This window comes from Rhipicephalus microplus, chromosome 1 (genome assembly GCF_043290135.1).
Source record: "Rhipicephalus microplus isolate Deutch F79 chromosome 1, USDA_Rmic, whole genome shotgun sequence".
Classification (NCBI taxonomy): domain Eukaryota; kingdom Metazoa; phylum Arthropoda; class Arachnida; order Ixodida; family Ixodidae; genus Rhipicephalus; species Rhipicephalus microplus.
The window spans coordinates 280914213-281058391 of NC_134700.1; the positions used below are offsets into that span (position 1 = coordinate 280914213).

The following is a 144179-nucleotide window of genomic DNA, read 5'->3' on the forward strand; positions in this document are numbered from 1 at the left end:
AAATGTAAAATTACAAATGCGAATGTTGTGTGGTCAGAAGGTTTTTGCTGCATCTAGAACAGAGGCTGATGCAACACCACACATGAAGGGAAGTACAACTACCCGTTCAAAATTTTTCATTCATTCAATCAGCCCCACGTTTAGGCTGATTGCTTGCTTATCTGTTGCTTCGGCTTTGATAAGACGGTCTAATAGAGGGGTTTTAAACACAGCTCACGGGCCGCAGTCACAAAATTTAATCTCATAAAGGCCATGACAATGAATATGCTAAAAGTGGGTAGGCAAGGGTGGGGAGGGGGGAAGTAGTCTAAACAAAAAGCCACCTAACGTTGAAGGAGAATAATATCTGGACGCCGATTCTAAAAAAAAAAAAAAATATTGAACTTCCATTCCATTGAGATGGTTCAACTTAGAGACACCGCATGTGGTGCCTCAAAAAAAAAAAAAAAAAAAAAAAACAGGCTTGAGACCAGTCACCTGTACTTTACCCGAACAAAGCGCTAATTATTGATAGGGAATAAAATATTGGGAATAATATTTAGCGACGTAACAAAACTATTCCGTATGAAGTCGCGGGTTGTTAGCGAAAAGTCCGCTTGTTTGAGACCCTTGGTTTAATAGCTCGAAAAAAACTCATCATGTTTGAGAGAGAGAAAGAGAGAGAGAGTACGTATTCTGAGGTAGGTAGGTAGTAAACTTTATTCTGAGAGCGTAATTGCATTTCAGCTTCTGCGCTCAGCCATGCCACTGTGATAAATTTGTCTGCGCCGTGGCGTTCAGTGGGTGCTTAAATGCCACAGCGGGGTGTTGTCACGTCCCTGATAAGCGGGCGTGTCGCATCGGGTTGTAGCGGCTTAATGGAGGAAGCTTCCTCCTCAACCACCACCGCGCCCACCCTTGTATCTCGTATAGGCGCTTTTTTACGCGTCATATTTTTTTTTTAGCGGGGCCTCAAATCTGTTATTCGCCCGTTAACTGCAGGCGGCCACTTCCCTCAGGTTTTTCGACAAGAACAGAGGGCACCCATAGCCGTTACGCATACATGTACACATGCCATCCCGAACGCGGGGATTAGAAAACTGCGGGAGGTTTATATACTGCGCACAAGGCACGCAACAGTGCAGCATTGAATGAGAAGAGCGTTCCCAAATCGACGCAGGCACGGTATATGCGGGTGCCAAAGTGAAATATCTCTTTATGCGTTGTATCAGCAATTCACGCCACCTAAACACTCCGTTTAAGCTGTTATTCAATAGATCCGCCCAGGCACAGTGCGGGAATAGAAAGTGTATAAAGTGGGATGCGTAGCGCTCATCGCAGGTTATAAAGGAAATCGTTATGAGAGAGGGGGGGGGCATCCCGCTGACAACACCTGCGCTGTCATCGGCACGAATGTAACGCTTTTGACGAGTCGGGGCTCTACTGCGTTTCTCACCCGCTGAGAAATTGCGCGTTCGTGTTTTCTGCCGGAACTGTTCTCTCGGTGAGCGAAGCGCGAGTGACGAGTCAGGGATGAGGCGTTAAATGCGACGAGTTGGAACGAAGGATGGCCCCATCCGCGTTCAACCAGAAACGGCGGCTTGCTTAATCCGAGTGATTCGATTATGCGTGCAGCTCCTGTAGTTCGTGTGTTGAAAGAAAGACCGATCACACAATAAAGACCAAATATTGTATTTATATGGCGGATAAAAAGGGAACATTTTTTTTTTCGCTTCACTTTTTAGTGTCGGTAGCTGCAGGTTGTCGAGTTCTATCATCGAAACCCAGCGATGCACGTTGACTTCAGCGTGCTCTTCGAAATCATGCTACGAATGCAAGAGTTAGTTCCCATCATTGTCCTGCTTCACAGAGTTCCATAGCTCTCCTCATGCATGGTGGAAGGATTAGTGACCCTTTGTGTACGTCATAGACGCCGAGAAAAAAATTTTGTTAAGCACTTGAACGCCTCTTTCTTGCACTCCAGGACACAGGGCTTATGCACACGAACCAATCGTTCTTCGCCGTTGCCACTCCGACTAATGCCCTGCGCGAGCTAACCCTAAATTAAAGTGAGCGTATGAGCAACAGAGAAGAAAAGAAAGAGAGAAGTGGAAGTGAGCGAGCGGTTGGCACATCGGCCCCCGCGGTAACGACTTTAGGGATCCAAAGCGGTTCGCTAAATACCTTAAACGTTTTATTGCTCGCACCTTCGGCGCTACGCTCTTTCTGGCCCGCCCGGCAATTTCGGGTGACGAACGGGAAACGGACATGCAGAAAGCTCCTCGCGTCGCCGAGACAAAGAGAAGGCGCGCTAACTTCGTTTCCGGCCAGCTTCGTGGAGAATGAGTGCGCGTCGTTCACCCAAAACAGTTTCACCACTGCTCTGCAGGGCTCCGTGCGCGCGATTCGTGGTGCTGACACAAAATCGCCCTGACGTTTACGAGCTGGATATTGAGTTCGAAGGAAGAAGGCGTAGCGGGATGCGAGTGTGTAGCTGTTGATGGGGGAGGATGTAGGAAAGGGGAAAGTGTTACGCAGAAGCGTGCCCGAATGAAATCACGCGCGCACTGCCGATGCTGGCAACCGAGAGTGCGCGAGTTCTCTGTATAGCGCGCTCGCTTCGTCGAAATCGAATAAGCCGCGCTGTTGCGGACGCCGACGAACGTGATTGTGTTGAGGAGTTGGGAACGGCAAGCAAGGGCGAAAGTTTTCATCGGTTCGCGAAACGGGAAGGTCGTGTGTATGTGCGAAAAAAAAAAAGAAACAAAATGGCTTCGAGAAAAGAGAGACTGAGCACTTTCGCGAGAAAAAGAAACTGGATGGAAGATACTGGGAGACAGAAGACGAAAAAGAAGTGACAGCGGAACGCTATACACGCCGGGACGGACACTTTGCGTTCTTCAAAACGTTTGAAAGTATTTGTGCGGTGAAGTCACGTGAAAGAGAATTTGACGCTTCTCCTATGGATGGGCAATCAAATTTTCCGTCTCCGTAGTGGCATTTTCAACGCTGCCGTTGCCTATTACGTTTTGACTATTGTAGCAGGAATAGTCTTTCTGCGTCAACTTTCGCTATGTATTCGAGGGGGTTTTGAAGCTGCCGCTTTACTTATGTTCGAACTCTACGACGGCGAGGCTACATTCTCACTCCTGATTGGATGCGTGGTTGCTTTGTCGTGTTTACCGAGGAGCATTAGTGCATATATATACGTGGAGGGCAAGAAGTTTGGTAACGTATAGCTGGAAAAATGGTCCACTCCGACTCGAAGTAAGCGAGCATTGATTGATATGTGGGGTTTAACGTCCCAAAACCACCATTTGATTATGAAAGACGCCGTAGTGGAGGGCTCCAGAAATTTTGACCACCTGGAGTTCTTTAACGTGCACCCAAATCTGAGTACACGGGCCTACAACATTTCCGCCTCCATCGGAAATGCAAAGTAAGCGAGCAGGAGCTGTGCTCTGACACATTTATGTTGGATGTGAAAGGAGCATAGCCGTCTACATGTATAGTCTGCAGTGCTATTATGTTGAAATCAAAAGTATGACGACATCCCACCCCACCGGGGAAATGCACAGCGTAAACTCGAAAGAATACACTGGCCAAAAAAAGAATACAGTTTACATGACGTTCCGGTTCCCTATACAGGGGCCTTGTTCACAATAAAAGCCATACGAATGGCACAGTGTATTTAGGCACGCCTAAGTACGTGACGTAGGCAGCAAGTGCACATTGCCGGAAGCGTCCCATCCCTCCTGTTTGGCGTGTGTGCAGTCGTCTGTATAAGCAGAGTTTCCAGTTGCAAGCTTCTCTGTCCAGAACATGCGCACTCGACCAGTCAATTTGGTGGCCTGTAGATTACACGTGTTCAGCGGCGGCATTCGAGGACACATGCCGTTTTGTGACGTTGCATTCGTGTCGTTTGACTCTTTTCTTGAAGTGTCCGCTCTTACTGATCTACTGCTTGTCTCAATTATTGCAGCTTATGGCGTAAACAACACGTGGGAAATTTTCGCTCGACCACTTGCCCTATAGTGGTGTGAACTTCGTGAACTGTTTTCTTTTTTTTTTACAACACTCATGGCGACGCCTTCACCGCTGACGCCGTTGGTGAATTTTCGCGTTTGATGAAATACCTAAGGTTTTCGCGTTAAAAAGTATGTCGTGGATTGGTTACGATTCACTTTCAAATTGAACGCGCACTTAGGAATAAGAGTGAACGACTTAGATATATGCTGGCTGAGCAATATTGGATAACTAACTGCTTGCACGTGTATGCAGCTCTCCTCACGCAATGTAACAGCACGGAAGGTGTACTGATTCTTCAGGCATATACAGCGCAATGTAAATGGTGATTGCGTTGGGCTGTATATCAGGGACCATAAGTAACGCCGCAGTTATGGAGATACTGAGAAGATTAATAGGAGGTACCATTACCGCACTGTGTAGCTTAACTAACCGACTAAAATTATTTTTTCTCATAGGGCAACTATCTTTTAGCAAGTTTTTGCTGAACTGGAGAGTTATTCTTACGCTCTGATTGTTCATCCTCGTTAAAAAAAATAACACCAATGAATACAATACGCTGTGATTCGAAATTTAAGCGTCGCTGTGTTTAGTTGTTTTTAACTGGGAGTATAGGCCCCCGGCAATGCAGTTTAAGAGATCTCATGGTAGCGCCAGAACACACAGCCTAGTGAGTAGGCGCAGCAAAACCGAGTCTTCCAATGCGTAGCCTAGCGAGTAGACGCAGCAAAGCCAAACTTGCGCGTGCATATCACTTTCTTCTTTAGTTGTGAGCAAGGGGGTCACGGCTGATTATGTAGGCGCCCAGGAAGCGTTCTTTGAAAACGTGCTAAAAACGGCACTGACACTTCAGCGTGTCACTGTGTTCAGCGAGCGTTCCATTTTCTTAGTATCCCTGGTGGTCGGTACCAACAATGCTGAGGCGGCCCAAAGAGCTTCGTCGCGCCCTCTGGTCCACTGTCGGGTGCCTATACTGAGACAATAAAGTCTATAGAGATACGTGTATACGGACAGGTACAGACAAATATTTATTTTGGCAAATCAGTTCAGCCAAATAATACAAGGTGGAGAAAGGGTCTCGTCTTGGGACAGTAGATTTCTAGTCGATCTCTCGTCAAAAAAGTTTTTCTTTGTGAAAAATGCAGATATGTGCTACAGACGGCTGGATGTCCAAATGAAGTAGAAGTTCAAGAGAAGATGGAAGCTTGAAGCGGTGAGAAATTCCTTGAACACCGGACATTGTTGCAACCATTGTTTTGACACTCGACACCGCTACACCATCGCCATCACTTCTATTTTAGCGGAGGTAAGGAGTATGGAGCACCAACATACGCAGCCTCGTTAGGGATAGGTGATTACTGCCTCGATAAAGACAAGTGTGGATTCTAATGCTTTATTTGAGAAGTGTTTATTTATATTGTGCACGCGCAGAATTTTTTCAAGAAGCATTCGTCTCCCAGGCCTTGATGGTAATGAAGGAAGCCTTGCCTTCGTCGGTTACGAGAACTGCAGAGTCTTCAGGCCAGAATGCTTAGCTTCTGTTTCGACGGTGTGGATGTCAGACTTCTGGAATATATAGCGCTGAGCGTCAGCTCAAGAATCTCGTGAAGCAGCACTGGAAGAAGAAGCGTTTCTACCATTTGCATAACTAATTGATAAAAAAAAGAAAGGTCAAGTGAAGGCAGAGAGGTTAACGAGAAGAAATTAACCGGTTTGCAGTCCGGGAGCCAGATCAGTGGAAGCTGTCCGACACGATCCTAATCACTTAGGCAGTGAAGCCCCCTAACTTGGACAACTTAAGGCCAATATCATTGATATCATGTATCGGCGAGGTTGCAGAACACGTCATACTGCACAAGATAAACAAGTACCTATAGAAGACAATGACATCCATACACAACATGGTTGGATCCAGGGCAGGAGTATCCACACAAGACGCAATGAAGCTTATCGAACACCAGATCATCGACAACAAAACCAGAGACACGAGAGCCATTTTATGTCTGGATCTAGAAAAAAAAAACGTTTCATAGCAACTACTACTCATTAGTACTAGAAGAAGTTTCAGAGCATCGTGAAGTTTCAGAGCATCGTCTGGGGAAAGTCTTCTATGACTATACGTGTGGTTCTTTCTTACAGATCGGAACGCTTCTTAGGCATGCGTTTTATGCTGATGAAAGGGATAGCTGGGAAATTACCACAACATATAAAGAGCTCACTTAGCATTTCAGCCTCTGCAGAAGGATTTTCCCTATACCTCGCATAAATCCAACTCGGCCCCAAGCACTTACATTAAGGCATTGCAAACCCGGACCCACCCAACTTTGAAAATGTTACACATCATTTGCCGTGACCTATATCCAAGCAACTTTTGCCCACATTGTGGGGAAATGGCTCCACTGGAACATAAGCTCTGGCAGTGTACCAAATTCACAAATTTACCGAACATCCCCTTTGCTGCAGATGGGAGGCGGCAATCCGCAGCTTGTCTTTGGCGAAAAATTGGCCCCATATCTGCATGTTAATCCGCAAATTTCGTCCAAAGACGATAGTCTTGCGCGTGGAAAGAGTGAACAAAACATTTATTTGATGTTCTGCGCAAGAAAAACGGTGAATGGTATTTTGGAGGCGCTGCATTAGAGTGCCTCGAGCGTGCAGCGGTGGCGAACAAGCGCATCAAGTCACGTCACACATGAGGCATGAGCACCATCTGGTAGTTTTCTTGGAAAACGAAGCGCGTGACACGCCTTATCACCTCTGAGACGGGCGCGCACACCCATATCAGAGGTGGTAAGGTGTTTAACGCAAGGTGACGGGGCAGGTGCCACCACCATCTCGTCTTAAAAAAGCGTTGGAAACACCCGCCTTTTTGTGCAAGCGTTGCATGGTCAGCGCAGCGTGATAATCGCTACGTTCCTTAAAATTACTTATATACGTCTTTTCCAGTAAAAGACGCACATGCACAATATATACGCGTTGTTATGGTTCCCCAGATATGCGCAATAATAGCTTTTTAATTCACAATCGCACAAGCATGAACGCTGAACCTTGAGCAACATTGGTGGTCACTGCGGATGGTGTCGGCCGTTTCAAGTACCCGGTGCCGTTAAGAGTAGGCACAGACAAATGTACAGACAGACCCAAATTTTTGCGTCGAAGGTCCCCTAGAAAGACTATCGTCTTTAATAAATTCTGGGTTGTCCACCAAGCCCGCTAAGTGGCTGAGGGGCTCAGCATCTCGGTCCCCATGTCGGAGCAGCCCGTGACACAGTGATGTGTGTTTTGGAGGACAATAAGGAGCATTTGTTGCAGAATTATCGGCATCTCTATGCCGTCGAGCGTACAGTGATCTGGAAATTACTGAAAAGCTATGTCAAGCCCTATGTATTTTAACTGCTCATAAATTCTGTTTTCAGTACTTGTTACAAGTATCGTTTTTTTTTTTGGCATACCCTACGTACAGTGGGAATCGATGATATGCGAAGCACGAATGAGAAAGGTTGATATGTCACTTTAAAATCAGCACCGTTGCGAGGTGGAGGTAAATAATGCGGTATATGACTTCCGTGTCATGATTATCATGTCTTAATGTGTCGTTTACCTTTTTCATATATTCACGTCACGGGATACCAAATTTATTATATGTGGAGCTAGCGAAACGACCACGAGCACGCTATGAGCGTGGTATGCTGTTATGTTCTTACATGACACGCGTGTTAGGATTGTCATGTTTGCACCAGTCATATAATTTCGTCATCTATTGATGTCACGTAACACCAGATTTGGTATATGTGGAGCTAGCAAAACGGCCGCGAGCTCATCATGAAGAGCTTATTATACTCCAACGTAGCCTTGACGCGCGCACACGCTGGGCACAGTGACACTACGTTAGCAAAACGCGAGCACTCTATAGTCTGACGCCAGGTGCGACCGGCACGACCAGCGTCCGTCGGCACGGCCCGACGGCAACCGACGCGAAATGCGACATGCTGAATTTAGTGCAACTGCATTACCCAGACGACCCTGCGTCTCCCTCTTTTCGTGACGGATGGACGCCGCACGCGCAGAAACGCGCATGCTTCAAAGCAACGCAGCGCGGCACGCGTTTACGAGTATATAGGGCAGGACCGGTGCCTGGCGTGTTAACGACAGCGTGACCCGACGAAATGAACGCCAGTGAGCATGCGCACCGCGTCACTTCAAAATGTATTGGCGCCTTGACTGTGGCATGTAGCAATGTTCTCACATCACACGCATCTGGTGCTTATTATGTTTGCACCAGTCCCATACCTTCGTCCTCCATTGGCGTCACGTAATACCAAATTTAGTATAAGGGAAGCTAGCGAAACGGCCGCCAACGCATCATGAGTGTGGCATGTAGTCATGTTACGTGACACGCATGTCGTGATTATCATGTTTGTATGTGTAGTTTACCTATGTCGTCCGTTCGCGTCGTGTAATACCGAGTTTGGTACGTGTGAAGCTATATCTAAACGGCCGCGAGTGCATCATGAGCGTAGCATGTAGTCATGTTGTTACAAGACACGCATCTAATGTTTATCATGTTCGCACAAGTATCATACCTTCGTCAACCATTCACGTACCGTAATACCAAATTTCGTATAAAAGAAGCTAGCGAAATGGCCACCAGCGCATCATGAGTGTAGCATATGGTCATGTTAGTTCATGACACGCATATAATGATTTTCAAGTTAGGGTCTGTAGCTTGCGTTCGCCATCCATTCATGTACAGTAATACTAAATTTGGTATATGCGACGCTAGCAAAACGCCCGCCAGCACATTATGAGCGTGGCATGTAGTCATTTTGTTACATACATCTTATGACTATAATGTTTGCACTACAGGCATACCTTCGATATCCATTCACGTACCGTAATACCAAATTTCGTATATGTGACGCTAGCGAAACGGCCGCGAGTGCATCATGAGAGGCATGTAGTCATGTTGTTACATGACACGCATGTCATGGTTTTTATGTTGATTGATTGATATGTGGGGTTTAACGGCCCAAAACCACGTTATGATTATGAGAGATGCTGATTTTTATGTTAATGTCTGTCGCTTGTGTTTGCCATGCAGTCATGTCATACCATACAAGTTTTGCAACATGCCATGTGAACGAAACCACTGCAAAAGCTGCAGGACAATGCAATATAAATCAAGACATTCATGACATACATGTTAAGATTTTCATGTTATGACTAGTCAAATATGTTCTTCATACAATCATGTTATGCCATACCATGTTTGGTATCGATACCATTATCTAAACGGCCAGGAGAGCTAAAAGTCGTAGGCGGCTAGATAGATAGATAGATAGATAGATAGATAGATAGATAGATAGATAGATAGATAGATAGATACGTGCAAAGTTGCCGAAGTTCGTTACGAAATGCTTCTCATTTAAAAGGACACATCAGTGAAGGATCACGTGACTAGCTTGGAGCACCTTCTCGATCAGCAGCAGCTCAAGCGAAGTAACACTTGCGCCTCCTCCTCTGCTCTCCTCTTCGTACTCTTTCCGCTATCACTGTCTTTCATTTTCCATTGCATGCGTACACCACCTAGATTTACACCTAGATGATGTAGTGAATACGCACCAAGCGTCAGAGCATGCTCAGTTGCATTAGGGACATTCTTAAGTGCGTTATATTGTGCCCGATAATGGATGCGTCAATAATGCGAGCCTCAATGTTTGTTGATTCCCGCAATTTGAATGCGTCATCGAAGCGATGACAGTTCGGCTTGTTAATACGTGACCTAGCGTTTCTGCATAGTAACATTTCAATTGCCCAATTACAACATTGCAATCTGCTAATTTATAGTGATAAATACCACTTAACCATATCGAGCTTTCCGTGCAGTCCACATTCGCTGCGGTGCGCACACCGCTTGCGTTACATCAACTCGGTGGACGATTTTTTTTCTTAGTGTCAGATAGATAACTAAGAATAAATAGTGCAGAAGTGATATGGCACGCACACAAAAGGGCTTGAGGTGCCATCGAATTGAGTACTGTCAGAAAGTTCAATAATTTCGACAAGGGTGGCCTTCTGTGAGGGTCGTGGCCCTTCCATGGTCTTACTTATGTCAACACTCATCCCTACAGCCGGCTTACAGCAGCCTTAAATTACTGGGGTGTTTCCATATAAACGCACCAAGGTGAAAGTTTTCGTAAGCGAATAATTCAGCCAAGCACGACGCAGTATATATCAATAGCGAAGCTGGCTGGACGATGTGAAAACGCACTTTAAAAAAAATTCGGGCATTCAGCTCCTTTTTCTCACGAATAAAATGTTACAACAGCGGAAAATATAACATAGGCTAGTAGCACTCGCAAAAGTTTAAAAGGGTTCGGTCCAGTCTATCGATACGAAAAGTGTTAGTTGAGCAGCCTTACCAGTAGCCACAAGCGACGCACTTAGGTTTCCCCGTCTCAAGAAATACCATGTGATAGTAGAAGGGGCAGTAAACGAACTAAAGCAGTAAAAGCAGTAAATGAACTAAATTGTCGCCTCTAAATGACCTATCTTCGCTTTGACTAATGTTTGCTTCCTATAGTGTAAACCAAAGAGTAAACTGTTGTGATGTGAAGGTTCTTACATCATAGCTTCATTTTCTTTTTTGGCTACAAGAATGTGCTAAGGCGTCCTAAGAGTAGCGTTTTGATCAACCTTGATCTCAGTAATGTTTCACTAGTTTTTTTTCAAAAGCTCCCAATATATTGATGTACTTTATTGGCCTTTTTCTTCTTCTTTACAAATTTAGTTTCTATATACATATTTTTTGTAGAAAGTTCAATAAATGACCTTTCTCCGTGCCATTGGGCTGACGTACAGGGTAAATATAATTTTGTGGAGCGGCGTGCGTTAGCGACGTGTGGCTTTCACCAAATTTTCTTGGCGCTGCATACCAACCTTTCGAAAAGAAAGTTCAATTACATTGCTCACGTTTTACTTTTTGTTTATTGTTTTAGAGTCAATGGTAGGCGCAATATTGAATCAGGATTCCGTAGATTGCCAATCAAGCACAGAATCCAGTTTTAAAAACTGATTTTGCAGAAGGGGGGGGGGGCGTTGCGTTTTGTAGAACGTTTGCCGCATGTAAGGTAAATATATATTACGACCACCGTCCACTATAAGCTCGGACTCCCCGGCTCTAACGCACTTCTCTATTTTCGAAGATTAAGCTACAATTCAACTTCAATATTGCCCTCTAATCCATATTACTTATATCAGTGTGAAGCTAGCCTTTTGTTTAATCTTCATTTTAAGCGCGAATTTGGCTACACTGACATCCGTGGCGCTTTGGCTCGTTCGACATCATTGCAAGAACTCGTCACCTTTTCTTCATTTCACTTCGCTGGAAACCATCGTCAATTTGATACGGTTCCTCTGCGGAAAGTCTCGGGGCACGTCGATAAGGTCGATGATGCAGCTATACAAAGCATTGTTTCTGGAATTTTTACGCTACAGCCTGCCGTTACTGGCAAGTACATGCAAGACGAACATCCGCACCCTCGAAAGTCTGCAAGGACAAACACTACGCGTGCCAGTGCTTAGGATTGACACGCTGCACCTCAACCTACGAGACAATTAGGATCGCGAGAGAGCATCCGATTCAAACATCACCACTGACAATTGAAAAGCCCACATATAAGACACCTCTGCCGAGTTCCCGGTCACCAAGTTGCTGTGTTACCACTTCAGAGACCGCAAGCGATGTTTTCAAAAAAAAAACTATTTCTGCTCATAGAGAACGCCTTCCATCGCGCTTCACTCCAGCAACAAAACCACTATCACCTCCGTGGTGCCTACAACAACCACAAGTGTGTCTCAATATTCCGGGAATTACGAACAAGAGCTGTCATTTGACAGTGGTCCTGAGACAGGCGACATTGTTGCTACTCAACAAAAAATACGGCCAAAGGACCCACATTTACACCGATGGATCGGTCTCAGCTGACAGCTCCACAGGTGCTGTTGTCATCCCAGTGTACCAAGTCACTATAAAGTTCAAACTGTCCCATAGGACAACATCAACAACAGCGGAGCTTGCCGCCCTACGTACTGCTGTACTTTATATCACGGAAGCCTGGGGTCAAAAATGGGCTGTGTTCTGCGACTCCAAGGCATCCCTTCAGAGCTTGCAATCAGCTTTACGACAAAGCGTGCATCAACAATTAGTAAATGAAAGAAGGGAAGTGCTTCACGAACTTTTATTGAAAGGACATGACGTGGTGTTCCAGTGGTCACTGGGACATTGTGGTATTGTCGGTAACGACCTTGCTGATAATGCTACCCGATCCGCCCACGCGGACGCCCAGACAACTCCAGTTCCATTGTCGAGAACCGACGCTGCAAGGGGCCTTCACTTCTTCGCTAACACCATGTCGGAAACTTGGCTGAGTGACCCCAGCGTCCGGAACTACCGCCTACATAGATTGGACCCATCGAGAAAGCTTCAAGTTCTATCGGACCTCTCCCGTCGGGATGCAACTTTACTGTGCCGCCTGTGGCTGGGTGCAGCTTTCACGAAGGCGTACTCCTTTAGCATACGAATGGCGGATAGCTCCAGAAGTGAATTGTGCGATACTGACGAGCCAATAGAACATCTACTGTGTTCATGTGATCGTTTTGCGAGTGAACGCAACCTGCTACGCGAAAGGTTACAGAAACTAGATAGTGGACCTTTTTCCAAAGAGAAGATCTTTGGTTCGTGGCTCTGTGCGCCATATGCCAGCAAAGCGACGTGGGCATTGCTAGGTTTTCTAAAGACGACCGGACTACTTGACCGCTTATAAGTGTGCAATGGACAAAGTCACATGTACCCACACGTGGCCCTTCACTTCTCTCTTTCTTCTCTTTTAATCCCCTCACCCCTTCCTTCAGTGCCGGGTAGCTACCCGGACGTGCGTCTGGTTGACCTCCCTGCCTTTCATTTCTTCCATTCCTCCTGCCTCTCCTCACTGGAAACTTGTCAAAAACAAATTATGGGTGAGCAGATTTTCTTTCTTTCTTTCTTTCTTTCTTTCTTATTTATTTCTTTATTTTTCTTTCTTTGTTGCTGCCACCAGAAGCTATTCTCGGCGAGATTTTGTGCAAGACAAAGCAAAACAAAACAAAAACAATGACAAAGGAATTGACAGAACGTCTCAGGCTTTATTAATAGCGTTTTTATTAATCTCCAGCTTTATACATATTTATATTGTAAAGAACTTGAAACCAAACTTGCGCTCTACAGTATATACAGATAGCCAACCAGTGTGTGAGGAGAAAACTCAATTGATTAGGAAGAAATCGGAACTGGTTTTTATGTGATTCAATGACCCCAAAAGAAACATTTATTAATAAATGTACACTTGCTCTTGCGCTATTCGTTCCCGGAAATATGCTTCTTGAGCAAAAAATTTCTGTGACAGCCAGTCTGCTCACGTACCGGTAGCTGCAACCTACATTTTGTTTCTTGAAACGGTTTCTTTTAACGATATGTGCGATCAGTGACACTTTTCTGTAGTCGCGTAGCAACATTCGCGTAGCAACAGCAAATTCTGATATTTCTCCCAAGTGCACTACTTCAAAATGTAGAGAGGGGGGGAAGTAGAATCTTTGTTTATTGTTTAATAATCCAGATGCCAGCGTTTACGTTTGCTCACATATAGAATGAACGAACGAACGCTTTCTTCAAAATTTTACGGATCAAAAAGCTACGCCATACATCACTTCTGTCTGCGATCCTAGTAACATTAGTGCATTGTGTGTTCACTATACCTACAAACCTCAAATCAGTTTAATAACGCGAACTCCGGGCGATGCATGTTTGTTCTTACTTGGGAGCGTTCAACTACTCAATATTATGTTCGTCAAGCAATAAGTTTATTACGAAAAGGCAGTCTGGCTTGATCTTTTCTATAGCGAGAGGCTCGGGAAGGAACGCGAAATTTGAAATCGTTAGAGTATGTACACGTCATTTTCTGTTTGTCTAGTTGCGTGCAGTGGGGGGCTCTTCGCCTTTCTCAGGCGTCCGGACGTCACACCCCTTTGCAAAGCAGCTGCACGTGCTCCCTAGCGCGTAGCCTGAGAGTCACGATGCTCGAAGTGCGGCCGGAACTGGCCGACTCATCTTCGTCTTCGGCTGATTGCGGCTGTGGCTTCGGCTCGTTAGACAAGGTCAGGTTGAGTGGGGAGCTGCTACTCGGAGCGGCCATCCTGCATGGAGAGAAAAGCTGTATGGTTAGGAGCGCTTACTCCGCTGAAACTCTCGAGCACCCCCCCCCCCCCTTTTTTTTTTTTGTAAGCCTGAAGAGCTTACTTCACTGCATATAGGGTCTTATTGTGGCAAAGAAAACCACACTGAAGTAGTAGAGGACTACCACGTATGAAATGCGTCGTGATGGAAATAAGTCGGGAAACACGCTTATGACGTCACCCTGAAGCTGCAGTAGGAAATCTGTAGCACAAAGAATACTACCTTCTGGTTAACCTCTATGCCTTCCTCTTTATTGCAGAAAAGGTAAAGCAGCTAACCAAAATGATTGTAAACAAGTGCTTGAAGCGAAACGTATTAGCGACGAGGAGTTACACTACATTTATTAAGACTCGCATTTAGTCGCCCAAGGTAGTTTTTGGGCTGGAAGTGTGCATAAGAGCTGATGCTTCCTGTTGTGGTAGCATAAGGGACAAGGCTGCTAAGCTTAAAGACGCATTTTTGTTGTTGGGAAATGCAAAGTGGGTTGTTTTTGTTCGTTTCGGTGCCCGTTAAAACCCAAGGTGTTCGAAATTGTTGTGAAGTCGCACACTACGGCGTGTCTCACATTAGTATCATAGTTTTGTGTCACAGAGTGTAATTTAAGAGCTGTTGCCACATAACAGTGTTGCTGAACGTATTATCACAGTAGGTGTTTGTCACGTAGGAAAAGGAACAAGCTAAAAAGCTTTGTTGATTTGGCACAATTTGAGGTATAAAAATAATAAATATAATCAGTTGATCAACAATAATGGTAGCATATTATTGATTATTGCCTGAACTCTTACGAAACTAAGAGAACTACATAAACGTCAAGAGATATGACAAACGTGCGTTAGCCTCCCGAGACTGCACTAGTAAAACAATATCTTGATTGTTATTTTATTCAATTTTTTTACATAAAGTGAAAACTTGCCAGCAATGTAACCATCTACTAAACTTCTCTTAAAGGACCATGGTTGGCTTCTGGTGAGCTTTAAGCGATGAGATGTGCACTGAGGAGGAAAACTCTCAGAGTATTTCTTAAACAAATAATAACATTTATTTCTAATTTATAGAAGAAATCAAGGCAAGCTTCATTTATTTATTGAAATTTAACCAAACTTTTTCTTTCTTTCTTTTGATTGAACAGTGTGCGTGTCGCTTTGTGTACATTTTATGTTCATTTTATCAACTTTAGTTTTGTTCGTATTGTGTTACAAAAATAGCGAGCGTAGAGAGAACAACAACAACAACGAACTTTATACTTCGGTGTGCCTACCAAGCGGCTATATGGCTTTGTTAGCCTCCTATAAAGATTACTTGTTCTTGCGTCTCTTGGTTGACCCTGAACTGATTAAGATCAACCAGCGTTGTTCTATAAGAGGACTGGATAGAAGAAAATCTATGCATCTACAAGAAGTGCAATACGCCGTAAGAACAAAACTCTGGGTATTCTATTGGGGAGTAACTATACGTTGCCCGAACGTCGCCCCACATAATGTAAATTGGGTGAAATAAAGGGGCATGAAGTGACATAAACAGTTGACGACAAAGCAAGGTCCTAAGGTCCACAATGTCTTCGTTGAAGTCGCTGACTAGTATAAAGGATTTGTACTTCTAGTTGTTTTATACTCCTCTGTCACAACTATGGTTAATATTAGTTTGATGATCTACCTTTCTCTCTCTCTCTCTCTCTCTCTGTGTGTGTTTGTGTGTGTGTGTGTGTGTGTGTGTGTGTGTGTGTGTGTGTGTGTGTGCGCACGCGTGCGTCATTACCATACGTTACCCGATGATTGCCTATACAATGTAGTCGCGACATGCGAATAATAAACAAGCCACGTCGATAAAGTGCTACACCTCTAAAGGAGTAAAAATAGCTCTGTAGCATGACCTTTCAAAACGTTTAGGTTCATAGCAGCTAGGACTAAGCATGTATGTTCGCTACTCACTTACGTTAATCGATAGCCTTTTCTAGTACCAAGCTTGGACACCATCCTGACACCTCTCACACTCCTCCAATTTCTCTCTCTCCCTCTCTCTTTCTTTCTTTCTTTCTTTCTTTCTTTCTCTGAGTGCCGCATCACGCGTGACAAACGCGTTGAGGAGCTCACGCACCCTTGCAGGTGAAAGGGCGGCGTTGTGGCCGCGTAGAAGTGGTGATGGTGGTGGTGAGGAGGTTGCTGCGTGGCAGCCGCGGCTGCTGCCGCCGCGGCCAGGAAAGGTGCGCCCGACAGAAGCGGGGGCGCCAACCAGGGGTCCAGTGGCAGTGCGGGCGGCGCGCCCAGGCAGCCGGCTCCGGCCCCCGTCATTCCTGGACCGGGGGAGGACCCTCCCCCGGTGAGCCTGTGCTGTAGCGCGCTCTGCGACTCCATCTTCTCCTGGCGACGCCACTTCGCACGCCGGTTCTGGAACCATACCTGCGAAGAACCAAAAGTCGGTGACGTTCTAAAAGAATCTCGGGTTTTAAAAGAATACTGAAAAGAAAAAATTCCAGCCGTCTTTTTTTTTTGCGTCATATGAAAGGCCAAGCCGTCAGGAGCCTAGAAAGTATACTGATAAGTCAAAGTGCACCATAAAAAAGTAATTACAGCATCTTTGATTGATTGATTGATTGATTTGTGGGGCTTAACGTCCCAAAACCACCATTTGATTATGACAGACGCCGTAGTGGAGGGCTCCGGAAGTTTTGATTACCTGGAATTACAGCATCTTTAAAGCCAATTTCAGCTCCTACCCCACCCTCACGTCACAACATAGTTTGAGTTCGTGTCGCGTGCTGGAGCAATATACTGTGACGTTCCCTCGGCCGCTCCCCTCCTTGCCCCGTTGGTGACGCACAATCGGCCATTTTGAATGTTGTAGCACCTGACATCATCACAAATAGTCCTACGAGTACGGGAAGTCACCAGAATCGATACCAGCTTGACGTCACGCTAGTAGCAGTGCACCATAAAAAAATAAACTGTAATGTCGAAATAAGCGATCAGCATTTACTGAGCTTAACCCTTACACCTGTAAAAAAATGCGACTTAGAAATAGTCCACATAGGCTTGGAAAGTTTCAATTGCGAGTACGTATGAGCGATCATTGCTTCAGTTAACAAGGAGAAGAAAAAAAAGACGATTTCAACATAGATCAATTATGTATGTTAGTGTAATGATCTGTTATTTTCTTCTCGTTATTGTAAAGCTACTTTCTTAATAATTATATAAACCTTATTAAAAGATGTGGACCACGCATAGTGGACGTTACAGTGCGTCGGCCAAATGCGAACTCGCTGGTTATTCGAAATTCGCAGGGTTGGTCCCTGTCGGCGGCAACTTATCTTTTCATCGACTGCATATTATGTTTTACGAAGTAAGGCTAGCATTTTTAGGAGCAATATTAATTCTATTAAACATAGGCTTGCTAAGTTATGTAATCAAGTTTCCTGCGACACGGCCACAGCAGACAGCAGACGACCACAACGAGGCTCGTGTGTAGTGACGGCGTTGATATACGAAGTGAGGCTGGCAGTCAACTAATCAAAATTAAATCTCGCGTAACTCTACAAAACGCAGGTGTAAGAAACTACGGCCGCTCCAGATAGACTTTTGGCAAAAGTTTGTGCGTGTGTGTGTGTGTGTTGAAAGCGCAGCCCGTAGAAGCTCCCGCCTGCTGTGGGGGCAGAAGGCGAGCCGGGATCGTGCATAAAATGAGTCACAAAAAAGATGTCCAGCAGATACGGTGTGCCCATTGTTTTTTCTGCTCCCAATAGGCTCGCCCAATTGTGCCCCCTGATAATGAATAGCCATTTGAAAAGCTGCCAGTTTAAATATGTCAAGCCGTATGTGCGTTGCGCCACAGTGACGGTTATGAAGTCCCCCTGTTATGCGGCAAGCGCTACGTAGGGCAAAGTGGTTGATACGTCAATGACAGAATGAGGGAGCACGCGAATAATTTGAACAAGGACTTGAATGGGCATTTTTCTGCGCATTGCAAAGCCTGCTCATGTTTTCCAAGGTTTCGTGACGCGAATATTCTGAGCAGGAGTGAAGATTGAAAGACATGCAAACTTTTGGAAGCGTTCTATATCAACAAATATGTGAATTATTGTGGCAGTCAGACGTCCGTTGTCCTGTTTGCTTCAGAACGTACGTTTTTTCCAATCATATTGTTGTTTTGTAATTGTTGCCTAGTGCCCCCTGTAGTGGGCGTAATGTATACCTCGCGCCTGTTTGGTTGGAAGACATATTATGTGTGTCTTCAAATTTCTTTCCGTTAAAGTTGTAAGTAGCGCTTGTGGTGTGTCGTTCTTGGTGTTCATCTTGTCGTTTGTTGCGCTACATTGTAAATTTGGTCGATGCTCATATGGCCAACAACAGGTCTCCTGCGAAGCATCTTTGTACGCCTCAAGAAGAGCGCATCTTTGTACGCCTCAAGAGAACCGCCACAGTCACTTAGCAGGTAAGGTGTCACTCTGTCAAGCCCAAGGACGTGGGTTCAATACCAGGCCATGGCGGGCACATTTCGAGGGGTTGAAATGAAGGAATTTAGCCCACGTGTGCTCAACTTAGGTACTCCTTAAAGAACACTAGCTAGTCAACATTTATCCAAAGACCCCCCCCCCCCCCCCTCTACGGCGTGCCTGGTTATCGCATAGTAACTTAGGAACGTAAAACCCAAGCAATTTTTAGAGGAGAACGAGTGCTGTATATCGACATCATAGGCGTGAGCATGGGAGAGGGCAGGAGGTGCAAAGCCAACCCCGTACATTGTCATTATAAGAAGGAAGGCGGGCGCAAAGTTAGTCTCATACATTGACATTATAGAGAGGAGGGCGAAAAAAAAGAACATCCCCCCCCCCCCCTCCAGCCTGAAGAGGAGCTTGCGGACGCTCATATGATCGAGATCGTTCAGGAATCGTGTTGAAGTATCAGACTGACACGATCATCAGAGCCCGTAAAACTCACTACAGCTAATCAACTTATGGAACCGGCTGAAATACATGCTCCCGACGGGTTCAGCCGGTTCTGACGAGTTGAACCGGAGGTTCACGTCGTCAGAGCAGCGTATGTGACGACAATATAGAGAACAAGAGGAAGGCAGGTATACAAGCGGCCACGAAAAGCAAAGAAAAACAAAACAAACTCAACGCTCGCGTCGAGGACGTAACAAATCACGGCACGCCCGCCCAGCCGGTGCGGAACGTCGTTGTGTGATATCTCAGCGAGAGCGACAGTGACACGCATGGCTGATGAGTTTCGCCCTGTCCTCAACACCCGCTCGGGTCGCGCTCTTTCTCTCTCTCTCCCTCATTTGCACTCTTTCAGGGCACAGCAACAGAGACTCGGCTTCGCTGCCTTCGCTCACGGCGCCCGCGCATGCGCAGTTCTGAACATATTCACACGCGCACACCTTCGACAGCCGGCACTTCTTCGCCGACGTGGGGTCGCCGCGCCCCGCTGGTTATTCCAAGCGCGCAAACGCATACAATGCCACGAGCGAGGCACCGTGAATGCCTTGTATACTTTATCGAGTGCACACGCGCTTCTCGGAGAGAAGAGTGAGAACGGATAAAAAGAGAGGAGGTTAGAGGGAAAGAAAAGGGGAGAGCTGTGGCGCACCGGAGTACTTTATTAGGCCGTTTAGACTCCGCGTGGGATACACCGATGGAACCCTACAGTGAAGCGGGCAGGCTGGAAGCTGCGGTACGCGCAGTGACTGTATCGACGCTATACTTTGTCCCCCTCCTCCCTTATCCCCCCTATTTTGCTCTCAGAGTGAGTGTCCCGAGGGTGAAGCAAAACGCGTTTAGCCGCGCACTGTTTGCGAATGACACTATCGTGGTGTACACATACGTCGAGTGAACGCGTGAACGCTAAGCCAGAGCCGACAAGAAAAGAGGGGAGTGCGGGGAGAACTTGTGGAACCGATAATAAAGCTATGAATATGCTAACGAGGCCTCGGGGATGGCCGCGGTTTTCAGTGACCGGAATATGAGATTACCTGGCTCGGTTTTGGCCCCGCTCACACAAGCCCAGCAGAATGCTTTTGATACTGTGCGCGGCCTATAAACGCTCCGATGCGGCGCGCGAAAACAGGGTTGGGAGGGAAGGAAGCTAAGTAGATGAAGAACCCCTAGGTTAATGAGGGAGCATTAGGGAGCGAGGTGATGGAGGGGTGTGAGGGTCCATTTAGGGCTGGTTTGGGGAGTGGTCTGCGACGTGTGGTGGTGCGATTCTGACCTGTAATTGTTTCGAATTGCCCCCTTTTGTGAAGGGAAACTTGATGGAAGACTTGTAAGGCGGCTTTCACAAAAATGAATAGGTTGTGTTCCATTCACTGAGATACATTCTAGTTCGCCTTCTCATAGTGGTTTTTATGTGGCATTCTGTTACGGCATGTTTTACTTTTTTTTTCTCGCTTCAACAACAGAGTGACAGTACATTGAAATACCGTTGCCTTCTTGGTTCATGTAATTCCTCTGCCAATCGACTATTTGCTCTTTACAATCATGACATTAGGGAGAACTAGTTTTATCATATAAGGAGAACCAAGGTTACCAATGCGATCTTCTGCTAGTATAAATCTCACCTTCCTACGCAGCCCGAAGCTTACGTATGGCTCACTTTTGAGCGTTTTCGTAGCGCGCTTTCTATTCATCATGTAGAACTTAAATGATCAAAACGCTTGTACATGTTCGCCTTATAATCTCAGAGGGGTGCCGCGTAATATATAGCTTAAGTCAGAGTCGTCCAGCGCTCTCACCAGCAATCTTTATGAACCCCAGGGAGCCCTTCACTACGGCGTCTCTCATAATCATATGGTGGTTTTGTGACGTTAAACCCCACATATCAATCGATCAATTATTTAATAAGTAATCTATATGCTATACATAGTCTGCGCATAAAACCAGGGAGTGGCAGCCCCAGTTATAAGAAATTTTGATCACATGCATGAATTTTGCAATGAATTTTGAAGTAGCTGAGCATTCACTTCTGACAAGCTTTCAATGACTCGAATCTAGAGAGCACCCATGCCTCCATTATTGAAAACAAATTGGAGGCTGACTGTTGCGTATGCACCAATACACCATATAATTGCTTCCATGAACTCTGGCTTTGATGGCGGAACTTGCAAGCTTTCTCGAATGGCTCTTGTTTCTATGCTGTTATCTACAATTCCATCTATCTCGGAAAAGTTCAGGTTGAGTCATGTTTATTGAAACAGTCCTGTTGAGTTACATAATTTGCATAATGCAAGAGGAGGTACCAGATTTTCGGAGGTACTGACAGGGAGACTTCCCTTGATTACATTAATAGGGTAATTGTGAAACGTGAAAAATATATCACCCACGATTACGGTACTGCTTAACGTGAATTCTGAGTGCATAATCGTGTTGGAGCAAGTTCAACTGTGTTTGAAGCTTTAGCTTTCCGCAAGGTATCGACTACTACACAAATCACAACTTTTAGAAAGTAGGACAACAACCCCCTGGTGCCATTCATCCTTCGGCGGATAAGTGAGGTACCCGCTAGACATATGTAAATGATTATGTGCACTTTGTTGATGCTGTATGTGACAATGCAGAATTATGGCTGAGCACTTTGAAGCGGGGGGGGGGGGAAGCATTAAACTACTCACTCGTTGCACAATCCGCATTGTAGGAGAAGTGCCGTAGTTGTTATTTTGCTCTTCTGCAACGCTATATTACATAGATTAACGTCATTTCTTCCTTGCTCGACATGGCGCCTGTGTGGGGTCAGTTTACAAATGAGTTCCGAGCCCCAGCGTAGCTCTGAGGTAGAATACTTGACTTCCAAGCAGGAAGCCCGGGTACCAATCCCACTTGATTCTAGGTATCTCTCTCCTTCCTTTAATTCTTCGCATCTTTCGGTCACGCCACCAACGACAACGGCGGCACCTTTTAGCGCAGGAATGGGTACCTACGAACTGCGCTCCAAAAAATAATAACAACGAGTAGTAAATCGGTTTTAGACCATAAGCTGCATTTTATGTATCGGGGTTGACATTTGCTGGTACCCGGCGTTTAGCGTAATTTGTTTGCGTGTGTTCCGACGGATAATGAGACATTTGTGTTTCTTTGTATATGTCAACCTACTTGTATGTCCGGCGTGTATTCCGAAGCATTAGGGCTCAGTATGCATTTTGTGTTCACAGGTGTATATTGGTGTGAAATTAGGAGAAATATTCACTACGACTCCTTAGAAATAAACTCTGCTACAAAGTGGCTATATTGCAACAAACAGATAAAGGGGAAAAAAAACGAAGCGACAGGAGATGACCTTTTCGAGGGGCTGCTTGTTTTGACCACACCTGGCGCTCGTCGATCACTGTATACACTGCCCCGCTCACTGAATTCGTGGTTGGACACGGCAGAAATTAATGTCCACATGCGCGAAAGCAGCAGGCCCCACAAAAAAAAAAAACGGATTAAAAGCGTTCAAGGACCATACCCGAAAAGCTGGCGTTAAGAGAAAGAGGAGGCAACAAATACAACAACAAAAGCGAGGCACGCTAAAGGAAATGAACAGGCTGTCCACCACATGCGCATGTCGCGCGTTGAGAGCACAAACGCAGCCGAGCGTAAAATGAATCTGTCGCGGGTCGCTTTCCTTTATTCCTGCTGGAACGACGCCCGAAGCCACTCAGCACAGCAGCCGTGAGAACGCCCACCTTTCGAGCCACTGTGTATAAATAATAGCGGCAGCCAAACACCGCACACACACGCACGAACACATGGCGCGTGATGTCCGCGCCCCCCGTCAGGTGTCGCTGCAGCGTGAGCTTAGGGACACACTCCCTTTCGGGAGTGAAAAACAGAAAAAAAGAGGGAATTCTAATTAACGCTGCCCCCTAGCGGCAGCCCGGGGCTGCCTCACTCCTTCACTAGGGGTTATTCCGTGGCCGCGCGAGAGGCGAATTGGAAATCAACCGAGTGAAAAAGTGGCCCCGTACTGGAGTTAATTGCAACCATGCCGTATACGCTAAGGTCTGTCGGCCTGGTAGCGTGCACCATTGCGTATGCTACATGCGACGTTGTCGACCATGTTGGAGGAAGGTGCACGCGCTGTTAACCTGTGTTTCGCTATATTGTGGATTGTACATCCTGCAGTTCGGAGAAAAATCACAGGTATAGTCAAAATGTCGCCGAACTGTTAAGTATTGCCTGATGATTAATGAGGGCGTAAGTGATGGAATTCGGAGAGGTAAGCTGATTTCCGTAGGTCGGAAAAACGCCGCCCTTATGCGCTTTGTCGGGCCTATACGCCCGAAGAGCACAACTCTTTAACGGCGTTGCACGCATCTAACGGGAGAGGATTCGCAACTTGGGTCACGAAAGAGCGTCGCGATCGCGTCATACGTGAACGCCTACGGGACCGCGCACGAGTCCAATTAAAATGCTTCGCTGCTGCTGCGCACATATTGTAGTATATAACACCGCTTTAGCTCTTCTGGCTCGTGGCTGCTTGGGTGTTTACGGGAAATGGTAGTGTTTTTGTTATTTAACATTTTTTTTTCTCTTCGACGCACGGACGCCTCGTAGCGCCAAAATATTCATGATTTTTTCTCCCTGCGCTGCACTTTTGCGTGACCAACTGACGTAAGCTGCAAAAAATAACGCTTTTGTGTGTATAAATACGGTTACGACAGAAGTGGTAGTGTTAGATTATGATCGTATACCTGCAATGTTGCTGACGCCCCTTCATTGCTTTTAAACGTTGCGCATCGTCCTGTAGCTGCCTGATGATCGTCATTGTTCAAGCAGTGCTTCTCATTGTTAATTATGTGCGCTATGTGCCCGTGATTCTCTCCTCGTGCCGGTAGATTGTCGTGCAGACGCGTTCAGTCTTTAACGACCGTGTTAAGAAAATGATCCGTGCGCAAGCAGGTTCATTTTCATAGAAATTCCATCCCAAGACGGTGGTATTCACAATACAATGATTGATTGATTGATTGATTGATTGATGTGTGGCGTTTAACGTCCCAAAACCACTATTTGATTATGAGAGACGCCGTAGTGGAGGGCTCCGGAAATTTCGACCACCTGGGGTTCTTTAACGTGCACCCAAATCTGAGTACACGGGCCTACAACATTTCCACCTCCATCGGAAATGCAGCCGTCGCAGCCGGGATTCGAACCCGCGACCTGCAGGTCAGCAGCCGAGTACCTTAGCCACTAGACCACCGCGGCGGGGCTATTCACAATCCAAACACACCGCCATCTCACACATGCACTCTGAAGAGAGGCCTATACAGACAGTATCTACCTGCACCCTGACTTCCGGCAGGTTGACCTTCATGGCCAGCTCCTCCCGGCTGTACACGTCCGGGTAGTGGGACTTCTCGAAGGCCCTCTCCAGCTCGTGCAGCTGGAACGTGGTGAACGTGGTGCGGTTGCGCCGGTGCTTCTTCTTGGAGCTCGCTGGCCCCGCCGCCGGAGACAACGAGGAAGAAGAGCCGGAGCCACCCGGCGCAGGCGACGTCCCTTCTGCCGGCAGCTGCGTCGTGGCGCCTTCCGGGCCGGGACTTCCGCGACTTCCGGTTCCGGGTGACAGTTCGGGCCCACTCGACACCTCAAGTCCGGCTGCGCGCAGAAAGTGAGCACCGCTACTTTTCCTATGTCTCTTATATGTAAGAAAAAAAGAGAAATAAATGAACTACACAAACGAGAAGGAAATGGTCAGATTTAGGTGTTTTCAGAAACATCATCGCCAAACAAGGCGAAAGTGGGTGCTCGCCTGGTTTGGCGAGTAGCCAAGTATGCCAGAATCGTGAACATGGGCTGCTGCTGGGCCCAAGTTTCGGCCTTCAAGTTACATCTTTGAAGACCGTATACGGTGTGTTGAAACGTAATTTACAGTGACACCCCAGGTTCAAGATTCTGTCATCATCTTCTGAATTGTCTGCCTTTTTTTATTGCAACTGCAACAAACAATTCAAATGACAATCAATTATTTGTATTACATATTCCACTCCATTGTGCCTATCACAGTGGTTAAGTGCTTACGGTATAGGTTGCATACGAACGGTTGTAAAGTTGTACTTTTCAAAAAAAAAAAACTAAAATCAGCCAGCTGCGCTTTTCGAACACCAAATAAACGACCAAGCTGGTGGCGTCGCATTCGTAATGCTAACGCATTTCCACATTTTGCGAGTATTTCATAGATGTGGTATCACTGCTCTTTATAGAAACACTCTTCGTTAACCTTCAAGGTTGTATGGTATAGATTTATCGCACCTTGACCATATCATTTTTATGCGCAGGTTTACAAAGAAGCCTTCATTTGTGGTGCTCCAATAGGTTGAATCCCTGCTCTTTAATAAACACTCGTGGTGAATGTATGAGGTGAGTATGGTCCCCACGTTTCATCGTTACAATGTATCACGTGACAGTGTTGCGACTATGGTAATGCACACGCTAGTTGTTGGGCCTTTCTCCTTGTTCGTGATGATTTTGTGAAGTGGGATTTACTCAATTTCTGTGGCACATACGCACTTGTAATGATGATAGTTTTTTTCGATTGACCGCATAAATTTGTGTGGCACATACGCGCTTGTTGGCCTAACTGTTGCCTTCATCTTTATGGGACCCGTGGTGAGTGGTGGCGTTTACCCAACATCTGTGGCGCACACCAGCTTATGATGCCCACAGGCATAATTACCACGAATCCGGGACGTGAAAAGCTCGTCAAAGTACAGTTTTACTGTTAAAAGAAGAATGAAAGCAACGCGAAACACAAAAAGAAGAAACGGAATTTCTTATTTTGCTTTCATTTGAAGGGCGGCGTCCGAGAAAGACAAATAGGGTAGAAGTCACAGGTGACGTCATAACGTTGCGTGACCTTGGCTTCAAGGTTTCGCCAAAACGAAATGAGCGCGCAACTCGCGTTTCTCGAGCCACGAAGAGGTCACGTGGTATTTCGCATCTTTCTTGTTGGCATGGACCCAGTTCTTTTTTTTTTCAAGGGAGGACGATGGGTGAATTGAAGTACAACAGATACATGCATTTTGCCTTACCGACTGCACCAAACCAAGTAATTCTTCACTTAAAATGCCAATGTTCGAGCTATTAGCCGTAAATAGCGCAGCCGCCACATTTCTAACAAGTTGCCCTGCCGAAAATCGCGCGGTAACCGACAAAAAGAAACAGTTGCCGAAACATTGTCCTCACACGTCAACGACAACTCCAAGAGACGACGGGTCCTGTTGGCGCCTTCCTGTCACCGCTGGCCGCAGAGCGCCGCCATGTCGCGGGAAAACGGTCTGACGAGCTCCACCCTCACCACACTCCCCCGTCGTTTTACGTCGGGTTCGAACGGCTTCTTTCAAAGGCTTAGAGCCCACTTCAAAATGGCTACTTTTAAAAACAACTTCTCTTTTGTCGGCTGGGCATTGAACGCGCTCACAATGTGGCTACAATGCGGCGGCGGCGGAGGAAGTGGGAGAACAGCGGCTGTGGAAGGCAGCAAGCTTTCCAAAGCGCGTGTCTCCAATACCTGCCACTTGACTATTATATTTCTTGCTTCCATTATTCATTGTGTTTTTATACTGTGTAAATACGGTACACGCTCGCGGTACGTACGAACAAACAGGGTCGCGCCGCGTTCACATGAAAACGCACGAGCCAACACACAGCACAGGAGCGATGGGAGATGTCCGGGGCGGGCGCACCTAAAGGCCGATCGGCGGCTCGGATCTCTGAGGAAGAGGGGGAAAATATACATATAGGAGTCCCGCCGTCGTCTTTCGTGCCCCTTCCTCCGGGGCTTGGCGCGACGACGCCAGTCTCTCTATCGGTTTGCTTGCGTCCCACACTAGATGGACGCGCGTTCCTGCGTGTGTGTTATCTTTTGCCTCGCACTACTTACCGTGAAAAGATGTGCGAACCACGGAGGAGGAGGAGAAGAACTCCGGAGAGATCAGGAGAGAGCGGGAAGGAAAAACGGGCATGAAGCTTGCAAGAGGTGGAGAAAGAAGCTCAAGAAAAAAAGAAAATGTAGCGGCGAAAACTAGGAGATCAAAAGGGAGGCTGGCTCAGAATTCTACGCTACACAAATGTTTGTGGAAGCGGGGCGTTGTGTGGGGCTCACAGCCCGGTGCTCAGCAGCTATCTGCCTCCTCCCAACAACTCTAGCATCTCCTCCTCTCTACCCCCCTCCCAGCCTTTCCTTCTATGCATCCACGCTCACTTTGTACTTCCCTTACCGACTTGTTCCCTGCTCTGTGATGCAGGCGACTCGCCGGCCAGACGGCGTCGGGATGTCTGCCGTCATTGTCTGCTAAACGGCCCCGGTTTGTCCCCGGCTAGCTCCACCACCCGTGTTCACACCACAGCCCGTTCAGGGTGCATAAAGGAAGGGGGAGCCATGCGTGGGGGATGCGAGGGGGGGTTTTCACAACCGCTAATTTCGTGGTGCCCCTTTCTTTGACGTGCGCGCCCCACGCCCCCCTCGTGCTCCCGTTGTGCTAAATAGCCCTTTGGGGAGCTAAATTAACCCCGCACGCATACGATAGACAGGGAGGTTTTTTTTTTTCTTCTTCAAAGGACACCCCGACCGGAGGCCCCGACGGGACGCGGCACATCTGAGGGGGACAGGCATGTGACACGATCGAGGAGGCTTGGCTGGTGATCGGTGTACGCCGCATATATCGGGTCGTCGGGCAATTTGATTCGTGTGAATGTCTGCAGATGGCGCGGCTTTTCACTTAATTGTGCCCGTTTGTAAGTGCGGCGGGTCGAGTGGCGTTAGCTACGGTCCAGTGGTCTGTAAGCACGAGCGAGTGAATGTGGGCCGCGAAGGCCCGTCGATTCTCGGTTGTGCCGCGACATATGGTTTGTTCCGTCCGTTCGTGCTCTTATTTCTGTGTGGAGGTACGCCTGCCGAAGTAAAACAGTTCTGCCGATAGAAATGGTAATGCATGACCGTGTATCAAGTGCCTCCGTATAAACATTTCAAAGTAGTAAATAAGTTATTTTCGTGCTCCCGCAATGAAGATATTCTAGAATAATTTTAGTTACATTTCTCTCTTAAAATAATTTTATTTTTGCGGTTGAAAAAAATGAATGCCATCGTTCCTTTCATTTTTAAGCAATAAGCGACAGAAATTCTGAGATTGCTTTCTGGGGTTCATGCATGAAATGACGGCACTTGTCGATTAAAGAGCCCACTAAGAACCCGGGACAATGTGTTTTTTTAAACCATACGAGAGGGGAGTCAGAAACAAACCAATCTATTCGCATGGCTATATACCAGAGTATATGGAAGGGTTCTTCGAGCAGTTCCTATGCGATTCTTGAGGATAGTTTTATGCAGGCTGCAGAAGGCGAAAAGGAAAAAAAAAGTACTACCTATTATATAAAACAATATTGATATTAAGCAGGTGGTGGGCACATCGTGGTTTGAAATATATTCTAAGAGGGAGAGTTTCGAAGCCGACGTTTTGAAGACATGTGCTGAAGGCAGTTACCTTGTTGTCCATTTTTTTTGGAAAATATCTTAAGCCGTGTTAATGCAATACCATCCAACTTTTCTGCTCTTGCACGGCGTCGACCTCAGTCTGCTTCATCCGCGCACTGATTGAAAGGGGCGAGGTGGAAATCCTGAATGCTAGACGCCCGGAAGTTTTCAGCGCCACCGTTTCTTTGACCCTTGAAATTTCCGCGATGCTTTACCTTCATCAAAACTAACCTCGCTACCTTTCTTATATTTCTTCTCTTTCTCTCTTAAAACAGTCTAATCGACCATGACGATAGTTAGAGCGCGAAAACAAAACGACGACACAGAGACAAGAAGGACACGAAAGACACGAGCGCGTGTCTTTCGTGTCCTTCTTGTCTCTGTGTCGTCGTTTTGTTTTCGCGCTATAACTATCGTCATGCCATACCAACTAGCCCAAGCTGCCACACTTCTAAGTCACACTAATCGACCAGCGTGTAACGGACCACAGGCAAGATTCTATGTAAGCTGTGTGCAATGTGTTTGTGTGTCACTTCAAAACATGCTCAAGCCGGATGCGATGACTGTAGCCTTCACCTGGCCTCCTTCTCTGTTTACTCAGGCCTGAGGCAATATACAGGGATGACACTACCTCTCACTAGTTCCCCTTCTTTGGAGCACGCAAATATTTTGCTGACCAATAGGGCGCACCTGTCGTCCGAGCGTCACGACTGTAGCTTAGGCCCGCAAGGATGGGGATACAGCGAGTAAAGACGGCTTAAGAGCATACTGCTGAGCTATACTAATACGGTGATTATTCGACCACGTGACAGGCGCGTATCTACAGACGCGGGCCACTGCGCAGCATTTATCCGTAATTTACTGCTCCTTCCTAGAAGTTAGACGGCCGGCTGTAGTAGACGCGCAGGGGGCAAGGAAAGGGGCCTAAACTGGGTAGGCACACTTAGATGTTCCGTCTGGCTCCAGCTTGTCGCGGACGGTCTCCGGACAAAGACAGAAAGTGGCGGTGGCGGCGACAGGAGTAGTGGCAGTGTAGTGCTTTCGTGTATACACACAAGAGCATGACCCTCTTTTGCAGCCTTGTCCGTGGTTTTTCGGCCCCCTTCCCTCCTCGCGAGTGAGTTGCCACCCCCCTTCTGCACTTTTGTCGGGAAACACCGGTCACAATGGCAGTGTTTTTGTACTCGCTCGTAACTGCACTCTCGGGGAGCCCCAACGGGAGAGCGTGGTCCAACAATGGACCCCCTGATAGGCACTGCTCAAAGAGATTAGACGCCCATAGAATAACACGGTGAGTTGCTGTGGTAGAAGGGACATGCAGCACTCAATGTGTACCGCAGCGTATTGAAAGAAATAAAAAAAGTGAACGGCAATGTCGTGTATATATAAGAAACGCTAGTAAAGAAAGAAGGCGAGCTCGTACACGCATAAAAATTAGCCCTGCCTCCCTCGGCGCAGTGTCCGACTCTGCGTGAGTCTATGGGTGCCCCGTTTGTCGCTCGCTTATCCGTTAAAAAGTAGAGGGCGCGGTTGTTCGCAGTAGGGCAGACGATTTGTCCGCGTTTTTTTTTATTTTGTTTGGTCGCAGGATGAGATAAGTGGAACCAATCATCTGGGCTCAGCTTGGCGACGCGCGAGGACATGAAAAGACTCGACCCGCGACGGTGCATGGACGGACGCCGCACGCATCAGCGAGCGTTTGTCCGAGCTCGAGTTGACGGGCCCCATCGTGGGACGCTTTAACTTGTGACGGTACAAAAAAAAAAAAAGGCTGAGAGGGGATGCACTTATTAAACTGATAGATGCATGCTGGCGTAAGCAGTGAGCAGACAGTTATAGTGTTGTTTGGTAGCTCCGTGGCCTGTACTGTTTTGAGCGTGTAATGGATTGAATAGGTGGCTAACGCGACTCGCACACACGAGGGAAGGGCCACTGCAATTTAGCGATTCCTTTCGCATCGGTTCTATTCCTTTCATAATCGTCGTCCGACAAGTATGGACCGGTTATGGTTATAACGTTAGAGTAGCAGCGTTTTCGTCGCTGACGAAGCCGCCGATGGGGACTATAGTAATATCTGGAGTTTTATGGGCCAAAGCCACGGTATGATTATGTTACGCGTCGTATAGTGGAGAGCTCCGGAAATTTCGAGCCATCTGGAGTGTACATCGCACAGTGCAGGAATCTCTAGCATTTTACATTTTTTTTGAAATGCGACCAACGTGGCAGGTATCGAACATCACAACCACTGCACACCACAACCGCTGCACCACTGTGGCGGTATGGCAGGAACTGCAGTCCTTCCCTTGGCACACGGTGTTCAGGTATTTTGCGAGACGGCCGAAGGCTCCTCTATAAAATGACATTGAGATCTGGTAAATAATTTTAGCCTTTGCCCTCTTCCCTCTCTTCTGCATATTCACCTATCCACCGGCGAAGCTTAGTCGGCGTTATATTTGGGATTAAGGCTACATCAAAATGAGAATTCCAGAGAATTCCGAGATTTTTCTTCTAAACATGTGCATATTTAGAATAAATTGCGAGAAGTGCACTGCACAGTGCACAGTCCGAACTTATATAATCATGATCATCATCATTATCAGAACCATCACAGCCGTTATTTCTACTGCCGGGTGAAGGCTTTTACAACTGATCTCCGACCCGACCTGTCCAGTGCGAGGTTACTCCATTTTGTAATATGTCACCTCTATAGACACTCATTCCGCCTGTTTAAATTACCGTATTCAACTCCTTATGTAGATGGATAGTATACACACATTAAAGATGGGAAGTCTTTGGCATAAGCGGTTTACCACACAATACCATGAACATAACTTAGTGCATCCACATATTCGCCCTTTACCAAGCATGGGAATGGACAAGGAGGGGCAAAAGGGGCACTTGGTCCTCTCAAGCCACACCATCATACAAAGTTTTCCCACCCAAGCTACACCAGCGCTCTTCCCCTCCCCCATCCACTATCCCACACGTGTCTGCATGCACTCCGCAAAAGAAAATGCTAGGACCGTTCGATTCACCTGCACCAATTTAAACCGGTTCATGGCTGTGCACGCGAAGTTCAGAAATTGTGCAGCGTGAGTTCAGTGGTGCAGGCACAGCGCGGCCCCCGAAACAAACGACGATGAGCCAACAAGGTGCAGGCCTTATTTCTGTTCGCTTAATTTACACCGTTCAGCTAACACTGAGTGATGGCAAACCTCACATGTCGACAGTTTATGAGGCGCAGACATCTTGGCAAAACACATTGCGTTAGTAGAGGCGGGTACGGCTGCGTCGACTGCTCAGCACGGCTGCACCAAGCCGGGACCATCTGCGTAGGAGGTGCACGAAAAATCATGAACCAGTGCTGCAACTTTTCTGCACCTTTTGAAACGAACGACAGAGTTCAGAGGTCGTCAATGCTGCACCGCTGAAACAAATGGCAAAATGCAGCACTCCGTGAACTGGTTCACGTGGTGCAGGCGAATCAAACGGACCTGCTGCTGAAACTCAAGCCCTTGGGATGTTCACTCGGTCGCGCGAATCGGGTGCGAAGTATAGTTCTGGGCACACATTTCTGAAGGCTGTCGACGGACAACAGCTGCTGTCCGAGCTGACACGTGCAACTTAATCACGTGATTCGCTGTGCGTACGGAGAGAAAGATGGGAGTGGGCGAGGGGAGGGGGTGCAGGGTACAACAGAGAGGACCCACGTGCAAGCGCGCCGGGCCAATCAAGCCGGATTAGCCCCCGAAATTCAGTGTGACCGCGTACCCTTCCATGCGACACGTGCTGGTGTTTCGTCCATGGGAAGGCCGGGAGTGTGGCGCCGCTTTGTACGCTTTGTGCACCGGACCTGCTGTCACGCTTTCCTATTGAATCCGCTTAATGCATTTCACTTTAAATCAATGATCAAACATAGAGATTGACATCATATTCATAGCCACTGCTCCCCTGTTTCGCTTAATCAGATTTAAAAAAAACGAAAACAATGCAGTTAGCTATGTGTCACTTGTCTCACTAAGCAATAGAATGATCATCGACACGGCAAGATTGCTGCTTTAAATGCCTGTAGCTCACTGAATCGAGACGCGCGAATTGAAGTCTCTTTAATCAGGGGACTCATTTTAATTTTGCTTGCTGAGGTCTTGCATCAAAACGTACTCCAGTTTCCGTGATTTATTAAAGCTGTTTTCAGATTCAAATTTGGTTTCTTGTAGATTCATACAACATAGGTGCGTATAAATAATAGCTTACATCAGCATCAGCCTGACAACGCCTACTGCAGGGCAAACACCTCTCCCATAATCCGCCAATCAACCCAGTCTTGTGCTTTCTGCTGCCACGTTATACCTGAGAACTTTTTAATCTCATCGGCCCACCTAACTTTCTGTCTCCCCTTTGTGCGCCTGCGTTCTATGGGAATCGATTGAGTTATTCTTAACGACCAGTGGTTATCCTGCCTACGAGCTTCGTGCGCGGCCCATGCCCATTTCTTCATGATGTCAAATACGATGTCCTTCACCCCGGTTTCTTCCTCGACCCACTCTTCTCTCTTCTTGTCTTTTAAAGTAAGACCTATCATTTTCTTTTACACTACTCGCTGCGTCGTTCTCAATTTAAGCTGAAGCTTCCCTGTGTGCCTCCAGGTTTCTGCTCCGTAGGTAAGTACCGGCAAAATGCAGCTGCTATATACCTTCCTCTTGAGGGTTACTGGCAGATTACCTTTCATGTTTTCAGAATGCTTGCCGAATGTGCCCTTTCCCATTCTTATTCTTCTAGTCACTTCAATCTCATGGTTCGGCTCCACAGTTACTATACCTTACCTAAGTAGACGTACTCTTTTACAACTTCCAGCGTTTCTCCACCTATCGCAAAGTGCTGTTTTCTGCCGAGGCTGTTGAACATGACTTTAGTTTTGTGCATAATAATTTTCAGAACTACTCTTGTGCTTTCCCTGTGCAGTTCAGTATAATCATGAGCTGTGATTAGTTTCCCGAGTTACTCATCAAGGCAATGCCATCAGCGAATCACAGGTTACTAGGATACTCTTCATTAACTCTTATCCCCTATACTCTTCCCAGTCTAGGGCCCTGAGAACCTTCTGTAAACACGCAGGAAATAGCACTGGAAATATCGTGTCTCTCTGCCTTACACCCTTATTTATTGGGATTCTGTCGCTTTTCTTATGGAGCGGCTGTGGATCCACTGTATATTTCTTCCAGTATGTTTATGTATAGGGTTCATCGATGCCTTAATTTCGTAGTGCCTGCTGATGTCTCGACTGTGTCAAGCATCTTCTCGTAATCTATGAAAGCTATGCAAATGGGTTTGTTGTATTCCGCGCATTTCTCTATTACCTGATTGATGGTATGAATACGGTCTATTATGAAGTTGCCTGTACGAAACGCTGCTTGGTACTCTGGTTGAAGGAACTCTAAAGTTGCCGTAAGTGTATTAGCTATTATTTTTATAAATAGTTTGTAGAGAACGGACAATTGGCTTACGGGCCTCTTTTCTTATGGATTAAGATGATGTTGGCGTTCTTCCAAGATTGTGGTACCCTTCCTGTCAAAAGACACTTCGTGTAAAAGTTGGCGAGTTTTTCTAACACTAAATATTTTTTTTTCGAAATAGCTTACATAACGCAAGTTAGTAATTTTGCAGCGTCGGGTCATTCTATCCCTCTCTGTCCAGCCCTCCACGGGATGCCAATCTTGTGAAGACCTTTCCATGAGGGCACGGAACGTGAGACCTCGCGCTGAGCGATCACCAATCTCCAGACTCGACAGATACGAAGCGGAAGATTGGAGGCAATTGAAAACCCAGACCTTCCCCAACCCCATTTTATGTACATCCACATGATACATGCAAATTGTGCGGCTGGACTCACGCATCACTTAGGGACATTCTCTGGGAATGTGCTGTTTTGGCAGAATCAAATGCAGTCTCTGCGAATGAGGCTTCAGCGTGATGTACATCAGCGCTAGCGCAGCTTCAACCTCCAGGATCAACTGTGGGCTATCCAGCAAGCCCGCGAGGTGGCGAGGAGACAGGATCTTCAGTCCTCCTCAGGGGTGGGCTAGGCCCAGGCCACGAGTTTGCCGGATTTATTAACAAAGTAGTTACCAACAACACCTTACATAAAAAATGCATTAGCAGTAATAATACAGCTAAATAGATAGTGATGAAACAGAAAAAAAAATCACAGCGTATCCACAAGGTGAATGATAACGAGTGGGTGAAACTCTGGGGGATCATTAACCACCATACATTGCCCACTGGATCAAGTTCAGCCCGAATAAATGGTTTCATATTCAACCTACAGTCTCGGCCTTCGTCGACGTCATGACCCCATGAAAATATGAATATCCACACGGATACCCATATATGAATATCCATATGGGTCATATGGGTATATTTCATGTAGACCTCCACAGCGTGTCCTTGGGCATCTGCCTCAGTTGCGCAGAAAGCAACTAAAGCACTGCTAATTTACCTAAAGTCAACAAACCTGAGCGACCGCCTGTAGACTGTGTGTGCTCCCCGAGTGTGCTCGTGATTGTGTGTACCTTCTCATCTCTCTGCAACCTCTTTTCTCCCCTTCATCCCTTCCCCAGTGCAGGGTAGCAAACCGGATGTGCATCTGGTTAACCTCCCTGCCTTTCCTTGCATCTTTATCTCTCTCTCTCTCTCTCCACAGCGTGTCACGCTGACGGACAGGGTACTATAGACAGGAGACATGGCTTCGCGCCTTAATAGGAAGAATATGGCGGAAATCGGCAGATGTCAGATACACTCGGGAAAGCGAACGCAGTAGCTGTTACGGAGAACCGCAACACGACAGCACTCGTAGAGCGCTGGGACAACGTCTTAATTGTCTCAATGCGCAGTTTATTCTGACATTCAAGCGAAGGCTATATGGAGGCGGGGCTTAACGCAGATTCGTGTTGCTCCACAAGTGATGATGATGTTTGATGTTTTGTGGCGCAAGGGCCATTTCACGGCCAAAGAGCGCCAGTTCAACTTGCCCCACAAGTAGCACGGCAGATTGCGGTTGATTTCGGTTTCACTCGCTCGCATTGTTAACTCATTTACAAAATTATATACACGAAAATATGGATGGGAGAAACATTTCGATCATTGAGTGTACACACTTCGCTGTCGTACTATGTGTACATTTTTCTTGGAGAACTTAACAGTGCGTCAGTGGCCTTACACTAGCTAACTACCTCATGGACGCCATGTTAATTTCGAAAAGCGGGCTTGCTGAAAAGGTGGCGCTGTCTAAGGAATGAAAAGAAATGGAAGACATTCTTCCAAAGCGAACAATAACTGCATTGTAACTACGACTTTCCGCAACTGTTTGATTCATGAGCAAAGAAGCATTTATTTCAGCAATTCAAAATAAGAAAAAAATCTATCAGTTAACTTAAGCACTAATTTCCGGCGCGGCAACAGACATGCGTTTCGGTTCTGTATAGCTTCCCCTGTGCTGTCAAGAAAAGTTGTCGCCGAATATAGCTTGCACACAGGGCACCTGTGAGTCGTGATTTTGTGTTCAAATTGTTAGAACGTCGGGGTTCTACATAGAATGCCGGTGTTCGAATCCCACTGTTAAACATTGTTTGCGTTCTCTTTACGCTTATTGGTTCCCTTGTATACGCTGAGCTGACCTCACTAGCGCGCTTGTCCGTGCGGTCAGGTGATGTCGCACAGGAAGCTGGTTTACCCATGTATCCGAAACCCCCAGCGTTATCCGATAATCCCGATATCTCTGGGCCCGAAAAATGTACACTCTGCAACTTGCCAAGGAAGCATGGCTTCGCAGGGAATTGCTTGCGACATGACAGTAGGATCAATTTTTTTTTGTACGATATGTTTATGAAAAACCTCGGAATTTCACAGAGGGTGTTTAACGCTAGTGTTCCCGTATATGCATGCCCCCGCAGGGAGCATACCCAGAGGGCGCTAATGAGAACACCCTCACGCTCGTTGAAAAACAGTTGCAGCTACGCTTCTGATCTTTACTCGAGATACAGATTTTTAAACGTGTCTTAAATATGTGTAAGCAACCAGCGTGCCATACTTGGTTTTCAGTGTACGCTTTAGTATTCCCACATTCGGCTCTTTAAGCTTATTGGGCAGGAACAAGGTTGTTTTTCTTGTCCGAAAACGAGCAATGGGGTTCCCTTAAACATGAAAATAGAACCGCAGCTAAGGCTGTTTTTCGCGAGACCACCCACCGAAGCACACCCACATGGGCATGTCCACGTGCATTACGTTATCTCGCGCTCTGTCTTTCACAACAGAGCGTCATGCTCAATTTGCAACTCAGGCCAGACTGCATGTATACCAGCGAGCCTTTTGAAGCTCACTTGTACTTGGGCCCACTTGTATTCGCGTGCGGCTGTGAAGTACAATCACCCAAAGGATTACTCCATGCGAAATTTCGAACATAGCTCCTTTAAGTGCGAGTGTAATCTCCATTCACTGCGAGCAACCGTGAAAGAAGCTGGTGTGCCTGCGCAGGCGGGGGGTCGTGCGCCCGTGATAGCCAAGCGCACGTGCTATGAGCGAGGGACCCCGACGCGGTCCACGTGCTCGGCAGGGTGGGTTAAGCTCCGAGGTAAACTGCTATATGCATAGACGGCGTGTGCCGCCGTTTCCGCTGCCTCGCGACTTAATTGCGTCCGCCGGCCGACGTCGCTCACTCTCTTTAGTCGCAGCGTTTACTTTCGCCCTGCGTGCTCCACCACAGTTCTTCTTGTGCTACGCATTACTTTGTATTCGTACTTGCCATGATTTTTACTGCACTTTCGATAAGTTTTCTCCATTTGTCGTGCTATAGATTGTGTGTACTTCTATGAAACTTCTTTCTGTTAAATTTCTGTGTTTCACATTATACATAATAAAAAAAAGTTTTTAGTCTATGGGATGTTTCACATCCGCCCTATTAAAAAGAGGCTAGTCGCAGGCGATTTTCGGTACATGAACTTTTTGCCTGCGTCATCAACAGTGCATGTCGCGATGAGTGGTCATGGTGGAACTAACTAACTAACTAACTAACTAACTAACTAACTAACTAACTAACTAACTAACTAACTAACTAACTAACTAACTAACTAACTAACTAACTAACTAACTAACTAACTAACTAACAGACTAACTAACTAACTAACTAACTAACTAACTAACTAATTAACCAACTGATTAACCAACTAAAATAACTAATTAACCGACGTGAGCTAACTAATTAACCAACTAATTATCAAACTAATTGACCAACTTAGTAACCAACTAATTGGTTAACTAAGTAACCAACTAATTGGCCAACTAAGTAACCAACTAATTGGCCAACTAAGTAACCAACTAATTAACTAACGAATTAACTAACGAACTGACTAACTAACTAACGATTTAACTAAATGAAATAACTAACCAACGAATTAACTAAGACTAACTAACTAACTAATGAACGAGCTAAAACTAACTAACTAAAACTAACTAACTAACTGACCTAAGTACGGCAGATTGCGCAACTTGTTGCATTATAATGTCGTAATGCCATAGCACAGCTCACTTTGATCACGAGGAAAAGAGGCAACAGCAAAGAAGGAATATGCAGGCAACAAGATGAGCGCTGATGTTGCCTGTATTTTCCTTTATCGCAGTTTCCTAATTTCTTTATGGTCAGACTGAGCTGTGCTATAGCATTAAAATATTACAGCTAATCTAAACTAAACCGAACTAAAAGCTATCCGACTTAGCTTCTGCAGGTATACTTGCTCCCTCAAGTTCTCGACATCAAGCAAGCGATAAAACGGATAAGCCGATTTACATTATAACTGCACCAGAAGCTATCACAATAACTTCTAGTATCGGAAAGCTCCAGTTAACAGAATTATATTCACTCAAAAAGGGCCGCAAGTACGATCGAAACTGCACGGACGGAACGTGCCAAAATAAAGCGTGTTGACATCGAAGCACGTGAGGTGACGCGAGACTGTATAAGCGTCATATATGGGCAAGCGATCTCCTTCAACGAACGCACTGGCCGAGGCGGACGGCAATGCGGCCGACGGGTGGCAGCGCGCAGAGCGGCCGCGTTATGAGGTGTTCCTTCGGGCTCGAACTTTACTCAAGTAGACTCGTGGAAATGTTTGCGTTCCCATGGCCCTTGACATCCCCGCAGGGCTGGCTGGCGGGATGCGCGCGCGCAGGGTCGTCCTGTATTCATGAGGTTCCCCCTCCATCTCAGCGAAGTATATGCGTTCATGCCTCGGGCTTTTTTTAGTCTATAAGCTCCGTACGACCCGGTTGCATCGCATGCCGGGCGGCGCGACACCTCCCCACGAGGCTTAGCTGTCACGTGGACGCCGTAATACGCGGACGGAGACACAGAGCGTGCGGTTCTTAGCTGTAAGCGGACTATCCCGTGAGTGCAGATGCGAGCGCCCCCCACCCCCCTTCCCTGTTTAACCTCCCCACACCAATGGTGTGTGGGAGTTCATGTGTGTGCGCGCTTTTATAGATGGTCTCTTCAACTGAACTGCCCTGGACGTCGTGATTGTCGGCGCACCGCTGTAGGTCGCCGCTTTTACGTGATACGTTTCTGTTTAAACAGGTACTGCAGTCTTTTTTTACTCCCTCTATTATCTCAATGACGTCATTGGGAACCAGATGGACAAACAGATCTAGGATGAGTGAATGAAGCCGATTGAGTATAGTAGCTATAGTTGATATTCAGTTTTCCCACGTCTATTGTGGACCAGATGAAGTTGTTTATATCACTCACTCACTGCCTCAACTTTCTCCTGCATAAATATATATTTTGTATTGTCAAATCGACGTATATTTGATAAGAAAACAAACTGAGGGAATTAAACATGACAGGTGTATCGTCTTTAAAACTGGGAGTTTCCAACTTGGAGTATAACAAATCAACGATTGTGTGTGTGTGTGACAGAGAGAGAGAGAGAGAGAGAGAGAGAGAGAGAGAGAGAGAGAGAGAGAGAGAGAGAAGAGTAACATTAGCACTGTGTGCCCAAAGTAGGCGGCCTGCTTATTCCAGGCAGCCGCAGGCCTTCGCCATTTTTTTGCCGATTCAGATGAAAAAAAAAAGTGCCTTAAGACAGCGCTGCAAGAGTGAATTTAGCAACGGCATGCAGTTGCTGTATTGTCACGGGGTCGTGACGTGGCCGAAGACAGGAGACTTCGTGTTGGGATTTAACTGTTTATTTGGGCGAACCTGTGTCCGGTAAACAGAAAGTCTAATTACAGCAGCAGTCTCGCACAGATAGCAGTCTCGGACTGATAGCGGCGAACGGAGCGTCGGCCTTCGATCAACAACTGACAAGCGGCGAAGCGCGTCGGCATTTATACTCCCGCCGTCGAATGTTCTAGCGCTACCGCTGGCGGCGGCGTACGTTCCAGAACAATTTGTACCAATCGCACAGTGGGCGTGATCTTATCGAAATGATCTACTACAGTCCGGAACCCTCTCGAAAACTGCAGGCGCGGTTTGCGCTGAGAATTGTGTGGTGTTTTGGGACGATAACAAAAACTTGGGAAATAGAACGTGGCAGTATAACACTAGACTATTAGATCACTGCAGATTGTGTATGGGCAACTTGTACCCGCTTCAGTGAGCATTCACAAAGCCTATACCGATTTCGAACGCATTCCAACGTTGAAATTAAAGAAATAAAAACAAAGAAAGTTGGAACAGCTGCAGAGGCTTTTGGGAGATTTGCAAGATTTGCAACATCGTAGAAAACGTTATCTGTGTCTTTTTTTACCTGATCTCCAGTCGCATCATCATCGTTATCGTCATCGTCTTGAATACGCCCACTGTAGGACAAGAGCCTTTTCCATGTTCCGACAGTCAACTCGGTCCTGTGCTTGGTGCTGCCACTTTACATCCCCAAACGTCCTAATCTCATCTGCCCACCTAACTTTACGTCTCTCCTTCACCTGTTTGCCTTCTCTTAGAATCCAGTCTGTAATTCCCTAATGACCAGCGGTTATCTCTCCTTTGCGCTACGTGGCCTGCCCATGGCCATTACCTCCCCATTTCAACTATGATGCCCTAACACCCATTTGTTCCTCGATACACTCGATGTTGTCTTCTTGTCTCTTGAAGTTACACCTATCATTTTCTTTTACGCTGCTCGCTGCGTCATCCTCGCCTTTAGTTGAGCCCATTCCAGTCGTATACGCTCCCTTGAATCCCAAGCGTACTTGTGTGCCAACTCGGCCAAGCTTCCAAATCAACAACACTTTAGAGGCACACCAACAGCAAGAACCAGCCTTTCGAGCAGCGACACCTGACTGACAGATGCAGTGTTCAACACAGATAATCGATGATGATAGGGTCTTTGTTGGGTCAAAGGTGAGAATACCCTCTGGCGATGCAAGAGCATCAATAATGACCGTTATCATCGTTTAAAAGGAGCACTAACACATTAAAAACATGGCGGGAAAATCCGATTGAGTAAAAGGTGCGAGTGAGCTTGTGGCTCCCTCACGTGATTTGGGGGGAGTTGGCAGTTGTCCTCTCTAGCCACCCCCGACATCTATATATAGTCCACTATTTCTTCTCCACTTAACAGCGACTAGAGCGTGTCTAAGGGCGTTTCCCAAACCAAGTGCCTCAAATTTCAGCAGGGCCGAAGGCACCTCTTTACGCAAACGTATGTCATTCAGATTAGCCCTCCATATTTGACAAGAACGCGTGTGCTCGTGGCAGTGAAACGTTCGCAGTTCAGCACTCACGCCCGCCCCTATTTTTGTCGCACGCCATCTTATACCTGCCAGAGGGCACCGAATTCCCGCTTGCTTTTCAAAATGTGATTGTAGGAGCTGACGTTGGTTTTGTTCACGTGACTGCTCCATAGAATAAGTAAAACTGCGTGCCCCGAAGCAGGTTTACGGAGCAGCCAGTTCAAAGTGGTGCATCGCATCAAGCAAGGCAGGCGTGCCCTTAACGTACGTAACTGCAGGACAGTGTATACAAAGGCGTCGGTCCTGTCATGACTATATCACGCGTATAACGAAAAATCGCGACGAAAAAAAAAATGAAATCAATACGAAAAAGAAGGAGCCCCATTTGATATCTGGTCCATGTCGTTTGAATAGTCCTCGAGGAGTGGGGGACGTCATTGCGTTCAATGCGGAGCTCAAGCCGGCTGTCAGCTTTCCTATAGGAGAGAATGGTTGGGAAGACGGATGAAGAGATGCCGGTATACCTCGAAGGCAAGCCCAAAATTTTTCCCCGCACGCTTCGCATGCAGTCAACGACTTCGGGTTAGGCCGTAATATTGGGCGGTGTAGGGTAGCATAACACCTGAAAGAGCCTTGATGTTTGTTTTTGTTTAATTTTAATTTGTGGAACTTATGCAAGACCGGATTCTTGCGCTTGTTTTGTAACGTAGAAAGACCAGTTGTCGGGCATGAAATTGACAAAAAATTAAGCCAACGAAAGCGCAGGGGATGTTCTTTGTCGTTTCTTAAATGTAATTAAGGATTTTAACCTAAATAAAAAAATAACGTTGACCTAAACATTACCCTTTCCACTTAGGCCTTTTTCAATGGAGGATAGAATCATTAAATTACTCTGAACAAACCACATATACATATACTCTCCGGTGCTTTACTTGGATGAATTGTCTATGAATATCATTAGTAGTGCATAATACAGAAAAGAAGACCCTTCGGACAATTCCCTTACTATCGTGCTCTGATATAGCGAGAATTTTGTCCCAGCAGAATTGATGCCTTAGGCAGTATGCAAGAGATTACTGGTCAGCCGCCGCCATGTGCGATGATCGCGTGCTCCGCAGCGCCCTCTGGCAAAAAAGAGTGTTCCACACTCGAAGCTTGGGCTTCTCCGAGTGGCGCTGGCTAACACTCCTCCGAGCTATTGAACACAGACGAATGAGATTAACTGCCAAGGTTGGCTATTATGCTGCGCACTAAGCAGAGGGAATATATATATATATATATATATATATATATATATATATATATATATATATATATATATATATATATATATATATATATATATATATATATATCAAGATAAAGTTTGGAAAACATGTAAACAGACAAGGAATATATCATTTGGGAAACGTTGATAGAAAATCTAATGAAATGGTATTGAAAAAATGTAATTTGTTTTCATAGGCGCGTTCTCTGATATATGTAGGTAGCGCAATTCCGGTATCTGCTGATTGTGCAGGATGTGGGTCAACAATATTAAAAGCGATAGCGTCAAAGAGCCCGTTTCACCGAAATGAAGATTTAGGTGTCCATATCAGCGTCGTTAGTTGGGAGCAAACAATCAACGTCATGCGTGAGCTAAAATTAGAGGTATATGTAAATAAATAAATTATAAGAGCATTGTCGGTTCGTGGAGGAATCACCAAAGCTTTCTGCGTGTTAAGCAGGTGCTCAATAACCATGCCGATTTATTGCTTAATCTGCTACAAAAAGAAAAATGAAAGCCCTGTACCAATGTCACCTAGCGCGACGTAACCCCAGAATTGCTTTCAGTTTCCATGCGTTTTGTGGAAGAAATTCGTTAAGTGTCGTCTACGCACCTTTATTGTGTCGAAAATGTGTCATGCAGTTTTAGTTCCAGAGAGTTTTTTTTATTAACATTTCTTACATCTTTTGTAGTACTTTGTGAGCCTCATAACATGCACTCCTATTTTTCATGTTGTACTATGACGGGCGGCTGTTTCTTCAATTTGCTTACACTATATGCAGCTTATTCTGTAATCGCCTCTATCCTCGTTTTATTAAAAAAGGAAAGATTTGTCTATAAGCAAAGTTGACTGAGCTACCAATGAATTTTCATTGTGTGCGATTTACATTCATTTAAGGGAAGATAAGTGGAATGCCTGAGATATCGGGCTTAGATTGACCAAGCTTCCCTTTCATAAGGGCTCTTGCAGCTGGACGTCCGTCTTCATCAACAATGGACGAAGCAAATGAAACGGCTATATTTTCCTCTTTTATGCAACGAACTTTCACTTACGAAGCTTTCGTCAAAATGTAACTTGCAGGTGCTCAATTCGAAAAAAATTTCGTTCGCTGTTTCTGTTTTTTTTTTGCCACTGACAGAATATCATCGTTGTACAGTAATACGTCTTGAATGAGAAATATCCGTGATCTCAGCTTGAGTTCAATTGCAGTGTATGCATGTTTTTTTTTTTTTTTTGTGAACATGCAACCCGGGACTCCGATATCTGATGCATATATATAGCGAAGTTATGAAATCTGCGTGCTTGTAACGAAGATGCACGTATTTAGAAGCAAAGCTGGGTTATCAAAAATAATTATAATTAGCTGTTATTCCTTTATCAGAAGCTGGGCACATAATCACAAAAAGCTTTTATACGGTAGCACTGTGAATATTGTTATTAACGAAAGGGTGACTAATGATATCGCACTTGCACTGAAGTTTCTTGGATATATTGCGTTGTTCTCAATGTGTTATTAGTTATTACTGTTCTAATGATTGATTGTTGCGCAACAGCGTCTTCACAGCGTTGCTCACTCTTTTCGAGCAGTCGGAGTACCACGCGGAAAGCACTTGTCAAAATAAACGGGACAGACTGTTGCTTCCGCGGCAATGTTTGACAGGCGTAATTGGCTTAGAAGAAGCATATTCAGCCAGGTCTCTAAATCCGGCCCACTTCAAATTAGTCTGGTGAGCAGCGGTAGCCCAACACGGATTTCTTGCCGTATTGTCTTCTCGAACGTCACTCACGATTAGGCTTAACGCGCACCCACTCGTAGCGCAACGCGGGAAAACACTGCCGCCCGTCGGCTGCGGTGCGTGCGCGGCTTGGCTTGGATTACGTCGCAGCTCTTCTTATGTCCGGCTTACGGAGCCAAAACGGGCCGACACGCGAGAAAATCGTCTGCAAGCCTGTACGGGTCTGCGTCGTCTGCGCAAGAGCACACTGACGGCGGGTGACAGTGAGATGGGAGGAGTGAGGAGGTTGCGGCTGCGAACGCGACTCTATAATCCTAAAAACCTGCTGGGACCTCATATGCCTTTTCTATATTTGAACTTTGAGACGTTGCTTCTACCGGAGATGACGCGAAATAAGGGGCGGGGGCTGTTTTTATGGTGAATAGAAACACACCTTCTGCTTGCATTTCTTGCAGGCAGATGCGTCACATCTTATGCCGATCCAATTGCCATGCTGGTTTCAGTCGCCTGCTGACTATATATGTATGCTATACGTGACGAATTGAACAGTTTCGAACGTGATGCAGTAGCGCGAGCACGCACACACACACACACACACACACACACACACACACACACACACACACACACACACACACACACACAAAATAAAAAAAACAGTGAGAAAGAAGAATGCTTCAGACGTAAGCAAAACAGTAGAAATTAAAAAAAAAGGATTTGGGCAGCTTCGCACTAGTGGCGCCATACCTGAAGGAGCAGTTGAGCTAGTTGGCCCAGCTCTTCTTTATTCTTCTTGCTTCTACTCTGTGTTTTCTCCATCTTTTTTTTTTTTTTGTCGAAGTTTTAATATCTTTCATGCATGCATTCCTTTCTCTCTGTTTCTCGCCTTTCTTATCTTTGTCCTTCTATTTTTTCTTCTCTGTTCTGCTCTGCTTGTTTACCTTTCGCTATCCTCATCTCTAGCTATATTTTTTCTCTTTCTTTCTCTTTTAGTTTTACTCTCTCTTCTTTTTATGTATGTCGTTTTGAGTCGGTTTCTACCTCTTCCTTCCCTCTGCATTTCTTTCTTTCCTCCTTTTTCTTTCTTTCCTTCTTTCATTCTTTCTTTCTTTTTTTTTCTTTCTTTCTTTCTTTCTGTGCTCGTTCTCTCGTCCATCCTAGTTATTGCATTCCACGCCGGACAAATCAGCTCAACGGATGAGCGTGGGCCGCGCGCCTGCTCGGGAAGTGCAGCAGACGATGAAGAGGACAAAGACAGCGCCAGCCAGCAAAGTTACTGCATGCGCTAGGTGCAGCTGTGTCGTGGGGTTGCTATAGGCAACGCACAGTGACGTCATAGCAAGGCGACGCACACTAGCGGCGCAACTATAGGTATAAACGGCAACCGTGTTAAAAATTGAAGTATAGTATTCTCTGCAGAGGATAAACAAAATTCATTCCAATCAATCATTGCAAGGCACGTTGCCGGGCTAGTTGGTTGAGATTCATCATTTTCACTGGTATAGCGCACCACGACAAGGACACACACAAAGGAGAGATGCACACACACACAGTGCTCCTTTGTGTGTGTCCTTGTCGTGGTGCGCTATACCAGTGAAAATGATCAATCATTCCAATCAGCTCCTCCTCCACCTACTACTGCTCCTTCTTCTTCATCTTCTGCTTCTTATCAATAAGTATGTATGTACACACAACTTCGCTTTCTAAAATAAACCGTGGTAGCGTGGCACTATAGCACATAGGTAATCTCAGAAGTCAGTATAGTCTGCATTTTGAGGGTAATTTGTTTCTGGACTGGGATCCCTAATTGTTGTGGCGATGGTTCTGACGCAAACTCCGGAAGAGCGCTGGAGCTTGAATATTCTTAAAAGAATACTAACGAAAAAAATCAATTTTTCTTGGATTAGTAAATTACAATTTCACAATACCGATATCCCCCTGCTTGCTGTGAGAAAACATTTGGTTGGCGGGGAAACGCGCAGAAGGATAATGCAAGTAGCGACGCCTCGGTCAGGTTCCTGAGCGAGTGGTCATGACGTCATAAATATTGATGACCTATACTAGGGGCCTACGTCATCCCTGTTTGGTAAGAATAAAGTACACTGTACTCTTAGGAAGCCACGGACCAATAGTGGACGTCCTATAGACAACTTTTTGAGGTTCCGGAATGGGACATTAAACTCCGAAAATTGACGCTTTTCAGCACATTTGGTTGAAGCATTGTCGTCGTGAATACGAAAAATGCACTTTGAAATCCGCGCCATCGCACGCGAAGAATTCGGCGCGAAATTGAAGAACGGGACTTTTTCCTTGATTCTCGTTTCTGTCATTAAAGCTATTCGCAACTTTCACAGATGGTGGCGTTGCCATGCGGCGTCCGTCGTAACTGTCGTTTGGGGAACGCAGCCAGCCCTTGCCATCGTTCAGTCGGCCTCACCTTGGCGGTTCGCTGGTGCTTTATATTTTGTCGCTCGCAATTTCAACTACGGTTATTATGAATTCAGTAGTGAACTACCAAAGTCGGACAGGTATACGGTGAGTCGTAATAGCAATAATTTACGCTTTATTGTTTGCTTGCTGAGCTAGAAAAATCACAAAATAGGTTAGATGCCACTGTGCAGACGCCGTTTAGTCAAAGGCGAGGTAGAGCTTACACTAGCGCCCCCTCTAGGCCGTGAAAGTTGCAAATATGATGGTACAATGACTGACGTTACACCTTTCAAAGTAAAATTTATCGCTCTAACTCGATTAATTGTTTCACTTTAGTCCCCACTAAGGTTGCCCCGAAAAGTTTCTCGCATTAGCCCAAGCTTGATGCTATCGTTTGCTTGCCAATCATGCAAGACTCGTGAGTTCCGATTACACCCTTGCTATACCCATATCATTATGGTGCTGAGCACCGAGCTTAATTTATTAACACGTGGCCGCGTTTCGAAGAGCGCTAAGTGCCCGAATGACTGCGTAGTTACACCTTTGTATTGAAGTTCAACGTTTAAAAACACGTAATGTGTAATTTAGATTCATTATCATCATCATCGCCATCATCGTTATTATTATTAGTCTTTTTTTGGTCCCCGCAGACTAAGAGCCTTTTCCGATGATCTCCAATTTACCAGCGGTTGCCAGAAACGCTCGAACATATATTTCGCGACTGTCCAGCATATGCAAGCGAACGTCAGCAACTGATATCTTCGATTGGTCGATGTATTAGTCGACCATTAACCGATGAGGTTGTGTTAGGTCCTTGGCCTGGCGCCAGCAGCCCACATGTGGTCATACGAGCCGTCATCGCTTTCTTAGAAGCCACTGGTCTGGATGCACGTCTGTAGAGTTACCTGCAGCCTAATAAGAGCATATCATCTCTTTACCTTACCATCGTCATTCCTCACTCTTTCACTCCTCAGTCACCCTTCCCCAGTGTAGAGTAGCAGGCCAGAGCAAACTATAGCTCAGGCCGACCTCTCTACCTTTCTGTAAATAAATTCTCTCTCTCTCCAATTTACCCTGTAGTGTGTGTCCGATCTCCAGTTTACAATGTAGCAGAGTTATGGTGCTCGGCTGCCGAAGGTCGTGGGTTCGATTCCAGAAGCGGCGGTCACATTTCGGCGGAGGCGAAATGACCCGTCTACTGGTCAATGTCAGTTCACGTTGATAAAGAACACCAGATGGTAGAAATTCCCTGAGCCCCTTACTACGGCGTCTCTCATAATGACGTGAGGTTTCGTGACGTAAAACGCCACGCATTATTGGCCTATCATGTGCAAGCCGATTCCATTTCGTCCCTGCGAACTTCTGGACTTTGTCGATCCACTTACCTCTCAGCCTTCCCCGGCTTCGTTTTCTATCCGTTGGTAACCTTTTTGTTGCTCTTACTGCCTAGTATAGTTGTCTGTCTTTCGTATTACGTTGTCAGCCCAGGTTCATTTCTTTCGCTCAATCCCATTTTGTTCCCTTACGAATTCTGCCGTTATCTGATCTCTTCATGTTACTCCAATATTTTTACACTCATTTCGATTTCAGTTCTATCCTACACCTCCAAAACAACATCCCTCGCTGAACAGTGCCGGGTTGGATTAATGGATTATCTTCGTTACGTCCTTCGACACGCGCTTTAGCACGTTGCGGGCCTCTCCCACGTCGGGACGGGAGGACCAAGTCTCTGTGCTGAGTCGTGGGCCCGTCGAGCAGCCCACAACTGTTGTTTTACTTCGGAGCTGGTTGACCGATTCGAAACTATCGTTGCAAGGATGACGAAAACTGCATCACCCCCCCAAATGAAAGGTAAGCAGCAGAAACCGTATATACCTAAAGAATACACGAGCACATTTAAGATCATAAATATGTAATAAAGAATAGAGACGATAGCAGTATGCTTCAGGGGACCGGGTGTATACGCTGTGGTGTGCTGCATAGTACATGCTGTCGTCGTCACTTGCCGCAACGCTTCATTGAGTGTGCGTGCGTGCCAAGGAGAAGTCTCCTTCCCATTATTTTTCGAACACCTTGACATAATCACTTATTATCATCAGCGAAAGAACAACAAGCAGTTCGCTTGTCGTTGCGTACAGACAAAAACATGTATAAGAAGAGAGAAAGAAATATTTGAATGAAGAGCTGGTAGTGTTTGGCTTTTCTCCTAACGTGCATGCTATTCTAGGTGCTGGGTGATGATTATGATACATTGATAAACGCATATCACTTACAGTACGTCACACGCATAGACTACACTATTTATAAAGCTTTATTCAGGCTTGTGGCCCGCAAGAAAGTCACTGGTGCTCTTGTGGCTTGTAAATCTAGCGGAGCTGCTTTTACATGGGCCCAGAATATGTGTCAGCTCCAAGCTCGAGTGTCGTTGGAGATTCAAGGCCGCCTTCGGAGACTGTCCCTCCGGTGCGCATAGTGTGCATTCACAGGGGAGGTGAATGATATCTTTAGGACGTTACATTTGGCACACACTGGTGGGTCCGGACATCCAATTTAGTTCGTAAAGTAATTTGCATGTGTGACGTCGTACAAAAGTAAAAAAAGAGAGGAAGTAAACGCAAAATGGAAAAAGAGAGAGAGAGAAATTATAAGAAGAAAAATCTAAAGAAGAAGTAAACAGAATCAAAGAGAGTAAAAGAGATTGAAAAAGGAAGCATATACGGAGAAAAAGAAAGAAAGCGAGAAGGAAAAAAAAAGAAAACCGAAGAGAAACAAAGCAGGCTTCGTGCTTCCAGCAACCATCAGAATATTTTAAAACTCTAGCTATAATTTAGTGGGACCGATTCTGTAATAAAAGAGTTAATCGGGGAGAAAACGAAAGTGATTTTGAGCAAGCACTTAACGTAAAGTAAGTAAGTAGTCTTATCTTACATGCAAATGGCTGCACGTGACAATTAATGGCTAATTTCAGGTATCTAATGGCCAACGTGAGCAGGTTCTGTGACTCGCACTAGTACAACCAAACTTTCTATCGAAGTAAAAAAAAAGCTTATTGTGTCACTGATTGCTAAACTTCCTTAAAGAATTTTACGCAAACATTTAAATATATTTGGTGCCCTGCCACGTTCAGCTATGGTGGTTGTAGTAAATATAGAAAAATTTTAGTAAGGAAACCCGCGACTGTGTTGATTTCTATCATAAATGTCACTCAGAGAACTGTTGCTTCACATTATATTCTTGCAGTTGCATCGAGTCAGAGAAAGAAGCCGATAAGGAAGAGACGCTAACTGCAGAAGCATTGATGTTTCACGCCTTTATGCTGGGAGAAGGGCAGAGCGATAAAAAAATAAAAGGCAATAAAAACAATATTTTTTATGTCGTGTAAAATCCGGAAAGACTGCAATATTATCGCAGCTTCATTCTTTGGTATGTGTTTGCTTAGCAACATATCTGTTTGGTAAAAACACCTGTGAGCCTTTATAGCTGAGGTTTTTATGCTCGTTTATTTCTTTTTAGCAAAAGTTTTACAATTATTCGTAACTTCACAATTTCATTCACTCGACCCGAGCAGTCTTTCGATGTCGTGACGATCCTTTCGAGACCAAATACATCACTTGCCGCACACCCACCTTTGCTAAATCATTTATTTCCAAAGCCATTATTATACCGACTGCTTGCCTTCATCAATTTCAACTGATGTTAACTCGTCGAAAGCTAGTTCTCTTGTGATAAAAAAATAGGGTGACTTGTAGTCTTTCTATATAGATAGAGCCTTTCTGTTCTTCGTAATGTATTTGATCTTTATTTTCCAGTTTTGTTTATCACGGCAAATATGTGTGTTAGTCTGTTTCTTTGAGTACAAACTAAGAGTGGGCTCTGTGCTGGTGCGTGAACGATTACATCGTCAAGGCCGTCTGGACAGCCCGTAGTGCGCAGCTTGTGGCTCTTGCGAAACACCTGAGCATCTCGTTGTGCACTGTCCCACATTTTCTACGCAGCGGTCTTTACTGATTAAGGATTATAAATTCCTAGGACTTAAGTGCGCGACTCTGGACGACTACCTCTTTCCGAGTGGCTATAGTGCTTCCCGACGCGACCAGGGCCACCGAGCTCTTCTTACATTTATAAACCAAACGGACCTGGCCACCCGTTTATAAACGGTCTTTTTTATTTTTTATTATTTTTATTTACGTTTTTTTACTCTTTTTTGTCGAAGTCTTCGTCATTTTTTCTCTTCCCCATCTTCTTTCCTCTTTCTCCCACCCAATCTTTGTTTCCTCTGTTTCTTCCCTCCTCCCGAAAGACTGAGCAGCCGTTGTGCCCCTCCAGGTGGCAGTTGCCAGCTTGCTCTCTCTCTCTCTTTCCTCTGTATTTTTGTGTATCTGTGTATGCAAATCAAATAATAATAATTATTATAATGAGTGTCGTGGTTCTGCCAATTCTTGATGCCTTTGCCTTTTCAATTGCAGAGCTTATCCATGATAACGTGCAAACATTCAAAGTCTGCGGTTTAAGTTTGTATTGAATAAAAGATCACTTCATCAGACATTAAGCACGAAAGCATCAATATTTACAACTATTCGTGCATATTATACGTGCTATTGCTGCTAGTGGATTCTTCGTGTTTCAGTTTAGCAGGCATATATTTTATATTTGAGCATATTTTTTTCGCTATCTTGTAGTTATAGCTATAATTAATCAAGCATGCTTCTTTTCAGACTCGCTTGTTGCACCAGTTTAGATTAATTATTTTCAAAATAAACTGTGCTGCGTTCAGTTCTGTTTTTAGAAAATTTTTTTTCAAGAAAAAAAGTTGCGCGATACTGAGAGCTTTCGTTGGTTATTTGCGTTTGCCTCTTTTCGTACATCTCCATAGCAATGGAGTCAAGTTTTTCACAAGTTGGATACATTTATTACACATTTTCCGCGAGCATTACAAGTGGCAAGCTTGCTGAGCCTATTCACATCCCCATCGGGACGTTTTGCGTGGTGTCAAAACTACTTCTGTTAGTTAATATTTTAAGGTCTTCTAAATTCAATGCAAAAACACTTGTAAAGAAATTTTCAGATTTCAGAAGTAAATAATAGAAGGGATACCAAAAATTAGGTGGGCACATGAGATTAAAACATTTGCAGGTAATTGATTGATATGTGGGCTTTAACATCCCAAAACCACCATATGATTGAGAGATGCCGTATATAGTGGAGGGCCCCGGAAATTTCGACCACCTGGGGTTCTTAAACGTGCACCCAAATCTGAGCACATGGGCCTACAACATTTCCGCCTCCATCAAAAATGCAGCCGCCGCAGCCGTGATTCGAACCCGCGACCTGCGGGTCAGCAGCCGAGTACCTTAGCCACTAGACCACTGCGGCGGGGCACGTTTGCAAGTATGACGTGGCAGCAGAAAGAACAGAACCGGGTTGATTGGTGAAACATGGGAAAGGTCTTTGCCCTACAGTGGTGGGCGTAGTGAACGCTGCTAGTGGCGATGAATACGTATTTTGCAATAAATGCAAGCTTAAATATAGACTATATGTGCTTCAATATCTCTCTGCAGGTATTTGACGGTGAAACTATATAGGGGCGGCCAGTATGAGACCTAATATATGGTTGAGAGCTGGGCTAGTTGGTGAGATATCATTTTACCATATATGGTGTAGTAGCGGAAATACGACGGGACACAAGAACAAGAAGAAACACGACACTCGCAACTAATTTTATTTCAGAAGCAGTGCTTCGTATATGTATATATATATAATCCAAACCCTTAGCGACACAGAAAAAAAACTACAAACACCGAATCATTGGCAAAAACCATTTGCGCAGATTCAAGTGATAATGCATGGCAGATGAACTTAGACACCTTTAGATGATATAGCAAATGATAGCGCTGGGTATCATTGAGAATATTGGCGTGGATTTACATGTGCCTCAAACAGAATTGAATAAAAAAGGAAAAATACCCATTCAAATACGAATTTTAAGTGATATATAGTATAAGGCAGTTATACTATCTTATACTAAAAAGGGACTGAGCATAAGTGCCTTATACTATCGCTTGAAGTTCGTGTTTGCATAGACATTCTTTCCTTTTTTTATTCAATTTTGTTTGAGGCACATATAGATCCACGCCAATATTCTTAATGATACCCAGCGCTGCATTTGTTATATCATCTAAATATGTCTCAGTTTATCTATTGTGCCCTATTACTTGAATGTGTGCAAATGGTTTTTTGGCAATGATTCGGTGTTTGTAGTTTGTTTCTGTGTCGCTAGGAATTGGGGTTACATATATGAAGTGCTGCTTCTGAAATAAAATTAGTTGCGAATGTCGTATTTCTGCTAGTCCTTGTGTCCCGTCGTATTTGCGCTATTAAAAACCATATGGTAAAATGAGATCCATTAAGCTGCCATGCAGTTTCCCTCAATGACAGGTGTAACACGTTGTGTCGTTCCATTCTCTTGTTTAGCATTGCAGTTGAACCTATAGTTGCGATGCTCGGTTGCTGAGCTGAAAGTCCTGGGTTCGATTCCGTCCGTGGTGTTCGCATTCAGACGGAAACTAAATGCTAGAAGCCAGCATACTATGTCACGTTGGTGCATGCTAAAGAACACAAGATGTGCGAAATGAAATTAACTCTATTATTGTACATACAGCATGCCTCGTAAAGATAACGGAGTTTCGGCACGTGAAGTCCAACATGTTATTGTTAAGCATTCTTTTTAATTCTTGCATTTCGATTGCTCTATGTCATCTTAATTTCGCATCCTTCATTTCACAAAGACCAGCGGAATTTTTTTCGCTATGCTTTATTACATTACACGAAGTAGTGACATAAGCGTTGCAAGCACAATGCACAGCGTATAGCAGCATTCATGGTTTGTGCGGAGTGAATGACAGCTGTGGGTATTTCGCTATGGTTTAGGTTGTTTGAATAATTATTGTAATAATTGATTTATTGCACAGGCAAAATTTAATTTGTATTCATTTACTCTTCATGGCCAAAAATAGGGAAGAAGCTATTCTAAAATATTTTTCGGTGTCGGTCACTAAGCATATAGGGGTGAAGATTCGCATTTTTTTTCTTCGTAACCTTGAAACAGCACCCCAATTATTGCAGTGATGCGAAACGATACGCGCATCATCAGATAACAGCATCTCAGTAACATATTCTTGCGCATTGACCCCGAAACTTGATTAGCTTGTTGGACAAAATGGAAAAAACCATTACACGTGTTGCGAAACGGGTGCCTCACCATTGCTTGCCGTGTCGGATCCGCTGTCCGTGCCTGTGGGCGAAGCGCAGCGTGTCCCGGCATGGTACCCCACCGGCACCCTTCGCCGCTCCTCGGAGCACGTCGACGACCTGTCAAGTCCCAGGATCGCGTCGATCGAGTAGGCGTGCACGAGTCGACGGTCGACACTCTTGGTCGAAGGCGCCGGCTCCTTGATGTCACCACAACCACCGGCCTCACGTGCGGTCGCAGTCACCTCGTGCAGCATGACGATGCCGTAGCCGTCGTCACAGAACGGTGTGGCCAATGAGGGAGAAATGGCGACAGCAGCAGCCGAAGCAGCCGCGACTCCTACTCCGAAGTCCTCTCGCTGCTCTCGTGCCGCTTGAACGACGTTAAGAAGAAAAAAGTAAAAGCTAGAAACTTACTCGCGTAATGCCGAAGGCCGCGGTCGTCGATTTTTGACGCCGTTCACAAAGTCGTGCCAAGCTGGGCCGAGCGATTTTGCTCGCCACCACCGCTGCCACCGCGGGACCCTCCTCCCTTATCGCCTCCCGTATTGGGGAGAGAGGGAAGCCAGCGCAGCCTTGGAGCGAACTTGGAGCGAAGGGTCCCCCGAGAATCCGAAAAAAAAACGACAAATAAGGCGCGAGAATCTCGAAACAGCAAAGTGCCCGCTCCGAGGTAGCGCGCTCTCTCATTGGTTCCACGTAATTGCCCAATCGGCGGCGTCCTGTGACGCGCCGGCCTCGCCACTCGGCGGGCAAGGGGCTCGTGACGTCACAGAGCGTCGTGGATCGGGGGACGCCGGGGCTCCCGCGGCGCCATGCAGCGCCGTCGAGGTGCTTCCTTTCCTTGCCTCTTTTTGCTTTCCCGGCTTTCCCTTTGATCGTGGCGGTCTGCTCTGGTCGCCTCGGCGCTGGCGCGCGCGATCGAGTCAGGGGCGCGAGTGTGCGTGCGTGCGTTTGTACCAGATGCCCAGGGTGCGGCCCCCACTGCGCGACCGTGTTTAGTCTTTCCCGTTTCTCTTTGGTGTTTACTTTCATCTTTTCTTGTACTCCTTCGGTTGTTTCGTTTTTACGGTACCATTGTAGTTTCATCTGCACGCTGAATAGATTTAACATTTCTCTTTTACTGCGAACCATTTTTTTTCTCTCCTTTGCTTGCGCGAGTGGAGACGGAGCAGTTGTGTGCAGCGCAGCGTCCGATTCTCCCTCTATCATTGCCGTTACCTGCGTTGTTTAGGCGGCGTTTGATTCGAAGCGCTTCGTCGTCTTCTCAAGTGGAAAGAAGAGTTTCGGCCCTGCGAAGCGGGGCTAAATCGGAGCAAGATTATCTCTGTCTGCTTACCCTCAGCCCGCCTCCGAGCTTCTCATCTCCCTCTCTCCTCTTTTCCCGCTTGTTTTGTTCTTGTTCGGCACTCCTCCCAAATTGTCGCTTTCGGACACCTTCTTTCTCTACATCTCCCCCTCCTATCCACCGCTGCCATAGTTTCTTCCCACTCCAGGTGTCTCCTTTGTCTTTATCGCTGTTCCGGGGCGCCTGTGCAGAACGCTGTGAATGGTGCAGTCTTTACAGCCTCTCCCCCTGTCCCGCTGTTACCCATCTCAGAGCGAAAGCTTCCTCGCTTTGCGCAAATGATGCCCTACTTTTATTTCCTTTTCTTTCTATGCTTTGGCCCATGACGGAAATGTAGGATAGAGATAATGCCGTGAAAAACGATAGAAAGATTCGCGTTCGCTCTATTCTTCTTCATATAGACGCTATATAGCTCATACGACGATTCCTGTTTCTGCCTTCTTTTCCTCTTTTTTTCTTTGTCTCTTTATTTTGTTCTTTACTCTTCGCCGTAGCTTGCTTTCTAGGCTCGCGCAGTGGCTGCGGCGAAAACGGGCAGCTTGTTGGCCGGGAAGGGCGACCACACGCACCTCGAAAAGCGTTATCAATTAAACGGTAGCCTCCCGCCACGACAATATTAATAAGAGCCGCAGGTGCGTAACGTGGTGGAAGGGAGCCTGCGAACGCGCGAGTGCGCCCCCCGCTGTAGTGTTGTACGTGTGCCGCGCCGGTACAAACAACGCTGTATACTCTCTCGTGTCCTCGCTGCGCTGCAATCTCCTTAATTAGAGTGGAGGCGCGTAAAGTCTATTTTGTAACGCACGTCACCCGGCTGGGTTGTCACAAAGAAGAAATAAGATAATCTTTTTTTTTTTTGCGGTAGGGAAGAGGAGATGAGAGAGTATACCTTTGGGGATCAGTTTTCCTGCTTAGGTTGTCTTTAATTATTGAAGTGCATGGAGGCTTCATATTAGGTGGTTTGATATACACGAAAACGTTTTAAAATTGTGTCCGAACCGCGTTGTGCGGAAATGCTGGCAGTATTTAAATTGCTGAGATAGGCTATTGTGTTCTTCACGTCGCACAGGCTAAACGTAGGTATACAGTACTCACGGATTGAAATATAGGACACATCTGCAACGTGCTCGGGGAACCAAGGTGTTGCATTGTGGTATTGAACGAGGGGGATACCATTTGCGGAGCAGGATTGCTGCTTCCGGTCGCCAATGAGCCGCCGCAGACGGGATTCGATCCCGCGACCTGCGGGTCAGCAGCCACTAGACCACCGCGGCGGGGCAACTGTGCGCGCTTTCCGTGCTCACTTTGATAAGCTACTGTCACGGCGAACTTCACGCTCGCTTTTTCCACGCACAAAGCTCGCCGCATGCAGGTATATATAAATGGACCACAGACGTTGAACTTACAGAGAGCCAAAGGCAAAGACAGCAAACGAAAAATAAAAAAGAGAAAGATAGCAAATCAATCCTCACGCGAGTCTGGCGCCACCGACATCGCAAATGTCGTAATCTCTCGCACTAACGGTGTAATAAAATAAATTACGGAGGGTTCGTAAGCCTGTACGCACGTCCACCTCGACATGTGCACCCTTCACGGAGGAGCACTGCTTTCTGTGACAAGTTCAAACAACGAGCTGCCGGTCTAATTAGCAAATTGCGGCCAGCAAGCAAGGGCGCATGCAGAGACAGCCGTAAAAACATGTAAAGAAAGGAAAAATACTGTCCCCCGTACCTCACCCCCCTCGCTGTTTCGGAAAATTCTTGCGTATGGGTCCCACAGGCCACGTGTTGTCCGGCGCTTTATCTCTGCAAGGGTCCCGCAGGTAATTTCTCTCCCCCTATCCGCCCCTGCACGCGAACTTTTAATCCCGACTTCTGGTAACCTCCTTTTTCAGGCTACGAGCACCAACGCATAGTATATACACACGCCAAGTGCTGCAGCAGTGTACTTTCGTGAGCCCTTTCCTGCGGGCGTGCGTGTAGGTTTATCTGCAATAAAGGCGGTCGGTCACTTCCTCGCGTGACCCTTCATCCCTCCCCCGGCAGGTGGCTCTGATGTTATTAGCGGCGTCCGGGTTTATAGAGCTGCTCGCATGCGTGTCTCGGCCCTCGATCGGCACGATCGCATTCACGCACGATACGAACAAACACACACGAGCTTGACCCCTGTATTCTGGAACGACCCTTCACTCAATGCTCCTTCATCGCTTGAGAAAGCCGTTGCGAGCGCCATCTCTAGACAGGGAAAGTCACTGCATATCAGTGATAATTTGCTGCTATTCTTGAGTAGCGCATCGTCATTTTCAGCCGAGCAGCGGCGCAGTGCGCAACTTTGTCAAGTGAAGGGTGAAAGTCGAGTCGAGTAGCGTTTGTAAATACGGGGGTGAAACTTTAGCAACGCGTGACTGCCTGCCAGCATGCAGTCGCGGTAGCAAACGCAGTAGTAAACCTTTTGGGTGCAGTGTATCCCCTTTCGCAAAATTTGGGCCGGGCCTTCAGTATTTATACATTAACCTTGTCGAAGCAAACTTAACGGAGTAATTAATTCACGAAAGATATTGCGGTGTAGAATATTTTTTTTTTTTGAATTTGTGCGACATCTGCCACCAATGTCTCATGGGTGTCGTCGAGATTTTGTTTTCGAGGTTCAAAGCCATGTTGACGTTCCTAGTGGGGAAGGGGAAGAGCGCTGGCACGGCTTGCGTGTGAGGCAAGTGCTGGGGTGTGGGAACGGGGGGTGGAGGGAAAGGCAAGTGCCCTTTCTGCGACCCCTGCTGACGCCCATATCTCGTCAAGCATTGATGCATCGCACAATCGCACAGTTTTCAACACAGGCGTTGGCGTGCCAACCCGACCCTTTATAGATTGTTCGCCGCTATCGCTAAACTCGTGCCAGGGCGCATATATGCACGGGTATACTATTGCATCTGCTAACCCGCGCCAAGGACTCCACTGGACCCGCGTAACCCATACCGGGAGTGTTTCATGCGATATACTTAGCACAAACACTGCAGCGGCAACTCTTCATCGGTACAGAGCTCTTCATAAACGTTTCCCGCATATGGCCGATTGGAACCACTATGAGCTTATACGGTGCGAAAGTGATCAGATCAGCTCCGTTTAAACTACAGGCACCACGAGAACCCGCGCAAGCAAGAGAGCACGCTTGACGTCACAGGTGCTCAAGCGGGCGTCAGCGCGCGTTGAGAGATATCTGGACGCGCGAGCCTTTTCGCGCAGTGACGCGGCTCCATTAGGACTAATTGAAGCACGCCTCGAACGCGTATATACGCTCACGCCGCTGTCCCAACCAACAAGGCTTTATCGCCTGTACGGACGAGTATTAAACCGCGTATAGGTTATCGTCTCTCTGCTCCCTTGAGCTTCCACTTGCCGTGTACGCGCAACATCGAGGCGCGGGTGCGTGGGTCACGTTTATTGAATCTGAGCCTCCGTGGTTGCTGTAGAATCACTATGGGGACATTATACGACGCCAAACTAACCCATCCTTTTTTTCCTGTATGCGTTGTTAGTGAACTTCAGTGGCAGTGAGTGCAACCAATGCACTCTCGGGAGAACTGAAGTTAATGAGCGAAATGGCCGGGGTAATCGAGGCGTAGTATGGTTCCTAGTGAAGCTAACGACCTAAATGATAGTGTGGAATAAAAAAAAAACAAAGTCAAACACGTCTGATTTTAATTTTGAAGCGTGAGAGTGTGGGCGCCCATATATACGTTTCTGATAATGTACGGTGTATCCTACAGAAGTCTTGACGGCGAAACTAAAATTTAGAAAGCCATGAGGTGAGTGAAGATCCCACTTATTCGTACACACATGAGCATGCAAGCTTTTTAAGTCAGCCAAACTGATGTAATGAACATATGGTGTTTTCAAGAAAGAAACGGCGAATAATAGTATACACCTCAAAAACACCAGACGTAAGTGAATATCCCACTTATTCGTACACACATGAGCATGCAAGCTTTTTAAGTCAGCCAAACTGATGTAATGAACATATGGTGTTTTCAAGAAAAAAAAACGGCGAATAATAGTATACACCTAAAAAACACCAGATGGTCAAAATTTCCGGAGCCTTCTACTACGGCATTTCTGATACTGATATCGCGATTTCGGGCCATAGAATCTTAAAAGAGTATTAATTGTATACACTTGAGTTTTTGCGACAATGCAGCGTATCACTATCATACAGCGTCCCCGTCATTTGGCCAAAATGGTTCTCACCTTTCCAGTAACATATTGGATGGTCGCTGCCGTGGGAGTTGTTTCACCGTTAGACATTTTTTATGTCCGCTCATAGGCGTCGGGCCACAGCAGCGTTTATGAAGGCTTTTTTCATCAGAACATTTGAGGGCGACGTCATTAAACCTTTGTATACTATATATATATATATATATATATATATATATATATATATATATATATATATATATATATATATATATATATATATATATATATATATATATATATATATAGTTATAGACTTCGAGAGTAGTGCAGTATAGGAAACAAAACAATAAAATATTTATATATTCCTAACAGTTTCGGCTGGTGGGCCAGCCTCACCCTCACAGTTTAAAGACCCTAAAAAAACAAACAAACCGGGCGAACGAGGTAGCAACAGACAACAAGAAGCAGAAGAAGGAGAGGAACTAGAAAGGAGCGACGGAGAGCCGCCGGAAACGAGCGGGTAATTCTGGCATTGTTACTTGGTATAGGTAAGACGCGCCGCCAGCGGAGGCGACCAAGAAAAACGGAAAAATGTGAAACATGTTGCCGCTTCCTCGCATCCCACACATGGATCGAGTTTTTAAGTTCATGTGGTTCGGCGGCTGGCCCGCGGCATCGGGCCACACACACACACACACACACACAAGAAGCATACGACCCGCTCCAGCTTTCGGAAAATAATGGCCACGTTGGAAAGCTAGTGTGCCCTCCCCCCTCCCTCCATCTGCCCTCTCTTGCAGAAAACTGTACAACCCTTCATGCTGAAAATAAATGAATGGGTATTCTTGTAAAGGATGAACAAAAAATTAAATAATACTAAAAAAGTGCTCAGAAATGAAAATAAAGTCTAATAATACCAACACACGCCGTTTGGTTCACGTAGCATCGAATTCGTTTAGTTTCACGCGCTATATTGAGCAACTTACGTGTGCGACTTCACGTATGTATAAAGAAATTAATTGAGTAATTCAATTTCTGTGTTTTACGAAACGTCGCGGAGGCACGTCAGTCGCCCAGGGCTCTCGTTGATTCCGTGGGTAAGTAATCTGAATTTCTTTATGAAGTATGACTCCCGCTGTTCGCGCTCCCGTGTGTTCTGGAAGCCGGATTGTAGGAGTATGACACTTACGCGTTCGAAAGAGTGACCAGGAAGATTGACATGTTTGGAGAACGGCAAATTGGGGAGGGCCTTTACGTGTGCCCTGTGGTTGTTGAAACGCAAACGAAACGCGGTTTCCGTGTGTCAAATATATTCCTGTTTGCACACCTCACAGCGAATATTGTATACCACATTGGCTAAGTCACAGTTAAGGTCGTCTTTAATTTTGTACACATAGTCTGAACAGGAGGCTTCGGCCGTATCTGTGGTCACCATGTGTGTGCACACCCTGCAGCGAGGTTTCCCGCACAGTCTACAGCCCTGATGGTGGTCGGATTTGTGTGTTTTCGTTCTGACCAATAAGTCTCTCAGGCTTTTATTTCTTCGGTAAACCACCTTGGGCGGAGTCTGAAAAACGGCAGAGAGGCGACTACTCTGTTTAAGTATGTTGAAGTGGCGGTTTAGTATAGAATTCACCCGAGGGGCGGCGGGGCAGTATGTGAGAAATTAAATTTGCCCCTGAAGTTATATCATCTTTATCCCCGCCTTTTTCTCCCATTGTTGATTCTCGGTCCAAAGAGCGAGCGCGCTCAATTGCATTGTCAATTATTTTTTCGGGGTACTTTTGACGCAAGAAGGCTGCTCTCAATTTCTGTGCGTGGGTGTCAAATTGCGTGATTTCAGAGTAAATTCTTCTGTATCTGTGGGCTTGAGAGTAAGGAACACCTTTTTGCAGTGATGGGGGTGACTGCTATTAAATGCAGATACTGTTGGCGATCAGTTGGTTTTTTATACAGGGAAGTAGATATGGTGGTGCCACTGAGTGATACATTGACATCCAGAAACTGAACACTCTTCTGCGAGAACGTGTGCGTGAATTTTATCGAAGGATGCAGGGAGTTGAAACCGGAAATGAATTTGTAGTGAACATAATCTTTCCCAATTCATTTCCGGTTTCAAGAAAATCGGAAAACGTGTTGGAGTTCGTGTCCTGTTCTCGGCGCCGTTCAAATTAATCAGCCTCACCAAATCTACAAACCACCTGAAAACGCAGTCATCAACGGAATGCAGAGTTCAACATAGAAACAGGTATGCGGCATGCTCCCGGGAAGTTGTTTATAGAACCTTCTTTTCATGCGGTGCTTGTTATGTCGGAACGACCGGAAGGTGTCTGAACGATCGGCTGACAGAATATATAAGTGGTTATATCAGAAGAAAAGAAAAGGAAAGGTGCCGACCCGTAACTGTCTCTCCTTACGAGGACACCTCAACAGGTCAGCAGAGGAATGGGATATGGGGAATAAAAGATATAGGGAGAAGGAAGGAGGGATAAAAAGAATAGAAGGAAAATAGACGGAGAAGAAGCCGCCAGTCAACGAGAGGAAAAAAGAAGGAGATAGGAAAGTGGGGATCCGGTCGAAGCAGTCCAAGGGCGGGGTGCCACAATGCGAGAGCTGCACGGCATCAGGAGACCGCGGAGGGCGAACCAGTCGGCGGGAGCTACGCTGAAGTCGGAGATCGCGAGGGCACAACCGTCCAGCTTGAAATCCTCCGAGCGAATGGCTGACAGAACACGCTAACATTGTTAGAAACGGGAAAGATGGTTTTCTTGCGCAGCACTGCACTGAGTGCAATTGTGTTCCCCTCTTCAAGGACAGAGCAACGCTGTACAAGCACAGAGATGTAAGCACCCGAGTCATCGTCGAGGCTGCGCAGATGGCACGCGAACAGGTGCCTTGTATTAGCAAGCCCTCCGTTGCTTTGTCCGAGAAGGAACGCAGGTTCCTCGAAGGTTTCGGTGCGGGCAGGTAGTTATATTATCTTTACCTTTCTGTTTCGTTTTCTTCTAGATTCTTTGCTGTTTTCAGTGCTTTTGTTTTTGTGTTGTTTGTTTTTGTTTTTTCTTACTCTTGTTCTGCTCTTTGTGCCATATGGTTTTTATCACATGGTTACTGTCTCCTCTATATATTTTCGTGCTCTGCGCATTAAACTCAGTTGGAAGTTAGCGCTCGTGTCTTTCGTGTCCTTCTTGTCTCTGTGTCGTCGTTTTGGTCTCGCGCTATAACTATCACCATCGTCCAATGTGGCCACTATTTTCCGAAAGCTGGAGCACGTTGTATGCTTCTTGTGTGTGTGTGTGTGTGTGTGGCCCGATGCCGCGGGCCAGCCGCCGAACCACGTGAACTTAACAACTTAACAGCGAGGAAGCGGCAACATGTTTCACATTTTTCCGTTTTTCTTGGTCGCCTCCGCTGGCGATGCGTCTTACCTACACCCAGTAACAATGCCAGAATTACCCGCTCGTTTCCGGCGGCTCTCCGTCGCTCCTTTCTAGTTCCTCTCCTTCTTCTGCTTCTTGTTGTCTGTTGCTACCTCGTTCGCCCGTTTGTCTCTTTTTTTTTGAGGGTCTTTAAACTGTGAGGGTGACCCTCTGCTACGGGAACTTGTACCATTTCACTTAGATCCTCCGAAGAAGGCGGGTCCACCAGCCGAAACTGTAAGGATTGAATAAATATTTTATTGTTTTGTTTCCTATACTGCACTATTCTCGAAGTCTATAACTTTTATTACGGGAGCCGGAAGAAACTCTGATCATCTGTTATATATATATATATATATATATATATATATATATATATATATATATATATATATATATATATATATATATATATATATATATATATATATATATATATATATATATATATATATATATATATATATATATATATATATATATATATATATATATATATATATATATATATATATATATATATATATATATATATATATATATATACCAATTCATGTAGGTTGCCTGTAGATGTCATGAATTGTATCGTGTATGAAAGTGTACTGCGTTTGATATGTGGCGCTCAAGCGGAGCATTGGCACGCAATATTCAGAAAGTTATACCCCTGCCTGCAAAAATAGTACTCATTATGCTTCTGAAAGGAGAAGCAGTTTCGGGGCTACTGATGCAAGTACGCTTGCAAGGTGCCCTCTACTCCATTCATTGAATTGGTGGCTGGTGTATTGCTCATTGTGTGACACCTGACTACACAATTCGCATTGTGTGACACCTGGTTTTTAAATGTTTGTTCTACCGCGTTATATTCGGACATGTCAACGCGGTTCCTTTCCGACATAACGCTTGTATATAGCTTTTTTCTTTTGCGTTCAAGTTTCGACGAGCACCGGGATGGCTCAGACACACATTATGTGAAAAACGAGAATGGCGGTACAAAATGCTGACCCAGAGGTTCATTCTGCTAGGGGGTATTTTATTGAATATGCAGTATATATACGAAAAATGCATTACGTTCAGAATGAACCACCAGAAAAGATGTAGTTTGATTGCAGCAGTTTTAAATCTTCGACAGCTGCACCTTCTGCTACCATCTTTGTTATGTGTGTTTTTTTCAAGTATCAGCGTGTTGAATATGCATGTTTCTGCCAGAAAATTATGAACTTTAGGTAATAAAAAATAAAGAAGATAAAGAAAAGCAGCGCTTGTACGCTTATTGTCACTATAAAACTGCAACAGTGCACTTCTCTACGATACTGTGTACTATTTTAATACGCATTTTAATGAATACCATGGTAAAAAAACCGGCATGGCTCAGATGTGGAATATTGAGCTGGCATGGAGAAGACCTATAGGTTCAAACCCCGTTCGATCCTATATTTTTTATTTCGAGTTTTTTTTTATTTTGGGCGATTGTGGTTACGGACACTGGCGGCGGCGGCGAACAACAACGCAAGCCTTGTTGGGATCTCATAATGGCTTTCACTGTAATATAGCCTTTCAAACCACTCGAACGTCTGCAGTAAGCCAACATAGAGCGAAAAAATTTTCTAGCGGCTTTTCGCATCCAATGATCAATTGAAGAAGAGCCCATATACGAAGCATTCTGCAAGTGACAACGTATGACCTCATCGAGCTGCCCCCTTGCGTCAGTTGCAAACGGAAGCGTATATATACGACGTGCTCTCTCACTCGCACCATATAGCGAGGCACGTCGCCAGTCGTCTGCTGCCAACGTACAAGCCAAAGGGAGCCACCGGCCGCGCCGTCTGTCATCCACGCCGCACACGTCGCTGCCAAATCACTCGTGCATGACGCTGCTGTACCTACGTGCGATTGTCCAATCAGTGAAGAGATCCATCATACGTTGGCTCGGTGCCTCCCACTTCTAATTGATTTGATTGCCTTTCCTTGCTCGCCAGTCGCGATATGTACCAGCGCCACCTTACAACCTTCTAATCTTTAATTTACGTTTCGTCGTTCTCGATTTGCGGACATATTTAGCAGAAATAAAACATAGAAGCTGGTCCTGTAGGGATGTCCGTTAATTATAAGCTCGTAAAGGTGTACGTGTGTGTCAACGTCTGTGGCACACGCGTCTGCAGTTGGTCATGATTTGCAGCCAACTTTCACGGGACATCGTTTTGTGCTATCCGGGTGGGTGGGTTGAGTAAGTGCGTCCGGTTTGCAGCGCAATGGGCGAAAAAATATTACCCACTCGGCGTCACTCATCCGACTCTCGCATTTAACAGCGTGTACGCCCTCGTGTTCCCCAATTCCTGCGATTTGAACGACTGTTCTTGGGTGGTGCGGAAACGAGCTGTCACTGTTGAGCGGACAGTTTAATTCGCTTTATTGTCTCAGAGTTGCAGCTTAAAACAAAAATGTTTTATGAAGTTTGAGCAAGACAGACTGTCAAAGAAGGAACGTATGTGTTCATCTGCTGAAATATTTGACTCCGCTGCACTTTGGTTGGTCGTTCCTTTGACGTTCGCAACAAAAGTGCAGCTTGAGTAATCTTGTAATGAGAAAAGAGCTGTTGCGGTGACCTTCTTCTGTTCACATTTGAGTAACGAAGCCAAATGTATTAGCTATGTTCTGTGGCTGTAGGTTTTCAAGCAAGTACTTTCACATGTATTGGCCTACTCGACAGCAAAGCTCCGCTATATTGCCAGTCGTTGTCAGGCCAGATTTCCTGTGCTCTTTTTTTTGTTACATCTCTGTGGTAAGAATGTGTAGAGCTCGAACTAAAGCATTCTTAATGCGTCAAGTATAGGTATATGCAAAACAGTATCAAGTCAAGCTCTCACGAGATACACGTACATTATATTAAAACAATCCTGTTTTTGGTGTATTATAGACATTGGTCATCAATATTAAATATCCCATGGTTTAGTATACCGACTCCGTGCTTAGCTCTGTATGTCAAGATTGAAAAGAAAAAAAAAGATAAAGTGTAACTTTTCATAATCTGAACGTAAGGTGGTAGAATATGCTTGTAGGGTACATCATTTCAGCGTGCCTAGCAAAAGTATGAGAACAAAAATAAACAATGATATGACCAGTAAGCAAAGACCACGATTTATTCTTGGTGCACCATTCCACTTTTCTTCCCCACCACTTCTTGCTCCCTCGCAAGTTGGATACTTTCTACATGCACACTAAATGCACTCCATGGGCAACTCGGGCATACCATATTACACTCTTCCAACTTATTATAACCTGTAATCAGGCTATCACAAGTTGGAAAGTGCGGGAATCAAAGCTTGTGCTTGAACCGGATGCAGAACTTGCTCGTTACAAAGCGAGAAAATTAAGCACTTGCACTGCACCGAGATAAACAATCAAACATCTCCCGCTACTTCGTCGCATTTGCTCTCGTTACGACGAGATTTGCCAGAAGCGTACACCTTACACGTTCTTCTGTGTTACTTTTTTTTTCGCTTTTTGCTCGAGAGACACACATCGACAATCCTTTCACTGTCGTTGCTGCCATGCACGGCCGCGCCAAAAAGCACGGATTCAGACGACGCGCTAATGATATCTCTCTATCCAAATCAGGATCAGCGGATTAAGTATGTCCAATAACAAGAGAGCAATCCGACGAGATTACACGTGCTACTTTTTATTTCTTTTTGTATAATCCCCCGGCTAATATAACCGTAGCTATGAGAGCACTAAACGTCGAAAAGGCTAGAAAATAAAATCGAAGAATCGTTATCCGGTGTACGGAGGAGTCCCTATAAGTTCGAAAGGATTGAGCATGCAAGTCGCAAAGACATATAGTTGATTGGAATGTACTCTTCCCTAATGAACAGGCTCGAGCATCTGTAATGAGCGACTCCTTTTTCGTTATCTCTTCGCTATAGAGCTGATCGTGAGTGCGATGAAGACAAAGAGTTTCAGAGCTTGGCAGTACAAATAATCTAGTTACAGGGATGATTTGACTTGATAGGAACATGCGAAAGTGACGACAGGAAGACCATGCAATGAAGATGCGCATGCACATAGAGGGGATCAGTAAGGTTCAACGAAAACATTTGAGTGGTGATGGATCTTCGATTTCTTATTTTTTTTTATTCTCGTATTCGAGTTTGCCCGGGAATGAGAGCGTCACTGTCAATAGTATGCAATGGCCGAGTTATCAAACGTAGCGCCGTGTGCATTGCAGCAGTTGGAGCAGGAAAGACAGTGCCTTGCGAAACACAACAATGTTTTATTTCATTTTCATTTTTCACTTCATTTATTCACAGAGCAGAGGGGATGAGAAGAAAAAGCTCAGCAAAGCTTGGCTAGGTTTTTCAGCATCACGTACTCGCCGTACACACATTTTGTGAAAAGATATACAAAACCAAAATAAAACATTCATTACTTGCAAACTCATCTGCATTTGAAACAAATAAGCACTCAGATTACTTCATAAAGGTCACTTGACGTTTCAAAGTGCAAATTGCAAAGCGCTTCATGAGGAAAACGCTAGGCGTTCAGACCTACAACACATATATGAATGTCAACATCATTTCGTGGTAAAACATTCAAAGCACAAGGTAATGTAATTCTTGACAAATGGGCATCGTTAGTATAACGTGAGTACTTTATTTTTATATATCTTAGCCTCAATCTCATGTTTACATAGACTCTATATACTTTATATAGAAAATGTATCTGGATGGATGGATGGATGGATGGATGGATGGATGGATGGATGGATGGATGGATGGATGGATGGATGGATGGACGGATGGACGAATGGACGGACGGACGGACGGATGGACGGACGGACGGAAAAAATTATTTATACGTCCTGTACAGGGTGTAGCCACCTGCCTGTCTAATCCCACGTTGGGACTGTGAGGTCAAGCCTCCAAGCCCTGTCATGGGCGTACTGGACAGTCAGGACTTGGGGGATATAGTCGTGAGACTTTATCATCCCTGTAAACCGTTCCCGGGAAATGCCATGGCCAGGCGACCCACACTCTCAGAGCATATATGCTCAAGCCTGCATACTTATTTCTTGCATGCCTTGCAAACAACATTCATATATTTTATATATGAATGTTGTTGAAGGCTGTGCCGGTGAGTAATAAGACTGCGTCTGTAATTGTATAAGTGTGACCGCTTGTGCTCTTTTTAGTCTACTGTGAGGGGGTGCAAACTTTCTCCTTCCCAGGTAGTAATGTTTAGTAATTTCATGATATGTGATGGGCTTATTCCGTTGTAGATTTTCAAATTCAACAGAATCAAAGCCATGTGTAAAAGTGGCCCGTCCATAAGTTCGCGGGCAATGCTGTTGGCCGATTCATTTGGATTCATGGGAATGTCATCGAGTGATTCAAGGTGCGCTGAGAACCAATATATGTAATGTGTATCAATTGCGCGCTTACTATTATAATTTGAACTGTTTGTTTTGCGATCCTGCCACTGCTGAAAGCTCTGATGGGTAGTTTTGAGTCACTGCATATCTCGGTGCATCGATCATCCGTCAGGGCCAACGCGATGGCAACATGTTCAGCGACTTCCGGTTTAGAAGTGTAAATCGTGGCGCAGTTCGTACACCTGCCCTAGGGGTCAACTACTACCGCGGCGAACTTATTTCGGTCTTTGTATGAGGCTGAGTGGACAAAGCCTTCTTTACCTAACTTCTTCAATAAAGCCTTAGCCCGGGCTACCCTTCGGGCGACGTTGAAAGTTTGGTGCATATTTCTTGGTAACGGGGCAACCATGATGCTCTCAACAAAGTCCTGTAGTATCTTGGTGTACGTCTCCTGGTCGATGACAGGGTTGATCACGATTCTATCGAGGATCGATCTCCCCTTGCAAGTTGTCGAGTCTTGCTATTTGTGACCTTTCTTGAGCCTCCGCAATTTTTCTAGTCGTGTTGTGTACCCCTAACTTAAGCAATGTTTGAGTGCTGGTGCCAAGCGGGAGACCAAGTGCACTCTTGATGGCTTTCTTGATCACCGCATCGAGCTTCTGTAATTGGGTTTGTGTCCAGTTATGCATGGAAGCTGCATATGAAATATGACATAGCACGAAAGAAATGATCAACCTGATAAGATTGCCCTCTTTCATGCCTTTTTGTCTCCCTGCAAGTCGTCTGATTATCCGGTATGTGTTCTCTGTCTTGAAGAAAACTTTCTTGAGTGCCACGTAATTCTTGCAGCTTGTATCTATAAAAAAGACGAGCACCCTAATCGTGTCCACTCTGGGTATATTTACCCCGTTTTCGGTCAATATCTGTATGTCACTTTCGGATAGTGGCTTCCAGCCCTTAAGTGTCCATCCTTTCACTTTTCTGTAAAGTAATAACTCCGATTTGTGTGGCGAGCAACTGAGACCAATGGGCCTCAAGTATTCCTCCACGGTCTGCACCGCTTCTGTAAGTGCATCTTGTACCTGTCCTTCACTACCACCAGTACACCATATAGTAAAGTCATCAGCATAGATGGTGCACATGGTGAATGTTGCTCATATTGCTAAGTTTCCGGGACAGACTGATCATGCACAGGATAAAGAGGACGGGAGAGATCACAGAGCCTTGAGGAGTTCCACGATCATTGAGTTGAGCCACATCCGAGTTGGTGTCTCCTACTCTTAATCTCGCTGTACGTGCTCCTAAGAAATATTTTATGTAGTTATACGTTTTCAATCCAAGTCCAATTTCCTCTATTGTTGAAGGATGTATTTGTGCCTGATGTTGTCGAATGCTTTCTTCATGTCTAGTCGGAGGATGGCTTTGGTATCTCTAGAGTACCCGTCTAGAATGTGGTGTTTAATATGCTTCATAGCATCCTGAGTAGATAGTGAGGATCTGAAGCCTAGCATATTGTAGGTGTATATGTTGTTGTCCTTCAACAAATCCTTAAGCCTGTTGAGGATTGCGTGCTTGGCAACTTTACCTGCACATGATGTTACCGATATTGGCCGCAAGTCCTCCAGACTTGGAGGTTTACCTGGTTTCGGTGTTAGTATGACTTGAGAAAGTTTCCATTAATCTGGAACTTACCCCGAATTACATGCTTGGTTAATAAAATCAGCAAGTCATTCAATAGAGGGCTCGTCGAGATTTCTGAGTGACTTGTTGGTCACGCCATCTGGGAGAGGAGCCCACTTTCTGTTTAACTCACTCAACACACTTCTGATTTCAAATAAATTGAAGTGTCGATCTAGCTCCGGCTGAGGGGCTCCCCGGTATTCCGATTGTGGAAATTGTTCTTGCTCCTTAGCGACCGTGGTAGGTATTTGTCGATGAGTTGTTTAGTACCTGTTTCAATGTCTTGATTTTTAAGGGCTATGTGTATGGCCCGGGCCAGGCAGTGTATCTGGTGGGACCTGGTGCCTTGCTCATCTAGGAGGTGCTTAATGAGTATCCATGCCTTGCCGTTCCTGATCTGCCCATGAATCGTTTCACAGAATTCATCCCACTGCTGCTTACATAGGTTGGTGCAGTGCAGTTCGATTTGTTTATTCAGTTCTGCTATTTTCTTCCTTAGTTTACGATTGAGTCTTTGAGTCTGCCATTTCTTAATAATGGCCTGCTTTGCTTCTATTAAGTGGGCTATAGTTTAGAATCTATCGCCTCCACGTTAGCGTCAGTGAGAAGCTTTTTGGTGGCTGCCTTTATATCAATCCTGATGGATTCGCACCACTCTTTCAGGTTTGGTTTGGCAGCATTGGGTTCACTTTGCGTTCTAATCCTGCGAAAGCCATCCCAATCAACAACCTAAAATTCTTTAGGGCGGCCTTTCTCAACCTTCAGCGTAACCTCGAGAACATAATGATCAATGCTGAAGTTTTGACCGGTATTTGTTCACATGGCATACCCTACGTTCTTGACAAAGGTTAGGTCGGTTGTGGTGTAGTTACAGACAGAATTGCCAACTTTCGTGAGATACCCTTTATCCGTAATCAAGACCAGGTCTTGCTCGTCCGTATGATGCCAGAGATTCCTGCCTTTGGGGTTTGTCGCAGTATATCCCTGGAGTTCATGAGCAACGTTGAAGTCCCCTAATATGATTAGGGGCCTTGCGTCCACAAGTTTAGAAGCTTTCTAGAAAATTATCTTGAACTTATCTTGCTTATCTTGCTTATCTTATTATCTTGAAATTATCTTGCTTATAGTGCTTCAAGTTACTGATATTTCTCGTACTTTTGCAATGCTAATAAGCTGCTAATGCACCTATTTGAATTAATCTTGCATAATGTGTGCCACGGGCTGAAACTTGTGTGTTTCTATAGTAGACGTCACCTTAAAGCGTGCTGTGTAATGTTAGCTACACCAATGGCATACCTTTTCCAGTTGAACAGTCGTAGCAGGCCAGTATCAGGGAATTTCTCTTGCTTACCAAGCTGCGTGCTCTCCGAGCTAAAGTCTTGCTGCTCTGGATCTCGCATACGTGAGAATACCTGGGGGTGAGAAGGTAGACTCAGTGAAAAATCAGGTGCGCCGGGCCACGCACTCGTCGCCTCAGAATAAACTCTAGGCACACTATGCCGCTACCGCTGCTGAACTCGCATACTGACCCTCAATTGGCCATAAGGGAAACCCAAACTCCGATTCCGGACCAGGGGTCTTCTATACGGAAAAAAAAAATTACCCCATCTCCCCGAAAGGGACAATTGGGTGATGCGGAGCTTCGCAGGGAGTTTCAACGGTGTTTTTAACGGCAGTGTTTGCCGGCATGGGATGTTATCCTTGCGGCTGACCTAGCATGCTAATACGTTGTTAACCTGGTTCCGCATCACCCCATGGTCCCCTTCGGGAAAATGGTGTAATTCTTTAGTTAACGCGCATGCCACGAATACAACGCAGACGTCTTCCTGGACAGCTGAACCTCGCTGTCTTTTACTCACTGTTTCTTCTCATTCTTCGATGTAGTTTACACCATTCCAATTATAAATATTATTGTTCTAAAACAGCCAACCAAATTACAAACGGAAAACAAAGAAAATCTTCGCACACTCTCTTTGCTTTGTGACTTATCTCTTATGACTTAAGGCCTGGTATTTGCGCAGATGGAGAAGCTCGCTTCAAGTCCTACAAGTGGAGTTTCTGTACGAGTATATTGCCTATACATGTGCTTGAAAAAGTCGGGAAACAGATGATGCACATCCACCTCGCCGCGGCCGCACGAACATGTTGACCGTGGTGCACGTTGAATTCGGAACGAAAGTGCTTTGTGTAAGCATTTCTTAGTTGTGAAATGATGCATTTGCGGGTCGCCACGTCGTGGTATAGTTACTTCTTTCAAGGGTTTCAGAAATACGCGCAATCTCCTCAGCTCGTCCTCAACAGCCCCAAGACATTTCGTTTAATGAGAATACAAAGGGCCCCCACCACGGTGGTCTAGTGGTTAAGGTACTCGGCTGCTGACCCATAGGTCGCGGAATTGAATCCCGGCTGTGGCGGCTGCATTTCCGATGGAGGCGGAAATGTTGTAGGCCCGTGTACAGAGATTTCGGTGCACGTCAAAGAACCCCAGGTGGTCGAAATTTCCGGAGCCCTCCACTACGGCGTCTCTCAGAATCATATGGCGGTTTTGGGACGTTAAACCTCACATATCAATCAATCAATACAAAAGGGAAACTAGTGGCAACTTCTGAAGCAGGAATTAGCAAATACAACAATATTGCCTATGTTAAAAACTGTAGTACCGCAGAAACACGTTTATGGGACTCAGCTTCCTAAAATAAGAAGAAAAAAAATTCAAGCCACGCGTATCCTTCAGTAACATTATTTCAGTTTCCTCCAAACATTAGTACTCAACATTCACGTAAGTTTTCCGATTCATCACTCAAAAACTTCGCATGCCGCGTTCGGTTCATGGGAACGGCTTATTCCAGGGTTGAAGGTGCACACGCATTGAATTCAAACCCTAAAAAAAAAAAAAGCATCAACTGCCCGTAGCCGCTTGGTTTCGAATTCTGGCAAAATTCTAAGAAGCAGCAGGCATTACAGCGAAACCAAATGACATCCCGCATACCACGCGCTGCCGAATACAGCACACGCTGCGTCGGCGACAGTCCTGAATGGAGACGTGTAAGCCTTATTATAATAAATTAGGGATTGCCGAGGATTACAACGACAGAAGCTAAAGAGCTTATTAGATGAGATTACGCATGTATGGGGCAGAGCACGGCAATGTGCATAGGCGGGGCGCAGAGTTTGATTGCGGAATTGCGATTTGCATCGAAACAAATATGATTCCGAAAACTAGAAATATAATTTATTAATCTTCCCGTCTCTCCAAGGATCACGTAGGCTTGCCACGAGCAGTGGTCTGAAAACCTGTGATGCACAGGCTTTTCTATTTTTTTTCTAATAGAACAGACATATTAGTATCAAACGTCGAGGACGAAAGAAAGGTAGAGGGACTGGAAGGTCAAAGGGAATAGGTTGCTTTCTTTTCCGGTACTTACTCCCAAGTGAGACGAGTTAGAACGGGATTAAAAAAAGAGGGACATGGAGACACTCCTCGCTCCTAATCAATTGTACTGAAACCAAAGCATGCACTAGGAATGAGTGGTTCGGTAAATTCGACTGAACTGGTTTAGAGACGGCTCTCGGAATTTGTAAACTTAATTAGGCGAGTGGATTGGAGGCAATTAAAAGACAGGCCATCCGTATTTAACGAGGCAGCTGGATGCCTCACACACAATGCTTAGTTAGCAGCGGGGACAGAGCGCGAGCTTTGGTCAGCGATGAGATCGACTAAACTTAACTAAGAGAGGTCAATGAACACTAATATCTGATGTCTTCGGACAAGCAATTTTTTATAGCTGCAATACGATTAAAGAAAGAAGAACATTGAGAAAAAGAGAAAATGCGTAGGATCATTTTATTGGGAGTTTAAGAGCTCTCTTTCTTTTTGTTTCAATGCCCATTGGCAATTAGTGAACGAAAGATATTCGGCCACTGTTCTTCATTTAATCTGAAAATATCTTTTTCAGGGGAATTAAATATGGCCACACGCTTGTTTTTGAGCAGGAGGTACATGAAGTTTAATTTCATTCAGAGTTGCGTACTGTAGGTATTTAGCTGTGTGCGTGCGCGAAACATTGTGGGTTTCGTTAACATAACGTCACTTGAGAGAAACAGAAAGAGAACGAGAACCCTTAATCAGCAGGCAGAGAATTCAGTCGACGTATACTAACCAGTGACATGTTACTCGGAGTGAGAAGGTGACTGGGGATGAAAAGACAAGAAGAAGAAGCGCAAAAAGTGTAAAAGAAAATGTTTAGGTAAATAAAAATATAGGAAAATGAAGAACACTTTCCAAAGACATTTCGGCAAAAGTCTGTGACCCTTCGACTGATCAAGCCACCTCTCATTTTTACACTCCCAGTGCAACGGCACACAAACGAAATGTGCGAGTCATAGAGTTTCATACAACATATTACCTTGAGAGGACTTCAACGCAAGTGTTCATGCACGTTCCATCAGCTTTGCTTGTACCACTATGGGAATGATGGATGACGGGAAGTACAGGCTTCGGATCAGTGTCGGACGAATTTCGTTCTCAATATTCGCGATGCTTGTTTTCCCAGTGCAAAACAAAGTTATATGAAGTTATTCGCAAGTATGACTTGCGTAGTTATTTCGCGCGTTAAACTATTTGTTGCAAGAAGTTTCTGTGATGGTGACACGGAAGTGTACCCTGAACAATTTTAACCACGAGGGTATGCATAGCTCTGCCATTATGTCCCAGGTTTGACATTAGGAATAATGAATCAAGCTTTACAATCTTCGAGTACAAATACGTTTATTTTTCCATCAAAAGTACGCATTATCTATTTATAGAAATAATAGGACAGTATTGAGTGAGCAACCCTCAACGTATCGTCTACTGCGGTGCCAGGTGCATCTGTCCAAATGGCCTGCCCCAAACGTGTCCCTCATTTCGTTGTGAAGTCGAATGAGAGGAGCCGGCTTTGCCATCCTTTTGCAGTCGATTTGAACGAGTTTAAGCAAGACGTGCTTAAAGGCCTGACAACTGTCCAGAGCTGTCTCTTATACTCACTCATAAGAACCCTGTTTTTCTCATTGAGAAATATGTTTATACGTTTATTCATTCATTGAAAATGGCGAAAAATGCTCTGTGGCGCCTCTGGTAACCACAACTTTGATTGTTCGATGTAACCTGCCACGTCACCGTAGATTAGTGTACGTGGCGAATAATTTTCTTGTTAGTATTAAAATATTGTTTGTTTGTTTATAGTAAAATTTATTACTTCATAGAAATCTGCATATAGGCCTGCGTTATAATAGTACGCAAGTGGCACAGCCTTCACTCGACGTAATGATTCCACGCTCGTCAGCGCGTCTTGAGCATATTTTATGCTTGCTCATGAAATCATGCACCAATTTCCAGGTAGCTAAGATTTTGGAGTGACGTAGTTTTTCTCACTTTGTCTCAGAAGTAACGCGTGTATACTGCTACTATCAGCCTATTCGGCATATGCGCAGTGACGTTTTTTGTGACTTGGCTAGGCTCGAGTGTTGACAGAGTAACGACAACGGAGAAAAGCCCTTTACGACACAGTCGTAACAACCTTGAGCGCAGGCACCCCGCCGCGGTGGTCTAGTGGCTAAGGTACTCGGCTGCTGACCCGCAGGTCGCGGGTTCGATTCCCGGCTGCGGCGGCTGCATTTCCGATGGAGGCGGAAATGTTGTAGGCCCGTGTACTCAGATTTGGGTGCACGTTAAAGAACCCCAGGTGGTCAAAATTTCCGGAGCCCTCCACTACGGCGTCTCTCATAATCAAATGGTGGTTTTGGGACGTTAAACCTCACAAATCAATCAATAAATCAACCTTGAGCGCAGGCGCACGCAACGCGGCGCAAATAAAGGGAAGCTGTATAAAAAAGCCACATCGCCTCAATGTAATGGCTTATTTAAAAAATAGTAGTAAAGCTAAGAATAAACGTAATAAAACGCAGTCACAGGAACTGCTGTGAAATCATAACAACGACAGCATACACTCATCTTGTGACGCCGGCGGCAAACTCCAGCTGAGAGTGTCGATATAGTTGTTATCACAATAAAACAAATTTTTGCAAAGCCGTTATTTCCCTGGCGTCTTCGAATGCTAATGTTCCTGGAAGGGGCTTCTGTATCCCCACATTGCGAAAACGCTCGTCGCCTTCTTGTCCCTTTGTCGTCGTTCTGTTCTCGCGCTATAACTATCGTCATGTCATACCAACTAGTCCAAACCGCCACACTTCACCAACGTCTTGACAGAAAGCGTTTCCTTTTGTTTTGTTTTCTGAAATCTCTGGTACAGAGTATTCATATGGTTAAAATACATTGGCACTCGGCGAACGTTCACGCTTAGCTGAGTGGTCAAGACACTTGCCTTTGAATTGTTACGCCCCAGGTTCGCAGCCAGACCCCTCTAATATATCTTTCTTTTACTACTTCCTTACCGAAGATTTATTACATTGTTCAACACCATAGTATTCAAATAATGTACATATTCCCCCTTCAAAATGATATCCAAGATGTGCTAGTTGCTCATGCATGCTGTGGGCGGGCAACTTCGTAGTGACGCGACAAACCTTACTTGAATGTTCTTAGGGTAATAAATATGTGTGATAATGAGTGATAATGAGCGCACTTAGACGGCAAAGGCACTTATTTCGATAAAAAAAAACGATCTCTATTCCTTCTGTCTTTTTTTTTCATTTGGTGAGCCTGCTTCCTTTGCCCTCTTCCCCAGCACATGGTAGCCAGCCTGTATAAGGACGGGCTAACCTCCCTGTATTTCCACTCCTTCCTTCCTCCTTCTTTCTCCCGAGCTCAAGGTTCCCTTGACGCGTTGGCTTCCCCGCAATGTATGTCGAAAAGCAGTCGAAAAAATTGGCTCCGTATCTGCATTGCAAATGTCGTCGAAAGACGATAGTCTTGTGTGTGAAGAGAGTGAACAATTTATTTGATGTTCTGCGTAAGAAAATCGGTGAATGGTATTCTGGAGGCGCTGCGTTAGAGTGCCTCGAGCGTGCAGGGGAGGCGAACGAGTGCATCAAGTCCCGTCACACGTGAGACATGAGCGCCATCTGGCAGTATTCTTCGACAACGAAGCACGTGCCTCTGAGGCGTGCGTGCGCGCCCGTCTCAGAGGTGATAAGGCGTAGAACGCAAGGCAATGGGTAGGTGCCTCCACCGTGTCGTCTTAGCAAAGCGTTGGAAACGCTCGCCTTTTCGCGGAAGCCTTGCATGGTCAGCGCAGCGTGATAAGCGCTACGGTCCTTATGTATGCCGTTTCTAGTAAAAGACGCACACGCAGAATATATACGTGTTGTTATGGTGCCCCGGACATGCGCTATAATTGCTTATTAATTGACGATTGCACAAGTATGAACGCCAAACCTTGAGCAACATTGGTGGGCGCTGCGGATGGGGTCGGCCGTTTCAAGTACCCGGTGCCGTTAAGAGTGGACAAACAGACAAATGTACAGACATACAGGCCAAACTTTTTGCGTCGAAGGTCCCGAAGAAGCACTATCGTCTTTAAAAGTTGAGGCCCTTATCCCACCTGATAAGGCTCAGCTTTTGTCTGACGTCACACCGTGCAAGGAAGGTTATGCTGTACGTTTGTACTAGGGTCTCCGAGCTGAAGCTTCCCCTGACTCGTTGGCTTTCCCGCAATGCATTTAAAAATGCAGCTGAAAAAGTTGAGGCCCTTATCACCCCTGATAAGGCTCAATTTTCGTCCGACGTAACACCATGCAACGAAGGATATACTGTACCCAAAGTCAATCTAAATAGGTCGCGAAAGTCGGAACGAAAAGTGGTCCGAAACCTGGTGCTTCAGACATCAACAACAGCGCGACAAATGAAGAGCGACTAGGTGAGAAGAGGACAAATAGTGAAAACAAGAAAATTATTGAAACGTTTATTTTCATTAGTTCTGATTTATTTGTTACAAAACTTCAGTAGATTACTTTAAGAAAACTTTAGTCTTTGGTATGTGGTTGAGCGCCTGATTTTGCTCGTTTAGTTTCAGAAACAGAGGAACACATGCTGGCAGTCTGGTAAGATGAGCCAACGTTTTTGCCTTGGAGCAATTGTTTAGTTCGGCGTGTGCTTAAGTTCGGTGTATTGCCAAGCTAACGAGGCATCGCTCACATTTCGTGCGTAGTGGTTTTGTGCGTACTCTCAGTTGTTTGCCTATTTATTTTTGCGCTGTTTGCTGGTGTGGCATTTCAGAGCTCAACTAGCTCACAGAATCTGTCGAGAGCCGCTCCTGTGACTGCCGACTGCTTTTGCTGGCGCATGGCTGGCGGGCCCTCGCCTTCGATCATGGTGAATGCGACATGCTAGTCAACAAGCCACTGTACTCTATACGTCACCAACCAGATATTCTCAAGGATGCTGTCCCGATGTCACAAAACGAGCGCTCAAAAAAGAGCGCGCCGCCAAATTCTCGCGACGACGCGCCGAGAGGTCAACGATAAAAAAAAGAAAACAAGCATCCAAAGACTCGCCGGGCGCGCGTCCCTCTCCCCTCGGAAGCGTAGGTTCGCCAACGGACCTCCTCGTATCGGCGGCCGAGCAAGCCCGAGAGGGTTCTCGATGGAAAGGGGCGTGGTGATGCGGGGTTGCGTCATCCATCGCGGACGGCCCTCGTACCCTCTCCCCCTTTCCCCAGCCTTCGCTGCGTATCGCGCCGACGAAATGATGAGAACTTTCTGGAATCTCGCGCGGGAGGTATTCAATCGAGCAGCCGAGATGGGAGATCAGCAGAAGAAGGAAGTTAACGCCAGAGTGCGTAGGGTATTCCGCCGTGTCTGTCGGCGAAGGTTTTGTCCTTAGTGAGAAAGCAGGAGAAGGAAGTTAGCGCCAGAGTGCGTAGGGTATCCCGCCGCGTCCGTCGGTGAAGGTTTTGCCCTTAGTGACAAAGCAGGAGAAGAAGAAAGTATGCGCCAGAGTGCGTAGGGTGTTCCGCCTTGTGGGCGAAGCCTTTTGTCTTCCGTGACAAAGGAGGAGAAGAAGAGGATTTCCACCTTAGGGGTGACGACTCGAGCTACAGGCAAGAGTGTGTGTCTACCGCTATCGAGCGAAGATGCATGGCAACAGCTGCGAGTGTGAAGCCGACGTGTTTCCGGCGAAGAAGTTTGAAGCTTGGAGAGCGGCCAAGTGAAGACGCGAGGTTTCCTGGAAGAGAAACTTCGGGGGCAGTGCAACGACAACAACGCTGGACTTTGAGTGAGTGATTCTCGGAAGTGTATCATTCAGGCTTTTGTTCCAAGAACTTTGGACTGAATAAGTTTTCTAACTCTTTAGTCTTTAAGTGTCTTGGTTTTTCAATGCATGCGACTGCATTGTAGTGCGTATTGTTGTCTGTGTCCGTTGTTTCGAGTGTGGCTGATTGTACTGTGTAGTACGTTGTTTGATTGGTGACATATTGTATTCAACAATTGTGGAGTGTGCATACTTGTGTATTGTTTTTGATCTGCCATTATTGAGAATATAATTTTGTTTTGTTTATCAATTCTCGGCTCTGACTTGTTCGTTAGGCCACAGCCGGCGTCCGCTGGCACGCCAAAAAGGACCACTTCTAAATTGTCCACGCTTTCGTGGTGCGGTTCGGGGGGCGATGCTTCGGCCCTTGGAATTAGCCCGGCGATCGCTTCCCGAATTAACGGGACCCGTGACAATTAATCTGGCATCCGCGACAAGGACCTTTTGGTGCACAGTGTGTCCAAAGTAGTGAGAAAGAGCCTCGAGTTGTTGATACTGCTATCGGAACGATTTTGTGTGTTGTTCAGTGTTCTCGTTAACGAGTGCAGGAGAGTGTTCCGATATACTGAGTTAGGCAGATATTTTTTGCACGCGGCAAGGTTTTAATTGCGTGACACAATGGATCTCGAAAAGTTAGTCGCTCTTGGTAAGAAGATGGGTCTTTCTGGCGCCGAACTACGGAAGTGGGTCACCCAGAAGGAAAAAGAAGAAAAAGAGAGGGCCAAGGAAGAAAAGGCAGCTGAGCTGGAAAAAGAAAGGTTGGCGGTCGAAAGAGCCAAAGCGGAAAAAGAAGCTGACTTGGAGATAGAAAAGTTGGCAGCCGAAAGGGCGAGAGAAGAAAGAGAGGCAAAGGAGCGACAGCTGAAAGAAGAAAGAGAGGAAAGGGAACGGCAGCGACAGCACGAGATGGAACTCGAGCGGCTCCGTTTGCAACAGCGAAGTGAAACTCTCATCCAAGCTAGACTTGAAAGCAGCGAACGGGAAGATCATCCATGGCTTCCGCTTGAACCCAAGCAAGCTGCTCGTAGCGTTTGATGAAAGGAAGGACGACCTTGACGCGTACCTTCACAGATTTGAGACGATTGCAAGGAGCCAAAACTGGCCGGAACATCAATGGGCAACTGCTTTGAGTACTTGCTTGAGTGGTGAAGCGCTTATTTGTACGGTAGGCTGACGCCGACCGACGCAGCCAACTATGAAAAGGTGAAAGCTGCTTTGCTGAAGCGATTTAGATTTACTATGGAAGGATTCCGGGACAGATGTCGGACAGGAAAGCCAGCTGATGGTGAAACGGCTACGCAGTATGCCGCCCGACTTTGCCATTATTTCGACAGATGGATTGAACTTTCAGGGACAGCGCAGGAGTACGATGAGCTTAGAGAGCTCCTCATTAGAGAGCAATTTCTTACTAGTTGCCACCCAAGCCTGTCTCTGTACTTGAAAGAGAGGAAGGCTGAGTCACTTGAAGGCATGCTTGAATTGGCTGATCAATTCTTGGAAGCGCAAGGTGGAACTAATTTGGCCGAGGTCAAGAAGGAGTGTTCCGAAGATTCGAAAAATTTGGCACCCGAACAAAAGAAGCGTGCACCGGAGAGTGTTCCGCGATGTTTCCTGTGTAACCGAGTGGGTCATCGCGCGAACAACTGTCGTACTAACTTTACGAGCCCTACGGTAGTAAAATGTTTCAAGTGTGGTCAGACTGGGCACAAAACAGACGCTTGTCGTAACGGAGTGAGTCAAACTCACCAGGTATCCTGTGTGCTAGCAGCACCGAAATCCGTTGATAATGCCGTCACCAACGGATTCGTAGAGTTGAAAAATGGGGAGAAACTTCCTATTGTGGGTGCTGTAATGACAAAACAGCCAACCGGTGTTACGAAGGGAATACCAACGCTGCCTGGAAAAGTTGCGGGAAAAAAAGTAACGGTGTTAAGAGATACCGGCAGCTCCACTGTTATCGTGCGGAGAAATTTGGTACGGGAAAGTGAGTTAACAGGCAAAACGAAACCAGTTTGCCTAATTGACAGTACGGTTCGGATGCTTCCCGAAGCAGAGATTGAGGTTGAAACCCCGTACTACAGCGGGAAGGTTACCGCTCTATGTATGACGACCCCCCAGTACGACCTCGTCATCGGAAACATCGACGGGGCGCGAGGGTCGAACGAACCAGAACGTTTGGGGGAAGACGCGAAGATGGAGCCCCCGCCGACACAGGGGCCGCGAGATACAGCGGAGAAAAATCCCGTGAAGGATTTCACGCGAGCCCAAGGTGAAGCCTGGGTGCAAGAGACAGCGAATGAGAACATGATCGTATTGAATGAGTTTACGTGCTGGGCAGCTGGACTTACGTCGGCTCGACCTCAACTGACCGACAATGCAAAGATGACGGAGTCGGCCAGCCAGGCACAATGTCGTGACATGAACAAGCGGGTGAATGACCGAACAGGATCGGTTGAACGTTATCACCCGTTAACAGTGTCGGAAGTGACAACGATGGCTGAGACGCCGCCTCAGACCCCGTCGTTGGAAAGGGCTCACCGAAAAAGAACGAGGAAAAACAAGAAAAGATCGAGCGAGCACCGCAAGAAAGGGCGCAAGCGCAGCTCGAAGTACTTAGGATAGGTGCTGAGGTCAAATCGGAATGCGTTTGGCTGTGTTGTTATTGTGTTATCCTGTGTCACAAGTGTCGAAGTGTTTGTGCTGTGACGTGATGTATAGTATCGTACAATTGTTGTAATGAGAGAACTTTGTACATTTGTATTGTCTGGAATATGTGATGGAGTGTTGTACTCATGCACCTGTGGTTATATTTCATGTGTTGTGACATTGAATTGCAATGTACAATTGTATTGATTGATCTATTGTGAATGTGAAGTGTCATGAGCGACGGATTATGTTACAGTCTTTGAGAGTGTGGGGGCTGTTCGCGCTCGTTTGTGTGGTTTTCAATATTATGAGATAATATTCTTAAAGTGGGGGGCAGTGTCACAAAACGAGCGCTCAAAAAAGAGCGCGCCGCCAAATTCTCGCGACGACGCGCCGAGAGGTCAACGATAAAAAAAAGAAAACAAGCATCCAAAGACCCCTCCCCCCCGGGCGCGCGTCCCTCTCCCCTCGGAAGCGTAGGTTTACCAACGAACCTCCTCGCATCGGCGGCCGAGCAAGCCCGAGAGGGTTCTCGATGGAAAGGGGTGTGGTGATGCGGGGTTGCGTCATCCGTCGCGGACGGCCCTCGTACGCTCTCCGCCTTTCCCCAGCCTTCGCTGCGTATCGCGCCGACGAAATGATGAGAACTTTGTGGCATCTCGCGCGGAGGGTATTTAATCGAGCAGCCGAGATAAGAGATCAGCAGAAGAAGGAAGTTAACGCCAGAGTGCGTAGGGTATTCCGCCGTGTCTGTCGGCGAAGGTTTTGTCCTTAGTGAGAAAGCAGGAGAAGAAGGAAGTTAGCGCCAGAGTGCATAGGGTATCCCGCCGCGTCCGTCGGTGAAGGTTTTGTCCTTAGTGACAAAGCAGGAGAAGAAGAAAGTATGCGCCAGAGTGCGTAGGGTGTTCCGCCTTGTGGGCGAAGCCTTTTGTCTTCCGTGACAAAGGAGGAGAAGAAAAGGATTTCCACCTGAGGGGTGACGACACGACTCGAGCTACAGGCAAGAGTGTGTGTCTACCGCTATCGAGCGAAGACGCGTGGCAACAGCTGCGAGTGTGAAGCCGACGTGTTTCCGGCGAAGAAGTTTGAAGCTTGGAGAGCGGCCAAGTGAAGACGCGAGGTTTCCTGGAAGAGAAACTTCGGGGGCAGCGGAACGACAACAACGCTGGACTTTGAGTGAGTGATTCTCGGAAGAGTATCATTCAGGTTTTTGTTCCAAGAACTTTGGACTGAATAAGTTTTCTAACTCTTTAGTCTTTAAGTGTCTTGGTTGTTCAATGCATGCGACTGCATTGTAGTGCGTATTGTTGTCTGTGTCCGTTGTTTCGAGTGTGGCTGATTGTACTGTGTAGTACATTGTTTGATTGGTGACATATTGTATTCAACTATTGTGGAGTGTGCATACTTGTGTATTGTTTTTGATCTGCCAATATTGAGAATATAATTTTGTTTTGTTTATCAACTCTCGGCTCTGACTTGTTCTTTGGGCCACAGCCGGGGTCCGCTGGCGTGCCAAAAGGACCACTTCTAAATTGCCCACGCTTTCGTGGTGAGGTTCGGGGGGCCGATACTTCGGCCCTTGGAATTAGCCCGGCGATCGCCTCCCGAATTAACGGGACCAGTGACACCCGATGCAGTGGCTTTCGACGATCGGGCAACGGGAGTTTTCGAACTGTTATGCTGTTGTGCTAGTGAAAAGTTGTAAATGGTTCTAAGAGAGAAAGGAAGAGAAAAGTGAGCCCCGTAACTGTGTACATCACGGTGCGACCCCTCAACAGTAGCTCACATGTGATAGGGGTGAGGACGGATTAAAAGAATAGGAATAAAGGTATATATAGAGAGAAGGATGCACTAAGCCAGCGAGCGAGGACATATCGAGGGGATCGGAGAGTTAGGAAAGATGAAAACACGGTCACAGGAGTCCGAGCACGGGGCACCACTTGCGAGAGCTCTTGTCGGCGGCAGTAGATGGCGTAGAGCAAGTCCAGTAGGTAAGAGCTACGCTGTCGTCGGAGATCGGCGTCAGGATATGACGTAGGGCGAGCCCAGTCGGCCAGAGCTACGCTCACGTTGGAGATCGCGAGTGCACAAGTGGTCGGCACGGAATATGGCGAGCGAGTCCTAGTGAACAGCTGTCTCACAATTGTCTCTGCGAAGTTCCTTGTGCATGTTGCAAGTACGTCATTTGGCTAATAAAACAACTTTGCTTCCAGAATATTTGTTATTGCTTCTTTTCTCTCACGCATGCAATTAGCGAGACACAATTAAGGCGCAATAAAATCGCGTAATATTAACAGAACACAAAAAATTAGCCGTTCTGAAAATTTTCAATTTCGCGCCATTTAGGGCAGATACTCGACGTCGCTACCGCTTCTGGTTGTGACGTCATATCTTATTGTTTTATTTTTGGTTGCTGTTAGTTGTCCCGTCCTCACGTAGATGGCGACAGTAGCAACGAGCCATGGACTACTGGATCCATGGGCTTCTATGGAAGTTGCGCTACCAGTTTACTTATACGTTGCTGTACGTTTATATCATAGTCTCTTAAACTGAAGCTTCGCCTGAAGCGCTGGCTTTCCATCAATGCATGTAAAAAAAGCAGCCAAAAAAGTTGGGGCCCTTATCACTCTTGATAAGGCTCAACTTTTGTCCAACATCACACCATGCAACGAAGGATGTAGTGTGCATTTATATTAGAGTCTCCCGAACTGAAGCTTCCCCTGGTGCGTTGGCTTTCTCACAATAAATGTCAAAAATCAGCCGAAAAATTTTAGGCCCTTATCATTCCTGACACGGCTCAGCTTTTGTCTGATGTCACACAGTGCAAGGAAGGTTATACTGTACGTTTATATTAGAGCCTCCCGAGCTGAAGCTTCCCTGATGCGTTGGCTTTCCCGCAATGTATGTCGAAAAGCAGCCAAAAAAGTTGAGGCTGTTATCACACCTGATAAGGTTGAAGTTTTGTCTGACGTCACACCGTGCAACGAAGGATGTAGTTTACGTTTATATTAGAGCCTCCCGAGTTGATACTACCCTGATACATTAACTTTTTCGCAATGCATGTCAAAAATGTTGCCAAAAAAGTTGAGCCCTTTATCACCCCTGACAAGGCTCATCTTTTGTCTGACCTCAAACTACGCAACGAAGGATATATTATACGTTTACATTAGTCACCCGAGCTGAAGCTTCCCCTGATGTGTTGGCTTTCCCGCAACGAATATCAGAAAGGAGCCAAAAGAGTTGAGGCCTTTATCGCCCCTGATAAGGCTCAACTTTTGTCTGACTTCACACTGTGCATGGAAGGTTATACTGCACGTTTATATTAGAGTGTCCTGAGCAGAAGCTTCTCCCGATGCGTTGACTTTCCCGCAATGTATGTCAAAAGTCAGCCGAAAAAGTTCAAGCCCTTATCACCCCTAATAAGCGTAAACTTTTGTTCGACGTCAAACCTTGAAGCTTGGGACCTCATATGGCATCTCTTGGTTTCGTATATGTCGGAAACGGCTAAAAAGTCTGATGATGTCGGACAAATGTTTAGCCTTATCAGGGGTGATAAGGACCTGAAGTTTTTCGAATGTTTTTTTTTTTGACACGCATTGTGGAAAAGCAAACGCATCAGGGGAAGCTCTTATATAAACGCACAGTATATCCTTCATCGCAAGTTGTGACGTCAGACAAAAGTGAAGCATTATCAGGGGTGATAAGAGCCCCAACTTTTTCGACTGCTTTTTCAACATGGATTGCGAGAAAGCAAAAGCATCAGGGGATGCTTCAGCTCGGGTTGCTCCATTGTAAACGCAAACTATATCCTCCGTTGCAAGTTGTGACGTCAGACAAAACTTGAGCCTTATCAGGTGTCATAAGGGTCCCGACTTTTTCAACTGCTTTTCAACATGCATTGCGGGAAAGCCAGAACATCAAAGGAAGCTTTTGCTCGGGAGGCTTCTACACGCGCAGGAGGTCCGTCTTTGCATCTGTGTGACGTCACACTAAAGTTGAGCCGCTATCAGTTTTTTACAATAAAATTCACGCCTATTAATCACCTCTAGCCTGCAGTTTGTAACCTTGGGACATCTCCTGCATATTTACCTGCACTGTATTATTCGTTTTCTTGCTCAGCTAATATTCATTGATTCATGACTAGATTTAGTTACACTACTCGAAAAGCAGACTGTGAGCGGAGCTTCTATATACGTCGATGATATGGAAGCCACCTCGATGATTAAATGTGTTTGTGCATCCATCCATTTCTTGACCTAGTAATACAAATTGCACTGAAGAAACACAAATAGAAAACAAAATAAAACTTGTAGGCTGCGTTGAGCTTTGAAACTACTGGCTCGCGCTACAGAGGCGAGTGCATTAACCCATGGGCTAAAGGCCCAGGCATGCGTAGCATCACTCTCTCTGAACCTCGTCAATGCGCCACGAAGAATTTAATGCATCAAAATGCAAGGCTGCACTGAGTTTTGAACCTGGGGCCCCACGCTCCAAAGGCCAGTGTCTTACTCACTGGGCTGAAGAACCAGGCTTGCAGGACGTGTGTATCTCTCAAGCTTGTTAATGCGCTAAAATGAAATTGGCGTATAAAATAATGGAAAACTTCGAGGCTGTGCTGAATTTCGAACCCATGGTGCCACACTCCAATGTCGAGTGTCTCAGCCACTGGGCTAAACAAGCACACTTGCAGAAGTTGGGCCGACCTTCTTTTAGTGAAGATATTTTACCGCGTAAGCCATTTTTCTGCCATGGATTTCTAGTTCAGTAGGGTAGCCCAATGACCAAAGTCCTAGCTTGATTAACCTCTCTGCTTTTCTTTTTCGTTTATATGTCCCTCTTTCACAATAAAAAAAAATAAGAGAACGTAGACGAAATTGTATTAGTTGAAAGGAAATTCGTCCTGTTCCGGGAACCGGGACGAATTTGGCTTCAAGTAGATCTTTGTTCCGAGAAATCCTTGCGGAGTTCCTCATAAGTTCATGCTACGAATGTGTGGCTGTCATTTCTTCTTTCATATGCTTTGGCTACTTTTCGGGATTCAGCAGAACTCACTCTCTGTAACAAGGCTCACCGATAACCGCACCAATTAAGAACGTAGCACCCTTGGATAGCTTCGTAGCGCACTGTTCCACCTGAGCATGTTGCAAGGAAGTTTAAAATGCCCAAGCCATGGCTAAATAGAATGCTTCCTATGAAGGTTGTGTGTTACCTGCGCGATGAGTACCCAGAGTTAGGCTCGTTAGAAACATCTTCCTTTTCTGTCACAGAATTGCTCGTCGTGGAGCTCGCGCAAAAAAACGACCCTCCAATGACACAATGCTACAAGAATAATGACAACAGCAACAAACATATGTGTTTTGAACAGGAGAATGCGAATAACTTTAATACAATAGACCATAGAACAATAACATCACGACCTCATGTAATGACATTGGTCTGGACAGAAATATTCGCATATTCGGTTCGTCATTTTACGAGCACACTTGCAGCGAGCTTTCCTCATATGCACCACAGAATATCAATGCGTTTCTCTTTTATTATAAAACCATCGCAACAGACACCTTACGGTGAACACAGAATCGACACTCAATTTATTTGGCTGCATATCTCCAGTTGCTCGTAGAATTTAACACACGAACAAAGCTTTCAAGTTTATCGTTAATATCACTGTGATTAAAACACAACGTGATTCAAGCATACCGTTCAAACTTACACAACGTGACTCGGACTGTTGCTCAGTTTTAACTTTATTCACCTTTGCCGCAAGTAGAGTGGAGTTTTGGTATAGTTCATGGTATCACAGCTCAAATCCTGTCGCCAGCATGGCTGCGATGACTAGACTTATCGAATATGACATTATCCGTCGTCTACAGAATCGCACCTCTACCACTTTCAACTGCGCGTCAGTCAAAGCCCGCATCAGATGACGTGCCTTCAAGGGCTCACAGCATCGGTTGGCGCTTTGCAAAGAAGACGACGCAGAAATGAGGTAGATCAGACACTTGTTTCGCCTGTTTCACGAGGGCTGTACAAGCAGCTTCTAACGTGCTCCAGTCTGGTTGCAAGTGATCTCTACCACTGTCGGCACAGCGCTTCGTCACAGTGCTCCTTAGTTAATCTTTTTCTGACACCTGCGATTCTAAATGTGTGCGTTTACGCATTCAGGGAATGCGCAGCAAAAGTAAAGAGTTTATCTTAATGATGCTTGCAAAGCGGCTGTATGACATGGTTCCACGTCAATCTGTGGACAAGGAAATAGTGGAGCACAACCGACATCACTGTATAGAAGCAGAACTCGCTGTTTTAACACAGGAAACCTAAGTAATAAGACCAGCACTCTATTACAAGCAAGGAAAATAGCAGGAAAAGAACGGCAGGGAGGTTAACCAGCTTATGGGCAGCTGGTTTGCTACCCTGCACATGGGAGGGGGAGGGGAGATGAAAGATAGAGAGGAGAGAGGGAGGAGAGAAAAACACAGCACACGCGCGCAAACTCAGTCATAGTCCTGTATTGTCTTTTGTGTGACAGTGTTGTTACAGCCGCTCGTTCAAGTCCGTGTCGCGTAGGAATTTCAACAGTGCTTTTATCGCCTTCTGTTGCAATGTCTTCTCTCGGGCACTCGAAAGAATAGTGTCCACAGACATTTGGCTGTTGTCGATGCGCGCAAGAACGGACGCCAGTGACTGTCTCTGGATGTCATACAACGGACAGCCGCCCAGGATGTGATGTAGCGTCTCTTCGCAACGACAGGCATCGCAGAGAGCGTTGTCGGCCATTCCTATGACAAATGAATAAGATTTTGTAAATGCCACCCCAAGCCGTAAGGGTTGCAGAAGGGTGGCTTCTCTTCGGTCGAGCCCAGTGGGAATGCGGAGAGCCATCAAAGAGGACAGGTGGTGTTGATGATTGGAGAGCCATCAAGAATGTGGAGAGCCATCAAGAGGACAGGTGGGCACCATAGTGAAAACGTGATTTCACGCGCAAGTCGTCGAAGATTACTAGCAGCATTGGTCCGCGAAAGTGGTATTGCTTCTTCTCGTGTTCCTTCAAGAGCTGCCCGCGCGGCAGTATCGGCATGTGTCACAGAACGAGCGCTCAAAAAGGGCGCGCCGCCAAATTCTCGCGACGAACTGCCGGAGTGACGCCGCGAGGTCAACGAAAAAGAAAGAAAAAGAAAACAAACATCTAAAGGCTCCCCGGGCGCGCGAGCCTCTCCTCTCGGAAGCGTGGCTTCGCCGACGAACCTCCTCACCCCACAATGGCGGCCGAGCAAGCACTGGATTTTTCTAGAAGGAAAGGGGCGTGGTCATACCGAGTTGAGTCATCCGCCGCGGAGGGCATCCCAACCGTCTCGCCCTCTCCCCAGCCTTCGCTGCGTATCACGCCGACGAAATGACGAGAACCTTCTGGAATCTCGCGTGGAAGGTATTTAATCGAGCAGCCGAGAAGAGAGAGCAGGAGAACACGGAAGTTAGTGCCGGAGCACGTAGGGTATCCCGCCGTGTAGTCGGCGAAGGTTTTGTCCGTAGGGACAAAGCAGGAGAAGACGTGAAGTTTCCTGGAAGAGAAACTTCGAAGGAGAAGACGGAAGTTAACGCCAGAGCGCGTAGGGATTTCGCCGTGTAGTCGGCGAAGGTTTTGTCCGTAGCGACAAAGCAGGAGAAGAAGAAGAGGATTTCCACCTGAGGGGTGAAGGCTCGAGCTACAGGCAAGAGCATGTGTCTACCGCTATCGAGCGAAGACGCGTGGCAACAGCTGCGTGTGTGAAGCCGACGTGTTTCCGGAGAAGAAGTTGGAAGCTTGGAGAGAGGCCAACTGAAGACGCGAGGTTTCCTGGAAGAGAAACTTCAGGGGCAGCGGAACGACAACAACGCTGGACTTTGAGTGAGTGATTCTCGGAAGAGTATCATGCAGACTCTTGTTCCAAGAACTTTGGACTGAATAGTTTTTTTTATCTCTTTAGTCTTCAAGTGTCTTGGTTGTTCAATGCATGCGACTGCATTGTAGTGCGTATTGTTGTCTGTGTCCGTTGTTTCGAGTGTGGCTGATTGTACTGTGTAGTACGTTGTTTGATTGGTGACATATTGTATGCAACTATTGTGGAGTGTGCATTCTTGTGTATTGTTTTCGATCTGCCATTATTGAGAATATAATTGTGTTTTGTTTATCAACTCTCGGCTCTGACTTGTTCTTTGGGCCACAGCTGGCGTCCGCTGGCGCGTCAAAAAGGACCACTTCTAAATTGTCCACGCTTTCGTGGTGCGGTTCGGGGGGCCGATACTTCGTCCCTTGGAATTAGCCCGGCGATCGCCTCCCTATTTAACGGGACCTGTGTGACAGCATGTTCGTTTCCTATGACGCCGCAGTGACTTGGCAGCCACGGAAACGTCACTTGATGCCCTTTCTCGTGTGAAGTGTGGGGAAGGCATCGAATTTCGAAAACAAGCTGTTCGTATGGCCCGCAACGCAGTGCTGAGAGCACAGATTGTAGGGCAGCCCTTGAGTCGCTGAAAATCGGCCATTGTTGTGATGGTTCCCGATTCACCACACAAAGTGCAGCGCGCAAAGCAGCTAGTTCTACTGCTGTAGATGCCGTGGTGTGGTCAGTCCTGAACCTTTTGCTGGGACAACTACGGCACCTGACGAACACCGACGGTTCGTGGAGCCATCGGTATATATAGCACGCCATGTGGTTTACCGCGAACTGCGCTGGAAGAGATGGAGGTCAGTTCCTTGAAACGTTTCCTGCTGTGCTCTGTCTTTACCGAAGCGTGACTTACAATTCTGTGCGGTAACGTACACACATTTCGGAGCGAATACAGACTTGATGGAATGGCTTCGCATGATTGTCCATAGATGCTGTATTGTGCTCTGCTCAACGCGAGAAACGGTTCGCGAGAAGTCCCTGCAAACAGGAGGGTGAACGGGTGTTTCGACGCAAGTGCCACGGCATTCCACTGAAGTCCACCAGTCCACCGGTCTACTGAGTCCAGCGTCCACTACCAGCAAGTTCACGATGACCGCCATGGCCACCTCGTCGTTTCCTTCGCTGTTGCACTTACTTCCGGCAGTCAGGATGTCCCGACTCACAAAGCTGTTCACCAGGTCCAAATCTAGGATGAAGAAGCAGAACGTAAATATACAGGCGAGATCTCTTACTGAGGTAAATATACGTGATTGGATCGCAGTCTTATTTGAGTGAGAAATTGTTGATACACTTGTTCCACGTATTTGCAATTGCATATTTCTTGTGCTGTTAGAATTGTTCGTCACCCTTTAAGGGGGCCTTATAAAAGCTTTTCAAGTAAACATAGAATGAGCTCACTGAAAAAGCTTAATGTCTCACGTATTCAATGCCGCAAAATTTTAAGAATACGTCCAGTACGAGCGGAGTTACAAAAAAATTGTCGCAGGATGCATTCGCGATCTGTCTTCTGTAATTCCGGTGAAAGCGCTGGAGGCCATGCAGGGAGGTATGGCAGTATACTCGAGTGGATCACAGTCTTGGAAGCAAAAAACATTAAGTAGCCACCCTGAGAACCGCAGACAATTACACGTCGTGTCAATTTTTTTGTTTTGAAAGTCTGCCCCTAAGCATAATAATTTCTGATTCAGAAATACACATACAAAATTTCTTCATGTATAAAGTTTAGTAGGGAATGGTGGTGTGGTCCACGAAGCCAGTGGTCTAGACCACCTTGGGTTCTTTAACGTGAACCGAAATCTAAACACACGGGCCTCAAGCATTTAAACCTCCATCGAAAATGCGGCTGCCGGGGCCGGGATTCGATCCCGTGACCTGCGAATCAGCAGCCGAGTGACTTATCCATTAGACCACGGTGGCGGGTTTGTTTAGCCATTACCGTAAGTCTACTCAAGGCTTAATTATTCTCGAAAAGTGACCATGTTTGTAAATAATTATTTGATATGTGAGGTTTAACGTCCAAGAGAGAGAGAGAGATAAATAGAGAGGAAAGGCAGGGAGGTTAACCAAGCTTGGTTCGGTTGGCTACCCTACACTTGGGGTGGGGGAAAAGGAGAATAATAGAACGGAAAGAGACAGAAAAGAAGAGGAGTAAGAAAGAGAAGCATAAATAGTCAGCTCGAGACTACACAGCACGACCTCCCACAGTTCTTTCACAAGCGGTCATGAAGTTTGGTGGTCCTTAAAAAGTACAAGAGGGCTTTCGTGGCTTTGCGCGTATGGGAAGCCGTCGGCCAAGGTCCCAGGATCTTCTCTTCTGTAATCGGCCGCGAATCCAGCTGACAGAGCTTGGCTTCCATAATACGTCGTTCGGTCTGGTATGCTGAGCAATGACATAGAATGTGCTCAAGCGTTTCCTCGCAGGCGCAGATGTTGCATGCCGAAGTGCTCGCCATTCCAAGGAGACGAGAGTACGAATTCGTAAATGCCACGCCCAACCTCATGCGACACAGTAAAGTTTCAGCGCATCGTGGGAGCCTGGATGGCAAACGAAGTTGCAAGTTTGGGTCGATCGAAAACAGGTGCGTGTTGGAAAAACCCTGCGTATTCCATTGTAGGAGAGATATATGGCGAGCAAGTGATTGTAGTAGCCTTGCAGCGTCCGTTCTCAAAAGTGGTATGGGCGTGCGCTGGTCTTGGTCATGAGCCCATCGAGCAGCTTTATCCGCGCGGTCATTGCCGACGATTCCGCAATGACTCGGCAACCACTGAAATACAATATCGTGACCTTCCGCGAGCGCTTCGTGGTAGTCGTGCCTTATCTGATATACTGATTGTTCATGTAACCCGTGCTGCATAACAAACCGTAGTGACTGTAAGGCTGACCTGGAGTCGCAAAAGATGGCCCATTGGTTAGGTTGCTGGCGAAGAATGTACTTTACTGCACCTTGAAGTGCTGCGAGCTCTGCTGCTGTCGACGTCGTGGTGTGAGAAAATTTGTACTGAAGCAACACATTTTCAGATGGAACAACCACTGCTCCTGTGGAGCTGTTGGAATTAGTGGAGCCATCGGTGTAAGCATGTATGTGGTCGAAGTACCTTTCGTCCAACAGACGCCAAGTCAATTGCTTCAGGGCTAGCGTTGACATGCGTGCCTTCTTAAAGATTCTAGGAACTGATAAGCGCACGTCAGGTTGACGAAGACTCCATGGCGCAGTTGCCGGATGCATCGCAAGTTTGAAGCCAGGTGGTTGTATGTCCTGATGTTTTGTCACGATACCACAGTACGAAGAATGGGGCCTCCGAGCTGTCAAACACGCTAAATGATGTGACGGTAGCCGTGATAAATGCCGAATGTGCGCTCTCAGTGTCTCGACAATGATGTGCGTTGTGACCGGTTGTTCTTGTGCAATAACAATAGTTGACACTGTCGATGAGCATCTTGGAAGGCCAAGGCATGTCCGAAGTGCTTGGGCTTGAACGCTTTGCAGTGCACGGATGTTAGTCTTGCACGTGTTGGACAGGACAGGAAGGCTGTACCGGAGAGTTCCGAGAAAGAGGGCTGTGTACAGCTGCAACATGGAGTGCACGGATGGGGCCCATGATTTTCCGGCGACGAACTTGAATACATTCTCAATGTCGATGAGCTTTTTCTTCAGGTATGTGACATGTGGGCTCCAGGTTAGGTCACGATCTACGATGACGCCTAAGAATCTATGAGTGCTCTTATATGGGATTGATCTGCCATCGATGCACAATGAGTAGAAAGACATCGGTTTGCGTGTAAACGCCACCGCTGCGCATTTTTCTGTGGCGATAGTCAAACCGTGCTGGCGAAGGTATGTCGATGTCACTGTTGCCGCTTTCTGTATTCTTGCGCGCACTTGAGGCCGTGTCACGCCGGACGCCCAAATGCAGATATCGTCAGCGTAGAGAGATATATAAGTCGTCTGTGGCAGCATTTCGGTGAGCCCCACGAGAACCAGGTTGAAAAGTGTTGGACTCAAAACACCGCCTTGTGGCACCCCACGACTTGTGAAATACTTATTCGTAGACCCATCTTCAGTTAAAACGAACACGGATCTCTTTGTGAGGTAGCTTCTTACCCATCGAAAGACACGACCTCCAAGTTCAGCTGCTTCAAGAGCATTGAGAAGAGCCTCGTGGGACACGTTGTCATAGGCACCCTTCACGTCTAAGAACAGAGCTACCGACAGCCGCTTCTGAGCTTTCTGATGCTGAACAGAGGTCACTAAGTCAATAACGCTATCAACTGAGGACCGACCTTGTCGAAAACCAGCCATAGCATCAGGATAGATGTTATAATGTTCCAGGTACCATTCCATGCGTGTAAGCAGCATCCTCTCCATGACCTTGCCAACGCAGCTTGCTAGTGCTATAGGCCGGTATGATGCCAAATCAAATGGAGACTTTCCGGGCTTCAGCAAAGGCACCAGGCGACTACACTTCCACTCATGAGGCACCATTCCATCATGCCAAGACTTATTGAAAATGTCCAGGAGACAGCGCTGTGCCTTCGGGCCTAGGTGACGTAGGGCAGTATAGGTCACTCCGTCCGGACCTGGGGACGATGAGCGTCTGCATGTGTTCAATGCCGCATGAAGTTCTTCCATGGTGAATACAACCTCCATTTGCTGATCTCGTGCGACTGGAACATCCTGTGGCAATAGATCGATCGGTATAGAGATGTCGCCGGCGATCTTTGCACAAACTTCCCCAGAAACATCAAGCTGTGAGCGACGTTGATGTAGCGCCAGAGCGGCGACGGGGTGACGCTGTTGCGGATGCGAGTGAATACCTCGAAGAGTCCTCCATACGGGAGACAAGGGCTTTCGAGGGTCTAGCGAGTCACAAAAAATCTTCCACCGTTGTTCATGAAGTTTGTGCATTCGACGCTGAATTTTTTTCTGAATGCGTCTGGATTCTCTGAGGTCAGAGATAGATTTCGTGCGTCTGTATCGTCTTTCGGCACGTCGGCGGACCGCTCGAAGTTGTTCCAACTCTTGGTCGAGTGCCGTGCGTCTCGATTCTTTCGAACATATCTTCGTGGAAGTCTCCATTGCACAACTAATCACTTCTTCAATGGATTCCGGTAGTTTGTGCATGCACTTGCTCTCCACTGATATCTGAAACTCTTCCCAGTCAATAAGTCTTGAATGTCCAGGGGAAGGAGAATCGTCCAAACCTCTTACTGTCACGTACGTGGGGATATGGTCGCTGCCATGTGTTTCAATATCTGTGAACCATTGGACTTTCGTGACAATGCTATGCGACACTAATGTCAAGTCCAGACAACTGCTGTAAGTTACTCCTCGGAGATAAGTAGGGCTGCCGTCGTTCAGCACCTGAAGCCCGTGCTCTGATGCCAGATCAACTAGGTCCGTGCCTTTTCGATTTGTCCTGATGCTTCCCCACAATGGATGATGGGCGTTGAAGTCACCCATCAATATCCAAGGTGCTGGAGTCGTTGCAAATATACCATTCAATATCTGTTGATCTAGTCGACCTGACGGCGCTATATATGCGCCTATCAGCGTAAACGACAACTTCTTCTTTTTAACATATAGACACACGTAGTGATTTCCATTGTGAGACTCTACTCTTTGGAGAACGTAAGTGAGTTCTTTACGGATGTACACAGCAACTTGACTTCGCTCAATGTACGATGAAGAAACGAACGATTCATAGCCCGACAGATGAGGTATTTTTGAAAAATGCGGTTCACGAATGATGATGATGGGAAACCTATTTTCGAAAATGAATTGTCTGAACTCAGGCATTCTTGACTGTAGACCTCTTGCGTTCCACTGAATTATGGAAGCACGCTTGACTTTTTCTCGGAAAGGCTGATGTGGTCTATGGTGAGCCATCTTGTTACTGAAGTCCGGCAAGAACTGGTTCTAGTGTGTCCAAGATTTGCAGCGCGCATTTAGCGGCAGGGATCTGTAGACTATCCAATAGAGTGCAAATAACACTCATGAACGACCTCAATACAGAAAAGACTTGCACCTCTTGGGCGGACAGACTGCCTGCTGGGGGCATATTCGTTGTTGACTGTCGATATTGTGGTTCCGTAGACACGTGTACCCGCGGTAAAGTGGGCCAGTCAGAGCCAGGTGTTCTCTGTAGCGCCACAGTGTCTTCCGGCACCTCTGGACGTACCCCACCTGGTGGCGGGGGTGGGGGAGGTCTCTGTGGTCGTGGCGGCGGTGGTGGTGGCGGTGGCGGCGTTAGTGAAGGCACCAACCTTTACATGTGATGGGATGCAATCACCTCTGAAGGTCACCTTGATGCAACGGGATTTGCCAAGCCGGCATACTTGCAATATGTCCGTTGCCCCAGTAGATGGCTTTATCAGAACAGGAAGGTCTGCGTTCGGTATGGAAACATCAACGTCATAAATGACGCCTGTCGTCGTGTCACTATCCTGCGGAATGTAAGTTCTGAGATAGATGCCTCTAAGCTCCGTGACAGTTCGCAGGGTATGTAGCGCAGCCGGGTGCTCAACGTCTATGGCCAAGATATTCTTCCGTAGGTTGAGTCTAATATCCTTTATCTCATTAGGCACGATAGCTTCGAGACGCGCTGATATCACTTGCCTGTTCATGTTCTTCAGGTTGATCGAAGAGTTGACAGGAACAAAAAGTATGGTATGGCGTTCAGAACTGCACGCCGCCTTCACGGTAGAGACGCTAGCTGGCGAAGACGCGCCGACCATTCTTCTTTTAGCTTTACGCTTCACTGCAGGGATGAAATCATCGTCGCTGTCTTCACTACTCGCCGTGTACAGTTCAGTGCTGTCACTGGTGCTGTCGTCCTCCCGGCTGTTGCGCTTCCTTGAGGTTGACGTCGAATGTGACGCCAAGTCCGGATTGCGTACGGTGGGGCCTGGATCCATCGCTGCCCGCAGGAGAGCGATGATCCTCGGATAGAGCGTAAATTCACACAAAAAACACCAAACGAAGTAGGCAGCGTTCGGCAGAAATGTCCAAAAACCTCTATATGATTATGAGACACAACGTAGTGGAGGACGCCGGAGGTTTCGACCACATGGGGTTCTTTAACGTCCACCCAAGTCAGAGCACATGAGCCTACAGCATTTTCGCCTCTATCGAAAATGCAGTCACCGCAGCCGGGATTCAATCCCGAGACCTGTGGGTCAGCAGCCGAATACCTTAGCCACTAGACCACTGCGGTGTGGACCATGTTTGTATAAATAATGCAACACTGAATTGTGATGGCCTAATTGTGGAAGTCGCCATAAGTTCTCTTTATTGTATCATGGTGCACTCACCGATGGTGAAACACTAGTCATCACAGACTGTGCGTACTAATTTCAGTCGCTTTCCAATATTAATAACTGATCACCATACCGCATCACAGACTAGCTTCATTACGACATAATGAGGAAACCAACTATATGCGAACGTCGCACGTATGGTGCTGTCTTAAAATTTGCTGTCAGAGAACTTATAAGCACTTGTAGTCTTTAACCTTCTGCCCTCGTAATATGAAAACCTAGTTTGGGTATCCTGGACCCAAAGCTTAGAACAATTCGAATGATTATTCACTCAATAGTGTGCGCTCCTATTTTCTTCCATATATCTAAGACAAAAAGATTGCGATTGACCAAGTATGCACTGCAGGCGATTGAATATATTCATAAGTTGATTTTAGACTTCAGCAGAATAAAACGTCATACGCCATTGTGCACTTCTAAGCAGCTGTTACTTATTTTCGACTGCGATTCGCCAGTGCATATCATGAACTAGAGGTGTGCTCAGCAAAATATCTAATATGGTTGTACTCCCCGCCTGCTCCATAACGTATGATTCCAAGCAGTAAACTTTCGTGGTCTTTTCAAACTCCAGGACACATCTTCTCACATAATTGCAAGTTACCTTGCCCCAACGATTTTACAAACTATGCCCTGGATTGTTTTTGAGAGTTATGACAATGAAGTGCCACCATGCTCGGCATTCAAAGGCGTTTGAAGCAGTTAAAGCGTTCTTCAAGATGCCCTTTGTCGGCGAAGGCTGAAAACTGTAATGTAATCATGCGGCATAAGTTTCTAGATTAAAATTTATTAGTGTTTTCCTTCGTCGACAAAGCTTATAGGAATGTTTTTAGATACTGATAGAAGAAGCTGATTTGGGGAAAATATTTTGGTTTGGACGCAACACGAGAAACTGTAACGTTGGCAAGCTTCTGTTACCAAACCGGATGGCATCTGTACAGGTGAAGTATACGGTATGATGGGAGCCTGTCTGGTGAAGACAAAGGTGTGAAAAATTTGACAGAAAAAGATTTTCGACGGCTACGTGGCAGCCTTATTCACAAGTTTGCTGGAACATCTTGAAGTGGTTTTGGAAACGACGTGAAAATCCGCCATGTCCACTTCGCCGTCTCGTAAACTCCGATTGACTCGAATAGCAGCTACGATCTCTATGATTGGTTAAAAATGTGACATTTTTATAGAATTTTATGGCCCAGTTTAACAGCATACAGAATAGCATATAGAAAGAAAAAAAGAGCCTACACAATAACCGACGACCTGAAAAAAAAAAGAATTGTCGATGCATTATGGACACTCATGCCACTCGCCGCAAAAACCATTAATAACTCTACGATGTTTAGCCAGACCTATTGTTTCATTATTCATATGAGCGAAAGCTCGGCCATGCCTTGTAAAGCTACAGGCTATCTTTGTTCCGAGTGGCAAGCGTTTGCATGCAATCAAGGAAAGAAAGTACTACATGTTAGTCGACAGAGTCATACTTTTTTACGCTGCTTCACAGATTTCATACCAGCGGAGCTAACTTTTCATCTAGCAGCAGGGCACAGCAGACTCTTCCATGTTCGATTGGCTGGCGACGCAGACCTGAACGACGCAGCAGCGTGAGTTGACTGAGGCGGTGGCTCCGGCGAATCGGTCTGCATCTCGCCGTTCCGGTCACCGGGCCAGACGAGGACGGTGCTGGGCAATGGACTTTCCTCGCTTCCCGAGATTAGAAACAACCATGCGCCTTCGTATATTTTTAATACGGCCCGTCGCTGGACGCGCTCGGCCGTCCGGGGCATGGCATCTGGGCTACCAGAGGGCACCCAACTTGATCCCTCGGGGCACCAGCAACAGCAACAACCGGAGACCTTTTGCTGAACCTGCTGCCGCGGCTTACGTGAGAATGCAGACAAGAAACCAAGTCACCGCCGAAGCCGGCGGCCTCTGATCCGAAAATTTAGTTTCTAAAGAGGCCCTGCAACTCTTTGCCGAGTAGCTTCATTTAATGAGTTTAACGCCACACGAATAAAATGCCCCGAACGCTTCTTTTAGAACGCGTCAAGTGTGAGCGCAAATACAGGGATTTGTCTTACGCTCCAAGCACGTTGTTCTAAGCAAGCCCGTTGAAAGCTACGCAGGAGGGGGAAAATGGAATCACAAGGAGACCAGAAGTTACGCCTGTTCGTCAGCGCATGCCATGACCTTGAGCAATAATAAGATAAAAACGGGCTAGTTTCGGTATTAAAGCTCGAACACTTTACTTTTTTCAATACAACCCGTCTTACCTTCAGCGCTGAAGGTAATCGGACGCAGGGATTATATACCTCCAGCGGCTTACCTTTGGCCACTTAGTGTTGCCAAAGCGGAAAATGCATCAACGTTCGCCTTCGGGAACACGAACGCTCACCATCAGGGTCAAAGCCGCACTTCCTCGCCGCTCATTGTCACGAAAGTGGTTGCGTACCCTTCTAGAACGACACAATGATACTGTCGCATCATAAAAAATCAGTTAGCAAGAGAAGTGATTGAAGCCTTACACAACCGAAAGAAAAATGATAAGTGTCGATTGCGCAGGATGACGTGGAATTAAGATATCTCTCCATCACCCGCAGAAAACGATATATATATATTTCCCTCGCTTGCGGCGTGTTTTAATATAATGCTACTTTTCGCGTTTTTGTTAAGTTGCACTACACCTATATATCAGCTGTTCTTTTCCAAATAAACGTTGGTTGCGAGTCAGCGCTGGTCTGTGTGACTTTACTTCGTCATCTCGTGTGCAATGTTCAACCAAGATGAGCCCCATAGTGGCGGTCACAATAAGACTTAAGTCGGCGCGGGCAGAGAATACATAGGCGCCACGCCATCGAGCACGTAAAGCTGGCATCGCCGCGTGAAATTTAACATTTGACGTCAGTTTGCACCACGTGGCAGCACTCGTCGAATAGCGGCGTGAGCGCCGGAAGAAAAAGGTATGCGCAACTCTGCTACCTAAAGGTAGCATACAGATGATAAAAGGGTGCTTAACAGCACAAACGACAAGAGAGGACATAAGAGACTTCTATCCCCTCCTGTCATTTGCACGGTTAAGCACTCTATTACGTTATACCAACACGCACGCAATCCTACTGTCTCTTAGCATATACAGTAACTCTGATTGCTATGTGGGGTTTAACGTCCCAAAACCACCATATGATTATAAGAGATGCAATAGTGTAGGGCTCCGGAAATTTCGACCACCAGGGGTTCTTTAACGTGCACCCAAATCTGAGGACATAGGCCTACAACATTTGCGCCTCCATCGGAAATGCAGCCGCCACAGCCGGGATTCGGTCCGGCGACCTGCGGGTCAGCAGCCGAGTATCTTAGCCACCAGACCACTGCGGTGGTGTCATATACAGTAACTCTAATAACTACGTGTTTTTGGATTAACTACTGCACCTACGACAACTACGCAAGCTTTCTGTTACGCTGGAGAAAACTCGGTCGAAAAAAAAAAAAAACGTGGCTGATCCCACTGTATGGGGATCAGCATAGCACGAAACTGAAACGTGTCTTCACAGAGGTAGTTGAGCGTTTACAGTGGATTGTTTCAGCAACAGCAACAAATTGCAAAGCCACGTTAGGAACGGCAAGCAGCTCGAGACTTGCAGCGCCTCCCCAAGCAGAAAGCAGGCACGAAATTAGCCTACACAAAACAAGCGTCGACTAAGAACTGTCACAATTCTTCCTGCATCGGGTGTCAGCAGCGTGCTCATTTCGTGAGTGCCAGTGTCCGCTTGCAAAGTGACGTTCGTCTTCTCCCGAATCACGAGTCTGATAAGCGTGCGCGCAGGACTGACCACGCTCCGTGGTATCACGGAGCAGCGCCTTGTGGACGCGGTGACCTTTAGAGCACGTCGAAGGCCGTCGCGCCATCTCGCCACTGATAACGAAAACGTGCTAAAGTTTCGAAGCTCCGACGGCTGCCAAATGGTGTATGATGTATATAAATGGCTTGTCGTTAGCACTCCAGACAAAGTACAGCTTTGTCTGGAGTGTGCGCCACACACTCACCCGCTCAGTCGTTCCCGCCACCGAACACAGCAGACAATCTCCCCACCCGCTCCCCATCCTTGCACCTTCACGAAAGCCAGTAGCGAGACGAGGCGTATGGTCCTTTGCGTCCCATTTATAAGGAGCATTACTCATCGGGTGTATTCGTACACGGAGCTGCTTATTTTTTGAGTCGTTTTAAGCGAACGCTTCAGACACTCTGTGAGTTTTTCGCTTAACTCTACCGAAAAAAATCATGGCTCTTTCTGCAATTAACATTAATTGCGTCATTAGATAGACGCCACAGATCATTACTGTCTACCTTGTACAATTTAAGAGACGTGTTCGAGAAATTCCGCGTTTTCCTATTCACCGTACTATAGGATGCCTTATACATGACGTATAGGATTGATGTTGTACGCAGAAAGCTATCGCATGCACCGGAAACTAGCGTACACTGCTGTTTGCCGTCGTACCTCGCTGATTTCCCATAGCACATATGGAATGTTCGAAGCACCCAGCGGGGTGACGTGCTGCGAGCAGTCGCGCGGTCACGACATCCTGGCCCGTCGCTACCCCTGAGCTCTCATTAGCCGTGAAAGGGTGGCGTTGGACGAGGCGACGGCTTATACGCCACTGCTCGCGCGTGTGCTCACAGCTTCCATCTCGGCAGGAAAGGGCATCCCGGGAGCCCCTATATGCATAACCCAGGACCCGATGCAAAAGCTGCCCCTCTTTCCTTCGACGCCGTCATTCTATTGGTGTTCCTATGGGCCAAGTAACCTTATTAGTATTCGTCGGGGAATAAAATTCCCCCCGCTGCCTGGGCCTCCTTCTTGTGTGCGTGCCTTCGCGCAGTTGAATCCGATTTTCCCGCTGCACAAGCGGCTTTTGCGGAATCCCGTTGCAGCGAACGACGAAGGGGGGGGGGGGGGTGCGGCCAGAATCCAGGGAGAAGCAATGTGCGCCCCAATGCGATTAGGGAATGGGCTCTACCGGTGCGGCACTCCTACCTGCATTTGTACGATCGGCAGTTCGGACTCCAGAGAACTGCTTTCCAGTCAAGGACGGGTTATAGTATTCGGGGGCCTTCGCTTGATGCTGTTTATGTTGCCTGATGTTACTACTTCGTTCTACTTGTCCCGGGATTTTGCTTTAGCGCACCAAATACTCTCCGTCTTGAACTTGTACGCATTCGATTGAACGGCTGCACTTCACGTCGCCCGCACACGCCCTCACGTTAGACAGTGTCGCGAAACACGAAGGGTGGACGCGGTTCAGCAACGAACTATGCCGATAGAGACACAGATATATTTGCTGGAGGCACTCCGGACACATATAAGGCATATTGCTCGGACACCCTGCCACCACCTAGCCTCTTTACCAGCAGTTAGACCACGTTCGTCATTTTGCCAAACGGTAACCACATACCGCGATTTTTTGCCAACATGCTTCACACCCGCCGCCAGGCCTTTGACTCCACCCTGGTGCCTGACTCAAGCTAATATCAGGCTAACTATACCTGGCATCAAGAAAAAAGCAGATATGTCGTCACCTGCTCTTAGACAGCTTGCTCTGCTCTTGTTATACGAGACGTATCAAGGCTGTATACACGTATACACCAACGGCTCTGTTTTACAGAAGAGTTCAACGGCATCATTTGTTATAACGATAAAAGACACGACAATAAAATTCAAGACCTCCCACCTTACGACATCATGGGGAGCAGAGCTCACAGCTCTTCGTGCTGCATTGCAATTTATCAGCGATCAACAGCCACAAAAATGGACAATTTTCAGTGACTCAAAGGCGGCGCTGCAATCCCTTCTATCCCCTTTACGCCACGGCCCGTACGAACAGCTGGTATTTGAGATTGCAGAAAAGACTCACCAATTCATTGAGGAAGGACATGAAATAGCCTTTCAATGGCTGCCAAGTCATTGTGGAATAATTGGCAATGAACGGGCCGATTGAGCTGCGCATTCTGCCCATACTGAAAGCGATGAAATATCAATTCCGCTTTCCAGAACTGACGCTGCACGGAAACTCCGCATGCTTGCTCGCAAGCGCACCACGTCACAATGGAACGAGTCACATTTTTTCCATGCATGGTTAGGTACTTTAGACCCAACTCTCAGTCTTCGAATTCCTCCGGAATTACGCCGACGAGACGCTACTATGCTGTGCAGATTATGGTTGGGCGTCGCATTTACCAATGCGTACGCGTTCCGCATAGGAATGGCTGACACTGCTGCATGCAACCATTGTGGCAGTGATGAAACAACTTGGCACATTCTGTGCGAATGCCCACAATACTGCTCGCAGAGGCAGTCACTCTGCAATACACTAGATGAACTGGACAATCAGCCTCTTTCGGAAGAAAGACTCCTGCGCTGCCGACAGGACTTTATGTCGCAGAAGAAGGCTGTGAAGGCGCTCATGCGCTTCTTGCGTTCAACCGGCCTGTCCAAACAACTGTGATCGGAACTTCCTGAATGTGTGCGCATGTGTTTTTTTGTTTTTTTATTTTATATCTCTCTATAGCTATCCTCTTTCCGACCCTTTTCCCCACCCCGTACAGGGTAGCAAACCAGTTCGTCTAGGTTAACCTCCCTGTCTCTTCCTTTTAATTATTTCTCTCTCTCTCTCTTGCTGGAGGCTGCAGGTCAGATATATCATTCTGGCTTACTGATTCGCGGCCACTTCTTGTGCGAACCCTTCGCTGTTACATTTGATTGGAAGATATTCTCCTGCGATAAAATTTGCACTGGTATGAACAACCGAGGGCACACCTATTGTATATATTGCCACAGCTCGACCATCGCAGAAGACGCGTACCACAATTCGCGTTCGTAAAAGCCGTCAAGCAAGTAGCAAGAAAGCCGCGCCATGGAACGCCGTCCTGCACGCGGCACGATGCTACGCCATGGGACTGGCACGAGACTCGAGGGGCAGAAGAAGAGACCGACGAAGTTAGGGTCAGCGAGCACAGACATTTTTTTGGCTGACCATTTTTAGCTTCGAGTTTACGGGCACAAGTTCGCCCCAAATAAAGAGTTTATATAGTACCAGGTGCTATATTTATTCGTAACAATCTGGTGGATGTGCTGGGTATGATTCCAAGCCCACCACAGGCAAGGAGAAGCCCAGATCCCAGAAGATTGGAGCCAGCAGAATTGACACCTGTGCACCAACGCACGAGTCGCCGACTACGTGGTGAGCAGCCCGAGTTTGGCCCCCTAATTGACTCAGCAAGACCTGTCGAGACCTCAAGCACAAGCGTCACTGCGATGGCCACCCAGTCGATGCCATCTCCATCTCACCTCATCGTGGATTCGCCACGTACACCAGAGGTCTTCCATGGTGAGACCTTTGAAGACGCCGAGGACTGGCTTGAAGGCTTCGAGCGCGTTGCACGTTTGAATGGTTGGGACGAAGCCCGAAAACTTCGTTACGTTTACGTCGCCCTGCAAGATTCGGCACGTACGTGGTTTGAGAACCACGAAGCGTCCTTGCTGTCATGGGACGACTTCCGACGAGAGCTAATCGCAACCTATCCGAACACGGACCGCAAAGAGAAGGCAGAGGCTGCTCTTCAGGCGAGGAACCAGCGGAATAACGAGAGCGTGGCCATGTACATAGAAGACATGTCACGGCTCTTCCGCCGAGCCGACCAGAACATGGCCGAGGAGAAGAAGTTGCGCCACCTAATGCGCGGAGTAAAGGAAGAAATTTTTGCAGGCCTGGTGCGCAATCCACCGCGAACTGTGGCGGAGTTCCGGTCCGAGGCAACGACCATGGAAAGGACACTACAACAACGTGCGCGACTGTACAACAGAGACTTCAGCGTCTCTTCAGTCAGGGCGGAGTCAACAACCCTCCCCACCAACGTTGACGTCCTCCGGGAAATGGTGAGGGCTATTGTTAAGGAGGAGCTCCAGAAACTGCAACTCCCCCAAAGTCCTTCAGCGATGCCCTCAATCGCGGACGTTGTGCGTGAAGAAGTGCGGCAAGCAATTATTCAGCCGCAGCCTCAGGTGCCACACTACACGCAACCGGAACCTCAGCCACAGCTGTCGTACGCGCAAGTCGTACGGCAAGACATGAGACGCCCGAGCTTTGCACAAGCTCCCGTGATGCCACCGACCTTTCCTCGCAGTACTCCATCGCCGATGCCAGAAGCAAGACCCCGCAAAAGTGATGTATGGCGCACGGCAGACCGGCGGCCCCTCTGCTACCACTGTGGGGAGGCAGGTCATCTTTATCGGACATGCCACTACCGTCGGGTCGGGCTACGTGGCTTCCCAGTGAATGCGCCCTGCCCTCGTAACGGTGAGCGCCCTTACGAAATCGAAGAATATTTATCTTCGCGCTATGCCTATCCAAACACTCAGCGACATGAATCGCGGTCGATTGCACCAATGCGCAATAGGTCGCCGAGTCCACACCCATCATCTACTTTCCCGAGGCGTCGTTCACCAAGCCCGCGACGGGAAAACTAGAACCGGCGACCTGTGGAGGCAGGGCCGCTGATTTTCGAAAAACTGAAAACCCTCCATCGCTAACCGGATCAGACGACGACACTGACACAACGACGGACAAGCGCAGTAATGGTGACGTGACATCCGAGCTACAAGTCAGAATAGACGACGTCGAAACCATAGCGTTAATAGACACAGGTGCAGACTACTCAGTAATAAGTAGCATGCTCGCAAAGAAGCTGAACAAAGTGCTCACTCATTGGACCGGACCGCAGATACGCACCGCCGGCGGGCACTTAGTCAGCCCCGTAGGATTGTGCACAGCGAGAGTGGGAATACGAGGCCATGTGTACGTCTGCAGTTTTATTGTTCTCCCTGAATGTTCCCGTGAGGCAATTCTGGGCATGGACTTTCTGCAAGCAAACAGTGCCATCATCGACTTGCAGAAATCCCAAGTTTCTTTCTCTACAGAGAACGCTGTTGCCGTGTGTCATGCGGAGCAACCAATTGTTTCGTCTCTTCGTATTGTGGATGAAGGTGTGACAGTGCCGCCACGTAGCAGCGTGACAGTTTCTGTGAAAAGCGACGTTTTTCGTGAATATGCCGGACTAGCTGATGGAAATGTCGAACTGCTGCTCACAAAGGGAATACGCGTGGCGAGAGGTCTAGTGAACCTGCGGAACGGATATACTGATGTGCTATTGACTAACTTTACCAACGAGGTACAGCATGTGGCGAAGGGAGCAGCCATAGCATCACTTCATGACTACGTAGAAGTCTCAGATGTTTGCACCATAGAAAAAGTACCTACAACGCCCTCAACAGTAGACAGTGTCCTCGAGAAAATAGATATTGACCGAGAGCTTTCATCTCTGCAGAAAGACCAGATTGTGGAGTTGATCAAGGAATTCGCAGAGTGTTTTTCCTCTTCTTCGAAAGTCGGACGTACGCCTGTAGCAAAGCACCGCATTGTAATCGAAGGGCATGTTAGACCAGTATGCCAGCATCCATACCGAGTAGCTCCAAAAGAAAGGGAGGCGATAAAGAAGCAAGTACAGGAGATGCTCGACGACGATGTCATACAGCCCTCCAAAAGCCCATGGGCATCGCCGGTAGTACTGGTGAAGAAGAAGGACAACACCATGCGGTTCTGTGTTGATTACAGAAAACTCAACCTCGTCACGAAGCGAGACGTGTACCCACTCCCACGAGTCGACGATACGTTGGATAAACTGCGCAATGCTCACTTTTTTTCATCGTTGGATCTAAAGAGCGGGTACTGGCAAATAGAAGTCGACGAACGAGATCGGGAAAAGACGGCGTTTGTGACACCCGACGGACTCTACGAGTTCAAAGTACTCCCATTTGGTTTGTGTTCTGCTCCCGCTACCTTCCAGAGGATGATGGACACTGTGCTCTCCGGCCTCAAATGGCAGTCATGTCTTGTCTATCTGGATGACGTAGTAATTTTTTCCACTACGTTCGAGCAGCATGTACAGAGATTGAGAACGGTACTGGACGCTATTCGTATGGCTGCACTTACGATCAAACCCGAAAAGTGCCACTTCGGGTTCCGGGAGCTTCGGTTCCTCGGGCACATTGTCAGTTCTCACGGTGTCCGTCCAGATCCGGATAAGATCACTGCGGTTGAAAATTTCCCAAGGCCAAGAGACAAGAAAGCTATGCGACGTTTCCTGGGGCTTTGCGCCTACTATAGGCGCTTTGTTGAAAATTTCTCCAAGATTGCGGAACCACTGACACGGCTTACAAAGGAAGGTGTGCCATTCATCTGGCACCAAGAGCAAGAGGACGCCTTCTCTGAGTTACGACGGCGTTTGAAGTCACCTCCCATACTTGCTCATTTTGACGAAGATGCCAAAACAGACATTCATACGGACGCCAGCAACGTTGGCCTCGGTGCTATTCTTGTTCAATGGCAGAACGGGGAAGAAAAAGTTATTGCTTATGCAAGCCGCACTCTGTCGAAAGCTGAGTATAATTATTCAGCTACGGAAAAGGAATGTCTCGCAGTTATATGGGCCATCAGTAAGTTCCGTCCATATTTATACGGTAGACCATTCCGAGCCATCAGTGACCATCATTCATTGTGCTGGCTTGCGAACCTCAAGGATCCTTCCGGAAGACTTGCTAGATGGAGCCTACGTCTACAAGAATATGACATCACCGTAGTCTACAAGTCTGGCCACAAGCACAATGACGCGGACTGCTTGTCACGAGCACCAATCCAGAACTCGTCTCCTGAGCATGAACAAGACTCCGCATTTCTTGGAGCTGTGAATGTGTCGGAGATGGCTCATGATCAACGAATGGACCCAGAATTACTTCTGCTCATTCAATACTTAGAGGGGCAGCAAGTCGAAGTACCGCGAGTTTTCGTCCGTGGACTACGTTCCTACGTCCTCCGCAACAACGTTCTCTACAAGAGAAACTTTCAACACACCGGTGAAACGTTCCTACTGCTGATACCATCATCACTGCGAGCGGAAATTTTAGAAGCGTGTCATGATGACCCATCGGCAGGTCACTTGGGCATTAGTAGGACTTTGGCAAAAATCCACCGGAGATATTACTGGCCAAAATTGATGGATTCAGTACAGCATTACGTAAGATCGTGTCGAGAATGCCAAAGACGCAAAGTACCACCCCTAAAACCAGCAGGTCTTTTGAAACCGATAGAGCCACCGAAAGTCCCGTTTGAGCAGGTCGGGATGGATTTGCTAGGACCATTTCCTATGTCATCGTTTGGGAAGCGCTGGATAGTTGTAGCAACCGACTACATGACCCGGTATGCCGAGACGTCATCTCTCACAAAAGGAACGGCAAATGAAGTGGCTCAGTTTTTTGTGACCCAGATAGTGCTGCGACATGGCGCACCAAAAGTTCTTATAACTGACAAAGGAACTGCGTTCACTGCCAGGCTATTACAGTCTGTCATGAAGCTAACGCACACCGACCACAGAAGAACTACCGCATACCATCCGCAAACTAACGGGTTAACTGAAAGGCTGAACAGGACGCTTGCTGACATGATCGCGATGTATGTGGACGTCGAGCATCGGACTTGGGACACCATATTACCGTATGCTACATTTGCATACAATACCGCAGTACAAGAGACAACCCACTTCACGCCATTTCAACTAGTTTATGGTCGGACAGTAATAACGACATTAGACGCGATGCTGCCTGTCAACAGCACGAATGAAGAGGACCCTGACATAAGCGAATATGTAGAAAGGGCAGAAGAGGCGCGACAACTAGCACGGAACCGCATCATTCAACAGCAGAACGTCGACGCGCACCGTTACAATCTAAGACGAAGGGACGTTCAGTACTCCCCTGGAGACCAAGTGTGGGTCTGGACGCCTGTACGTGCACGTGGCCTGTCAGAAAAGCTTATGCGGCGCTATTTTGGCCCTTACAGGGTTCTTCGTCAGCTAGGCCCATTAAACTACGAAGTGATCCCTGAAGGTCAAGTATGCACAACACGACGCAGGAATCTCCCGGAAGTTGTACATGTAGTACGTATGAAACCGTAGTACGACAGGAACTGAACAACGTCGTCTAACACAAGGACAAGTCCTATTGTTTCGAAACTGTCAGCCGGCTCTACGCATCGAGGCGATGCGTGCTAGGAGGGGGACTAATGCCACAGCTCGACCATCGCAGAAGACGCGTACCACAATTCGCGTTCGTAAAAGCCGTCAAGCAAGTAGCAAGAAAGCCGCGCCATGGAACGCCGTCCTGCACGCGGCACGATGCTACGCCATGGGACTGGCACGAGACTCGAGGGGCAGAAGAAGAGACCGACGAAGTTAGGGTCAGCGAGCACAGACATTTTTTTGGCTGACCATTTTTAGCTTCGAGTTTACGGGCACAAGTTCGCCCCAAATAAAGAGTTTATATAGTACCAGGTGCTATATTTATTCGTAACAATATTGTGAGCGCGACAAGCGAATGACTCTTTATTCTCTTTGTAATCATCATCACCTGTACATCTTCTTCATCTAAGAATATCATCACCGGCGTGATTGAGCTCGAGCCTGGCCGAATAAACCGGTTCCTCACAAGTGGTGGAGGTGCTGGGTATGACCGTAAGGGAGAATTAGTACGTCGCCATCCACAACGTCGGTGCAATTAACACTTATAATTTCTTCGATGTATGGCCGAAGTACATAATCTGACTTGGTGACAAGGCGGATGCGTCCATCTTGTTCAAGCGGAGAAGAGTCAGTGGCGTTTAGATGCAGGAGGCGCTGATCACATGATATGAGAGCGGACGCAGAAGACAAGAAATCCCACCCAAGAATGAGAGCGTGGGTGCACTCACGAAATACCGCGAAAACAATGTGATGACGAATGCCTTATATGCAGACACGAACGGTACACTGTGCAAGTGGACGAATGAGAGCGTTGGTCGCCGCACGTAGAGGTGGGCCGCCATAAGGTGTGGTGACTTTTCGAAGGCGGGAACAAAAATCAGCACGAATAATCGAAACGGCAGCGCCAGTGTCTACAAGAGCCTCAACACGTACACCTTCTACAAACACTACTATCAAATTCGATGGCCGCTCTGGAGGAATTGTTAGCTGTCCAAGGGATGCAGTTTCCCCTCCTAAAACTGCATCGGGGAGTTTTCCGCGTGGGCGTTCGTGGAATGGGAAGCGGGCCGTAGAGGCGACACTGAACGGCGACCTGGCGAAGGCGACCTGCGGCGAGACGTACGGGAATTCCCAGGCATGTCCGTATGGTAAGTAGGTGACGGTGAACGGTAATAGGACGATCGGGGGGGTGGCCGTAAGTAGTTCATGGTCGGACGGAAGCTTCGATGTTCTTCGGGAGCGTAGCCGCGTTGCTCGTCTTGTTGGCGCCTTCGACAAAACCGAGCGATATGTCCTCGATAGCCGCAGTAGTAACAGGTTGGTCGAGGTGGGCGCTGAGGTGCGTAGTAAGGTGGTGCACGCACTGGCGGTGATAACGAAGCCACCGGCGTATGGTCTGCTGTTGTAGGCACAGAAACGGTGGGTGCGGCAGAGAGCGCGGCAACTTCGGCGTACGTGCGCGTCTGGCGCACGCAGGGACTGTTGGAACACGTCGCACGCGATGCGGAGGCGATCTCTTGTTTAATCAGGTCTCGCACACTGCCGTTACCAAGCCCGTGTTAACACCAGCCTCTCTCAAGACACTCTAAAATCTCGCTACGACTCGTCTCGCCGTGTTGTGACTTTTTCCCCTGGTGACGAAGTTCTTCTATGGACTCCACTACGCATCCCCGGCCTATGCGACAAATTCATCAGTCGCTTCATTGGGCCATACACGGTGGTCGAACAGACATCTCCTGTCAATTACCGCGTTTCTCCTCTTAGCGCTAGTCCTGATCATCGTTGCCGAGGAACAGAGATAGTGCACGTATCTCGTTTAAAGCCTTATGCGCGACGCATTTCATAATACTGTCAAGCGACCAGGCGGCCGCTTTCACCACGCGGGGGAATTAGTGTGAGCGCGACAAGCGAATGACTCTTTATTCTCTTTGTAATCATCATCACCTGTACATCTTCTTCATCTAAGAATATCATCACCGGCGTGATTGAGCTCGAGCCTGGCCGAATAAACCGGTTCCTCAAAATATATAGTATGCAAACTCTGGTGTTGGCAGTTTCTCAAATAAAGGAGAGAGTATATGGTTCTAAACGCATCTCACCGTTGTCTCCTACGTGCGTTCGTCAATTATTCGCTTGTGCCTATGAAAACTATACGATTGCCCAGATAAACGGAATAAAGGAGTAAAACGTGACTTTCATAGACTTGCATTCACATTGTATAGGAGATGCGCCATGGCACAAATGCATGTACTGTCATCGTCCCGTCTGAAGCTGAGAAACGTTGCGAATATCACTTTTTTGTAATTCTAGAAGAGAGATATAAGTGTGAGTGAAGTATTAAGAGAATATCTGTTTTCTCGCTTCATGGTGAGCGAGAAGGCGTGATTAACGTTTACTGAATACTTGGCTATGAGTGGCATATACGAAGAATGTGTTTACATGTGTAAATAGTTTGAGAGTAATCACCTAACAAGATAGAGAGAGAGAGAGAGAGAGTTAAATAGAGAGGAAAGGCAGGGAGGTTAACCAAGCTTGGCTCGGTTGGCTACCCTACACTTGGGGTGGGGGAAAAGGAGAATAATAGAACGGAAAGAGATAGAAAAGAAGAGGAGTAAGAAAGAGAAGCATAAATAGTCAGCTAGAGACTAGGTAGGTCTACTGTTTGTGGGGAGAACGTGAGTTCGAGAAGGTATGTCGAGGCTTGCTAATCTGTCCAAGGTATAGATCACACATTGTTTTATTGACATCTGGTAAAATATAGCACACAACGTTTGCTTGTTGTCATTATAATACGCACTGGCGTGGACGAAAAGGTGTTCAAGATAGGTAGAACTAAGTTTCTTTACCATTTTTTTTCACGTTGCCGGTTTCATTGCATGCATACATCACTATTATCACTTTATTTTACGTGAAACTTCACCAATTAGTTAACTTGAGTACGCTTGAACTTCTCACATTTTAATACACTGTGCTTTTCAACAGGCTTTCTGACTGGGCACCATGAAAACGGCATGATCAGAACTTGGTGACATTAGGTTCCGATTTAAAGGCCACATACAACACGTGATCTTAGGAGTGTTTTAATGTTGTTCATAATGACGCAAAACAAGTTTGCCATCACTGCAGTCACAAGCCTTGAAATATAAGCGGATAAAACCAACCAATGATTTTATGCAACGGCGTGTCTTTGAGACATGCCAACTACAGTGGGGGATGATGACATCAAGCACTATAGTTCTAAGCACCTGCACTCCCACCGCCACGTTGTATTAACTATCCGGGTGATCTGCTCCACTAAATGAAGTTACACTCGAACAGACCCAGCACAAGACAAACGCACGCAAGTGCGTATACACCACGCTATCTGAACTGTATAAGGGGAAGTCCCAATTTCCCAGCGCTTGCCGATGACGTTCATCTTGTCCTTATTGCTCAACCCTTGACGCACACGCACATACAGGCCGACAGGGCAGACCATGTGGCGCGTGCAATCCGCGCTGAGTTAATCCTTTCTTAATTGGAAGCCTCGTTCGGCGCTGGGGTGGCTCTTGCTGGCTCCCGCAGTCTCTGTCCACCCCTTGGCCATTGCCGTACTGCTCCCATCTCTCGTTGGGTATATTCGTTTGAGCACGCCTTCGCAAGCCGCTTGCCCTAGTTCGCTACCACCCTTCGAGCACGATCAAGCCCCCCCCCCCCCCCCAGTGCAGCAGTTCTGGACCAAAACTCTTTCATCTCATCTCTGCCGTACGAAGATGAGTCGCTTTCGTTAATGCCATCACGATGTCGCGCACCAGTCGCGAGCAGCGGTGCTTTCAGTGTAACGAAAGCAGCAATCATTCGTCATCCTCCGTTTCGCACGTTATACAGATTTCAGCTGAGTGTGCCGTAATGTTACCTAGTCGGTCGTCCTTCCAAATACGGGTCGAGGGGCTCGCATATTGAATTTCGGATTGCCATAAGGAAAGTGAGCCTTATTTTCTTTCTTTTTCCTTCGTTTATGGACATTTACTAATTTCTTTTTTTTTCAGGAAAGATATTTTCAGGTATCATTAATATAACAAAGAAGCGCTAGGATTTCTTCATAGAGATATAAAAAATACACTTCGTGCTCATTAAACGATTACATTTCGCTTATAGAAAGATGTGGCAATGAGGCGGAATGAAATGAATTGCTATATTGTACTCATGTGCACCTAATTAATACGTTAAGTACGCGGGATCAGTTCTTCAGAGAACATGGATTATTAAGGAATTGGCACTGCCATAACAGTTCCTTTAAATCTGCATTTTTTTTATAAAGAAGCCTGGTTCCTTCAATAGCAGTAGCACTTGACGTGTATTCATACCAGCCAATCATCCGAAATGAAAGGTTCGAATGTGTAATGAGTGGGCCAGAAAATCCTTGAATGAAAAACTTCAGCAGATGCTACGAATTATGGGAATCTGTTTGATGTGAAGCAGTCAGCGAGTTCCTGTCTTTTCAGCTCACTTTTTCGTTTTAGGGGCGAAGCTCCTTAAGCTGTGGGTCGCGCGTCCGCGATGTATGTAGTAGTAGTAGTAGTAGTAGTAGTAGTAGTAGTAGTAGTAGTAGTAGTAGTAGTAGTAGTAGTAGTAGTAGTAGTAGTAGTAGTAGTAGTGCGTCATTGTATTACGTAGCCACCTCCACAGCCGGACTAAAGGAGCGGCACGCACGCACTCATTTGAATTGAGGAGGAAACCTACGCACGTTAACCATAAATAAAAAGACAGTTGTTTCTGATTAAATTACCTACAGAGACGAGTATCGATGAACTGATTTGCGATAAAGCTTACCTTGAATTCGATGCTTACTAAAGAAGAAAAAACTAGTACACTTTGAGCACTATGTGGTCGCGACGTAGAACTCGCTGGGCGTAACCTCCTTTGTTTTAGCAAGGTTTAGCGAGAGTTGGGCCACAGTTTCATGAACTAAGACGCGGCGAAATCTCGTAGCTAGACACAAAGCGCAGGCCGTAAGAAAGTGCGTGCGTGCTCCTCCTCTAGCCCGGCCGTGCCACCTTTCGTTTAGTCCTTGAAATATCTGCTGGATGGCGGTATTTCTGTATGACCAATATATGATGAAAAGATGTCAGATGATGGTGCATGGAGTGTTCACTAGATGTACGGATGGATGGACAGACGCATGTACGCAGAGCAAGACAGGTGCATGGACGCACAAACGGATGGACGCATGGATGAATGGATGCACGGATCAAACCCGAGATCGGGATGGATGCACCCGATCTTCCTGGACAGTTGGACACGTGTCGGCCGATTTTCACCGACTCCGTGCAGCACAAGGGGGCGTTGACAGCGGCCGCGTCAGTGTTTCTGCGCGAGTGCGACTGCCATAAAAGCACCGTCTCAAGCATCGAGGCCTTCATTTGGCAGCAGTGGCGAACTACGTTCACAGCGTCTAAGGCATTTTTCTGCATTCTTGCCGCAGATCACTTCTGCGCAGCCTGCACAGCGCACCCGATCTTCCTGGACAGTTGGACACGTGTCGGCCGATTTTCACCGACTCCGTGCAGCACAAGGGGGCGTTGACAGCGGCCGCGTCAGTGTTTCTGCGCGAGTGCGACTGCCATAAAAGCACCGTCTCAAGCATCGAGGCCTTCATTTGGCAGCAGTGGCGAACTACGTTCACAGCGTCTAAGGCATTTTTCTGCATTCTTGCCGCAGATCACTTCTGCGCAGCCTGCACAGCGCACCCGATCTTCCTGGACAGTTGGACACGTGTCGGCCGATTTTCACCGACTCCGTGCAGCACAAGGGGGCGTTGACAGCGGCCGCGTCAGTGTTTCTGCGCGAGTGCGACTGCCATAAAAGCACCGTCTCAAGCATCGAGGCCTTCATTTGGCAGCAGTGGCGAACTACGTTCACAGCGTCTAAGGCATTTTTCTGCATTCTTGCCGCAGGTTGGTGCAAAGACTTTTACTGTTCCGTTTATATTTTTCAAAGATACATTGTCACTGCTGCCAAGCTGCGTCATTTCTGTTATATTTTGCCGTGTGTTGTGTGTTATTTTTGTTACCCGTAGTTTCTTTTTGTCATGTCGAAAGAAATTGCAAAGATTAAGGAAGATGTCAAGAACGATCTCTTGAAACTAAGAGATGAGTTTAAACAGGAAATGAAGATGTCGCGGGAATCGTTCGAGAGGGAACTCAGAAATGAAATGCGTGAATTTCGAACTGAACAACGCAACGTTGCTCAGAGCCTTGAGTTTGCTTATAAAACTATAGAGGATTTGAAAATCCAGCTGGCTGCTGCAGCAGCAAAAAATGCTGAATTAACCACGAGAAACAAGGAACTGCAGGTGAAATGCCAGACTCTTGAGACCCATACAGGGGACCTAGAGAGACGGCTGGTTCACCTAGAGCAGTATTCCAGAAACTCAAACATCGAAATTCAGGGTGTTCGAAAAGAAGAAAATGAGGATGTTCTGAGTGTCCTCTCAAAAATCGGGGAGGCTATTGGTGAGCCTGTTCAGGGGTCTGACATAGAAACATGTCATCGGGTGCCTACCCGAAATCCGGACCGCAGTAACATTATAGTTCAGTTTAAGTCTCGGGCGAAACGAGACCTTGTACTAAAAAAAGGAAAGAAGATGCGCATCCGCAACAATGACATCGGAGTGTCAGACTCTGCGCAGATCTACATAAATGAGCATCTCTGTCCTGCTCTGAAGCGTCTTCTAGGCATGGCAGTAAAGCGCAGGCATGAAAAGCACTGGAAGTCTGTTTGGTGTTTCAGTGGTAAAATTTTTGCGCGGAAGTCTGATGATTCAGATGCCATACAGATATCTCGCGAAGCTGATCTTGAAAAAATAAACTAGTAGAAGTATCACGTCCTGTACAGAAAAAAAAAAAAGGATCGAAATGAACTACCATAACCTTGCTCTACCACAAAATATCTCGCTACATTGTCGATTGCAGAAAACCACTTTACATCTGAATGCACGTTCCGCAGTTGGGAAAAAAGATGACATTACTTGCTTTATCAACCAGTTCTCGTTTAAGTTTGACATAATCATGATGACAGAGACATGGTACTACGATGGCTGTGATATGCTTCGTCTGGACGGTTACTCGCGATTTTTTATTAATCGTCCGAATCGCCGAGGAGGGGGCGTTTGCATCTTTGTTGACGCTTATCGGACCCATGAACTTGTTTCCGATTTTTCTGTGATTACGGATGACTTTGAATTTTTAACACTTAAAACTGACTCAGAAATTGTTGCTGCTATTTACCGTCCCCCAAATGGGAACATCGTGAATTTTCTTAATTTTTTTGAGTCTTTCTTAGAATATATCAACTCAAACAAATATCGGTTTGTGTGCGGTGGTGATTTTAATATAAACCTTTTGGAAGACACTCAAAGCACGTGCGAGTTCATATCGTGCCTTCACTCATCTGGATTTACAAATCTAATATCAACGCCAACTCGTATCACAATAACCAGTTCATCACTGTTAGACATGATGATTACGAATGCTGACACACTTGTTTCTAACGCCGGTACTATTTCATCAGACATAAGTGACCACTGTCCAGTGTTCATGCAATACAGTTCCTCAAAAACAGAAAAGAGGCGTCAACATCAGACTGTACAAGTACAAAATATCACTGATGGGTCACTGCAGGCTTTCAAGCGTGCCGTTAGCATGCATGACTGGTCTTTCGTTTATATGATTAGAGATGTTCATGAAGCGTACTTAAAATTTATAGAATCTTTTACAAATATCTACCTCACTCATTTTCCTTTTAAAACGTTTAAACCGTCAAAGAAAATAAGAAAACCTTGGGTCACATTTGCTATTAGGCGTTTGATAAACCGAAAAAATAAGCTTTTCCATGCATTCTTGAAATCGCGAGAGGAAGAATTACTACAGCAGTATAAAGCTTTCAGAAATAAACTAAACAGCGCTCTTCGAAAGGCGAAGATAGCGTATTATGAAAAATTGTTTTCTGGTATCTGTACAAGGTACCCCGATGCAGCTTGGAAAGCAATAAACAGTGTTTTAGGACGCCACAAGGCAGACTTCATGCCACGTGAAATTACGTTAAATAATCGTGTACTAACTGGTGCACTACTTGCCGATTCTTTCAATAAATATTTCACTTCTGGTATACCGCCAGTTAAGAATACCCTGCAAATGACTAGCTCAATTATTAGAAATGCTGAAAGCATATTTCTCAACCCGGCAGACGAACCAGAAGTATTCAGAACATTTATGAGTCTTAAGAATAGCAGTGCATTAGATATTGACAATCTTCAGATCGGTCCCATAAAATTTGTTTTAGAGCATTTAGCCCCTGTACTTGTGTACATATTTAATTTAGCAGTAGAGTCCGGGGAATTTCCCCGTGAAATGAAGCGCTCTCGTGTGTCTGTTCTGTTTAAAGGTGGCGACAAAAACATGCTGGGAAATTATCGCCCAATATCGATTATTCCGGTGTTTGCTAAGGGTTTTGAAAAAATGCTACATTCCAGATTATCCAACTTTTTCACTAGAAGTGACATTATAAGCGACGCTCAGTTTGGTTTCCGTAAAGGAAGGTCTACGGAGTTAGCTTTGTTAAGGCTAAAAGAAATTATTTTAGAGAACATCGAAAACAGGCTATTTACATTAGGTTTGTTCATTGATTTCACCAAGGCTTTCGATTCCATTGACCATAGCACGTTACTTCTTAAGTTAGAAATCTATGGTGTTCGAGGCACTCCCCTGGCTTTAATAAAATCATATTTAGCAGAACGATCACAATGTGTGTGTTTAGGTAACCATCACTCATCTTCATTGCCTGTCAGTAGAGGTGTCCCGCAGGGAAGTGTATTAGGGCCCCTTCTTTTCAATGTTTTTATAAATGATATTGTTAATATCAACAAGTCGGTAAAATTTATAATATATGCTGATGATGCCACGGTCTTGTTTTCCGGCGCAGATACAGATAGGTTGATAGAAAGTTGTAATCGTTTCTTTTGCAATATTACATCATGGTCACTATCAAATAAACTTAAAATTAACCCTAAGAAAACGAAGGTTATAATATTTAGAGCTAGAAATAAATTTCTGAACGTTAAACAAGATATTATTTGTGCAGATCAAAAAATAGATATTGTAGAAGAACATAAAATTCTCGGTGTAACATTTTCATCTCATCTAAGTTGGGACTCTCACGTAAGTCATTTATGCAAGAAACTTTCTTTTACAGCGGGAGCTCTGTCGCGTTGTCGAGAAATTCTCCCTACACAAATAAAAGTCAGCATATATCAAGCACTGTTTCAATCACATATAAGTTACTGCAGTCTGGTTTGGCTTACTACAACTCAACGCAACATCAACAGAATATTGGTTTTGCAGAAGAAAGCTGTCCGTCACATTGCCAACACTGGTTATTTATCACCGACATCGACATATTTTCGCAAGTACAGTATAATTAAAATCCAATATATGTACGAGTTCCGTATCCTACGATCATTTTACATATGTTCTTCTTCATTTAAACAATTTATCGAGTTAACTGCTGCACTGCAACGCAACAGTCATGCTATCAATACTCGTAATGTAGGAGGATGGCTCATACCGCGCTTTCGCACTGACTATAAACTGCAGTCATTGAAATATAACCTCCCATGCATTCTTAAAAAGCATAATCATTTACATAAACCTGCGCTAAATACATTACGTGAAATATTTCTGAATTACTAATGTATTTCAATTATTTGTTAATGTTGTACTACATTTCACTGTATATTGTTGTATATGATTAGCTATCATGCTTTCTATTATTATATTGTGTTGATATTAGTGTTTCGTGTAGTTTACTGCTAGAATTACAGGTGTACTATTGCTTGTACTATTACAGGTGTACTATTGACTGTGTTCCTTGTACTTGTAGTATTAAAAATTTCTTTTCTGTAAATAAATTTTGGTATTCTGTTGGTCTTGTTCGTTGTTAGAGATGTGTTTTAGTCAAAAAATCATTCCCTGTTACGCTTACACAGATATTGTTATATGCTTTGTTTTTGTAAATATTTTTGTACAATGTGTGATATATCTTGTAATTTGGTGCAAATATTTTTACCGGTCACTTGTTGCCATGTCATTGGTCTTCTGGGCCCTAGTCAAGCTGTTTCATTACAGCTTTTAGCCCAGGAGACCATCCAGAATGTAATGTTTTCGTTTATTCTGGAAATAAAAGAAAAAAGAAAAGAAAAAAAAACGAACCTATGCACGGACGGACGGACGTATAGATGAACGATGGATGGACGGACGCACAAACAGCCGGACGGGTGGTCGAACAGTTGGACGCACGGACGGACAGAAGCAAGAACGAACTGATGGACGGCAGTGCAGACGGAATGACGAATGCTTCGCCCCGCTCATCATCATGCACTCCGTGGATATGCTGTGATTTTTTTTTGCAGTTAGACAAGCTCTACGACAAACTTCGACAAGTTTTTGAAAATGAGTCTTAATAAAACTTTTTGTTGCACTAGTTGGTACATGCTTACTTAAATACGAAAGACGCGTACTATCAAAAAAGAAAAATTAAGGACAAAAAATTGCCCGCAGCTTCCCTCGGGGGAACACTGAGGAGGATGCGGAGCATATAATTGGTTAACGGGGTGTTAAAGTGCGACTTACTTGGGTCGATGGCTAAATTGGTTAACGTGGTTGTGAAATGGGGTGTTAAATTGCGACTTACTTGGGTCGATGGCTAAATTGGTTAACGTGGTTGTAGGAGGGGGTGTTAAATGAGTGAACACGTACACACGTATGCGAAAGGGCGGCGCTGGTCGAAGGGACGTCGATCATTGTGTTTGTGGATTCGTTGGAATTCATTTCACCGCGACCTTGGACGTCGACGCGCCGTACAAACCAACCGACGAGCGGCAACTGAGCGAGCGAGCGCCGACCTTGAGTATATATACAGCGCGACGGCGCATGCACTGTCAGCTGTCGAATGTTCGAGAAGGGGGAGAAGCGCAACGGCGCATGCGCGCGCGTCAGCTGCCGATGTTCTCGAAGCGCGACGGCGCATGCGCGCGCGTCAGCTGCCGATGTTCTCGAAGCGTGACGGCGCATGCGCGCTACATTATACAGCTAGCGAATGTTCGTGAAGAGGAGAAGCGCACGCGGTGTGTAGAGGAGGAAGGGTGCACAGATGGTGGAGGAGTGAAGCGCGCGCGGTGTGTAGAGGAGGAAGGGATGCACAGATGGTGGAAGGAGGAGGAGGAAGCTTGCGGACGGCGCCGCACTACAAGCCTCGAGTATTAGATGCTCCGCATCTAAAATGTATACTGTGTATACTCGCAACTAACTTTATTCGAACATCAGTGGCATATATATACCCGTAGCAACCATGCGCGCGCACGTTCTGCGAGCGCATGTTGAGAATATAGTAGCGAGTGACACCCTGCCTGTTTTGTCTTTAATTTTTCTTCCATTATTGTATGCGTTTTTTTATTATATGCGAAGAAGTAGCTCCTTAATTCATGGATGTAACGCCGTACGTATGTGCCTCCGTACGAACGTGCCGCAACGCGTTGCCCTCGCCGCAGGTGTTGGAGCAATGCCAACGCAGCTGCGCGTTGACGTCACGCTCCCCTCGCACGCTTCCCTCGCAGGTGTGCGCTGGCGCAACACTGACTAAATTTCAAAGACGAAGGGCTGCCGCAGTGACGTCAGAGGGTGGGCGCCCAGTTACGCCGCGAATGCGGTGGAAAGCCAGCGTTTCGTTCACGTTTTAGGAGAATCAACGCTCCCCCTGTCGTAGCTGCTGCGGCTAGACGGGGCCGAATGAAAGATGTGAGAAAAAAAATCTTACTGAGCATGCTCAGTAAGATAACTGGGCCCCTACCCTTTGACGTCACTGCGGCAGCCCTTCGGCCTTGAAATTTAGTTGGTGTTGGCTGGCGTCACTCTGTTTCCACCCACAGCACGATCACCGCAGCGCCCGCAGCTGTCGGTTCCTCCGCCCGCTCGTAACACACTTCTCTCTCTCTCTCTTCACCCTCTCCATTACCCACAAAACTTGACTACGCTTCGAGCAGAAACACGCTTTCGGTAGCCACCCTACTTTGGGCTCGTTTATCGGCCATGAAATTTACAGGAAACCCAACCCAGCTTCCGTGTCAACGTTTTAAACAAACGTTTACTCGAGTAAACGCTACACCGAGTATCGCTTTGATCTGCTTTCTTTTAGTGCTCACGTCGACACCCGTTTCAACTGGGCGAACGCCATGAGCACCACAGCTGCTTCGCATCCCATCAGGGTTCCCTTTGGGAAGATGATCCATATGTAGATGGAATTGTGGACACATCATGGGTTTACCGGGCACGTTGGCTACAATGGCGTTGAAAGGGCAACTTACAGTCTGGCGCAACCTCAGCGCTCAAATTAGGGCATAGGGATTCGTTTTATCGAAACGAAGTGCGCACTGGGTGTGATAATGCAAATTTCACTCGCAAGCGTATTCCATTATGACTGCTGAGTCAAAGGATGCATATACGTTTACTAGACTGTTGTTAAAGGGGAAGCTGACACTGGAGCTACAACTGACTATACGCCGGCGTGACGCTTGTATCGTAGGAGTGGGGGGGGGGGGGGGGGAGAAGTGGTTATGTTTAGAAGAAGGGAAAGAAAAGAAAAGTGAGCCCCGCAACTGTCTGCATCAGGGTGCGACACCTCAGCACTAGCTCACAAGGGATGGGGGTGAGGAGGGATTAAAAGGATAGGAATAAAGGTGTAGAGAGAGATGAGGAAAGCCGGAGAGAGCGACGACAAATCGAGGGGATAGAAGAGATAGGAAATATGTAAACACGGTCACAGGAGTCCGAGGACGCGGCACGACTTGCGAGAGCTCTTGTCGACGTCAGGAGATGGCGTAGAGCAAGTCCAGTCGGTCAGAGCTACACTGTCGTCGGAGGTCGGTGCCAGGAGATGACGTAGGGCGAGCCCAGTAGGCCAGAGCTACGCTGACGCCGGAGATCGCGAGCGCACAACCGTTCGGCACGGAATCCAGCAAGCGAGCCTATCGTAGGAGTGCAAATGCAATGTCCATTGCCTTGTCGCAAGTTTAGATGGCTGCAACCACGCCGTTGCACCGGTATAAGACCTGCATATTTTTTTCTAAGACAGTTTCAAGACCTGGTCATGCTCTCTCTAAGAAGACATGATTTTCACGCAGTATTCGTTTTGCATTAGTAACTTTTCAGGTTTTTCGATATTGTGTAGATCGCTGTACCAGATTAGCTGCCGTGTAGCTATCTTGTGGCATATCATACCGTAAAAAATAGTAAAATGTTCATGGTCAACCGAACCCCATAAAGTCATCTGAAACACGACAACAGCAACAAACAGAAAGAATTTCTCATTTTGATTTAAAAGCCATTCAAGCATTTATGTATGCCATGTGACCCCTGTCGGATTATCTCTACAAGCTAGGTTCTTTATTAAGCGACACTACATACACTATCTGCAGTACAAGCTTGACATGGACAGAAAAATAGCGGTGCTCGAGACTTGTAGCGTACTTTCTGGAGAAGGCAAGTTTCCATAACTTAAGCTGATGAATATTTATGTTGACATCCTATTACATTGATCTATAGTCTGTCCGTATTTCTATACATCCAGGAAATTTCCCTCTATTGATTCGATCACAACATCTGTTCTCTAGATATATATTGATGTTAATTGCCATTCTGCTAACTTAATCGTAGGGAAACAAGTTATTACCTAACACGTGCCCATGTTAACAATGTAACAAAGGAGCATACGTACGTTTGTGCTGCTGGTTGAAGACATGTCTAGGCGAAAAAATCCGTGCGCTGAGGAAAGAGTAGACCCATATAAAGATTCAGCAAAACAGTACTCATATTTTTATTCACTTTTCAAGCAATCTCCAAATATTCCAGTTATTCACTACTGCAGCATACGCCATAAATAATTCTGGAATCGCGGAATTGAACCGTAGTATCCTCGAAGCGATTTATTTATTATTTATTTGATTTGTATTATTGCTTTGTATTTTTATTAGTTATTAGTTATTAGTTGCTCTGTAGTTGCTTTGCTTTGTAGTTGCTTTGTATTGTGGCAGAAGTATCACACACTAGCATTCTTTCCTATGTACCCCCCTTACTCTATGCTCCGTAATAGAGCCTGTAAGGTATTTTTAAATAAATAAATAAATAAATACACAGATCCACAAGCACACAAAGGAAAGAGGGAGAGAGCAAGTTGGCAACTGCCACATGGAGGGGCAAAACACCTGCTCACTCTTTCGGGAGGAGGGATGAAACAGTGGAAACAAAGATTAGAGTGAAGAAGGAGGTAAGAAAATGAGGATGGGGGCATTTAAGTAACAGCCACAGCGGAGGAACAGGACGATGCAGAAACAGCTGACACAACGAGCTACACTAAGATACATCTTCACCCCACCTCACCAACAGAATATGCTGAACACATGTCTGCTGGTGCGTGCAGTCGGTGATGGCAACAAATTTCGCAAGGTTCAATAGTCAAATGACGTTGCCTCTAACAGTTCATTTTATTTAACAGCAGCAAACAGTGTAGATGGCAAAAGAAAACACGCAGCATAAACAGTAAGGTAATTACTTGTGGGTACACTTGTGCACATCAAACACTCTTACACTAGATAAATTACGCGTATGGTGGCTTACTCGTGAGCCATTTCTAATGCTAATACAAAAAATGACTTGATTGATGGGGGTTGATGTCGCTTTGGGGTCAGAGAGCACCATGCAATGCGTTGTCATTGGCAGGTTGAATTGCGGGATGCAGAACGAATGTAAATTGGCCTAAAACTGTCACGAACAAAACTTTACAAGTTGGATGGCTGCAATAACCACCGCAAGTTCAACTTTTGGAACAAAACGCCGCTGCGGTGGTCTAGTGGCTAAGGTACTCGGCTGCTGATCTGCAGGTGACGGGATTGAATCCGGGCTATGGCGGCTGCATTTCCGATGAAGGAAGAATTGTTGTAGGCCCATGTGCTCAGATTTGGGTGCACGTTAAGGAACCCCAGGTGGTCTAAATTTCCGCAGCCCTCCACTACGGCGTATCTCATAATCATATTGTGGTTTTGGGACGTTAAACGCCACAAATAAATAAATAAATAAATAAATAAATAAATAAATAAATAAATAAATAAATAAATAAATCAACTTTTGGGTTAAACACAAACGAGCTTCTACCAATACCACAGAAACTACGCAAACCAGTTTAATTAATTAAGAAACGCCCAGAGGTAAAGCCTCGTTAATAAGCCAAGCGGGCTTCTCCAGATACGAGACGACCAACCACGTGCAAATCACTTCAATGAATGAAGCACGACGATTTCAAATTTCAGGATAAAGCCAAATGGGCTTATACTCATACGACACGATTAATTTTGAAAATCGCTTTAATGAATGAAGCGCCCCGAGTTCAAAGCTCGGTAATAAGCGGAAGAGGCTTCTACCGATGCCACCTAGAATAATCATGTGCAAATAGGTTCAGCGAATGAAATGCCTCTAGCTCAGGAATAAGCCAAACGAAATACTACCGATACAACATGAAGCAAGTACAAATCAGTTGAATAAATGAAACAGCACGAGCGCAAACCTAAACGAGTTCGGACGTGAAAACTGAGCTATCAACAAGTTATGGTTGTTAGCACGGCCGTTCTCAAGTACGACCATTAGCAAGTATGAAAATCACAATTTAGATGTAAGTTCGAACTATTCACAACCGACAGTAAGACGAGAAGTTGGCTGGAAACTTCAGCGATGTGAGCAAATGAAAGTGATGCGCACGAGGAAGCACTAGACTTCTCAAGGAATTTCTACAAAAGCACACACTGGACATAGATGTCCTCACCCTCACCACCATACACTTACAGATCAGCTCAAGATTTACAGGTGTTTGTGATAAAGAGCTTCAGAAAAACCTGTTACTCGCCAATTTTTTATTCTTTTTTTAACATTTCGGCTTTGTATCTTGTATCTGCCAGATGCACCACCAATGGTCTGATCAGACATAACTCTTACCACAAGGCAGCCTAATACACAGAACTATTGATATGCATACGGTACTGAAAAAAAAAGTGCAGCACAACATCCATGGATGTTCGAGCTATGGCGGCTAGTGTTTCTAGAGAATACGCGCACGCAGCAAAGACAGCGCAGAACACCAACGAAGTCATAGAAGTGTACGAAGACTTGCTGATACTGAGTCTCCGGTAAAAAAAAACAAAAACGATCAAGCTGGTTGGAGTCGTTCTCGGGGAAACACCACGGGGGTTGCTGACGTCAATAATGGGCTGCACAGGTGACCTGTAGTGCGCCAAAACCGAGAGCACTCGTTGGAAGCCTTAAACGACATACGAGATGCGCGTTCGAATAATTCACGTAGTATGAAGAGAGAGAGATTGTGGTTATAAAAGGAAAAAGAAGAGAGAAGTGAGCCCCGTAACTGTCTGCATCTGGTGCGGCATCTCAACAGTAGCTCACAAGGGTGGGGTTAAGGAGGAATAAAAAGGATAGGAATAAAAGTATCGAGAGAGAGAGAGAGAGAGAGAGAGAGAGAGAGAGAGAGAGAGAGATGCGCAGGGACAGCGGGCGACGACGGAAGAAGAGATAGGAAAGTTGAGACATGGTCACCGGAGTCTAAGGACGGGGCACCACTGGCGAGAGCTCTTGTCGGCGCCAGGAGATGGCGTAGGGCTAATCCAGTCGGCCAGAGCTACACTGTCGTCGTCGTAGGGGACTGTCGGCAGGAGGTGGCGTAGGACCAACTCATTCGGCCAGAGCTGCGCTGTCGTCGGAGATCGCGAGGGCACAACCGGTCGGCACGGAATCCAGCGAGCGAGTGCTAGTCTGAAGGCACACAGCCGCGCTATCATTACTGCGTACAGGTGTCTATAAAAAGCCTTAACAAGGAATGTCGCCTAGGCAAGGCTTGTGCAAGGGCACTTGTATTCGCCCTGGCAGGAAATAGACAAGTTCACATGTCACAACACAGTCTCCCACGACAGCCCGTTCAAGATGCCAGTTTCTCCTCTAACAAGCGGATTTAGGTTTTTCACCAAGTTGCGGTTTTTTGGGGTGGAGAGGGAGTAGTTTTTTATTCGTGATTTTCCTTAAAATTATTGCAGTCCTGTAGTGACCCGTACCAAATATTTCAATGTTGCGTCAGTGGGCATACACGCACGAACATACAGAAAAAGTAGTTTTATGGGGTTTAAAGCACTGATTTCAGCATTACATGTTATCTTTGTCATAGATTTACATCAAACTAATGCATATAAAAATGAACGCTATACTGATAAATGTTTGACGGAATGAGTAAGTAGTAGGATTGAGTGCTGCTGGATTCTGTGGAAGCAGCTAGCAGAGAAATAACCATAAAATATAATGTATTGGTGTGCAAGATCATAGGTATAACATGCAGACCATGTTTGACAGAATCACTTAATTGAATCTATGAACATAATTTTCCAACGGAAGCCTCATAAAAAACAAACTAACTTTAATCATTTTGCTTCGCCAATACTGAAGATAGACCACTAGGAACAGACAAAAAACATAGGTTTTATATAGAATAAGGATCTACAAACAGAACTTCTAGTCGTCGCACTCAAATTTCATCCACATCACCTGCTGCGTGTGGACTCCAGTACAAGGAGGATGCAAAAAATTACAATGACCGCGTCTCAAGGGTAGATGAAAATAAAGTATTGAAGCGTTTTCCCATCTTTTCCAAGGTTGTGGCAATGTCCCATTCCGCATAGATGACGCCATCAATAAAACAGGGGAAAGGTGCCAGCGATTCCGGTCATGTGACGAGTGGTACCCACAGGAACGTCTAGAACGTAGGCATTAGAACCAATCTGCGGGAGCCAGTTTCATATTCTCGTCACGACCAGGAATCGGAGACAGATGAAAGCTGCAAAAGACAAATGATGGAACCGTTAGTCAAAGGTAAACAGTTCCGCTGTAATGGTGGTGCGAATGTGACACCTACTGTTGTGACCCTCGTCAGTAGGCGCCAGGCTGTCGCTGAGAAAAGTGGCCGGGTCGCGCTCCCACGCCCGGAACCCCAGTTCTCTCGAAACCAGCGTCCAGTGGCGGGGAGTGACAAAAGGATTAGAAGACGGTCTGTGAGCCAATGTCCCTACAAGCAATTCCTCCGGGCCGGCTTGTTTCGCTAGACGGTGAAGCACACCGACAGCACAGGTCATGTCTCCGCGATTCAAGTATCTACTCCTCGGCTGCCCTTCCTGGTAAAGGCGGAAAAAGCACCCCACTGACCGCCAAATTGTTCCGGGAAGACACCTCATTTCCCCTCTCCTCAGAGCATTGCGTCAAGAAGTGAAATGACTATTCGGTGGACCGTGTGTTACTGACTGAAGCTTTGTGGGCGGTGTCTTGTGTACGTGACTGGCGTTCCAATCAAGGAGGAGGAGCCCGACAGGGTTTATAACGACGCTGCAAAGTGCTGGACGTTGCTCTGAACCATGTTTTTATCGGTTCAACCACCACGCTCGTGGTTTGTGAAACTCTTACCCTCTATATGCTGTAAATAAGTGTAAATAGTGCCATAAACATGTTTGTTTTTCGTATCCCCATCTTGTCAGCGTTCGTTTCCTCCAACCGAAGTTACGCCACGCTACCACAAGAGACCGGGTAGATCCTGGTCCGCAACACTACCAACAGATTTCAAAGAGCTGCAGCATTGTGCCGTCTGCCCTAGCTGATGAAGTGATCAGCGAAGTAGAGCAAAAGTTGTAGAACGTTGGCCAACGCGATGAGTGAGGCCCAAGAGGAAGTCAAGCAGGTAAGCGTTAGAACCGATCCGTAGGAGCGAGCTTCATGTCCTTGCCATGGACAGCAATGCAAGATCGACTTGGGGAGTACTGCAAAGACAAACGAAGATGATGTAAGCATAGGCCGTGTAAACAAAGCCGCAGTAAGCGTCGTGAAAGTGAGACACCAACCTACAGAATTCCAAGAGAAGCAGCACTGGGCAGTTGCCCTGAATGACGCCATCAGCGATGCAGTGCAACTGTGGCATCCAAGTTCGGTCACGCGATGAGTGACCCATAAGTAGACTTCTGGAACGTAGGCATTAGAATTGATCTGCCGGAGCCAGCTTCATATCCTTGACACGGGTAGCAATGGGAGATATACGCGGGAATGCTGCAAAAGCAAATGTTAAGCATATGTATAAACAGCTGCAGCATGAGTTGTACAAACGTGATATTTACCTAGAGCACCGTGACCTAGAGCAGGACACGGCGCTTATTGGAGTCCCTCCGACAGACAGAAGAATCGTCGATGAATATGAAAGTGCTGTGGACACAACCACAGGACGAGTATAGTGTTCAATGCAATCTCCACCTTGTACTGGACAGTCTTTGACGCGAAGCTCGTTCGGAACTGGGAATTGTTGTGCCTCGCCCAAGTTCCACGTGGTCTTCGCGGCCTGCTGGCACCTGGCAGCTGTTGATGAGTCAACCCTGCACCGGGACGGCGACGGACGCGGACAATCGGGAAAAACCACGTCGCCGGCTCCTCTTGACACAAAAGTCGTTGGCCAAGCTTTTGTCAGCCGCCGAGAGCAACACTCCGAAGCAGCGTCGACCCAGCAGCTGTACGGGGTATTCTGCCTTGCTTGAGTCAACCTGGCTGCATCAGGGAGCGACTTTGCGCATGGGATTCCACGTCATCTCACTGTGGTGCCACGCTGGCGCGTGGGGTCTCCCTCACCAAACAGCGAACTGGGCATGCCTTGCCCCCTTTCCTAGGTTCAGAGGGAGGCGGTGTTTGGCTTTCCCTCTTCGGGGCCGGAGAGGAAGACGACGATCTCATTGGAGTATCCTGCGCATAAATTATCTTTGCAAGGGATCTTGGGAAGGCGGACGATGTATAAAAACGCTAGCGCAGAGGCGCTCGTGGGTGATTCTCTTTTCATGTTGTACCACGCTACCATGTAAATACTGTATATAAACATTTTTTTCTCCTTCTCCGGCTTCTCTACTCGTCCTCTCCGGGGACTCGGATGGCCCGAGTCCGCACCACGCTACACAAAGGCGCAACAGTGGCTGGCAGCTTATGGGATTCGCCTGCGTCGGCTGCATCGAAGTGGTGAGTGCCGCGTGTTTGCTCTTCTTTTCGCCAGACTCGTTAGCGCAGATGGTCGGTAACGTGGTAGGGTGATTGTGGTAAATTTTGATTCGCAGACCAAGAATTGGGTGGCTCGTGGGCAAAATTACCTTAGAAGAGAAACGGTGTGCATATCTAAGATGGAGAAGTTTAAGGTCCAAGAACTCCTCGAAATTTGTCAGGAGCTGAATATTTCGGTCGGCTCGGTTAAAAGAAAACAACAAATTTTGGAGCACTTGGGAAAAGAGGAAGTGAGTTTAGAAGAGGCCATTGAGGCCAGAGAAACCATTTTGGCAAAGAAAGAGGAGCGTGAGCGCTTAGCCCGTGAACAGAGAGAGGAGGAAATAAGGAGGGATCGCGAGGATAAAGAACATGAAATCCGTCTGAAAGAACTGGAGCTTCGTATGTCCGTGGGAAATCGAAATTCAGGGGGTGGAGAATCAAAGATAAAGGATCTAATCCACACTTTCAAGGCGGGTGACGACATTGCATTATACCTCGTGCATTTTGAGCGAGCATGCGAAAATGCAGGGTTTAGTAGGGAGACTTGGCCACAAAAACTGATATGCGTACTACCAGGCGAAGTGTCCGATGTTATCGCAAGAATGAATAAAGAGGACTCCGAGGTGTATGACAGGGTAAAGGCTGCATTGCTACGAAAATGTCGCCTATCGACAGAGGCTTTCCGCCTGCGGTTCAGGCACTCTAAGAGGGGCAACGAATCTCATTCAGACTATGCCTACCAAATTAGAGCCAACTTTGAAGAATGGCTCAAAAGCGCGCAAGTCTATGGCAACCATGACAAGGTCATTGAGTTTATGGTACTTGAGCAGTTTTACCGGGGAATTCCCGAGGAGGTAAGGCTTTGGGTGCAGGATAGGATGAAAGACGTAGACATGAACAGGGCAGCAGAACTCGCCGAAGATTACTGCTCACGCCGTAGTCTCCGCAGTACACCACGAACTTCGGAAAAAAATGAAAAGGTAGAAAGCTGGTCGGGAAACCAGGGACGCAAGAGGTTTGCAAGAAATAACTGGAAACCCGAGAATTCCAAGTTATTAGACAGTCAGCAGGGAAATGACAGTGAGGGGACTAAGGCGGCACCTTCATCAGGTTCAAAGGCGCCGGGTGACATAGCGCATGCGTTAGAAGCGCGGAAGCCAGTTGTTTGCTACAGCTGCGGAGAAAAGGGCCACATGGCCAGGAGCTGTAAGAGGCACATGGCATTTGCCACAATTCAGGAGTCAGAGGATAGCTTAAAGCTGTTGAAGCCTTACATGAGGACACTCTCAGTGAACGGCCGAATGTGTAGGGTATTGAGGGACTCGGCGGCCACAATGGATGTAGCGCATCCAAGTTGCGTATCTTCCGAAGACTATATAGGAGAGTGTGCCTGGATTCGGCAAGTGGCAGAAAAGCAAAGCGTCTGCCTACCGATAGCGAGGGTTGTAATCGAGGGCCCTTTCGGCCAATTGTGTACGGAAGCAGCAATTTCAGCCAACCTTCCGGAGCACTTCCCTTACCTATTTTCAAATAAGTCTGAGGAAATGTTAAAAACACGTGGAGAATCATTTGCCACCGAAATAGCTTGCATGGCCCTTACCCGTTCGAAGGCGCGCGAGCTGACGCAACAGCTGAGCAGCTCACCCTCTGGGGAACAGACGTCCGAGGGCAGTGTAGGAAAACCTGAGGTAGTTGCGACGGAAAATGAGTCTGCCATGCGAGTTGTCGAGACGGAAACTGGGGCTATGGTCGGCAACAGCGAGGAAATATCTCTAACGCCCGAAAACGAGGACTTGGTGACAGGCTCGGTGTTAACACCCGCGTCCACCAGTTGGTGTCAGCTAGCCAGAACCGACCGTGCAACGCTAGTGGTCGATCAAAAGGCGGATCTCGCACTCTCTATGCTGCTAGATGCCATACATAAGGAAGGTAACTCTAGAAAGAACGTTTCGTTCTACACCCAAAACGAGGTGTTGCATCGCAGGTATGAGAACGCTAAAGGGCGGGTCTACAACCAAGTGGTAGTTCCACTAAAATACCGGCGGAACATTCTCGACCTGGCCCACAGCAACGCCTGGGCGGGCCACTTAGGTATAAAGAAAACGAAAGCTAAGCTGGCTCAGGAGTTCTACTGGCCCGGGTGCTGGAAGGATGTAGAGATGTTTGTCCGTGAATGCGACACTTGTCAGCGGATAGGAAAATCAACAGACAAATGGAAGGCACCAATGAAACTAGTGCCAATAATCACAGAACCCTTCCGTCGGCTCGTGATTGACATCGTGGGGCCTCTGCCTCCATCTAAATCAGGATATCGGTACGTCCTGACCGCGCTGTGCGTTGCCACCAAGTTCCCGGAGGCAATCGCACTGAAAGAGTTGAGTTCAGTATGCGTGGTGGACGCATTGTTGTCTATTTTTTCTCGGGTGGGTTTTCCCTCGGAGATACAGTGTGACAACGGAAGTGTGTTCACAAGCTGCCTTACGACTACATTCCTAGAACGCTGCGGGATAAAAATCGCGCATAGCTCTATTCACCATCCACAGTCGAACCCTGTGGAACGCATGCACTCAGTCATGAAACGCGTTTTGCGAGCTTTGTGCTTTGAGCATAAAAGTGACTGGGAGGGGTGTATACCAGCTACGATGTTTTCTCTGAGGTCGGCCCCACACGAGAGTACGGGTTTTAGTCCGGCTGAACTTGTCTACGGCAGGAACTTGAGAGGTCCGCTGCACTTGATACGAGAGTCATGGACTGGATATGGGGAGGACCCTAATGTGGTTTCCTATGTACTGGATTTATTGGGGCGACTGGGGACTACACGCGAAGTGGTGGAGAGCAACATGCGCGCAGCACAGGCGCTTTCCAAGGCCCGTTACGATAAGTCAGCTCGAAAGCGAGTCTTTAAAGTGGGCGATGAGGTGATGCTGTTGTGCCCTTCAAGAAAAAACAAGCTGGACGTACAATGGGAGGGACCAGCGACAGTGATGTCAGTGCTTTCAGACACCAACTACGAGGTAAAGTGGGGCCGGAAATGCCCCAAAGTGTATCACAGTAACCTAATGAAACCCTACATGCGACGAAAAGCAGTAGTAAACCTTGCACTCAATGTTCCTGAGGACGAGGGCGCGGAAATCCTTTGTCTTTCCGATGGCACGGTCAGCAGCACATTGTCAGATAGGGTAGACACAGGGAACACCCTAAGTAAGGCTCAAGAGGAAGATTTAGAGCTTTTAGTACAGGAATTCGCTACCGTTTTCTCCGAGAAGCCAGGCAAAACGGATGTGATTAAGCACGACATTGAGCTGACGGTTAACAAGCCGATCAGCTGTAAGCCGTATCGGGTGTCACCTAGACAGAGAGAGATACTAGAGGCCGAAATTCGCCGCATGATCGACCTAGGTGTTATCATCGAAGCAGACAGTGATTTCACCTCGCCTTTGATTTTGGTTGAGATTCCGGGCCGTGATCCAAGGCCATGCGTGGACTATCGCCGCCTGAACTCTGTAACAATCGACCAGACTTACCCTATTCCTAACATTGAAGAGAGGGTAGAGACAGTGTCTAAGGCGAAATACATTTCTACGCTAGACCTTGTTAGGGGGTATTGGCAGGTCCCTTTGATAGAGCGCGCGAGTCGATACGCTGCTTTTATCTCACCCCTGGGCACTTTTCGTCCTTTGATGATGAGCTTTGGGCTCAAGAACGCGCCGTATTGTTTCAGCCGCCTGATGGATAAGGTTCTCCACGGGCTCGAGAAATTTGCGCTGCCTTACCTAGACGATGTGGCGATATTTTCGGACAAATGGGAAGACCATGTTGAACACCTTCGGATGGTTTTGGAACGGATCAAAAATGCAGGTCTTACGGTAAAGAGAGAGAAATGTCATTTGGGCTGTGCTGAAGTAAGCTATTTAGGGCACATTGTAGGAAATGGGCGTCGTCGTCCGTCCGAACTCAAGGTAGCCGCGGTGGTCGGTTATCGTCGTCCCAGCACTAAGACCGAGATGAGAGCATTCCTCGGCCTCACAGGTTACTATCAGCATTACGTCCCGAATTACTCCGAGATTGCCAGCCCTTTGACAGATAGTTTACGCAATACCGAACCTGTGAACATTCAATGGGACTCTAAAAAGGAAGACGCTTTTCAGAAGCTGAAGCACGCATTGAGTGAGAAACCCGTCTTGAGGGCACCGGATTTTGCAAAACCTTTCACTATTCAGTGTGATGCAAGCGAACGCGGTTTAGGAGCAGTGCTATGTCAGACGGACCAGAGTGGAGAGGAGCGGCCGGTTTTGTATTTGAGTCGCAAATTGAGCAGCAGGGAAGAGGCTTATAGCACTTCGGAAAAAGAATGTGCTTGCATTGTTTGGGCCGTACAAAAACTAGGCTGCTATGTTGCTGGCTCTAAGTTTATTATAGAAACTGATCACTCTCCACTAACCTGGTTACACCAAATGTCACCTAAGAATGGTCGTTTGCTCAGATGGAGCATAGCACTGCAGCAGCACAATTTCGAGGTGCGCTACAAGAGAGGTGGCCTTCATACAAATGCAGACGCCCTAAGTCGAGCGTTGTGACTCGTCAAAAGACGCGGAAGGTTTGTTTGATTTTTTTTGTTTACCTTTACCTAGTTTATGTGTACTTTTTTTTTTCAATGTGTTACAGTGAGGGCATAGAGAAATTTTTTACTGACTCCCTCGTTGTCCCGAGCTCTACAGTTTGCTTGTTTAGCTTGATTATAATGTTATCTCGATTCCAAATGGAATTACGTATGAAAGAGTTACTGGACACTTGTCCCGATTGGTATGCACATTGTTTCCTTGAGCTTAAGTTATTAAGATAAGATGTTTGCTTTGTAAAATCTGAGGCCTGGCGATGAGAGTGGCGTGCACGCGGTGCTTGTCGCATTGTGTGTGGCTGACAAAGGTCGTTTCTTGGAGCTTGTCACCCACTTTTCACCGAAGCGGGGCGCAGAGGCCAGCTCTTGGAGCATTCCAGTTTGACCAGGCCCTTCGAGAAAGCAAGAGCCTTGCCGGAACGTCGCCGACATCGACCCGGCCGAGCTGCATGGAACAACTCGACCTCCCGATGTATCATCTGGCGGCGGGGGTGCTGTTGTGCCTCGCCCAAGTTCCACGTGGTCTTCGCGGCCTGCTGGCACCTGGCAGCTGTTGATGAGTCAACCCTGCACCGGGACGGCGACGGACGCGGACAATCGGGAAAAACCACGTCGCCGGCTCCTCTTGACACAAAAGTCGTTGGCCAAGCTTTTGTCAGCCGCCGAGAGCAACACTCCGAAGCAGCGTCGACCCAGCAGCTGTACGGGGTATTCTGCCTTGCTTGAGTCAACCTGGCTGCATCAGGGAGCGACTTTGCGCATGGGATTCCACGTCATCTCACTGTGGTGCCACGCTGGCGCGTGGGGTCTCCCTCACCAAACAGCGAACTGGGCATGCCTTGCCCCCTTTCCTAGGTTCAGAGGGAGGCGGTGTTTGGCTTTCCCTCTTCGGGGCCGGAGAGGAAGACGACGATCTCATTGGAGTATCCTGCGCATAAATTATCTTTGCAAGGGATCTTGGGAAGGCGGACGATGTATAAAAACGCTAGCGCAGAGGCGCTCGTGGGTGATTCTCTTTTCATGTTGTACCACGCTACCATGTAAATACTGTATATAAACATTTTTTTCTCCTTCTCCGGCTTCTCTACTCGTCCTCTCCGGGGACTCGGATGGCCCGAGTCCGCACCACGCTACACAAAGGCGCAACAGAATCCGAGGGCCTTGGTGTATCTGAAGATATTGTCACGGGGTGGTGACGTGGCCGAAGACACGAGACTTTGTGTTGGAATTTAACTGTTTATTTGGGCGAACCTGTGCCCGGTAAACGGAAAGTCCGATTACAGTAGCAGTTGGACTGATAGCGGCGAACGGAGCGTCGGCCGTCGATCAACCACTGACAAGCGGCTGAGTGCGTCGGAATTTATACTCTTGCCACCGAATGTTCTAGCGTTATCGCTGGTGATGGCGTAGGTTCCAGAATAATCTGTACAGTTTGCAGAGTGGGCGTGATCTTATCGAAATGATCTACTAAAACCGGGAATCTTCTCGAAAACTGCAGGCGCGTTTTGCGCTGAGAATTGTGTAGTGTTTTGGGGCGACAACAAAACTTGAAAAATGGAACGTGGCAATATACAAAAAGCAGCTTGTTACACAATGAAAATGAAAAAAAAAATGCGCCGGCTCTCTATATACTAATAGTGTGCTACCACACATGAACTCGTAGAGAGTCGGCGGGAGTTTTATAAGGAAAGCCTGGAAGTAAACCTCAAAACTGCATCGTGAGCACAGCAAATAAAAGTGATGACGAGAAACAATAACCAGGAACGGCCAATATGTCATAAATTCACGCTTTATAGCGAACTCCTGCGTTTTTCAGCAAGGTTTATACACACTGGGGAGGTGATCCAGGATGCCGTTTGCTTCCACAACACATTTCGCTCGCGTGCACTGTCAGCGCGGTCTACTCGACACGAAATAGTGGTCGCTTCACAAAGTCATTCGGAATTGGTTCAATGTCCCTAACGAAATCGTAAAAGGACACCTGCCATATCCTGCATATCGTGTTCGCTAAGGCCGAAGCTCTATGTGGTGCGCCCCCACCCCTACCTCGTCCTCTTAGAATTTTGTCACGGAGAAGACCCGATGGTTGCAGCAGCCGGGTATACCAAAACTGGGTGCTTGGTCACACAAACAATAACCTTACCTTCACCAGCCGGAAATACCATTGTCATCTACCTTGCAATGTTACAACGAAACTCGCCGTGACGATGGATTCATGTGCTTGGTGCTCAGGTAGACCCGAAGTCACGTTGATGTATGGCAGCCCGCAGAGAGAGAGCATCCGAAATGTTCAACGAACACTTTTTACGAATGCGAACGTAAGAATTACTAGTGTACTCACCATAAGGGGGTTCGCTCACGCATGCGAAGCCTGTTCCATAAAGTAGACGAAAGTGGGCGGTGCGTCCAACAAAGTGAGCGTAATGCATACCATGGTAGCGAGCAAATACACCACCAGTACGCGCACATGGAGTGAAACATGGTTAACGACTCACGTTGGTTGCAGCAGGAAGCGTTGACTGCAACCGAAGGAATTTCAGCCATGTCTTCATTGCTGACCGATGACCCAGCAATTCGTGAACAGGGGCGATTCCACTGGTCCTCGGAGAACAGTCCACCTTGAGTTGGAGTCCAGGTGGCGCTGATGGTCTGTGACCACGCGCAACGATAAACGAGTCCACGGTAACCATGGCTTGCAACTTGTCAGTTTCCACTCTCCGACTACGCCTGGAATGTGATTAGCGTTAGGCCTATGCTGATGTCGTTGAACGGGCCGAGGTTCGGAGGAATTCGCCAAGCGTCGCATGTATTCCAGGAACTCGCACGGAGAGACATAAGTGTTGCGGATGAACTTGAGAGCAGAAATAAGACATCTGTGGGGAACAGATCGTCCGTGGCGTTGTTAGATGGCTTGCCAGGTATGAAGGCTTCTCAAAAACGTTCTTCACATTTTCAACGTTCGCAGGTTGAAGCTAATTCTTCTAGAGTCCGTGCAGCAGACGCAATGTAACACGGGTGCAACGTCCCCAAGCACAGCCTGCCAGTGTGCGAGTACAACAGCAATGCGATGCAGAACTCAGCCGGCAACCACAGCAACCACCCGCTTTGAAAGAATGAAGCAAAATGGCAGTCCTAGATCCCGGAGATATGCTTCGTGATCAGATTAATTTCGATATAATTCTGCCTCACGCATGCGTCGAAATGTTCGGAAAGTTTTTCTTTATTCGCGCATTGGTTAATCACGCCTTACGTCTCTGTATGGGTCGCTCGCCGTCACGATGGCGTTATCGCCGCAATCACCACGACAGGCGATGTAGAAAAGCAGATCTACATCGTAGAAAAAAAAAAAGTCGTATAGTCATGCTTTGCAGCTGAGCATGGAATGTTCTAGAAGCTCCCCCCCTCCCCCGTGCTCTTCGATGTCACCTGCGTAGTTAGCCGTGCTTGCTTCATTTAAGCAATTCAAAATGGGAATGTTAGCGAAAGCGCTACTTTAATGAATCATCTTAAAATACAGTCTGTACGTTACCTTCATTATCAGCGCTTACGAGTGAAAAGTGCGCTTCTGGTATCCAAGAATGATAACATACTGAAGGCTGCTTTCGCATTTAAGATCGCCCTCAGGCCACGAGCGGTGCCGCACGTTCCGCGTTTAAATTACGAATCTTTTACGTACCACGACCCACTAACGAGACACGCCAGCAGTGGTTTGATTGATTGATATGTGGGGTTTAACGTCCCAAAACCACCATATGATTATGAGAGACGCCGTAGTGGAGGGCTCCGGAAATTTTGACCACCTGGGGTTCTTTAACGTGCGCCCAAATCTGAGCAGACGGGCCTACAACATTTCCGCCTCCATCGGAAATGCTGTGGTTTTGGACAATGACGCTGCCACAATCATATCACTTAATCTGCATTCCAACATCCTTATATATAGTTATAATAGCGTCCGAATACATGTGTCAACAGCGCTTGCGTTGTGCGAAGTATAAGTAGGGCGCTACGCACCGAACAGGTATAGCACACTGCATCGAATGAAAGAAATCGTTATTGTGATTTTCGTTAGCTACAGGTGATTTACACAAAACGTTTTACCAAGGCTTCGCTTCGCGCTCTACAACAGGGGCTTCGGCACCTACGCAAGCCTCACTGGAGGCTCAAACATACGAAAAAAGAACAACACCGACATAAAAGGAACGTCATGTTTTCACTCGCACACGCTACGATCCGCGCGCCTGCGCGACATGAGCGGGCAATTATCCGCACACACACGCCCGTAAACTCCCACGCGCTGCACGGGCATGTATGGCAGACGTCGTTCGTGCATGTAGGCGCGCAGGCGCGGCTGGCAAATGACAATGTGGGAAGCACGCACTCCCGTGAGCGTAAACATGCGAGGCCATTTCGAGTTGCTCGCGATTCATTTTCTGGCGAGCTGGGCGCTGGTGTCGCCTGCTGCTGCAAGCGGGGCGGCCAGAGCTGCGTGACATTGTACGTGATTCAATTTGCCGCCATGCACCTCTCGCAACCCTCATCTCTTTCTTCTTCTCCTCCACCAACCTCTCTACTCAACACCAACCCCAGAGAGCCCCTCCACCTTCGGAATGTAGAGAGGCTCTACCGCAACCTCTTTCCCCTGTCCCACCATTCGTGAAGGAACGATCGAATACGAAGAAAAGAAACACGGGGATGTTAACCAGTCTAAGAGGGCTGGTGTCCTACCGTTCGTGACGCATATTAGAAAAGGCATGGCATGGAGGATGTGGCCCAGTAAAACGGTTTCACTAGGACTCATTCAGGTTAATGTAATAAAACATTGGCTGCTCGCTTTAACAGCCCGTCTGTGTTAAAGGGCGCTGTTGTATTTGCTTTAGAGTGACATTATTCAAGACCAATGTGAGTGGTTTTTGTGGTGGATAAACAAACATTGCATCACCTTACGTCGCACGCTGCAATGAATGAAAGTAAGCGTATTTGCTCGCACGTCTGTTACCTTTCTTCGATTACTATACCCAACTGATTTGCTAACGTTTATCTGTTAATGTACACTATACGACAGCGGGTATTGTCGTCCTGCATTTATCGAAACGTAAACCAGCACTGGTCAAGTGCCATACAAAATTTAAAAAATAAGAATAAATTGGATAGCATAGAAGGATGACTTCAGAAGAGGTCGCGTTCTTTAGATTTTCCGTCTTCAGTCCCGTAGCTTCAAAGAGGCACTAAAAGGGAAAGTTTAGAAAAATAAATTATACGCAAATACCTTTATTGTCGCTGATTTATGCATCAAAGGTTTATTATTAGATTAAAAAATTGATGTCGAAAGTTCTACTTTTATATTTTCACCAGAAATTCCGATTCACACATCACATACTTTGAAGTGTTTTTTTTTGTGTTTTGGCAACATGGGCGCAACGAAAAATGGTATATACGTTAGGTCTCTGAATTGCTCAGAAGACAATTTACTTGATTTTCACCACTGATTAGGGTTTACGTATGCCTTAAGACAAGCCGGGGAAATCGGCGACGTCGTGGCGACTAAGTGAGGAAACGTTCTTTGTGGCTTCGCCACTCGTAATTACGTTTTCGCGCGTTTTCCAGTCTGTTAAACATCTCGCGAAATTCGTGGTGTTTTTGGTATCGTAAAAGAGTAACTCTTTTTATTATGAGAAAAAAGTGTCTTTATCCTTAGTGTCCCGAACGACAACCTGAAGGTCGTGAGATCGAATTCCGGCCTTTCTAAATGATGCTGCGCCGCGCTGACCTATTTGTTTCAGGAATGAGTCTTTCCTAGCTTCAAACCACCACTACACTGCTATCAATACTAATAATATATAGAAAAATAGTGCCGTGGAGTTCCGAAAGTGAGATTGCGCTGTTGAGCTTCAGTAAGCGGGTTCGATCGTCGTTGCCTTTTAATGTGGGCGAAATGCAACAAAGCCCGTCGAAGAACTGTATGCGCGCTGGAAATTAAACTATTTTGTTTCGCTACAGCGTAACTCACAATTGCATTGTTGTTTAGGCATCATGAAACACTATATATTTATTTCCTACACGCTAGTAATGTAATATAGCTAATCTAGCACCCGCTAATCTAGCTTAGCCTGTGCTGGTATAACACGGCGCAGTTTATTACACTATTGCCACGTGCCATGCCGTTCTGCGCAGCTGTCACTATAGAGCGACAGCCGTCGCGCCATTTAGATAGGCTAGAGCGGACTGCGATTAACTTCCGATGAGCCCATCGTATCAGATAGTGCAGTACCTGATGATAGATGTGCGCATGTTCTGTGTTGTCTTCTCAGCGCTTAAATAACTGGCAGCGCGTAAGCTGTGGGTTGTTCTTTGGTGGAACGGCAGCTGTGCGTGGGCATGCCGCTCCGATCCTGTTAGTGTTCCTTTTGTGTCCTAAGCGAGTGGCACAAGTACGCCTCCTTACTAATAAACCTTGTCTGCCGCACCCTCGTCTTCTGTGGCTTCCAGTGACGACGACGCACGTGACACTATTATCTTATGGCGTTGCAGAGGGGAGTAATTTGCTTCGGAGAAGGAGCACTGCTGCCACGCGCTCGTCTCGCGCCCCTGAATACGTGAAACGAACGAAGAACGTCTCTCGAGTGAAGCAACAATGAAAGAAAGCGAGGAAATCAAACAAGCCTCGTCGACAAAAGTGGCGCGCGCTTCGAATCGACGCACCTCCATCACGCTGGGCGAGTCGGCACGCTCTCCTGGAGACGAGATAGCTGTCAGAATTGACCGAAGTGCGGCGCATTCTCTCGATTTGCTAATACGGCGTCGCGTCCACCATTAATAAAGGCCGGCACGGGGAGAGAACGCACGCTGACCGGAATGAGTTCCCCTGTCGTACTCGGCTCGGCACATCTCCCCCCGGGATGCCCGCTGAACCCTTTGTGTCCTTTTTACAGGCACGTAAATGAAATCACGTGGCTCGGAACCGCAATTAGCAAAGTGATGCACGCGCCCCCGCAATCACCGCTCGGTACTTCAGTTGGCGCAATCTAGCTCTCTCTCTCTCTCTTTCACTGTTCTGCGAACGAATAAACAGAGAAGGAACCCCCCTTTTGTTTTCTAGAGAAATGAAAAAAAAAAGATGGCTGTGCTTCCCTCGTAATTGATAATAAAAGCAGCACTCCGAGAAAAAAGGGATTCGTCGCTGTAGAGAAGCGTGTCACGACGTGGTTTCCCGTAATAAAGGACGGCCGGCTAATAGGGCCAGTAAAAAAAAGAAGTTCCTACTACTCGCACAATCAAGTTTCCTGCACGAACTTCTAGAGCATGCGTGCGCGCCATCCTCGCCTAGTCGATGGACGACGAAGAAGAAAGCTTCGCGCCTTTTCATTCAGAACAGTGCTTCTTCTATAGAGCGATTTTTCACGAAATGCTGCAGGTATCAAAACTCAAGGCGAAAAATTTGTTAACACCAGCTTTCGGAAAACACGGGCTGGAGCTGTCTAAAATAGTACTACTCTCCTAATACAGGGGCTTCTGCATTAGGTCATTGCAACAGGGACATATAGGGAATGGTGTACAACTATATAAAAGAATCAAACCGGCTACCATACCAATGTCGCAAAACATACTGTTTACTTATTTTCGCCATTAGTCTTTTTAGTATATTTTAAATATATATATTTTTAATCATTCAGTTTTTTGTTTCATTTTTAAACAACTCATAATAGCCTGTTAGCAAAAAATAAGCTGTTCGTTCATCTAAACAAAAAAGTTCTTGAAGCATTACCCGCATTTTTCGTTTCAAAATCCCACAGCCGCGCGATTCATGGACAATCCTTTATGGTGGGTTCAGTCATTCTTCTCGAGTCCAACCAACCAACCATCTTCTGATAGCATGACGTTTGTGCAGCAGAGCACATTTCGGGACAATTGATAGCATGGTTTTTGCGTTAGTGAATGTCAAACCTTGTAGCGCTTACAAAACTTATCGCGAAATCAAGAGCTAGACTGATTACTTAATATTTGTCTAATCTTAGTGGTAATCGCTTCGTGGTTTCTGTGGTAGACCGTCATATGCTCCACTGCCATTTTTCGCAAGAAAGTTTGTTGCTTCAGTCAAACGTGCATTGAATTCAAGCTGTTCGTCCAGTCTAATTTCCGTGGTCTAACCATGACATATATTTATAGTCAACTGAATGAGTTGCTAGACGGGTCTTACCTTCCTCAGCGCCCCAGACGAGAACATAGGGAGCGCGCTCTTCTGGTAACAGAGGAGAGCACCCGAGTGCGAGCGTCTCTCAAAGTTTAGGGACCTGGTGTTTTGTTTTATGCCCACGCATTTTTCTGTTCGCAGAGACGAAAACTATACCGCTACCAAGGTAACAGCAGTATTGAGGTCATTCGAACCTACTATAGCATAAGGTAAACAGTCGCGAAACAACTTGAAGCTGACGCTTCAAGCGAAACCTTTGCTTTAGCTATGAATTTCTCGATCAAAAGTAATTTATGCTAAATTCCAGCAGTTAAAAGAGTAATGACATATTTGTGGAAGGCGAGTTTAGTCTACTACCTAAATATTTTGTATACAACAAGTGCGAAGCTCAGCAAATGCGATTAAGAATACTTACTTTGAAATTAGTGAATTTCTCATGGCGTACTCACCGGCATCGACACTCCATGGCTTGACGTCAGGTATACCAAACCTTCTGAAATAGCCGCTTGTGCGTCACTGAAATATTAGAAATGGGCAGTTTGGCGCCGCCAATAGAGCCACAGTGCAGAATTGACGGGGAAACCCCGTGATATTTTACCCGAGCACGTGATCAGACCAAGTAGTGACGCCAAGGCTCCGAAACTAGCTGTTAAAAACATACTGAAACTGCTGCGCCACTGAAACTAGTTTTTCAACATGTATTCACACTCAGCAGAACTTTTTTTTTCTAGGCCCTCGAGTACCAGGTTTTTCGTTTTACACAATTAAACTTCTAACTGAAAATCTTTGTGTCCGTACCCCTTCAAGAACAGTGTTACTGCGAATGATCAGGGCACCGTTAAAAGTTTCCAACAGATGACGAAGTGCCTGTTTGCAGTATCTGCGCAGCATTTTTGTGCCCAACATTAAACGCAAAATGACCCAATTTTCACCAAAGATATGATAGCTGTTTTGGCAAATGGGGGTGGTGACCACTGAGAACATGCCGGTGGAATTAGTCGAGAAGTTTTACGACGAAGTAAAAGCAGCGGGAAAGAGACGGGTAAAAAAATAAAGCTAGGACGTCAAGAAGGTGATGGTGAAAACGCAGTCCCGACACGTCACAATCAGTTAGCACAAGAGCAACGTAACGCTAATTAGTGACAAACCCATTTCCTTTCTGGTGGTACATTTTGACCGAACAACGTAACTATGGTATACGTTCATGAGATTCCACCGAAATCGTTTGATACACCCTTAAGAGAGTGCTTTGCAAAAGACAAAAACATCGCGCATGTTATGCGTATGTATGGCATGTCTTTGAAAGTAAAGAGATGCATAAAACATGCCCCGCCGCGGTGTTCTAGTGGCTAAGGTACTCGGCTGCTGACCCGCAGGGCGCGGGTTCGTATCCCGGCTGCGGCGGCTGCATTTCCGATGGAGGCGGAAATGTTGTAGGCCCGTGTGCTCAGATTTGGGTGCACGTTAAGGAACCCCAGGTGGTCTAAATTTCCGGAGCCCTCCACTACGGCGTCTCTCATAATCATATAGTTGTTTTGGGACGTTAAACCCCACATATCAATCAATCAATCAATCAATCAATCAATCAATCAATCAATCAATCAATCAATTAATTAATCAATCAATCAATCAATCAATCAATCAATGCATAAAACACGTGAACATATGGCACTAGCAACGATATTCAATTACAGTTGTCGATAGACATTCATGAAAACACATTGTGAGCAGCAACGTTACAATCCAAGCCAGCGCGAACGTTCGCGTGATGTCGTTGTCTCTGGCTGTGAAC

The 144179-nt window shown here is 46.5% G+C and overlaps 2 protein-coding genes across 2 annotated transcripts in view; both read right to left on the reverse strand.

Annotated features, from left to right (window-relative positions):
* Positions 1-13268: 13268 nt before the first annotated feature.
* On the reverse strand, positions 13269-78436 carry LOC142767308 (uncharacterized). Its single transcript, XM_075868763.1, has 5 exons — positions 78358-78436; positions 54135-54497; positions 24529-24845; positions 16370-16671; positions 13269-14235 (listed from the first exon to the last, which is right to left on the reverse strand). Exons 1-5 carry the CDS (start codon positions 78434-78436, stop codon positions 14058-14060), a joined length of 1239 nt encoding a protein of 412 aa, XP_075724878.1. The 3' UTR covers positions 13269-14057.
* Positions 78437-144053: 65617 nt separating this feature from the next.
* LOC142767310 (uncharacterized) overlaps positions 144054-144179 on the reverse strand; it is a 23331-nt gene continuing 23205 nt past the window's right edge. Inside the window, exon 12 of the mRNA XM_075868771.1 lies at positions 144054-144179. This exon is cut by the window's right edge and continues 314 nt beyond it. The gene's annotated coding sequence lies outside the window, so the exon portion shown is untranslated.

Bases quoted from the DNA above. Each gene is read 5' to 3' on its own strand.
- LOC142767308 (XM_075868763.1), bottom strand. From the start codon at position 78,436: ATGATCGAAGGCGAGGGCCCGCCAGCCATGCGCCAGCAAAAGCAGTCG. The intron at 54,498-78,357 runs GTGAGCTAGTTG...ACGTCGTTCAAG, and splicing joins AGCGGCTCTCGACAGATTCT to CGGCACGAGAGCAGCGAGAG. The intron at 24,846-54,134 runs GTGAGGCACCCG...TTCTGCGCGCAG, and splicing joins ATCCGACACGGCAAGCAATG to CCGGACTTGAGGTGTCGAGT.